The following is a 144,179-nucleotide window of genomic DNA, read 5'->3' as shown; positions in this document are numbered from 1 at the left end:
TGAAGTCATTATAATTGCATACCTACAAAAAAGCAAGACTATCAAAGAAAAATTCTTTTAGTATGAACTAACATGGGCTACTACTATGACATCTGTAAGACATCTAAGAAAAGAATAAAATGGTGCTGAGAATTTTGAAAGAAGATGTGAATAAATGAGAGGCCAGCTTGTGTTGCTTAGAATAAGTATGGGGTTTGCTGGCCTGGAGACGAAACCACAACAAAGACCCACCAAGGCAACAAATTCCTAGGTCCCAGCCACATCAGTTTCTATTTCTTAAGTACAAAGCTGTGTTCCCTTATCCCAATGGGAATGTCCGTTGAAGGATATATACTCATGACTATATCTAACATAAATGTGCCCACTTAGTACCTCTTCTTGGTCATGTATGAGTGGAAATGAGATAATGGAACCCCAGCAGGTGAGGGGGAGTTAGGACACGGTTAACCACATCCGCCTCCAAAGGCTACTGGCAAAGACAAACCCTGGGTTTTAATCATAAGATCCATCATATATTAATATATTCCCTTCATTGTAAATTGGGTCTCTCCCCAAAAGCCACTCCTGAGAGAATATAAACCCCTCAGGGGCAGGTGTCTTTGCAGATTTTGTTCACTTATGCACCCAAGCACCAAGAATAGTGACAGGTAGAGAGTAGGCACTCAAAAAATAACTGTATTGAGTAAATAGGTCTCCTCCCTCAGGAGACTGCCAGACCCTCAGGAGTAAAAATCATGTTTAATCAGGCTTTGTAAATCCAGCATCCAGTTCACTGACTGAGACTTTTTCAGCATCAACGAATACATGTTGAATTAATTGATTGATTATTTAGAAATAGAATTAATAGAAAAAAACTTTTCCTCCCAATTCAGAGACAGCACATTGGAAGATATCTTTGAGCCACATGTATGTGGCTTTTGATTATCAGGTTTCCTGCAAACTTTTCTAATCAGCTGTGAGTTTCAAGGACAAGAATGAGAAGGTAATTCATTTTTCTATGGTATCCACACAGAAGCTGATGCAATTCTCAGGACAGAGCATGACTGAGGGTGACACTTCCTGGAACTCAAGCATTTAAATATCACTTCTAGATCTTGACATTTGCAACGACGTGGATGGAACTGGAGGGTATTATGTTGAGTGAAATAAGTCAAACAGAGAAAGACATGTATCATATGATCTCACTGATATGAGGAATTCTTAATCTCAGAAAACAAACTGAGGGTTGCTGGAGTGGGGGGTGGGGTGACTGGGTGATAGACACTGGGGAGGGTATGTGCTCTGGTAAGCGCTGTGAATTGTGCAAGACTGTTGAATCTCAGATCTGTACCTCTGAAACAAATAATGCAATATATGTTAAGAAAAAAAAAAGAAGAAGAAGAAGGTAGCGGGAGGGGAAGAATGAAGCGGGGGAAATCGGAGGGGTAGACGAACCATGAGAGACGATGGACTCTGAAAAACAAACAGGGTTCTAGAGGGGAGGGGGGTGGGAGGATGGGTTAGCCTGGTGGTGGGTATTGAGGAGGGCACATTCTGCATGGAGCCCTGGGTGTTATGCACAAACAATGAATCATGGAACACTTCATCTAAAACTAATGATGTAATGTATGGGGATTAACATAAGAATAAAAAAAATATATCACTTCTAGAGTTGCTGCTTCTCCCTGCACCTCTGCTGCACTAATATATTTTTCAATTATTTACTATGAAATTTTAGATTTACAGAAGAGTTGTAAAGATAGTAGGATAGTTCCCATGCACCCTTTACCCAGGTCCCCCCATGGTGACATCTTACATAACAATGGTACTTTGGCCAACACTACAAAAATAACATTGATACACTATTAACTAAGTTACAGACTATTTGCATTTCACCACTTTTTCCACTAATGTCCTTTTTTTATTCCAGGACCCAATCCAGAATACCACGCTCCATTTAATCATAATGTCTTCTTAGTCCCCTGTAACCTATGACGATTTCTCACCTTACATCGTTTTTCATAATCTTGACTGACAGACACTGGAAGATTCGTGGTCAGGTATTCTATAGAATGTCCCTGAAGTTGGGTATATGTATTGTGTCATGATTAGACAAGACTATAGATTTGGGGAAAGAACAGCACAAAGGTGAAGCGTATTTACCCATTAATTTTTTTTTAGTTTTTTTTTTTAAAGATTTTATTATTTATGAGAGAAAGAGAGAGAGAGCAGGGGGAGGAGCAGAGGGAGAGAGACAAGCAGACTCTGTGCTGAGTGCGGAGCCCTACTTGGGGCTCAGTCTCAGGATCCTGAGATCATGACCTGAGCCAAAACCAAGAGTCAGATTCTTAACCCACTGAGCCACCCAAGCACCCCATTTTTTGAGTTTTTATTTAATTTTTTTTATTATTCCAACTGATATTGCTATTTTACAAAGCAATGTGAGCATTTTGTATCATTTGCAACACGTGTCAAAATTGATGCTGGTTTCTGGTTGTGCTAAGCCTAGAAATCCTGGTAGATAGCTTTTTTGTGTACCAGAACAATTTAGTACATATTCTGGATGTACAAAGATAGGCTGGAAGCCTAGTCTGGAGTGGAGGTCAAGGCCTAAATTGAATGGTTGGGTGAAAACACCTGCTCCTGTTTTGATCCTTCTAGTTACTGATCTCAGCAGCTGCTAGAAAAGAGGAAATAAGAAAGAGACTACTTGTTGGGCATATATCAAGTTACTTATATTGATGTCATGGGGGATGAGATAGTATAGTACTTGACACATAGTAACTGTAATAAATGTTTGGTGAATTAATAAGTAAATGACTAAACAGCCAAGTCACAAAAGCATATCTCCTGGTACCAATGACAGAATATTGAGCTTTGGGGACAATGGATCTGACCCAATATGTCTGCAATTTTTCTCTTCAGGGGTCATAGGATCTGAAAAATTAGCTTTATAACAGGTAGGTGAAGAGAAACTGCAAGAAAGATCTCATCAAAGATTACATTGAGTATAAAAGCTAGAAATTAAGTTGAGATACACATAATGTTTCTTCTTGCTTTCTTTTTGAACCAAAAGGAAGAGTCTAGAAAAAAATATTTTTGTTTCCCCTATTTTAATTAGATCTATGTATCTAACAACCTTATGTCAAAGCCTTCACATGTTTGACATTGAAATTAAGTGCACTGTGGTCAGTGCTGGCCAGAATTTTCTTTCTCTGGCTAAACGTAACTGTTGTATATATTATTAGTAGTATTTTATTTTTTATTATTTTTAGCATTTCACTTGGAGGAACCTAAAAATTCACATATCACTGAAAAGGCAGTTTTTCTATTTCTGGAATAATTCCTCATTAAAGAATGTTCCTGGCTTAAAGAAAATTTGGAAAAGGTTTTCTCTTTGAAAAAACTCATACGGTTGAAGAGATTTCACCTTCAAAGAGTTTTACTCCAGAGGGAGCCCCCTTTGAGAATTTTAAGCATTGCATGGGAAATGTATGCTTTGAAGATTTTCATGTTAAGAAACAGTTGCATGACTTGGGTATCCTCTTTGAAGTTTTTTAAAAAACAATATTGAAAGGATTTCCCCCTTTGAATGTTTTCTTGTTACTAAGTACTGCTCATCTGAAAAATGTTACTCTCCACTCAAGTGGTTTGCTTCTTTTCATTTTTTCCCCATTATTACCATACCTTTTATTATTTTAGTCTAATAAGAGGGATAGAAGATGCTACTCTACCAGGGCTCCTCCTACATACTATAAAACTAGAATTGGATTTCCCAGCCTCACCCTGCATCAGATCAGAATCAGAAGTACTGTAAAAATTACTACCCCACATAAGGAACCAACATGGAAATGTGACCTCATATAGGAGATTTTATAAGAATTGGTGATGTCTGGATGAATTACTCAAGAACATTATAAATTGGTTATAGGTAACAGAGAACATCTCAATGAATAATCTCTTCATATTATCCCTAAATCAGACACTGCTAAAGAAGAGGCCAGAAATCAGATGAGACATATCATGACCAATAGCAGGTTTCCTTCATTTGACTAACTTCCAGTGAGACTCTACTACATCCTAGGTGCCAAAGAGGACATGGAATAAATAAGACATCAACATTACCCTAAAGAAATGTACAATCTTTCAAGAAGGGATAAAATTCACAAAAATAGCTATAACCTAGGGTCTTGTGTTAATAAGTGCATCAATACTAAAAAGCCCTTATCAGACTTCAGAGAAAGGAAAGGCTGTTGGTGATTAGGGGGATAACAGTCTTCACACAGAAAGGAACATTTCAGATAAGCATTAAAGCAATGTTTTCAATTGGAGAATAGTAACTCATTGGGTCAAGACTCAATCTGATGGGATAACATTATCATTCTCTTTTAATGAAATAGAATGGTAGAGAACAGAATACAGTACAATAAAAAAGAAATTTTACACCACTCAAAGTAAGGGGAAAATGTGCTTTCATGAAAATTGTGTTGCATTTTATTTTTATGTACATGTGCTTGTATTAATTGTAATGTAAAATACTTTTCCTACAGTGAGTCTCGGTAAAACAAAACAAAACAAAACAAAAACCACTTGAGAGCCACCACTTTTTTTTTTAGATTTTCTTCATTTGAGAGAGAGAGAGAGAGAAACTGAGCAGGGGGAGGGGCAGAGGGAGAGAGGGAGAGCAGCAGAATCCCTGCTGAGCAGGGAGCCTGATGGCAGGGCTCCATCCAAGGATCCAGAGATCATGACATGAGTGGGAAGGCAGTCGCTTAGCCGGCAAGTCACCCAGGTGCCCCTGGAGAGCCACTACATTTTTGGCAACCCTAACAGGTGTTCACTAATGTTAAATGAATGAGTGAATGCTTATATGTGGGGTTTCTTACTGTGACAAAATACATGTAATAAAATGTACCATTTTTTTTTTAGATTTTTTTTTTTTATTATTTGAGACCGAGAGAATGAGAGACAGAGAGCATGAGAGGGGGGAGGGTCAGAGGGAGAAGCAGACTCCCTGCCGAGCAGGCGCCCAAAAATGTACCATTTTAACCACTTTAAATGTACAACTCAGTGGCATTTAGTACACTCACATTGTTGAGCAACTATCACCACAATCCATCACCAGACTTGTTCACCATCCCAAACTGAATGAACCTCTATACCCATTAAACAATAACTGCCAGTTACCCCTTCCCTCAGCCCCTGGTAATGACTATTCTACTTTCTGTCTCTATGAATTTGTCTATTCTTGATCTCTCACATAAGTGGAATCATACAATATTTATCCTTCCTCATCTGGCTTATTTCACTTAACATAATGTTTTCAAGGTTCACCTATGTTGTATCATGTATCAGAATTTCCTTCCTTTGTAAGGCTGAATATATGTGTTTTCATTAGAGCATCTTCTTAGAATGCTGGCATAAAGACCACCCTGTAATCCTCATACAGCCTTTCTAGCTTTGCCCTGATTCCAGCACTTTGAGGGCCAGAGTGTTGATTCTTCCTATTGCCTATTTACAGCTCAACAGCTTTCCACTCCCTGCCAGAAGCCCTAAGTGGGGTCAGAGGTCAAGACCACCTGTAACAGAAGCATGCCACAAACTCATTCCCTTCTTCTGTCCCTGAGTGTTCCTACCTTCAGCAATCATATCTTCATTTTCTGGACTCTGTAGCTTATCACCCCAATTCTTCCAGACCAGCCACCTGTGTTTTCTAGCTTGGCTGAATTTCCTGAACTCCTGACACATTGTCTGACCATAGATCCCTAACAACCTTCTTTCCAACTGCTATTCTGTCCTGGGGGTGATAGTCCATCACAATACGTTCAGTAAGCAAATTTAGTAAATATTTGCTAGCATAAGTTGAATTCTTTTTTATTATTTAAAACATTTGTAATCACCGACACATCATTGGCCATTTGAAATGATGTTTAGTTGACTATACATTTAATTCCATAGTAAAACTTTTAAAAATCTTTGGAAATATGTTTATATAATAATATTTGGATATAGCTGAGATTGTTTAATTTTCAGCTCTATTAAAGCAATTTTGTACCATTCTCCATATATATGAGATGGTTGCTAAGGAACTATTCAATGTAAATATCAAGTAATTCAGGTTTGTGCTTCAAAGGGCAAAAAGCTAAATTTGAGAGATCAGAGGAAGATAATAGTGGGGGTTTTTTCCTTTCTTTTTTTTTCCACTTGAAAATGCAGAGAGACATTGCAAAGTCTCCTTTTGTTCCTGTGCAAGATGAATCAACCATGGCACCTCGTGACTTGCCTCTCATGATACTTACAGTGATTGTTTAACAGCTTTCCTCTGGGCTGGGCTATATATATGCTACATGGGGACTGTCTTGTGTTCCTTCTTGTTCCCTCCCCAGTTTCCTGGGCCTAACACCTAGCCAGGCCTGTTGTAGGCTCTCCATAAATACTTCTTGTTTAAGTGAATAAAGGGATAAACTGGCTAGACAAATATAGCAGCTTCTTTGCTTTTCCTCAACTTTGCCTGTATTTTTCTTTCATCTAGAAGCAACAATCAGTTACGCAAGCAATCCAGTGCTGGGCAATGGTCATCCTGACCTTCACTCTAAGTGATTAGCTCAGGAATGGGAATGTGACCCAAACATGGCCAAATCATGATCAATTTTGGATTTTTGCTGGAACTCCTAGACAAAGAGAAACCCTCTTTCCTCTGGGTCACTAAACTAAGGGATTGTAAGCCTAGAGCTTCAAGGGGCCTCCCTATGAATAAGGCCAACATAGAGGACAGCAGAGTTGAGAAAGCCTGAGGCTTCCTGACAAACCCTGAGTACCTGAATCCAACTTTGCGTGACCTTTTCTATCTCTGTACTTTTCAGTTTCATGAGCCAATGTATTCCCTTTCACTGTTTAAGAGTTTGAATTTTCTGTCACTTGCAAACAAGAATCCTGCCTGAAATAACAAGTTTTAAGGTCAATGGCCCATTTGAAAAATCATAGTAGTTATGAGCAAAATTTCTCATTGTGGAGGTAATTTTAAATAACTCTCAAAGTTGCCTGCTGTTTTTGTTGTTGTTGTTGCTAACCATATAGTTTTGAGAGAGGACATTGTTGGTGTCCTCTCCCAAAGGCATTCCACAGCTTCACAATGTCAATTAGCCATGCATTTTTAGTAGAATCAACCTTACCTCTTGCTGTGTTAATCTAAGCGCTTGAAATTCCGGGCTCACAGTGACAGTTTAAGTATAGGCATGTGGCCTAAGTTGATCCAAACAGAGTGAAAACTAGAACTCTCATTCAATGGTTGTGAAAAGAAAATCTCCCTTCTGAATGAATGTAGTGTGCACCTATGACCTGGATTTGCTGCAGCCATTTTGCCACCATGAGGAAAACCAGCTTGAGGAAAGAGTCAACACGTAGAGGAAGACAAAACTGTGAAAATTAGAAAAAAGTAAAGTCTAATCTTTAATCAATTTAGTCTACCTCTGGACTTTTTAGTTCATGAACCAGTATATTCTATTTATTGTTGAAGCCAATTTAATTTCGTTTTCTGCTATTTGGGTTTGAAAGTATTCTATTAAAATGTCTTAATTAAACCACCAATCAGTCAACTGATAAGAAAATTCACTGCAAAGTGCCTTATTTTGCTAAAATACCTCTTCTGAGGGCCCAAAAGTAACGTATGTGGAAGTGCCTACCAAAGATCATGGCACATAGGAGTATAAGAAATGTTGATTGAATTGGTGAGTATTACTTTGAATAATAGCTATCATTTTAGTTACACCAGGCAATGCTAAGGACTTGACATGCACCTCTTCACTGAATTCTCACATCAAATTATCATAACCATAATGATTAGTTCAGGGATGGACATATGACCCAAGCCATCCAGAATGAATCCCAAAACTTTTGTAGGAGCTACAGAAAAAGAGGGTTACTTTTTCCCACTGGACATGAAGTTGAAAGAATAGAGGCCAGAATCATCTTCACACACTTGATGAAGATCCTCTCTTTCTCTTTTTTTAAAGACTTTATTGATTTATTTGAGAGAGAGAGCACGCACGAGAGGGGGGATGGGAAGAGGGAGAAGGAGAAGCAGACTCCCTGCTGAACAGGGAGCCTGAGGTAGGGCTCGATCCCAGGACCCCCAGATGCTTAATGGATCGAGCCACCCATGTCCCCCAATGAAGGTCCTCTCCAAGAATGGGACCAACACAGAAGAAACAGATCTTAAGAGTTAAAAGAAAAAGCAGATCTTAATGTAATTGTTTCAAGTTCCTGTGCTCAAAGTTTTCATGTGTTCTGTATCAGTTATCTGCTGCTATGTAAAACAAAACAGAACTCCAAAGCTCAGTGGTTTAAAACAATAAGCATTTGTATTTGCTCATGAGTCCATGCATCAGCTGAATAGTTATGTTGATCTGGTCAGGCTGGTTCATTTTGACTAGGCTTACTTTATGTATATGGTCATCTGGGGACTAACTGGTCTATGATGGCTTCATTTACGTACCTGGTGGTGAGTTGTTTGTAGGCTGGGGCTAAATAGAACTATAACTGATCTTTCATCATCTGACAGGCTAGTCCATGTTTGCTCACATGGCAATGACAGTGTTTCAAAAGAGAAAGTAGAGTGTACAAGGACTGTTTACTCTTGTATAAAAACCATCACTTCTACCAAATGCTGTTGGCCAAAGCAAGTCACAAAGTAAGTCCAGATTCAAGTGGGAGGGAATAGACTCTGTCTTGATAGAAGTCCCATCAGAACAGATGTGGATACAGGGAGGCATGAAGAATTGGAGACATTTTTTAAATAACTCTACCACATGGGCCTAAATTGAGTTTTACTCTTAGAGGTCTCAGTTATATGAAGCAATACATTCATTTTTTAGTCAAGCTTATTTAAGTCTAGTTTCCTATCTCTCATGTCTATCAGAGTTTTAACTGATACAATGATTGCCTCTCCTTTGTAGCCATATTTTGGGTTCCTATAGGGTGAGAGTCACATACTTTTATGTCCCTCAAAGTTACTCTCATTAGGTGTTTGAAAATTTTACTATTTTAGGCTACTGTAGTGGAGGAAATATACCGGGGCTGTCCAATAGTAGCCAATAGTTATATGTGGCTATTGAGCACTGAAGTGTGGCTAATTTGTACAACAAACTGACTTTTAATAGTATTCAATTTTTTAAATTTTATGTTTAAATAGCCACATGTGGCTAATGATTAGCCTAAAAGCACAGGTCTAGACTGATAATTGCACCTATGACCCAGGCTAGCTGAATGACGATGGGTCAATCATATAAGCCTTCTAGTCTTAGGTCCCTTACCTATTTGATGAAGTGATCAGACAAAATGTTTTCTAAACAAACTCTTAACTTTAATATTTTATGATTTTAAGTAATTCAGTAACTTCTGCCAGAAGGATGAAAAATTCTGTAGGAAGTTTGATATTTTGTGAGGTTATACAAATGGTATGAAAGATTTTTTTTTCTTTTTTAAAATAGTATGTATAGCTCTTTTTCCTGCAGTAAGAGTAGTACATGAATGCTAGGGAAAATTGACAATAAAGGAAAGAGGAAAATAAAAGTCGACTATAACTGGGATAAGCATATCATTTATTGTCCAAACACAGACACTTTTGAGAGTGGACAAGTGGAATCCAGACTGTCCCAGACAAACTAGGTTATATGGCCACTCTGTATATAATCCACAGTATGCCTTAATATAAACTAACAACATAACATGGGGCTAACATAATGTGTCCAGGTGTGTATGTTTTCTGATGTTCTGTCATACTATAGGGATAGATTTTATAGTATATAGGGAAAGAAATGGATGACATAGCTTTCAGTCAATTCTTCAAAAATAATTGTTTCCTCTGGCTAGAGCTTCAAAAGGTATTGAACAACAATGAATTAAAGATCAGTATATCAGAGAGAGTCTCTATAAAATATTGCAGACTAAAACCAAATGCACATCTTATAACAGCCAGTCAAACACAGGGTAGAATTTGCCTCTTCTATTACTTAAAATTAAGTTTCTTGTGAAGAAAATACTTACTATTGCTTTAATTCTAGGAAAGTAGGGGAAAAAATTTCTCATTTATGTGAATGATAATTTGCTTACAAAATGAGAAGGTAGTTTAACTATGACAATAATAATGGTGTTTTAGACTTCTTCATTACAATATTAGAAATAATTTTGCTTTGAAAATAAAATGGACCTTAAAAAGATCAAGTACTATCATTTTTATGTAGCATTTCAATCTATATTAACTAATTTATTTTCTTTCTCAACCTAACAGTATCTTTATATTTAAAGTATGTTTCTGGTGGACAGTATATAGTTGGTTCTGCTTTTTATCCAGAAACTGATAATATCTACGTTTTAGTTGAACTGTTTAGCCATTAATATTTAATGTTAGTATTGATAAAATTGGGTTTAAATCTAGTACCTTAGTTTTGCTTCCTCTTTATGCTATCTGCTTCATCATTTTCGTTTTCTTTTTTTGTCCTTTTTTTGGTTTTTGTTTGCTTGCTTTTAAATTTTTATTTAAATTCCAGTTAGTTGATATACAGTGTAATATTAGTTTTAGGTGTACAATACAGTGATTCAACACTTCATATAACAACTTTGTCTCTGTAGTCAAGAGTCTATTTCTTGGTTTGCCTCCCTCTCTCTCTCTTTTTTTTTTTTTTCCCCTTTGCTCATTCATTTTGTTTCTTAAATTCCCTATATGAGTGAAATTGTATGGTATTTGTCTTTTTCGGACTGACTTATTTCACTTAGCATAATACTCCATAATAGCTCCATCCACATAGTTGTAAATGGCAAGATTTCATTCTTTTTTATGTCTGAGTAATATTCCATTATATATATTCAACATCTTCTTTATCCATTCATTAGTCCATGGATACTTGGGCTATTTCCATAATTTTGTTATTGTAGATAATGCTGCTATAAATATCAGGGTGCATGTATCCTTTTGAATTAGTATTTTTATATTCTTTGGGTAAATACCTCGTAGTGCAATTGCTGGATCATAGGGAGTTCCATTTTTTTATTTTTATTTTTTATTTTTTATTTTTATTATTTTTTTTTTAAGATTTTATTTATTTATTTGACAGAGAGACAGCGAGAGAGGGAATACAAGTAGGGGGAGTGGGAGAGGGAGAAGCAGGCTTCCCGCAGAGCAGGGAGCCTGATGAGGGGCTTGATCCCAGGACCCTGGGATCATGACCTGAGCTGAAGGCAGACGCCTAACCATCTGAGCCACCCAGGCGCCCTGGGAGTTCCATTTTTTTAAAGATTTTATTTATTTATTTATTTGAGAGGGAGAGAGAGAAAGTGCGAGCATGACCAGGGATAGACAGAGGGAGAAGCAAACTCCCTGCTGAGCAAGGAGCCCGATTTCAGGACCCATGAGATGATGACCTGAGCCAAAGGCAGCTGTTTAACTGACTGAGCCACCCAGGTGCCCCAGGGTAGTTCTATTTTTAACTTTTTGAGGAACCTCCATACTATTTTCAAGAGTGGCTACACCAGTTTGCATTCAACACTGCAAGGGGGTTTCCTTTTTTCCACATCCTTGCCAGCACCTGTTGTTTCGTGTATTGTTGAATTTAGCCATTCTGACAGGTATGAGGTAATAAATATCTCATTGTAGTTTTGATTTGTATTTTCCTGACAATGAGTGATGTTGATATCTCTTCATATGTCTGTTGGCCATCTGTATGTCGTCTTTGGAAAAATGTCTATTCATGTCTTCTGCCCATTTTTTAATTGGATCATTTCTTTTTTGGGGGTGTTGAGCTTTATAAGTTCTTTTTAGGGGTGCCTGGGTGGCTCAGCTGTTAAGCGTCTGCCTTCGGCTCAGGTCATGATCTCAGGATTCTGGGATCAAGCCCGGCATCAGGCTCCCTGCTCAGCAGGAAGCCTACTTCTCCCTCTCACACTCCCCCTGCTTGTGTTCCCTCTCTCACTGTGTCTCTCTCTGTCAAATAAATGAATAAAATCTTTAAAAAATATATGTTTCTTTGTATATTTTGGATACTAAACCTTTTCAGATGTCATTTGCAAATATCTTCTTCCTTTCCATAGGTTGCCTTTTAGTTTTCTTGTCTTCTTTTGGATTGAGTATTTTTATGACACCATTTTATCTTTTCTGCTGACTGCTTAGCTATAATTCTTTGTTATATCCTCATAGTGGTGGCTGTAGGTTTTACAATATGCATCTTTGATCACAGTCTCCCTTTAAATATTATACCACTTCATGCATAATGTTAAAAAGCTCACATTATTCTTCCTTTCTTCCCCTTCCATCCCACATATTATTGTTGTCATATATTTACTTCTACATATGATATTTTTTTTCATTACAACATTGGAAAATAATTTTATTATTGAAATAAATAAAATAAATTGAAATGAAATACATGAAAAGACCAAATTTTATCATTTTATATACCATTTCAATCAATATTAATGACTTTCTTTTAACTCACAGTAAGTTGTTATTAATTTCTGCTTTAAGTGGTCAATTATCTTTTGAAGAAATTCTAAAAATAGAAAAATTTAAACATACCCACATATTTACCTTTTCCAAAACTTTTTATTCCATTATTAAGACTCAATTTCTTTTTATCTGAGAAATATTTTTCTTTTTTTTTTTAAAGATTTTATTTATTTATTTGAGAGAGAGAATGAGAGACAGAGAGCATGAGAAGGAGGAAGGTCAGAGGGAGAAGCAGACCCCCCGCCGAGCAGGGAGCCTGATGTGGGACTTGATCCCGGGACTCCAGGATCATGACCTGAGCCGAAAGCAGTCGCTTAACTAACTGAGCCACCCAGGCGCCTGAAATATTTTTCTTGTTGTGTAGATCGGCTAAGAAATTTTTTCAGCTTTGTCTGAAAAAGAATTTTTTTCCTTAATTTTTGAAAGATATTTTCTCTGAATATTGAATTTTAGTTTGACAGCAATTTTTTTCAACACTTGAAAGATGTCATCGTATTTCTGGATTGCCATTTTTTTTTTTTTTCCCAGTGAGAAGTCGGCATCCATTATTTTCTCTGGCTGCTTTTAACAGTTTGTCTTTATCATTAATTTTTAGCAACTTGCTTTTGATGTGTCTTTATGTGGGTTTTTGTGTGTTTATCTTGCTTTTGTTTGTTGAATTTGTGGACTTGTGGTTTTATAGTTTCTATCAAATTTGGAAACATTTTTAGCCATTAAAATTCCCATCTTCCCCTCCAAGTCAAAACTTCAATTGCATGTGTTTCAGACTACTTAATATTGTACTTTGGGTCCCTGAAACTCTTCATTTTTTTACAGTCTTTTCTTCCTTTTTGTGTACCAGTTTGTATAGTTTCTATTGATTTCTATGTCTTCAAGTTCATTGATCTTTTCTTCTGCAGTCTCTAAAAACTCCATTCAGCCCATCTGCCAGTTTTTTCATTTTAAATATTATCTTTTTCAGCACTAAAATTTCCATGTGATTTTTTTATTTTGTTATATATGTTATATAATAATAATTTTATATATAATAATCTTTACACTTTTATTTCTGTCATTACATTTATGTTTTTCCTTTAAGCGCTTGACTTTATTTATAATACCTATTTAATGTATGTGCTAAAACCCCTCATCTCTAGAGGTTTTGGGTATATTCCTATTGATTGATTGATATCTCTCTTAATATGAGTCTCATTTTTCTGCTTATGTACATGTCTTGTAATTTTGTATTGAGTTCTAGACAGCAAATTTTATGTTGCTGTGTGTCTGTGTTTTGTTGTCTTTTAAGAGTGTTGAATTCAGTTTGGTAGGCATTTAGGTTACTTTTGGATCAATGTGACTCTTTCATGATTTTCTTTTTGTGACTTGGTCAGGGATGGTCAAGAGCATTCTTAACACTAGTGCTAGTTAGCCCTACTGTTACTGTGTGAGCTTTTTGGGTTTTCTGTTGAATGTCCAAGGAGTTCAACAAAGGCTCTGTACTATGGCTTATTAGAACTCAAATTTCTCCCACTCCTGTGTATCTCCTGGCCCTGTGTGAGTAATGGACATTGCTTAGCCTATAGCTCCTGAATCATTTTTGACCAGCCTTATGGAGTTTCACCCTATGCATGTGTAGCTCAGTATTCACCAGTAGACGCAAGAATAACTCTTGCAGATTTTTGGAGCTCTTTCTCTGTTCTCTTTCCTTTCCAGTTCTCGTCAGTTCAAATTTCACGTGTTTAGCCTCTCTTAAGTCTCATATCTGTCACCTCAACTTATTGAGAGTGTCATATTCTGCTTTGCTTACTTCTCTTCTTACCATATTCCAGGAAGTATCTTCAGGCACAAAGCTGAAGAGATCATAAAGTTCACCTCATTTATTTTCTTTTTTCTCACTTATGCACTGCCTGTTGTCCAGTGTATGAAAACAGTTATTTCTTTATATTTTTTCAAGTTTTCTAGTGTTCATTTTATTTTATTTTTGTATTTTTAAAAAAAGATTTTATTTATTTATTTGAGAGAGAGTGAGAGAGAGAGAGAGCATGAGCAGGGCAGAGGGGCAAAGGGAGAGGGAGAAGCAGGCTCCCTGCTGAACAGGGAGCCCCATGCAGGGCTCAATCCCGGGACTTAGAGATCATGACCTGAGGTGAAGGCAGATGCTTAACCAACTGAGCCACCCAAGAGCCCCTCTAGTGTTCATTTTAATGGAGGGAGGGCAAGTCAGGTCCCAGTTATTCTTTAATGGCTAAGGATGTTAATGAGCCTAGCCTAGATTCTTATCTGTGGTTGAAATGTCTTGACTGTCTGTTAGGGAAGTTATTGTTTTCCCCTGCATGCTGCTATATTAGTTGAGAACCCTGATTTTATCATACAGAAGTATGTTCTATTTGATTTACTCCTGAGAGCTGGAGATGGAACATAGCAATCTTAGAAGAAAAAAAGAAAGAAAGAAAAAGAAAAGAGAGTGGCCTACTCCCTGTGGCCATTATTTCTGCTGTAGTTCAAGGATCTTGTCCGCAGTACAGCTAAGCCAGATGCCCAGACTGGTGAACTTTGTTGCTACCAGGGACTCATTCAGGAATTTTGCCATTATTTTTTAACCCAAATGGTATTAATGGTTAATTTCATTAACACTTTCTAAACTGCTTATGAACATTTGCATGTAGTACGTATGAAATATTTCACAATATAAATTAAGAGTTTTGCTTACAATAAGGATAAAATGTTGGAATTATGAAGTTCACATTTTATATTTTAACCATTGTGAGATAAAAACATTCTGGTGGGCACAGTGCTACCATGAAACAACAAGCAAGCAAAGAAACAAACCAAGAAATAAAAACTTACTTGCCAATGGACCATGAACTCTAAAGGTATCCAGAGGAAATTTTTAATTATTATGATGAATTTGATTAAATATATTTCATATTGTAGTATGGTAAAAAGAATTGGTGGATCAAGGTGAAAAAATGTAGTTTCTACAGGGTATATGTGGTGGTGGAGTTGGGGAACCCCAAGCTTAAGGAGATAATTGGAAAATAATAGATAAGAATGGGTGATGGAGAACCACAGAATATTATTACATCACAAAAGGAAAGATTTCATGTTGAAGTGACATATTAAATGACTCTGATAAAATAAGCAGAAATTAAATTAGGGAAAGGGCATATGCGGTGTGGTGTGGTGTGGAATGGTATAGTGCGGGAAAGTTGGAAAAGTCATAAACAGACATAAACAAAGGCATTGAGGCGAAAATGGAATGATGGGTGCAGGATATTGGTGTTCTATCTGTCTGGAGCATAAAGTGGGAGACTGGCAATGCCTGGAAATGAGGCTCAACACTATGAAGAGTTTTTACACTATGTTAACAAACTTGGACTTCACCTACAGTGAAATGGAGCCATTAGAGGATTTTAAGAAAGTTAGTTCCGTATACAGACTTATTTCTGCACAGATGTCATGGAGTGTAGCATTCATAGGAATAAGAACAGTGGTTAGAAAAGTCAAATGATTGGGCGCCTGGGTGGCTCAGTTGGTTAAGTGACTGCCTTCGGCCCAGGTCATGATCCTGGAGTCCCAGGATCGAGTCCCACATCGGGCTCCCTGCTCGGCAGGGAGTCTGCTTCTCCCTCTGACCCTCCTGCCTCTCATGCTCTCTGTCTCTCATTCTCTCTCCCTCAAATAAATAAATAAAATCTTTAAAAAAAAAAAGAAAAGTCAAATGATTATTATAGTAATTGAGTTAAAAGATGCCTGCCCCTAAAAAAAGTTTAATGATAGAAGAGGGGGAGTAATTGACAGATCAAGGGCCCAGATAGTATAGCATCAAGGAACTGGAAAAGGCACCCTTCATCCTCAAAACTAGAAGAAAGGTATACATGTGAATGGTTTATGTAAATTATTTCATAGGTGAGAGATCGGCAAATTCAGAGAGATTATGCATTATGACCTCAGTTTTGTCAATGAAAGTGGCCTGAAAGTGAGTGGAGAATTGGATGAGATTTGTGCAGATTTGGAATAGTAGTTGAGGGAGAGGAAACAAAATACAGTTTAAGGGATTAGTAGAAGAAGCTGAGGATCCAGCTGCAGTTTGAAGTTATGATTTTATGGTGGCAGCATCTATAAAACTGGGAGATTTTTCACCTAGTGGCACTCAACTGCTCAGGTGTAGGAAAGAGAAGATGGTAGATTAAAGCTCTGATACGGTTTTTGTTGCATTGAGTTGAGACAGTAAGGGTTCAGAGTTTTTCTGAGTAGCAATTAAAAGCTTTCTTTTGATAATCAAAACCTACCTTTTAAAACTTCTTTCTCATCTCCTATAAGGAGGGAAGAAAATGTATTCATCAGGGGTCCTCTTGGGAAGAACAAAGTATAGAAATATTTGGAAGAATTATTTCTTGGAGTTGTGACATCCAGTTGTACATTGAAGCAATAAATGATGCTCACTAGAATGACACGCATGAGCGAGGGAGGAAATTTTGGTTTGCTTCAACAGAGAGAAGGGAGAGTACAAAAACAAGAAGAAATAAAGAAGGAAGAGAAAGGGGCTGCAGATATCTAACCTGCACAATATAACCCCTCATTGTCACCTCTAAATATTCAGGGACAATCTGACAAATACTTGGTAGAAACTAATTTATCATGTCAATTAGACAAGGGACTGAATTTCACATACAGGTTAATGCAAAATGTACAAATGCAGGAAACACAAACATAGGAACTAGAGACAGAGTAGATTATGAGAATTCAAGCTCCCAGGAATGGACATTGGTGATCCATGACAAGTTTACCTACAGTGTCAGGAAAGCCCCCCTAATAGCTTCTGAAAGACAGGATTCAAACTGATCCCTCTGTATCTCCTGACTGCTTAGCATATGCCTTATACAGAGGAAGCATTCAATAGATAAACTCTATTCTGAGTCATCCTTCCAAGGATGAATGCTACCTTTTACAAGAGGAACAGAAGGAAAAAAAGTGACTGGATCTCTGACCTTTCACTGCCTTCAAATAAACAACTCAAAGCACAGCTCAGCACTGTCATTTTCAAATAACAAGGGCATGACATTTTCAAACATTGGAATACTGTGATAGCACATGTAAATTTTCTAAGAGAGACTCTATAACCAGAAACATATGTGCGTTCAGTAACTATTATAAATTCCTTTGGCTAGGCTACAAGGAAAGCCACCCTTGTAACAACTCTGTACCAAAAGCCACAGACGCCTGTTCTTAAAGGTAAGTGCTGGCTCTCAGCTCTCTGGTTGAGGTCATTGTCTGGAAAAAAATTTGTTAGGTTGGTCAGTACAGCAGTTAGTACTGGATTAAGCAATTGCTAGGTTAAGTGTGTGTTTAGGATGCCAGCAAAGCTGGGGCACCACATTTTTTTTTTAATGAAAGGCTTCCAAGTATAGTATAGGAAAATTTGTTGGGCAAGGTTTACTTTTTGTTTTTTAGATTATACTGGGAGCTGATGAGATGTATAGGAGAGGAAAAAGTTTTCCTCAGCCTTCTTAGGATCCTTGGCTGGGTCTGAAAATTAAACTGGTAAAGATAGATTAACAGAAGAAAAGTATACACATTTTATTGACTTTTTACATGTACATGGAAGCCTTCACAAGAGAATGAAGAACTGAAGAAGTGACAGAGTAGGAAGCTGTTGTTCCTTTTAGGAAAAGAAACAATAAATTTGTGAAGAATTGACAAAACAGAGGGGTTTGAGTTAGGGTTAGCAAGTGGTAAAATAGTCACTGGGAAGATAAGGATGAGTTTAGTAAGATGAGTTGTACAGATTTCTTGACCCCAAATTCTCCATCTCTGGTGATAAGAACGTCATCCTTCTTCCTTGTACTGGGAAAATATCTTTTATATGGGAGTTTCATGATCTGTTTCAGGGAATAGGGGTGAGGAGGATGGTGGAAGGTCAGCGTGATCTTCCTGCTCTGCTCTTTTCTCAAAATCCTCCAGCTTAAGATAGTCAACATGCCAAGTTCCCATATTTTGCAGTAGCATGTCCTGAGCCCCATAAGATGGAAACCATACTTTTGTTAGTTTTGTTAGTAATTATGTCTTCAAAAATTACACTGTAGGTAGATATTTTCAGCAGACACAATGGCGTTGCATCCTAAACAAAGAAGTGGCAAACAAGTTGGGGTAGTCCCTGAGGAAAAAGAAAATATCCAAGTTCAATTTGATAAAGATAAAGGGCAGAAAATATGTCAGAATTTTGCCTTACTCATTCAGCTATCAAGTCTTAAGCAACTCAAGCTTACAGCTAACAATATGTTGACTGATAAAAATCCTTGGGGGACTGATTTAATGAATAGATAAGAATTATTCACATATTAATTATAATTAGCATATCAACTGTATATAAATTACTTCTGAAGTATTTGAGGGTATTGAAGGTGCTTAGAAACAGTTGATAGTCTATGTTATCTTAAACATTCTGCTTACACTTATACAATTAAATTGTACTGTTCATAAGCAAGGAATTATTTTGACAAAGATGAACTTTATTTAAATTTAACTCAAGCTCAGACCTTCTAAATTACACAAAATCTGAATATTGTGGAGTATGTTGAAAGGTTTTGTTGTAGCTGTTAAATTCTCTTTTTTTTTTTCCTTTTTTTCTCTCTTTAGTGATATCAGGAAGGAATTCCAGAAGATGTGCCCATGCTTGAGATGAGTAAAAAAGGTCCAAAGATTTATTTCATAAATTATTAAAACCTTATCTTAAAATATACCCTAATTGGTCACATTGCATTCCACAGCCTGTATAACATCTGAGTGGCCAGATTGGTATCTTCTTTTTAACTATATCCTTGTGCCCTATGGGATACAGGAAAAGAAAAAAAATCTCTTCCTCTGCCTACCTGAAGTTCTCCAACTGGAACCCTGTAAGTTAGGCTGACAAAAGACAGAATGAAGGGGGGAAAATCGGAGGAGGGACGAACCATGAGAGACTATGGACTCTGAAAAACAAACTGAGGGTTCTAGAGGGGAGGGGGGTGGGAGGATGGGTTAGCCTGGTGATGGGTATTAAAGAGGGCACGTTCTGCATAGAGCACTGGGTGTTATGCACAAACAATGAATCATGGAACACTACATCTAAAACTAATGATGTAATATATGGTGATTGACATAACAATAAAAAAAAAAGACAGATTAATAAGAGAAAAACAAATTGAAGTTTACTAATATGTGTATTTCATATATACATGAGAGAAACTCAAGGGTTACTAACTCAAAGGGGTGGCTAGACCTTGGGCTTATATAGCATTATAACAAAGGAATAATACTTTTTTTAAAGAAGTAGCAAGACAAAGGAAAAGCACCTTGAGATTCTAGGACTCAAATCATGGGAAGGCAAATATCTGGGAAACTAACAATAGATAAAGGCTATTTAGTAAAGTTGTTATGTAGATTCTTCCAGTGCTGTTTCCAGGCTGATAAGGGTCTAAAGTTGTCTCCAGCGATTCACTTTTGTTGTTCCTAGTGGAGGGGAGGAAGGACATCTTTATAAATTTATGTCCTGCTTTTAGACAAATAGGAGAGCAGATTACATTTTATAAATTTGCTTCTCAATTGCCTTCAGCTCAAAATCATCCTTTTGCCAAAGTGGCATATTTTGAGTGGCAAATTCTTCTATGCTTCAAGGACAAGATTTTGCTTATTCCTGCCCAAACTTCACAAACCTCTTTGTATTTATAGAAATTGTGAGAAAGGGATAGTTTTTTTATGAGATATAAATAAACTGTTTTTCTCATTAATACCAAAGGAAAGTCCATCAGTCCATTGCATTTACCAGGTAAAATCAAGGCAATATTATCATATTATTAGCAATAATATTAGTGGGAAAATATCCTATTGGCCTATTATAGAAGTTTCAAATCAAAGATAGTTTCCAGGCTATACTTTCCTGAAAAAGCAACTAATATAAATATCTTGCTTAAATATCCTTGATGTATTCCAATGTTAAAGAGAAACTATAAATTCATTGTATTGGCTTTTTTCCCTTCTGAGATATCAAATGTGTCCAACAGGTAACAATTTCATGAAATAGTCTTATGACTTCAAAAAAGTTAAAATTTCAATGTCTACCCTAAATGTCTACCCAAATATCTTATAAGGACCCCATGTCCTCCCCTGCTTAAAACCTTCCAACAACTTCTTATTGCATTGCCTTTAGGATAAGGTTCAAACTCATCAGCATGGTATATACAGACATTTCAGGATCTGGTTTCCTCTTCATTCTCCTTTCCTTACACCAAAATTCTCAACACCATTAATATCTCTCTATGTACAGGTTCTGAGCACTTGATATTCTCTCCTGACTCCCTGCTTTGCAGATGCTGTTTCCTCTATCGGTGATGCCTTCTCTGCCTCGTCTACTGGCAACTAGACAGTTAAAGCTTCAGCCCCCCCCCCCCCCCGAAAACCTGATCATGTATCCTCAAACTTCTCTAGCTTACATTCAAAAAAACATCGTGTGGGAGACATCTTTTGTGCTTTTCCTGGTTGTGCTGGTGCTGTACTGATTTTTTTTTTTGTACTGAATTTTAATAATCGATTTTCTTATCTCTTCTCTCTACCAAAATCAAATTAACTGAGGTTGAGGACAGTTGTTTTTTGTTTGTTTGTTTTCAGTATCTTGCACAGAGATTGAAATATGATAGTTTTTCAATAAATAAATAAATGTTAGATACCTTAATTTTCAAAAATTTTGAATAGCCACAGTCAATATATTTCTATACCATTATAACCCAGATTATCATACCTGCAGTCTCATTCTCTTCTCTTTATCTTCTTTCAAGTCTCTGCTTAAATGTCATGTTATCAGGATGGCCTTTCCTAATCTCCCTGTTGAAACCTATCACTCAATTCTCATCTATTACCCTCTTTTTACACTGCCTTGCTATTTTTTGATATAGTAGTTATCATCTCCTGACATACATACATACATGCATAAATATTTTTTCCTGCTCTCCCCCTTGAATGTAAGTTCCTTGAGAGCAGAGTCTTTGTTTTGTTCTCTACTATATCTCTAGTCCCTAAAATAGTGTCTGAAACATAGAAAGTATGAATTTCATTCATTTAACAAATATTTATTGAGTGGCAGGTACTGTTCTAAGTGCTCAGTGTACATTGGTGAACAAAGTAAGCTCTTTCCCTTGTGAGTGGCCAGGGGGAGGCAGTGGTGAGGGAGGAAAAAATAACAATAAAAAATCAACATAATAAATAAGGAAAATATTTGCTATATTGGAAGATGTTATGAGAAAATGAATATAGAGTGAAGAGGATCAGGTGTGCTAAGGGAGCAATTTACACTATTAAATAGGGTGGTCAAATAAATATTTATGAATAAATAAATGTTTATTAAATAATACATATTTGTTCAATGAATGAATGAATATCTTCTATTGCATATGGTCAGCTATTTTATATATACTTAAACTTGGATTAGTTAAATAACTTCAGCTCACTAACAACCACAACATGAACGGAAACCTTTGGAATAGAAATTATTTTGTTTGAATGGGGTATTTCACCTAATGTAAAAAAAAAAAAAAAAAAAAAAGCTAAATGTTTCATCCTACTCAGTTTAGGCAGCTAGAGGAATAGCAAACTCTGATAAATTGCCAGACCATTGTTCTTTCCATTATATCAGACTGGTTCAAATTCAAACTTTCATTTCTGAGTTTACCTACTAGCCTTATGGAAAGACAGCACATTTTATGTATATAGGTAAAGTCAACTTGTTTTTCTGTATTTCAGTCTTCCAAGCTATGAAATAGGATAAGGAAGAAAAGATTTGCCATCTGGTATGCAGGCATATCACTAGAAATATAATGTTCCTAAATGAACCTTTCTGCTAACTTCCCACTCTAGCTCATTTGTCTTATATATCTATGTAATTACTTATTCATATATTCAAACATTTTTATTGAGTGCCAATTCTGGTCCAGGGACTGTGCTAAGTAAGCACTTAGGATGTAGAGATGATTACCACTTTATTTAAGAAAGTCTATTCATTAATTCATTCCACAATTATTTATTGACTATTTACTTTGTGCCAGGCATTGTTCTAGGTGTTGAGAGGGCAGCAAAGAACAAAAAATGCAAACTTACTGTTCTCATGTAGGTTGTACTTTGGGAGGAGAGACAAATAATAATTAACTAAACATATAGACACACGATATAATATTAGGCTCTTAATTCCTAAGAAGAGAAATAAAGTAAGGAAGGAAATAGAGTGATGGGATAGAGTTGCTATTTTAAATAAAATTCTCCAAGGAGGCCCATCTGAGAGGGTCACTTCTGAGCAAGACTTGAATGAAGTAAAGGAGAAAATCCTGTGAAGATGTAGAGAAGAGCATTCATGACAGAAAGCACTGCCTGAGGCTGACTTTCTTTGGCAGTGGGTTCTAGACACAAGGTAGCCTGTATCAGTAGGTATACCCTCAAGAGCCAACTATGCTAGGATAGATTATGCTAATCCATGTTTAGTCATGTTTGTAGCTTGAAACCGACCATGGTGGAAGTATTTATGTCGTGCAAATCAACAAACATAACAAATCAGAGTTTTTCTCCCAAAGAGCCACTTCTTAAACATTTACTAACATATCACTGACTTTGTTCCCCAGTACTGAGGGAGGGGAGAGTGGTAGAGGTGAAATAATTTCCATAGGGGCCAGATCCGACTTCTGTGAGACCAGTTCTCTTGGTAGAGACCTAGCCAAAAGGTTCTGGTTGTTTCTTTATGTATCACTTCCTGGACCCCAGTGTTTGAGGTGGGGGAGTAAACTTGGTAGTCACTGCTCTGAGTAATTGGTAAATGGCATCAATGAAAAAGCCCTTCCTCCCTACCCTTGCACTTCTATGCCACTCTCAATTTTTTTAAATGTTTAGTCCATAACACCTGTTTTATCATGTTCACGGTACCACCACCAATTAAACCTGAAAGAATAAAAAAGCTAAGTGGAGGACCGAACAGAAAATACTACCACCTCCTACTCGCGCCAAAAGTGAACAGAACATAGTAACAGCATTAAGGTACCTAAATAAAAATATACAGTTCATTTGTGAAGCCCCCAAATACTCAACATTTTAGAACTGTTATCACAATTTTTTAAGACTTTATTTCAAGTATTAATATGATGGAAATGATGGTAAGGCAACTAATACATTGCAAAAAAATGTCATACAGCATTTTTTTTTCAATTAATTGACAGTATATGCAGTTACAGTTAATGTGTAGACAATCTTATTTTTACCCATTTTATATAAATGATAGAAGATTTAGTTTATTAACTCAGATTCTATACACATAAATAATACTTTAAAGCAAAATGAAGTGTTATTGATTATAACTCTTTGGTTGCAAGTAATAGAAACAACTTGACTGACTTACAGAAAAGAAAGAGAGAAAGGGAAAGACCTTAGGAAGGACTGGAACTAGGAACTAGAAAGCCTGATAGCCAGGTAGTACAAGTATAGTGTCTGTTACTTAGTGTTGCTCTCTTCTTTGTATCAGCTTCAATCCTTTATTCCTTCTGCAGACCAGTTATCTACACTCCTTAGCTCACATAGTAGAATAGAGTTGTCCATTACTTCTGAGTTAAGATGTTACCTTTCTAATCACTTAAGAACACCGACTGAGAGTTTTTCCTCCTATATCTAAGTTTCTAGGTGGAAGAATATGATTGACACACTTTGCTAAGCTGCCCGTTCTTGGTCTAACCAGCTACGGCCGAAGGAACTGGGCTTTCACATTACAAATAGGGCTGCTGAAAGCCCATCATGTGAAGAGAGTCAGGGAATTGAGAAAGAGATAGTTCACAGAGAAAGAACATGTATTTATGGGCTAAGCAAATATACTATAAGTGCCCACATCAAAATACTTCATAGCAAATTCAAGAGTAGAAAGGGACTCAAAAAATCACCTAGTTCAATCCACTGACTGTGCAGTGATCTCTTCCATCCTGTCTCTGATGGATGCATTCAGCCTCTGCTTGAACATATAATAACAGAGAGCTGACTAAAGCATGAGGCCACTCATTCCAATGTGAGGCACTTTTATTGTTAGAAGGTTCATTCTTGCACTGAGCTGAAATTTGCCTCTCTGTAACTTTAATCCATTCTATGTGGAACAATAAATAATATGCTTAATTCCTCTTTTTACATGACAGCCCTTTATTTATTTAAGGATGACTAACATATTCTTCACTGGTTTTCCGCAGGGTAAACTTCTCCAACTCTTTCAAACATCCTTTCTCTGATATGAATCCTTATCCTTCCCTATTTTAATGGCTAGTTTGCTTTCGATTGTCTAGAAAAGATATTCTGACTCCAAATGTATAAAGCAGTAAAGGAATCTCCCTGGCTCACATCACTGGCAGGTCTACTAGAGTCAGTCTTCAGAACGTAGGTGATCCAGCAGCTCAGTTATTCATTCATCCTTCAGCAAATGCTTGGGGAGCCTCTACTTTGTGCCAGGAATTTGTTCTAGGCCCGTGAGATACATCAAGGCCAAAACAAACTGTTGGTTCTAGAGCTTATATTCCAACAGAGGGAGACAGATGGTAAGCAATAAATGTAGAAAAAATAAATTAATTATATAGTACATTAGAATGTGGTGAGTGCCTTTAATAAAAAGAGTAGATAGAGCAAGGAAAGGGGGACTGAGATGATTGGAGCAGGGTGGCAGGTGGCTGTATTTAGTAGTGTGATCAGTGTGCATCTCATTGAGATTGCCAACAATAACGCCCTCTACAATTATCCTGGTCTAACATTTTCTTAACATTTATTCTAACTAAACATAATCTGTGGGCAAAATTTGAGTACAATACTTTCATTTCATTAACAAATCCTAAGATTATAATTATTTTGGTTCAATACTTTATGATTTCTTTATAGGGTCTGTCATCAAACCATGTATCCCCTAATGTGTAGAGTATTTTGCAGCTATTTCTTTTAACCTAAATAGGAGACCTTACACCTATATTCCTGTTGCATTCCTTTCAATATAAACTTGAAAGCTGATTCTATCTTCCTAGTATAGGTTATCTGTGATTTGCAAATTTGGTAAACATACTTCATTGTAAATATTAAATAAGGACAAAATCGTATTCTTCTTTTCTTAAAAAGACACTTTGTTTCTCTAATAGAATATGGGTGTAGGGGGTCAGGGAATCATAGACAGAGGTGACAATGCTCCAAGAGAGACATCTATTGCAAAATAATTAAGAGACTTAACCAAATCTGAACTATTTTCAGCTCTCAATTCTCAGGTTTTCATTGCTAGTGTTAAGGAGCAAATGTATCCAAACTACTTTTAAAACTTTCAAGATATTGAAAGATTTTGAAAAAGCTGATGGTTTCCATTTGTTATTTGGTTCCTTTCTTTGTGAAGTTATCAAAGAAGAATTCAGCTGGGAAGAGTTATTCATTCCAGGAATGAGTTTAAAACCTGTATTTTTATTTGCAAATCGCTTGTCAGTTATCATTTATGTGGCTATTTACATAAAGCCACATAACTTATAATGTCGATTTTATAATATATTTATAACATTTCATAATTTATAATATTTTAAAGCAAAATGATGTTGTTTTCTTTGTATGTAGGATTTTTTTTCTCATCTTTTACTTTTCTGTGTATTTTTCTTTACTTTTCTCATTCTTTCCCCTAGCTTAGTCCTTTATGCATGATCATTCTAAAAACTGCTGATCCACTCAAACTATTGTGTTCTCTTCCAAGAATAATCTCTATTATATGCACAGTATAGGAGGGACAGCCAGCTATGATGAGCTTTTTTCAGTGAGCATGTAGATAAGCAGTCACTTTTGCTGAATACAAAAGAGGCAATGTTTGTGCTAAGACAGTCCTTTGCTCGCTGCCATCTAATCCTTTCGTTTTTTAATGTAAAATGTATTTTTATCAAAGTAACACATGCACAAAGCTTAACAAGTAAATAGTTCTGGAAGATTTATTATGAAATAAACAAAACCAAAACTATACTCTTCTGTCTCACCCTTTTCTTATCCCCAAGTACCATTCCCAGAAACAACCACTTTGAATTCTTTTCCCTGATTCTCCTGGTATTTACCTCTATGCTTCTGAGTGATATGCTCACTTGCTATTTTCTCAACTATCAATTCTAGACATATTCTATTGACTTCCTACTTTGGAATATGAGAATTTATATTCCCACCACACACACAGACACACACACATACACACATTCATACTTCTAGCCTCCCATGAAATTGTTTCATAACCTTAATTTTATTAATATTCAGTGCTTACATTATTATGAAGATGTAACTATTTTTATGATTGATCCAGAGTGCCTTGTGATTTATTTACTTACAACTTTTTATTTATCTCAGAGTTAATTTTTTTCCTCTAAGCTTGCCAACAGCACTACAAAATTCTGCTCAATATAGTCAGACATTTTTGGTCTACATAAGTTCCATGCTTTTTCTTGGAGACATCTTTCCTGGGGCCTTCTGTTCTCATATTGTATTGGAACCGAAGGACTGTTGTACCACTGTATAGCTCTTGGCCTAGGTCTTCTTTGATCAATATCTAATTTACTTTTCCTCTCTTATATGTTGTATCTCTGGCTTCCTGGATACCATATGTTCTTTACTGATGTATTCCCTCATTGGGAAATATATCTTCCAGAAGATTTCCAAGAAGAAATGCATAGGGAAAAAACTTTCTGACATACAAATGTAATATATTTAGAAGTGTGTTTATTCTATTTTTATACAAATTGATAGTGTGGAAAGGAATTCTTGTTCTCAGTACTTAGGAAGCTTTGTGCTATGCCTGCTGGGGAGGGAGACAGGTGGGCATTGACAGGTGAAAAAGGGTATCTTAGTACAGTTTTATCTTGAATTTCTCTTATTATAAGTGAGGTTGAGCATTTTTGTTTTTACTTTTCTGTAATATTTATCCATATTCTATTTGTATGCTTATTTTTCTATTTGGTTGTTGACTTTTTTATTTGTAGGAACTCCTTATATATTAAAGAAATCAGGCACCCTTTTTACAATAGGAATTGCTAATATTTTCTCACAAGGGCTCAAGGACCTGGAAGATAATTTGATAGCATTTTTAAAAATTAAAAATACATTCTACCCAGGAATTTAGTTTGTGGTATTTTTCCAGTAGATATATTCACACATATGGAAAATGACTTAGAAGCAAGAGTTTTGACTGCAGAATTGCTTGTAAATAGTAAGATTGGAGGCAACCTAAATGTTCATCAGTGAGATCCAGTGAAATAAATCATGATTTACGCATTTGGTGGAATATTATGCAGCCATATATGAAGAATGAGACAGTTCTAAATGTACTGATAAGGAAAGATCTCTATGACATATTTTTTAAGTTAAAACAGAAGTTGCAGAAAAGTGTATACTGTAATTATTCAAAATAAAAACTAAAACTATATATGCAATCAATTTATGCATTAGAACATTATGCAATAAACTGGTAAGATGGATTGCTTCTGGAATACAGTAGCTGGGGAGCAGGTGTGGAAGGTATATGCCTTTTCTTTTTGTAACCACTTTATTGATATATAATTTATATACTATGAAATTCACCAATATTAACTGTATAATTCAATGAATTTTAGTATAGTTAGTATATTGTACAACTATCACTACAATCTAGTTTTAGAATATTTCCATTAGCCGAAAAAAAAAACCTGGGTCCATTTATAATTAGTCCCCATTTTCACTCTCAGCCTTAGGCAACCATTAATCTGTTTACTGTCTGTCTATATTTGCCCTTTCTGGGCATTTTTTTTTTTAAAGATTTTATTTATTTATTTGAGAGAGAGAGCACAAGAGGGGGGAGCGGGAGAGGGAGAAGCAGACTCCCTGCTGAGCAGGTAGCCCGATGCGGGACTCGATCCGGGGACTCCAGGATCATGACCTGAGCCGAAGGCAGTCGCTTAACCAACTAAGCCACCCAGGCGCCCGCCCTTTCTGGGCATTTTATATATGCTTTTATATCTTTTGAATTAACTTTCCCTATTTTGAATTTATATCACCTATTCAAAAATACATACCAAAAAACCTGATCTAATTGATCATATTATTATTCCTCTTCTCATAAGAAGAAACTGCTTTATGAAAAAGTTAAAGGAAGTCGTTGGTACTACAAGCCGATGAGAGGTGGAGATAGGAATAAAATCAAAACATTATGAACAAGGGGCGCCTGGGTGGCTCAGTTGGTTAAGCGACTGCCTTCGGCTCAGGTCATGATCCTGGAGTCCCGGGATCGAGTCCCGCATCGGGCTCCCTGCTCGGCAGGGAGTCTGCTTTTCCCTCTGACCCTCCTCCCTCTCATGCTCTCTGTCTCTCATTCTCTCTCTCTCAAATAAAAAAAAACAAAAAACAAAAACCAAAACATTATGAACAAGATCCTATTTCCTACTTTTATTGCATCCTTTAGATCTCATTTTGACTTAGCATACACTGAAATTTAGATTTAATCATTGTTCACATAAGTGTAAATCTCTGTAAAAGGTCAAAACATTTACCACTCAGAAGGGAAAGAACAAATCATTACACTGAAAAAAGATATGGGTATGAAAATAATATTCTACAGGCACTTCACTTTTTATTGCCTTATTTTGTTAGGAATCCATAAACACTAATATAATCTTGTCATATATTAAAAAGGCTGGCCATCTGCTAATGTTGAGATTAATAATCTGCCCCATGGTTCACTCATAAATTCATACAAATTTAGATTTGGATGAGGTTTCAGAAATTTATCTATGACATCTTCCCAGATTTATTCCACTAGATACCAGCCAATCTAATTACTTCAGTGACATGTTTAACCTTTGTGAAAATCTCTATATAGATATCTTTATACCAATATTGTTGGCTGTTAACAATCCAAGAGCTAAATTTGTTACTGGTTTCTTGTCAAGTGAATAATAATAGTTAATAACAAAAATGATAAGTATGATGATAGAACCCTTTACTGAATATTTACTGTAACCCATCACTGAACTAGAGGGGTGTTTTACATACATTAAGGCATTTAGACTTCAGAACCGTCTAGGATGCAGGCCCTATTTTTAATCCCATTTTCATTTTCAGTAAAGTAATCCCATTATTTTCAGTAATGGAAACTTTTTCCTGGAGAGGTTAATGAACATGCCTAATGTCACACAGCTGCTAAATGAAAGAGCTCAAATTTGAACCCAGTTTTTAATCAACATGCTTTTGTGGTATACGTTGCTGCATTAGCCTCATTCCTGACTCCATATTATACTTTTGTCCTTTTGCCTTATTCCCTCTCATTTGACTTTGTTATTTCATCTGATATTTTATATGACTTCATTTGTAAAGAATCTTAAATTTTTTCTAGATGGTGATGGGTTTAAATAAGCAAGCATATTGACTATTGCTTGTTCATAGTCTTGTACTTTATTAGGAGAAAAAAAATAAAGAAAAACATGTTTTTGTGAATACTGTCATTTCTTTTGGCACCTAAGGATAGGCTTCCCCTCAGGAGAGAGTTTGTCTTTGCCAATAGATCAATATTGATTGAGTCGATGTGGAGAATACAGAAAATTATGCTAGAGTTCCTGCCCTTTGGGAGCTTACATATTGTTGAGGGAAAATGCATGTACAAAACCACAAACAGGTGAAAAGTGATTATTAATGGCATATAATGGGTCCTTTATGTACTGTAAGTCAATGGTGAAGGCAAAGGAAAGGCACTGTTGGAAATAGATACTTTTAAGGATTGCCAATCCCTGAGGTAAGTCAAGAATTTTTAACATTTGTGTGCTTTGAAGAGTTCTATAGCAAAATACTTGGACAAGGTGCTCTTTCAGTTCTGTCTGCCTTAAAAATAATATAATTTTATGAATTATACAGAAAGTACCATTTAGTACAGTGAAATTCCCGTTAGTAATGGGGTAAGAGGGTTGCATCAAGGATGTATAGGAAAACCAAACTGGGCACTGAGAGTAACTGGAGAAATATAGGGAATATTTTTCGTTTCTCAGGATTTTAAGTACATTTGTGTTTGTGTTGTGGTTGGGGGTGATGGGCGGAGAAGAGGGTCAATTGCTGGCAAAGCAGTCACCCACTGAGCGAATTTCTGCCAAATGGATGCTTGTTCAAACTTTGTTGAACCTCTGAAAAACAAGTTAAAGAAAAGGTCCAATATGGTATTAGAATTAAAATGGAGACCGTGAGATACACGGAAAAGAGCGTCAGTTTGTGTAGCCCATTTTAATGTTCCTTTCCTCTCTAACCAATGGTGAAGACTGAGGTACCACTCTCATCCCCACTTTCCCTTTCAAGCCCCCAAATGGTAGATCCTAATTTATCCTAGCATTTTTCATAACTACTCTTCACCACATGGCTCAACCAGTCTTCTCTTCCATCCAGGGCATTGTGACTATTTCCTACAGGTGCGCACTAATCATCAGCTGAGGTGAGAATCACATTTTCCTCCAGTTGGCGTGGAACTACAAGTGTCTGGAAGCAAAAGCCTAGGTTTCAGTCTGATATCCAATAAGCAGTGGTCTAATTTAATGGGGATAAAGGTGTTTTGTTTTTCGTATCTGTTTTTGTTTTAGAGGATGGAGCGGGTCTGCAAATAAAAGATGCCGTAAGAGGAAAGCTATAAAATAGTTTTTCCTTGGCCCGAGTGGGTCGAGGGTAGCCAAGTTGGGACCTGGGTTGGAGCGAAAAGTGGAGGCTGCCTGGGAACACTCCTACGGTCCCGGGACCGCCCTGCTGAGGTGCAGGGCAGTGGGTGTGGAGGGTTGAGAGGTGCACCACCCACGCCTCCCAAGAAGGACATCAGGGACTTCTCAGAGGACCGTGCAGAAGGAAGCCAGGCCGCCGCACTGCACAGCAGCAGGTCCGCGCCCGGAGGGCGGAGGGCGGAGGGCGGAGGGCGGAGGGCTCCAGGCGCGCGGCGGCGCGGAGGAAGCGACGGCGGCAGCGCCCACTCCCCCTCGTCCCCGTGCCCCGCCGCTCGCCTCCCGCAGCCGGGCGCCGGCGCGCTCGGCTCTTTCCGCCGCCGCCGCTGCCGCGCGCTGCCCCGTGCGCTCCGGCACCTTCGGCAATTTCCGTCGGGCCCTGGCCGCCATTTTCTCGCCGCTTGTGTGTCTCGCAGGCTGCGTGGCTCGGTTCTTGTGAGCGAAGCTTTGTCCGGTTCGGCAATGGACGGGTATGTAATGGGGCCGGCGAGGAGGTGTGTGAGAGGGGAGTTGGACGGTCCTTCGGCCCGGCCCGGGGTCGGCCAGAAACCCTCCGGCGGCCCCTCCCAGGGCTGGGCTGCCGTTACCCAACCCCCGCCCCATCGCACACACCCCTCCCTTCGCTTCCCCCGGCGGGCTCCGGTCGAGAAAATGAGAAAGAAAGCGGGCTTGTAGACAGGAGGGGCATTGGGGCGATGGCGGGGGTGGCGGCCCCGGAGGGGGAGCGGGTACGGGCTTGGCGGCGGGGGATGGGGTGGGAACCCCAGAACGTCTGGCCCGTCCCTGCCCCCTCTAGGAGCCATTTCGATCCGTAAGCTGGGACCCGACCCCTGGTTAGCCGCGCCTGTGGAAGCGAGTGTCGTGCCAACCTGGGGGGGGGGTTGCTAGGGGAGAGAAGAGCGGCATCTGTGTGCACCCCAGCCGTCCCCAGCCTCCCCGGCCTCGCCTGGCCCGCCCTGGCTGGGGGAGATGCCGGTGGCGGGAGCTGGGGGGAAGCTAAGTGGGAGCCGCTGGGGAAGGCGGGGGTGGGGGGTGGGGAGGGCTGCGGCGGCGGGAGGAAGGGGGAAGGCAGATGTCATACTCCTTTGTTTTCAGTTGAGTCTGGTAGTGGGGGTGGGAGACAGAAAAAATGCCTTTTTGTGGGGGCCTAAATATTCAAGGCTTGGCAAGAGGGCCCAGAAATTAAATCATCTGAAAAACCAAGTGTTTGTGGTCGACATCAGTCACATGGGCAAAGGCCAACAGCCATGGCAGAAACAAGAGCAGTTAGTCAACACAGGGCCATTTTTTTAAGCCACTTTGACCAGTTTCTGGAAAAACAAAAACAGCTGCAAAAAGCTACAGAACCGTGCTGCATCTTTGAGAGCCCGAGTGGAGATAGAATGCTGAGTGAGGTGAGGCGAGGGCTTTGGGAAATAAGTGACTCGGACCGGGTCTCCCCGGTACTTAATGCGCTACATCTGAAAAGACTCGTAATGATTTAACTAATTGTTGGAAAAGAGGCACCCTTGAGGGCGAAAATACAGCTGTATTCAGCCCTTCTGGGGGTATAAAAACTCTCATTTAAAAAGCACATTTATTAGAATCAGTGACAAAATATGAAGAGCCAAATAAAATACGAGTTTATCTTGATTAAGTGTTTGGAGTTTAGTGTTTGGGGTTTTTTTTTGGGGGGGGGAGTTTAGTGTTTTTAAAAGATACTAAGGGAAGACCTTATCAAAGTTAACAAAGTAACAAAACTTAAATTATCCTAGAGATTGTTTTCCCCATGAAACATAGATCTGGAGAAGTTTACTGTTTCACCAGATAAACATGGAAATTGATGACAAAACTTAGTAGTGGAATTAATGTTTCCTAATTCTATCAAGATAACTAAAGAGTTGGTTTAAGTTTTAAATTATTAATCTAAGTGTACAAGCTTTGCCGAAATGGCATTATACTGCTTGGGGTTTTGTTCTTTATATTTAAAGGGTTGTTTAAAAAATACCGGAAGTTTAGTGAATATCTCAAGTTTGAAAGCAATTTCTAGAAAACCGAGTTGAAAATAGTACAAAGAAGTGTCCACTGACAGTCTATGTATTTGTTTTCCATTTGCATGGTGAGTGGAGGATTTATGAATGATGAACTACCCTAAAAAGTTTTAGAGTCCAACAATGATCATTAGAAAAATAATGAGGTTGAAACTATTTTTTTCTTTACAGAATTGTCACTGAGGTTGCAGTTGGCGTGAAGGTAGGAAAAAATTGGAACTGATGAAAACTGAATTGCTGAATCTACTGTTACCATTAATGAAAATTTTCAGTTAGCTTTTGAAAGTTACAGTTAACAAAAGTGTAAAGTGTTTTGTTGAATTTTAAAAGTTGGGTTATATAGTTTATAATCTATATAGACAAAAACTAAGTTTTTCTAGAAAGGCAGTCTGTGAGAACATTTTAAAGTAGGTATGAATGCTGTTCAGGGTTGAAAAATGTTTTCAGACATGGCTTTTTGTGACTATAAATGATATCCCAATTTTCTGAGGGGAAATTATGGTTTTAAATGGACAGGTAAGTGATTTGACCTAATCATGCAATTCTATTAATCTGAGATTTTTTTTTCTTTTGATTATGAATACTAAAATACGTATTTCGGTAATGAGCCACATTAGAAATCAGTTATCTTGATACTTAACTTGTTTAGGCAATTAGCTTTAAATTAGAGTCAGAAGTTAAGGGCTGGTTTGTCTTTCCATTAAAGGAAAATAGGCTTTATGGTAGAGATCATTTGGAATCTTTCCTCACTTTTTGGCCAGGAAAACTCCTTTAGACCTGCTTAGGCTTTTTATTTCCTGGAGTTCTTGCTTATTTTAACAGTGTGATATGTTAAAAATTTTTTTGCAAACCTGTCTACCTTGTTGGGGCATGGTCCTTGTCTTCTGTTTTTTTTAAGTTTTTCAAACCTAGCACATCTCCCAGGCCTCATACACAAATACTTGTTGATGGAATGACATTTCCCCCTTTCAAGTGTGAGTAGTCTTGAGAGGCTGTGTCCTTAGTGTAGTGATGGTGACTATTTACAATATTTTTTAGAATTCTTAAAATTTCATCCACAACAGTGTGAAATTCTTTAGAATACTTTAGGAGCTATTTTGTTTTTTCATGTTCTATGCACTAGAAGTTTGTCCATACTTTAGTATTTAGGCTTATTTTTTGAGTTCATATTACATAGATCGGGGGAGAAATAGTGAGCCTTTTCTAGGGAAGGTATTCTTATTTGGCAATGATACTTTCTAAGTTGAGGTAGTTGCAGGATTTGAAATCAGGAATAGGTCAAGAGTGCAAGATACAGAATGTATAGTTACCATCCAAATAGGTATCCTCTGGAATTTTGTAAAAGAAAGAATGATACAAGTCTGAGTTGTCCACTGTTAGTGGATGAGGAGAGAAGGACCTTAGACAAGAGGGGAGAGAAAGGAGAAGACAAAGAATTGGATGTCCAGGTATGGTTTATTGGTTTTACCAGTTTTCTGTATTAGTAGTTAGAGGAGAAAAAATTGGAAAATGATGTAAAAATAATTGCCAACCTTTTTTTTAATCCATTGTTTAATATAAAAATTTGAATAACTGAAGTTTCATTTTATGAACTTATTCTGAGATAGTGGTTAAGAATTTTTGCTTGGGAGTCATGCCTGTGTACGAGTAATTAAGTTTTTGTATGTATATATTTTTTAATGTGCATGGTTAAAAAAATTCATAGTGGTAAGTATTTCTCCGAGTCCTAGTCCTATTTCTCAGGTGTAGGTGATTATGTTAAATTTTTTCTGGTGCATTTTTTTCCTGAAGTGTTATTAGTTTGTATATTATCAAACATTAGCATCCTAGCTTATTTATACAAATGGGTTCATACCACGTGTAGTGGCCGACATCTTGCCTTTTTAAAAAAATAGCTTTATTGAGATAAAATTTGACTTAAAGTAAACTGCGCATATCTAAAGTGTACAGTTTTTTGATATATGAATAGACCTATGAGACCATTACCACAGCAAAGATAATGAGCATCCATCACCCCCAAAAGTATTGTTTTGCCTTTTTGTAATCCCTGCCTTCTGCCTTTCTTTCCTCAAGCAACCATTGCTTTCTGTCACTATAGGTTAGTTTGCATTTTTTAGAATTTTAAATGAATCAAAATGTACCCTTTTTGTTTGTTTGTTTTTTGGTCTTATTTCACTCTGTAATTATTTTGAGATTTACCCATGTTGTTTATCAATAGTCTATTCCTTTTTCTTTGCTTAGTAATATTACATTTTATGGATATACAGCAATTTGTTTATCCATTCAACTCTTGATGGGCATTTGGGTTGTTTCCAGTTTTTTGACTATTGTAAATAAAGCTACTGTGAACATACTTGTAAAAATCTTTGTGTGAACTTTCATTTCTCTTGGGGAAATACCTTTGGTTGGAATAGCTGGATCATATGGTAGGCATATGCTTTTTAACTTTTTAAAGTTTTAAGAAACTACAGACCATTTTCCAAAGTGGTTGTACTATTTTTACCTTGACACCAGTAGGGTATGAGATTTCCAGTCCTTCCATATTCTCTCCAATGCCTGTGATTATAGACATTCTGGTAGGTGTGAAGTGTTAATCTCCTTGTGGTTTTAATTTGCATTTCTCTAAGGTCTGTGATGTTAATTATCTTTTCATGTGCTTTTTGCCAGCTGTATATCATCTTGGGTGACCTGTCTCTATATCTCTTGCCCACTTTTTAAATTGGGTTACTGTTGAGTTTTAAGAGGTCTTCATTCTGGTTGTTATAAGTCCTTTATCAGATATATGGTTAATATTTTCTATTTGTGTTCACTTTCTCAATAGTGTCTTTTGAAGAACAGCAGTTTTTAATTCTAATCAACTGAAGTTTACCAATTTTATCTTGTATGTCTCATGCTTTTGGTGTCATACCTAAGCCATCTTTGCGTAACCCAAGGTCACAAAGATTTTCTCCTTTGATTTCTAATAGAAGTTTTAGTTTTTGGTTATCTATTTAAGTTTTTTTGAGTTAATTTTTTTTTAATATGATGCAAAATATGTCAACATACTTTGTTTTGGGGTATGGACTTAAACTTTTTTCAGGACCAGTGGTTGAAAAGGCTGTCCTTTGTTCATTGAATTGGCTTTGCACCTTTGTCAAAAATCAACTATCTATGTATGATTCTATTTCTGTACTGTATCCTTTTCCATTGATCCATTTTTGTCCTTGTAGATGCCAAAAACATACTGTCTTAATTACTATGATTTTATATTAATCTTGAAATCAAGCAGTCGTGGTCCTCTTTGTTCTTTTTCAAAGTTGTTTTGGCTCTCCCCATATCCTTCTTTAAATGAGTCAGTTTCTACAAAGAAGCTTGCTGGGATTTTATTGGAATTAACTTGAATGTATAAAGGAACTTGAGGTAAATTGGCATCCTAACAATCTTGAGTTTTCCCACTCATGAACACAATTTAACTTTCCATTTACCTAGATCTCCTTTTAATTTTTCTCAGCAGTGTTTTCAAAGTACAGTTTTTGTGCATTTCTGTCAGATTTATCCCTATTTCGTGTTTTTTGGTGCAGTTGTAAAATGTTATAAAAATCTCAGTTTCTAGTGGTTATTGGTGCAAAGAAATACAAATATTTTTGCATGTTCTTGTATTCTTTACTCTTGCCAAATTCACTTGTTAGATCTAATAGCTTTTTTGTAGATATCATCAGATTTTCTATACACACCGTTTATCTTACTCATTTCCTAACTGGATACCATTTTTTTTCCTGCCTGTGGCATCTAGTACAGTGCTGAATAGAAGTGATGAGAGCAAGCATCTTTACTTTGTTCCTGATATCAGGGTGAAACCCTAAATGATACTATTTCTTTCTTAAATGTTTGGAGGCAATTCGCCAGTGAAGTTGTGTGGACCTGATGTTTGTTTTCTTTGTGGAAGTTTTAAATGACACTTTTAATTTATTTAACTAGATATAGGACTATTTGGGTTTTCTATTTCTTCTTAAGTGAACTTTGGTAATTTGTACCTTCCATAGAATTAGTCCATTTCATCCAAGTTACTGAGTTTATTTGCATAAAATTGTTTATGATATTAACCTTTTTACACTGTTGATATCTGTAGACTCTATAGTGATGTCACTTCTCTCATTCCTGATACTGATAATTTGTCTTTTTTTTTCCTTGTCACTTTAGCTAGAGATTAATTTATTAATATTCTCCAAAAATCAGCTTTTGGTTTCACAGAGTTTTTGGTTTCCTATTTTAATGATATCTGCTGTTTTAGTTTTCTTCTGCTTGGCATTTCTTCTTTTTCAACTTAGTTATGTTGAAGCTGATATCATTGACATACCTTTTCTAATATAGAGGCTTAGTGCTATGTATTTCCCTTTTAAGTACAGCTTTCGTGGCATCTCTCAAATTTTGACATTCACACTTCTTTTTATTCAGTTCACACACATTCTGGTATACTTTTTTGACCCCTGTGTTATTCAGAAGTATGTTATTTATTGCCAAATATTTGGAGTTTTCCATAGATGTTCCTGTTGTTCTAATTTAATTTCATTGTAGCTAGAGAACATATTTAAGAACATATTTTAAGACATATTTAAGACATAAAACTCAAGATTGTTAGGATGCCAATTTACCTCAAGTTCCTTTATACATTCAAGTTAATTCCAATAAAATCCCAGCAAGCTTCTTTGTAGAAACTGACTCATTTAAATTTGTTGAGACTTGTTTTATGACCCAAATATATATCTTAAGTTTTCTGTGTATTTTATAGGGATGTATATTCTGCTGTTAAAGTGATTTCTGTCCTTCCTGATTTTTTTATTGTGCTAGCACATTGAGAGAAGGATATTGAAATCTCTTTTACTTGTGCATATGTCTGTTTCTGCTTGCACTTCTACCAGTTTTTGTTTTATTTACTAATTTTTTTTGAAGTTTATGGTTAGTACATAAACGTTTAGGATTACTATGTCCTTTTTGTGCATTGACTCCTTTTTTTTATTATGTAGTGATCATTTTTATCCCTGGTAATATTCTTTGCTTTAAAATCTACTTTTTATGATATTGGTATACCCATCTTGGCTTTCTCTTGAATAGAGTTCACATGATACATCTTTTTCCATTCTTTCACTTTCAACCTATTTGTGTCCTTAGATTTAAAATGTGTTTTTTGTATATAGCATAAAGTTGGAATTTGATTTTTACATCCAACTTAACACCCTCTTCTTTTGACTAATATGGTTAGTTTTAAAACTACTACTTTGCTGTTTTTCTTTTTGTGTCTTGTGTTCTTCCCTTTTTCTTTCTTTTGATGAGTATTTTTTTTAGTTCCATTATATTTCTTATTAGTTGATTAGCTTGTAACTCTTTGTTTTGTTATATTGGTGGCTGTTTTTAGGAGTTGTAACATAGATCTCAAACTCACCACAGTCTTCCCTCAAGGAATATATATGCACTTCACATAAATTATATGAGTATTAGAATACTTTATTTTTCCTCTCTTGGCCTCTGTGCTGTCGTTATCATGCATTTTACTTCTATAGATGTTATAAATTTTATACTGTTTATTGAAACAGCCAATTAACTTCTAAACATGACTTAATAAGAAAAACATCTTCTGTATTACCCATAATATAGTTATGTGTATGCATTGAATATCCAGGGGGGATTCTTTGCAGATTCCCAGAGTTGTCTCTGTGCAACTCTCTTTGGTACTCTGCCGTACAAACTCTCCTTGCTTTGGTCTCCTTGGACTCATGTCCTCTTACTTAACTCAGGGAGTTTTTGAAGTTTGGCCATTTTTTTCCATCTGAGCTGTGCCATGTCTTGGTCTTTCTCTCAAGAGAGTAAGCTGGGGGCAGTCATGGACTCACCTCATTTGTTTTTTGAATTTCAGGGATCATAGTTCATCATTGTTTGATCTTCAGTGGTCTTGAAAACCATTGTTCTATACATCATGTGTGATTTTTTTTTAAAGTTGTTTAAACAGGGCAGACTGGTGCATGTTACACCATCTTGCCTGAAACTAGAAGTCCACCTTTTTTTTCTTTTTAAAAAAATTACATAATATGGTCTGCACTTCTAGATCTGCCTCATTCTTTGTTACATGGACACACCACAATGTAGTTCCTACATTGATGGCATTATGATTTGATTCCAGTTTGCAGTTAAAGACTGTGTAGGAATATTTACAATGGAAGTAGAAATGTTGTGTCACTTGAAATTTACAGTTAAAAAGTATATGAAAACCACATTGCCAAAAGGATTCTTCACTAAATGGTTTTCCACAACTGTGTATGGGAGTACCTGTTTCTCCACACCCTTACCCAATTCTGGGTTTTACAAAAATTTAGAATGTTAGCAAATTTTAGGCTAAGAAAGTGCTTTATAATTTATATTTTGAAATGGGTGAGATTTTAAGAATTTGACTTTATATTTCTTGTCCTGTGAACTGCCTCTGTATACCTGACCTATTTTAATGATCATCTTTGTTAGATTTCTGTATAAAAATTGGTATATTCATTGTAGGTACATTTTCTTTCAGTTTATTCTTTGAATTTTTTTTCCTTTGAATTTTTTCATGTAGTTTTGGGCATATAGATTTATCTGTATTATTAAGTAGTATAATTTCTTCTTTTTTTAGTTTATTTGATCTTAAACATTTTTAGCTTCTGTTTCTTCTGTCTTTTAAATGGGATTATAATAGTTTTGAAGATTAAATGTGATTATGCAGAAAAAGTATTTTTCACAACTAGGTCTTCAGTTAACATTAACTGATTTATACTACATATAGAATATTCAAATTTTATAGCTTTAGGATATGTTGAAATTTCATTTTTCATTATCTTTATAAATTTGCTGTAGGTAGTTGATTTTAGACTTCTCTTTGGTTAGCTTAGTGAGAGTATAAAAGGAAATTTGTGAATTTTAATAAGAGGTTTGTTGCATTTCTTTAAAATGGTTTTTTACATTCCTTGTAATTTGTAATATCAGGGTTTCATTTCTATACCCTTAACCATTTGCCACGGTGAAATCTTTGCAAAACAATTGGCCTGTTACTTAGAAAACAAAAATGCCTGAAGTGATTGCATAGTAATTCAGGATGATACTCAGTATGGTGAAATGTTAACTTTTTGGATGGGTATTTTAAATAGTGAAATTTGTAGTAGTTCTCTTCTAAGTTAACTAAAGGAAGCCTTTTAAGACTGGATAATTAATAAAGAACATAGTTGTTAAAATAAGCTGTTAGCATTTTCCAAGTTGGATTTCACTAGTATTTTGAAAGCATGGTTGGAAAGTGCTGACCTTATTGTAGAAGTTTTGATATAGCTATTGAATTTACCAACATTGGCTGTTCAGATAGTTGCAATGAAATAATGCCAACTGTTACTTTTTGTAACGATTGAACATAACATTGTTTATAAATAGGTATGTTACTAAAAACTGTTTTGTTGGGGTTTTTAGATTCTGGTATTTCTTAAAATGCTGTATAGATATTCATGCTTAGGTATTTACATTAGAATTTCAAGTTGCAGACATTTTTAGTGTGTCTACTAAATGACAACACTGTTAACTTGTAACTCAAGAGACTGAGAGAATACATACTCCTTGAAGGTAGAGGTAGGTATTATTCAACAACAATAAGTTTTACTGCTCCTCCATCATCAGTAGTACATGTTAAATAGTACATACTCAGTAAATATTTAATGACTCCTAAAGGGTCTCTGGCTTCAGTATTCTTATAATCTCATGAGCCACTTATCAATAAAAAGATAAACCAATTTTATTTCACAACATTCTTCCTTTTTGCTGGAGATGCAAAAGAGCTGTGTCTTTTAGGACCTCATGTAGTTGAAGAGATAAGTACACAAGGTTTAAGCATGTGCCATATGGCCGTGATAGGAGAGATTAGTTTGGTGTGGTAGGATCAGAGCAGACTTCACAAAAGTAGTGAGTTGTGACATAGGCAGTGTAATAGTTTGGGATAGGAGGTGAGTAGTATATGTTGAGGGAATGACATGGCCAAAGTTGTGTTGATGGGCTGGCACAAATTCACAACCACTGAACAGCTTTTGTGCCAGTAGGTTTGTATATGGGTTTGTATTTGGACATGAGAGAAAGAGAAGATGGCAGATAGGTTGTAGAAGGTCTCAAGTGCAGGTTATGAAATTTGTACTTCATCTGGTAGGCACTACTCTGTATACCTGTAAGTTCCCATATATAAAAGTAGCTCACTGTTATGCTGTTTTTGGAATTTGGAGAATGAGTTCTGAAAAGATTGGCTTTGGTATTACATGGAGTGCTATGAATTAGAATAATGAGTCTCTGTAAATGTTAATATTTTAATCTCTCATTTGGTCTCTTTGTGTTGCTAAAGCGTAATAGCTTTCTTAATTTAGTTTTAGACATGCTGCATTAGGGGCTAACATGGCTAAGTAATATTTTTACTTTAGAAGTAATAAAATGTCAAAAAAAACTTATGACAGATAAGTGTTTTTCAAGAATCATTCTTTTTATATAACTTGTGAATTTTGAACATAGAAAAAGACAATAGCTACCATGAACGATTATTTATCTGTCACTTAGTCCCAATAATCATCAATAAACCATTGGTAAAATTTGTGATATCCACTCTACTTTTCTCCTCCTGTATTGAGACAATTTGCAAATACTGTATTTATTTTATTTTCATTATTATTATTATTTTTGAGAGAGAGAGAGTGTGCCAGAAGGTGGGGAGGGACAGAGGGAGAAGGAGGAAGAGAGAATTTTAAGTCAGAGAGAGAATCTGACATGGGACTTGATCTCACGACCCTGAGATCATAACGTGAGCTGAAATCAAGAGTTAGATGCTTAACTGACTGACCCACCCAGGCATCCCTGTATTATTTTATTTGTAAATGTTTTGGTGTGCCTCTAAAAGATAAGGACTCTTTCCTATTTTTTTTTTTTAAACAATACTGTTAGGATGTACAAAAAAATGAACAGTTCCTTAATGTTATCAAGTGCCAAATTTGTGTTAAAATTTTACTTGTCTCATAAAAGTCATAGTATTTTTACAGGTTTTTTTTTTTTGTGTGTGGGGGGTGGAGATCAGGATCAAATAAGATGAACACATTCAATATATTGATATGCCTGTTTGGTTTCTTTTAATCTGCAAGTTTTCCTTTCACCCCATGGGTTTTTTTGTTTTGTTTTGTTTTGTTTTACATTGCATTTTATTTTTGAAGAAAACTTGTTGGTCCCACAGAGTTGCCCCAGTCTGCGTCTGTGATTGTGTTCTGATGTTGTAATTTAAAATGTTCATGTATCATTGGTGTTGGATCTAGAGACTATCATATTCTCTTTCTGTTTCTGGTAATATTTTATAAGCTGTGGTATGTTTTTCCACTAGAAGACATATGCTGTCTGATTTGTGTGTGTGTTTGTGTAATTCCCAATAATATTTCTTGTAATAACTTCTTTCACCTTGTTTGTGCTCAGCATAGTCTGTGCTCAATAAACATCTCTTCATCAGTGTTCTTAAAGGATATGTAAAAGAAGGGTATCTTAAAGTCACTTAAAATTTGTATAATAGAAACGCAATATTAAAATTTAATGTAAACTGAAATTATTGATGGTGAACAAGAATGTTTTTTCAATGGAGGTCTTGTCAGGTTAAGAACATGTGATCTAGAATTTGCTAGGAGGCTAGGGTTTGGCCTCTAACATTGAAGGTAATTTCTAAGCTTTAGTTTAACAAATTTTTAAATGGTTTTAATTTAATAGGACCTACCTCAAAAGTTCTTTTGAAGATGAGATAAAATAACACCTAAGATTTAGCACAGAATGGCACATGATGATCATGGTTGTTACTATAGCTTTTTATGTACCTGATTTGGAAAGAGCACCTCTAGATGCCAAATAATGTAAATTTTTTACATAGCTATTAGAGACAAAATTTTTTATTGTTTAAAAGTTAAATTTTTTTTAATTGAAGTGTAGTTAACCTACAGTATTAGTTTCGAGTGTACGTAATTTTTTAAAAAGTTTATTTTTTTAGTAATCTCTGTGCCTAGAGTGGGGCTCATGACCCCCAAATCAAGAGTCACATGCTCTTCCAACTGATCCAGCCAGGCGCCCTCTCAAGTGTGCATTAATTTTTAAGAAAGCCTGGAGTCCACGTTAAAAACAGCTAGTCAGATAACACTAAAGAGAATTGGTTAACTAAAAGAAAAAAATTACTCAACACAGAGCAACAAAGAGATGAAAATAGTAGAGGGGTTAAAAGATACAGAGAAAAGGAAGAGGAATTCTAACAAGTATCTAATTAGAGTACCAGAAAGAGAAAGTAAAGATTGCAGAGAAGCAGAATATGAAAGTTTAAAAGAGTCATAATTTTCCAAAATTGATGGGCTTCATGAATTCTTAGGTTTAGGAAGCACAGGAAAACTTAGACACATCACAGTTAAAGAGCAGACCACCAGACAACAGAGAAGATCTTTAAAGCAGCCGTCAAAAAATCAGATTTCTTAAGAAAGAATAAGAACTGGAAAGACACAATATGCTTCTTCAACATATCGGTACAGAAGATAGTGAAATAGTATCTTCGAAGTGTTGAATGAAAATACCTATTATTCTATAATCAGCTAAATTATCATTTAAAGAGAAAAACAAAATAGTGACATTTTCAGAAACACTGCTTCCCCTTCCTCTGCCCCAACAAAGGCAGTTGAGGAAATTGATCAACAGACCCACTGAAGAATTTCTCAGAGGTTGTACTTCAGGAAGAAGGTCAATGACTCCAGAAAGGAGGTTTGAGGTAGGAGAAGTAAGGTTAACCAAGAAATTGGTAAGACTGTGGGTAAATTTAATTACTGACAGTGTAAGAGTAATGGCAGTGATTGTTTGATTTGGGGTTTAAAAAATAGAACTAAAAATATTAAATCATAATAACATGTAAGAGAGTAGTCGAGTAACTGATGTTTAAGTTCTGATGATTCTAGTATTGTTTTGAGCTGTGTTGTCCATTATAGTAGCCACTAGTCATACATGGTTATTGAGCACTTGATGTGTAACTAGTCTAAACTAATCTCCAGTTGTAAAATGCACATAAATTTCCAAGACTTAGTATGATTAAAAAAATGTAATTTTTATACCTATTACATGTTGACAGTATTTTGGATTAAATAAAATATCATTTGTATCCTTTTTACTTTTTAAAAAATGGTTATTAGAACATTTACAAGATCTTATGTGTTGCTCATTTTACATTTCTTCTGGACATGACCAGTCTGGAGGATGTAAATTTCAAGTCCAAAGTGAATCAGATAAGTAAGGGTCAGCATAGTAAAAACCAGGAATAGGGTATGTAACTTCTAAAATAATTGGAGGATGGGGGTGACTAAAATTTTATATATTGTGGATACTAAAGCCATGTTACTTGTATATACTATGATTAACTCCTGTCTATGGCTTGTTTTTTTATTGAAAAGAAGTTGGAAATTTTAACATCACATTTATGTTTTGGTTTTAAGAAATTTTCCTTTAACTCAAGGTCTTAATATAGTGGATTTTATTTTGAAAGTTTGAAATTTTGATTTTCACATTTAAGGCCTCAGTCTATCTGGAATTTAATTTTTGTATAGTGTGTGATAAAGGTTTAATGATTTTTTTTTCCCTTATGGATAACAAATTTAGTACCAACTTAATTGAATAGTTCATGTTTTTTTCCCAGTGATCTGCAGTGTCAGCTGTCAGGTTTCCATACATGCATGGAACTGTTTCTCAGCTATATGTTCTGTTTCATTCGTCTGTACCACAGTGTCTTAATTTACTATAGCATCTTGGAATCTTATGGAGTGAATTTCACAACTTTGTTCTTCAAAATTGTTTTGAAGAATGTTTTCTTTACCATGTGTATTTTAAGATCATTTGGCTGAGTTCCATGAAGACTTTAGGGTTTTGAATAAATTGCACTAAGTTTATAAGGTAATTGGAGGAGTATTTACATTATCAACAAAATAAGATGGCAATGCTTGAACTCAAAGGGAGAGAACTATAACATTTCTTTGAAAAATTTCTCTCTTCCACATAATATTTTCTCTAATTGTAGAGGTCATGCTTAATACTTTAGGCAAAAAGGAAAATAGATTACTAGTGATTTTACGCAAGTTAATCAGCACAATACGTACTTCCCATCATTTCCCCTATATATTACAAGGAATTTAAGCAGCTTATATGTAAAGGGTGAGGAAAGAGGGATACTTCTTTGACAAATAGTTCAGTTTCGTCCAAAGTCACTGGTTTATTCAGTGCTTTTCTAGAAAATTGTATTTCACTGGGCTTCAGATTTCTCAGCATTGTATAGCATTTGTTAATTCTCCCCTTTGTATTACTAATATTAAACATTGATATTCTGTTTATTTCTCTTATCAGAGACCTTATTTTACTAGTCTGTACAAAGAACCAGCTTTTATACTTTTTGTTTCAATAATTCATTAATCTCTGTTTTTATCATTAATTTTCTGCCTCACGCTAGATTTATTTTGTTTTGTAGTCCACTTTGACTCCTGAACTCATTGACTTTCTTGTTTAAAAAATACATTCAAGATTAAGGAAGATTAGGTGATACTTTCGGCAATAAGTTTTTTTTTTTTTTTAAGGATTTTTTTTTTTTTTTAATTTGTTTATTTGACAGAGACACAGCGAGAGAGGGAACACAGCAGGGGGAGTAGGAGTGGGAGAAGCAGGCCTCCTGCTGAGCAGGGAGCCCAGTGCTGGGCTTGATCCTAGGACCCTGGGATCATGACCTGAGCTGAAGGCAGACGCTTAATGACTGAGCCACCGAGGTGCCCTGGCAATAAGTTTTTGCTTTTAGAGTTCTTTTTCTTTTTTTTTAAATTGAGAAATAATTGACATATAACACTGTTAGTTTTACACATGTATAACATAATGATTTGATATATGTGTATGTTATGAAACAATTACCAGGATAAGTTTAGTTAATATCCATCACCACATATAATTAAAATTTTTTTCCTTATAATGGGACTTTTTAAGATTTTACTTTATTAGCACTTTGAAGTGTACAATTCAGTACTGTTAATTACGGTAACAATGCTGTACATTGCATCCCCGGGAGTCATTTATCTTACAACTGCAAGTTTGTATGTTTTGACCACCTCCACCCATTTTGTCCATCCTCTACCTCTGGCAACCACCCATCTGTTTTTTGTATCTATGACTTTAGTTTTTATTTTATTTTTTAAATTAGATTTTACATATAAGTGAGATCGTACATACAGTGTTTGTCTTTCTCTGACTTAGCATAATACCCTCAAGGCCCATCCATGTTGTTGTAAATGGTAGATTTCCTTATTTTTTTTAATGCCTGAATAGTATTCCACACCACATTGTCTTTATCCATTCATCCATCGACGAACATTTAGGTTGGTTTCCATTTCTTGGTTGTAAATTCTGCAGTGAACATGGGGATGCAGGTATCTTTTCAAGATAGCGATTTTCTTTCCTTCAGATAAATTCCCAGAAGTGGGATTGCTGGATTGTATAATGATACTTTTAAAAATTTGTTTGGGGGAGGGGAACCTTTGCTGCACCAATTTACATTCCTACCTAGCCACATAGTGGCTGCACCAATTTACATTCCTACCAGTAGTGCACAAGGGATCTCTTTTTTCCACATTCTCACCAACACTATTCCTTGTCTTTTTGATAATAGTCATTCCAACAGGTGTGAGGTGATATCTCATTGTGGTTTTGATTTGCATTACTCTGATGATTGGTGCTGTTGAGCACTTTCTTAGGTACCTATTGGCCATATGCCTGTCTTCTTTGGAAAGATGTCTATTCAGATCATCTGCCCATTTTTAATTGGATTATTTTTTTCTGAGTCATATGAATTCTTTATATATTTTGGGTATTATCAAATACAGTAGTATCCCTTATTCCCAGGGGGTACATTCCAAGACCCCCAGTGGATGCCTAAAACTAACTCCCTAATTTTTTTTTTTTTTAAGATTTTATTTATTAATTTGACAGAGAGAGACAGAGCGAGAGAGAGAACACAAGCAGGGGGAGTGGGAGAGGGAGAAGCAGGTTTCCCGCTGAGCAGGGAGCCTGATGTGGGGCTCAATCTCAGGACCCTGAGATCATGACCTGAGCCGAAGGCAGATGCTTAACAACTGAGCCACCCAGGTGCCCCTGTACAGTACCTAATTTTATATATATTGTGTTTTTTGCTGTGCATGCATACTAGTGGTAAACTAACTTACAAACGAGGTGTACAGTAAGAGATTAACAACAATAATAAAATAGTACCATTTATAGTTAGGTGAATTTGATCTCTCTCTCTCTCAGACTGTCTTATTGTGCTGGACTCACCCTTCTTGTGGTGATTTGATAAAATGGCTATGTGATGAGATGAAGTGAGGTGAACGATGTAGGCATTGTGATGTAGGATTAGGATGGTATTGACCTGACAATACTTCAGAAGAAGGATCATCTGCTTCCAGACTATGGTTGACCATGGGTAACTAAAATTATAGGTAAGAGGGGACAACTGTGTATGACTTGCAAATATTTTCTCCCATTCTGTAGGTGCTCAGGTTGCGTTTGCTTTTGTGTCAAATCCAAAAAATCATTACCTAGACTATGTTAAGGAGCTTATCACCTATGTTTTCTTTTAGGAGTTGTATGGTTTCAGGTCTTGAATATTCAAGTATTTAATCTACTTTGAGTTAATTTTTGTGTATGGTGTGAGGTAGTAGTCTAGTTTCAATCTTTTGCATGTGGCTCTTTCGTTTTCCTGGTATCATTTGTTAAAGAGACTGTTTTCCCATTTTATGTTTTTGGCTTCTTTGTCATAAATTAATTGGCCCTATATGTGTGGGTGTATTTCTGTTCCATTGATCTATGTATCTTGTTTTTATGCCAGTACCATCCTGTTTTGATTACTAGTTTGAACTCGGAGTGTGATGCCTCTCGCTTTGTTGTTCTTTCTCAAGATTGCTTTGGCTATTTGGGGCCTTTGCAGCTACATACAAATAGTAGGATTGTGTGTTCTATGTCTGTGAAAAATGCCATTGGAATTTTGGTAGGGATTGCATTGAATGTGTAGATTGTTTTGTGTAGTATGAACATTTTAACAATATTGATTTTTCTAATCTGCGAGCACAAAATGTCTTTCCATGTATTTGTGTCAGTTTTTTCATTTTAATTTTTTTAAGCTTCCCTATTAAACTTCCAAGATACACAAAATTAGTTTCAATGGTACAGTAATACACAAATCCTTTTTCTCGGAGAATATTAAAGGAAATCTCAGATAATTTCATACCATCCCTAAATACTTTATTGGGTGTCTCTAACAGATAAAATCTCCTAAGGATGATATTGATACCATTATTATACTTAAAATTTAAGATAGTTTCTTAATATTATCTAATTTCCAATAGTAGTCAGAATTTCCCAATTGCCTCAAAAATGTCTTTTTCCCCCTTTCAAACCAGGAATCAAGGGAAGTCAATGTGTTGATTTATTTAGTCTTTTAAGTCTCTTTATAAATCAATTTACCTTCTCCTCTCCCTTTTTCTTTTATTGATTATTAGAGAAACTGGGTCATCTATTCTGTATGATTTCCCACCTTGTTGATTTTGGTGTTTATATCTCCATGTCATTTTATACATTCCTCATATCCTATTTTCTGAGATGAGGCTTGATCAGATTCAGGCTTAATTTTTAGCAGGAATATTTTGTAGGTGCACTCTATGTAAGTCCTATTGTATCACACCAGGAGGAATATGTCTGTCTCTTTGTGATGTTAACATTTATCAGTAGGTTCGGGTTTTGTTAGTGTGATGCATCTAGAGTAGAGTGCTCCATCATCCTTTCACTTTCTTGGTTTTATTAGTTAATGATTGCAGCTTCATTGGGCATTGCAAAAATGGTGATATTCTTTTTTACCCTTGCATATTTTAGATGATTCTGTTAAGGCTTTACACCAAATATTTGTCATACTGAAATACCCTTTTTATAAGAAAACAGGATAGATTTTGAATTTAAAAACATTTCCTGATGAGTTGGTACTGTAGTAACCTCCAGTGTAGCCACTGGGTTTTTTGTTGTTAGAATTTTTTTGTTGTTGTTGTTAGAATCATTGTGGTGGGGCGCCTGGGTGGCTCAGTTGGTTAAGCGACTGCCTTCAGCTCAGGTTATGATCCTGGAGTCCCGGGATCGAGTCCCATATTGGGCTCCCTGCTCAGTGGGGGGCTGCTTCTCCCTCTGACTCTCTTCCCTCTCGTGCTCTCTCTCTCTCATTCTCTCTCTCAAATAGATAAATAAATCTTTAAAAAAAAAAAAAGAATCATTGTGGTGGCAAGGACTTTATTTTCCAGTCTTACAGCAATGATTAAAAAGTCTTTGTTTCATCTTGAGCCAATGAGAGCTCATAATAGGGGTGGCTTTGATACTTACTTGCTTGAAGTACCTTTTCTTGTTCCAGACCTTTAATTAGCCATTTCTTTAAGAAAATTCTGGTTCCTTTGGGTGGGTAGTGGTCCTTAGAGACCACAATAATGTGGGTGTAAAGTTGCTAATTGCTGTTAGGTTGTTATTACTTCAGAAGCTCTTTTAGTGGACAGAGCTAGCAGTGTTTTGAAGACAAATACTGTGAGCTCATTTGTTATTTCCAATTCATACTTAACAGTTTTTATTTTTCTGATTTGATATTTATACCTCTTGTGCATTGAATATTTTTGCTTGCTAATATTAACAAAATATTACATATGTATACTAGTTTTTCTTTTTTGTGTGTGTGTTATGTTAATCACCATACATTACATCATTAGTTCTTGATGTAGTGTTCCATGATTCATTGTTTGTGTGTAACACCTGGTGCTCCACGCAGTACGTGCCCTCCTCAACACGCACCACCAGGCTATCCCATGCCCCCACCCCGCTCCCCTCCAGAACCCTCAGTCAGTTTCTCAGAGTCCATAGACACTCATGGTTCATCTCCCCCTCCGATTTCCCCGGCTTCATTCTTCCCTTCCTATCTTTTTTTTTTTTTTAACATATAATGTATTACTGATTTCAGAGGTACAGGTCTGTGATTCAACAGTCTTACACAATTCACAGTGCTCAACATAGCACATACCCTCCCCAGTGTCTATCACCCAGCCATCCCATCCCTCCCACCCCCTACCACTCCAGCAACCCTCAGTTTGTTTCCTGAGATTAAGAATTCCTCATATCAGTGAGATCATATGGTACATGTCTTTCTCTGATTGACTTATTTAGCTCAGCGTAATACCCTCCAGTTCCATCCACGTTGTTGCAAATGGCAAGATCTCATTCTTTCTGATGGCTGCATAATATTCCATTGTATAGAGGCGCCTGGGTGGCTCAGTCGTTAAGCGTCTGCCTTCGGCTCAGGTCATGATCCCAAGGGTCCTGGGATCGAGCCCCGCATCGGGCTCCCTGCTCCACAGGAAGCCTGTTTCTCCCTCTCCCTCTCCCCCTGCTTGTGATCCTGCTCTCACTGTGTCTCTCTCTGTCAAATAAATAAATAAAATCTTTAAAAAAAAAATATTCCATTGTGTATATATATATACCACATCTTTATCCATTCATCTGTCGATGGACATCTTCGCTCTTTCCATAGTTTGGCTGTTGTGGACATTGCTGCTATAAACATCGGGGTGCATGTGCCCCTTCGGATCACTACATTTGTATCTTTGGGGTACCCAGTAGTGCAGTTGCTGGGTCATAGGATAGCTCTATTTTCAACTTTTTGAGGAACCCCCATACTGTTTTCCAGAGTGGCTGCACCAGCTTGCATTCCCACCAACAGTGTAGGAGGGTTCCCCTTTCTCCTCATCCCCGCCAACATCTGTCGTTTGGGATCTCATGGAGGTTTTGATTTGGATTTCCTGATTTCCCTGATGCCGAGCGATGTTGAGCACTTTTTCATGTGTCTGTTGGCCATTTGGATGTCTTCTTTGGAAAAATGTCTGTTCATGTCTTCTGCCCATTTCTTGATTGGATCATTTGTTCTTTGGGTGTTGAGTTTGATAAGTTCTTCATAGAGTTTGGATACCAGCCCTTTATCTGATATGTCATTTTGCAAGTATCTTCTCCCATTCTGTCGGTTCTCTTTTGGTTTTGTTGACTGTTTCTTTTGCTGTGCAAAAGCTTTTTATCTTGGTGAAGTCCCAACAGTTGATTTTTGCCCTTGCTTCCCTAAAAGCCTTTGGCGATGTTTCTAGGAAGAAGTTGCTGCGGCTGAGGTCGAAAGGGTTGCTGCCTGTGTTCTCCTTTAGGATGTTGATGGACTCCTGTCTCACATTTAGGTCTTTCATCCATTTTGAGTCAATTTTTGTGTGTGGTGTAAGGAAATGGTCCAGTTTCATCCTTCTGCATGTGGCTGTCCAATTTTCCCAGCACCATTTGTTGAAGAGACTGTCTTTTTTCCATTGGACGTTCTTTCCTGCTTTGTCGAAGATTAGTTGACCATAGAGTTGAGGGTCCATTTCTGGGCTCTCTGTTCTGTCCCATTGATCTTTGTGTCTGTTTTTTGCCAGTACCATACTGTCTTGATGATGACAGCTTTTGTAATAGAGCTTGAAGTCTGGAATTGTGATGCCACCAGCTTTGCTTTTCTTTTTCAACATTCCTCTGGCTATTCGGGGTCTTTTCTGGTTCCATACAAATTTTAGGATTATTTGTTCCATTTCTTTGAAAAAAGTGGATGGTATTTTGATAGGGATTGCATTGAATGTGTAGATTGCTCTAGGTAGCATTGACATTTTCACAGTATTTGTTCTTCCAATCCATGAGCATGGAACGTTTTTCCATTTTTTTGTGTCTTCCTCAATTTCTTTCATGAGTATTTTAGAGTTTTCTGAGTACAGAGTCTTTGCCTCTTTGGTTAGATTTATTCCTAGGTATCTTATGGTTTTGGGTGCAGTTGTAAATGGGATCGACTCCTTAATTTCTCTCTCTTCTGTCTTGTTGTTGGTGTATAGGAATGCCACTGACTTCTGTGCATTGATTTTATATCTTGCCACTTTACTGAATTCCTATATGAGTTCTAGCAGTTTTGGGGTGGAGTCTTTTGGGTTTTCCACATACAGTATCATATCATTTGCAAAGAGTGAGAGTTTGACTTCTTCCTTGCCGATTCGGATGCCTTTTATTTGTTTTTGTTGTCTGATTGCTGTGGCTAGGACTTCTAGGACTACATTGAATAGCAGCGGTGATAGTGGACATCCCTGCCGTGTTCCTGACCTTAGGGGGAGAGCTCTCAGTTTTTCCCCATCGAGAATGATAATCGCTGTGGGTTTTTCATAGATGGCTTTTATGATATTGAGGTATGTACCCTCTATCCGTATACCCGTGAAGAGTTTTGATCAAGAAAGGATGCTGTACTTTGTCAAATGCTTTTTCTGCATCTCTTGAGAGGATCATATGGTTCTTGTTCTTTCTTTTATTAATGTATTGTATCACATTGATTGATTTGCGGATGTTGAACCAACCTTGCAGCCCAGGGATAAATCCCACTTGGTTGTGGTGAATAATCCTTTTAATGTACTGTTGGATCCTATTGGCTAGTATTTTGGTGAGAATTTTTGCATTCATGTTCATCAAGGATATTGGTCTGTAATTGTCCTTTTTGATGGGGTCTTTGTCTGGTTTGGGGATCAAGGTAATGGTGGCCTCATAAAACAAGTTTGGAAGTTTTCCTTCCATTTGTGTTTTTTTTGGAACAGTTTCAGAATAGGTATTACTTCTTCTTGAAATGTTTGGTAGAATTCCCCTGGGAAGTCATCTGGCCCTGGGTTCTTGTTTGTTGGGAGATTTTTGATGACTGCTTCAATTTCCTTAGTGGTTATAGGTCTGTTCGGGTTTTCTATTCTTCCTGGTTCAGTTTTGGTAGTTGGTACATCTCTAGGAATGCATCCATTTCTTCCAGATTATCTAGTTTGCTGCATATAGTTGCTCATAATATGTTCTTATAATTGTATTTCTTTGGTGTGTTGGTTGTGATCTCTCCTCTTTCATTCATGATTTTATTTATTTGGGTCATTTCTCTTTTCTTTTTGATAAGTCTGGCCAGGGGTTTATCAGTCTTACTAATTCTTTCAAAGAACCAGCTCCTGGTTTTGTTGATCTGTTCTACTGTTCTGGTTTCTATTTCATTGATTTCTGCTCTGATCTTTATTATTTCTCTTCTCTTGCTGGGTCTAGGCTTTATTTGCTGTTCTTTCTCCAGCTCCTTTAGGTGTAGGGTTAGGTTGTGTATTTGAGACCTTTCTTGTTTCTTGAGAAAGGCTTGTATTGCTCTATACTTTCCTCTTAGGACGGCCTTTGCTGCATCCCAAAGATTTTGAACAGTTGTGTTTTCCTTTTCATTTGTTGCCATGAATTTTTTAAATTCTTCTTTAATTTCCTGGTTGACCCATTCATTCTTTAGTAGGATGCTCTTTAGCCTCCATGTATTTGAGTTCTTTCCGACTTTCCTCTTGTGATTGAGTTCTAGTTTCAAAGCATTGTGGTCCAAAGATATGCAGGGAATGATCCCAGTCTTCTGGTACCAGTTGAGACCTGATTTGTGACCTAGGATGTGATCTCTTCTGGAGACTGTTCCATGGGCACTAGAGAAGAATGTGTATTCTCTTGCTGTGGGATGGAATGTTCTGAATATATCTGTGAAGTGTCTTTGGTCCAGTGTGTCTTTTAAAGTCTTTATTTCCTTGTTGATCTTTTGCTTAGACGATCTGTCCATTTCAGTGAGGGGGGTGTTAAAGTCCCCCAGTATTATTGTATTGTTGTCGATGTGTTTCTTTGCTTTTGGTATTAATTGGCTTATATAATTGGCTGCTCCCATGTTAGGGGCATAGATATTTACAATTGTTAGATCTTCTTGTTGGATAGACCCTTTAGGTAGGATATAGTGTTCTTCCTCATCTCTTATTACAGTCTTTAGTTTAAAATCTAATTTGTCTCATATAAGGATTGCCACCCCAGCTTTCTTTTGGTGTCCATTAGCGTGCTAAATGGTTTTCCACCCCCTCACTTTCAATCTGGAAGTGTCTTTGGGTCTAAAATGAGTCTCTTGCAGACAGCATATCGATGGGTCTTGTTTTTTTATCCAATCTGATGGCGTGTGTCTTTTGATTGGGGCATTTAGCCTATTTACCTTCAGGGTAACTGTTGAAAGATAGGAATTTAGTGCCATTGTATTTCCTATATGGTGACTGTTACTGTGTATTGTCTGTGTTCCTTTCTGGTCTATGTTACTTTTGGGCTCTCTCTTTGCTTAGAGGACCCCTTTCAATATTTCTTGTAGGGCTGGTTTGATGTTTGCAAATTCCTTTAGTTTTTGTTTGTCCTGGAAGCTTTTTCTCTCTCCTTCAATTTTCAATGACAGCCTAGCTGGATATAGTATTCTTGGCTGCATATTTTTCTCATTTAGTGCTCTGAATATATCCTGCCAGTCCTTTCTGGCCTGCCAGGTCTCTGTGGATAGGTCTGTTGCCAATCTAATGTGTCTGCCATTGTAGGTTACAGACCTACAAATCTCTCAAATTCTGTCCTTGTGATCCAGTAGGTATTTATCTCTCTTTTTCTCAGCTTCTTTATTTTCCATCATTTGGTCTTCTGTATCACTAATTCTCCCTTCTGCCTCATTTATCCTAGCAGATAGAGCCTTCATTTTTGATTGCACCTCATTAATAGCCTTTTTGATTTAGACTTGGTTAGATTTTAGTTCTTTTATTTCTCCAGAAAGGGTTTCTCTAATATCTTTTGTGCTTTTTTCAAGCCCAGCTAGTATCTTTAAAATCATCATTCTGAACTCTAGTTGACATGTTACTAATGTCCATATTGATTAGGTCCCTGGCAGTCGTTTACTGCCTCTTGTTCCTTCTTTTGAGGTGATTTTTTCCATCTTGTCATTTTGTCCAGAGGAGAATGGATGAATGAGAGAACAAATGCTAACAGGGTAACAACGTCCTCAGAAAATATGCACTATAAACAAATCAGAAGAGACCTGAAACCGGGGGAAAAGAAAGGAAAAAGAAACAAACAAACAAAAACAGAATATGATCGAATATGATCAAGCTGGTGCATAGATCAGTGCCACACACTAGATTTTGGGCGTATTTTGGTCTGTTAGAAGAAAGTGCCTCCCAAAATTTTAAAGAAAAGAAAAACTTGGGGCCCCTGGTGGCTCAGTCGGTTAAGCAGCTGCCTCTCGCTCAGGTCATGATTCCAGGGTCCTGGGATCGAGCCCCACATCAGGCTCCCTGCTAGGTGGGAAGCCTGCTTCTCCCTCTCCCACTCCCCCTGCTTGTGTTCCCTCTCTCGCTGTGCCTCTCTCTGTCAAATAAATAAATAAAATCTTTAAAAAAAAAAAAAGAAAAACTTAAGGCTTAATATGATGGATGGAATGTGACTGTAAAGATGAAAAGTATAAAAGATTTTATAGAAGTAATTGGTAAGATAATTTGGTTGAAAAAAGAAGAGGTTTTTTAAAAAAAATAATGTGATCAGGCAGGAGACTAGAACAAAGCCATACACTAGAGATTTAGGGTATATTTTGGTCTGTTAGAAGAAAATGTATCCCAAAATTTTAAAGAGAGGACAACATATATATATATACCAAAAATAAGGTTAAGTACTATGAAGGGATAAAATATGACTCTCAAAATGAAAAATAAAAAAGATTTTTTACAGAAGCGATTGTTAAGATGTTGGTTGAAAAAGGGAAAAAGAAAAATTAAAAAAAATATAAAAGAAAAAGAAAGTTAAAAAAAATTTAACTTTGAAAGACTAAAGAATCATAGGAAAAGAGCCATGAATTCTGTGTACAGTATTCCCCTAGTGGTGGAGTTCTGCCGTTCTCATTGATCGGTAAACTTGCTTTTGGCTGGCTGTTCTTGCTGACTTTCTGGGGGAGGGGCCTGTTGCCGTGGTTCCCACATGTCTTTGCTGGAGGCAGAATTGCCCTGTCCTGCGGGGTCCAGTCTAAGTAATCTTCTCGGGTTTGCTCTCAGGAGCAAAGCTCTCCCTGCAAGCTTTCCGTACAGCTTTGGAGGATGAGAGTGAAATGGCGGCCTCCCAGTCTCAACCCCAGAGGAGCCGAGAACTCAGGGCCCCACTCCTCAGTGAGCCCCCAGAGAAAAGCAATCAATCACTCCCGTCTCCCCGGTCTCCAGCCGTACTCCGTGCTCACCTGGCCCGTGACCAAGCGTTTCTGTCTCTGGCACACGACCCGTTTGGAGTCTCCAAACCCAGCAGATCCTTGCGGTGCGCTCCTGCGCCGCTCTTCCCGGGGGAGGAAGGGAAGTCTCTCCCCGGATCTGCCGCTTGTTGGGTCCCTGCTGGAAGAGCAGTGGCCTGACTGCTGCTGCGGGCAGGGTTTATGGCAACCCCAAGCTGAGGGCCCACTCCTCGGCTCTGTCTCTGCAGCTGGCTTCCTCGCTCTGATACCTGGGAGCTCTGCCGCACTCAGGCACCCCCAGTCTTTCTGTGACCCTGAGGGTCCTGAGACCACACTGTCCCAGCGAGGGTTCCACTCCCCTCTTAGCCACTGGAGCGACGTCCCTAAGCAGAGCCGAGTTCTCAAAGTTCCGATTTTGTGCTCTGCTGCTCTATCACTTGCCAGTAGCGGCTGACGGAGGCCCCCTCCCCTGCTGTCTATCTTCTCGTATATCGCCCCGGATTCACTTCTCCACACGTCCTACCTTCCAGAAAGTGGTCTTTTTTTCTGTTCAGAGTTGCTGCTATTCTTATCTTCGATCTCCTGTTGAGTTTGTAGGTGTTCAGAATGGTTTGATCCCTCTCTAGTTGAGTTCCTATGACCAGACGAAATTTAGGTCTCCTACTCTTCCGCCATCTTGCTCCTCTAGTCCTAGTTTTTCTTTTTAAGGGAACATCAGTACTACACTGACATTGTAATTACTGAATATAGTTTAAGGTTTCTTTGCAATTATTTTTGTCCGTATAATTACAGAATTCTGAAGTTTATTGAGAGAATTCTGTGTGTAGTTTTACTGTCAAGTTGATAGTTAGGTTTAATGGTTTCATTTTGGTTTTGATTTTTAGGACCGCCCCCCCCCCCAATTTTTGGCTTATTTCCCCAAGTAAAAAGTAAAACAAACTACATTTATAATGATTCTTAAATTCCTGTCCACTCTAATTTGCTTTTTCTATCCCATCATTTTCATTAATTTTTGGATCTAATATAAACAAATATGAATTGCTTCCTACATTCTCCCTCCCATCACCCTAGAGAGAAAGTGGCAGCCTATGCAGATTATAACAGCTATAACTTCTGGAAATCACTCCGTGGCTCGGAAATTTCTTTTCTTTTCTTTTCTTTTCTTTTTTTTTTTTGGTACTGCTGTATGGAAAGTATATGAGTGTCTCTGTTCCTGATAGCCTGCCCAATAGAATATATTGTTCAGTAATTGGGGTTTTGCTAGTCTGATAGATGGCACATAAATGTATTCATTTGAATTGGTTTTCACTGTGAGCAAGATGAAATAGCTTTTCAGTTTAATCTTTTGCCTATTTTTTTAATGGGGTAACTTTCTAATTTTTCACAATAGTCTGTATTTGAAGTTTATATGCTCGTTTTGATCCAAGTTTCATCAAATTAAACTAATACAATTGAATTTTTTTGTTTTTCTTTTTCCTCATCAAAATGTCTTACTGTGAGCAAATACGGTTTGTACAATTTCTTCTTTATGGAATTTCTTGAGTTACTTGTTAAATAGATTATGATTTGCTTTTGTGACTTTCATTGTATTTAAGTACAGGGATGAATTGCACATAACTGAAACATACCAGCTTGAGAATTTAAAAAACCGTGGTACACCAATATACTAGAATGCTATGAAAATGTTGATAAAGTGAAGTTCATTAGTAGTGATGAGTTTTTTAAGAATCTCTAAGCTGTCTTATTAAATTAAAGGAAGACGGTGTGAAGCAGCATTTATGGTGTGATTCTCTTTTGTATGAATATTAGAAACAAATACAAATTTTTGGAAAGGATTTGGAATAAATTTAATGATAAATTTTGAACTGGGGAGAACTTCACATTTTTATCTTTTTGGACTTTAATTTTCTAAATATTTGGAATTAATTAGTGTTGAATGTTATCAGTGCTGTTGCATATGCTTATGTGTTCTTTTTAATCTCCCTTCCACCCTGCCATGAGTAGTGACTGCCAGGAATTATTTTATCCTTTTTATATATGATTTTGTCATGTATATATCAGAAATGTATTATTTTGTGTTTTCTTGAGTCTTATGAAAATGGTATGCCCATTTTATGTTTTCTGTGCCTCGTGTTTTACTTTAACAGTGTTTTTAATTATCAGCCATGCTTTTGTAGTTATGTAATACTCATTGCAGTGCAGTATTAGTCTGTCCCTGATATATCTCATTTCTTGTTGGAATTCACCAGGGTCATTTACCATTTTTGACTTAACTCGTGCTCTGAACATTTTTGTATTACTTGGTGCACGTGTGCAAATGTTTTTGAGAGTATATATCTAAGAAGAAGTATTGGTACGATGGAGAGTATGTTGAACTTTACAAGGTAGTACTAGATTATTTTTCAAAGTATTGCTCCAATTTATGTTAACGGTAGTATAGAAGAGTTCTTGTAGTTTCACGTTCTGATCAGCACCTGGTCAAGTATTAAGTTCCTTAATTTTGCCATTATTAATGAGGTGTTACATCTTTATTTTCCCTCAACATGTTTATGGCCATTAGTGTTTCTACTTTTGTGAAATTTTATGAAATACCTATTTGTATCTTTGCCTAATAAAAATTTGAATTTTGTAGGTTTTTTTAATGTATTATTGTTACTGATTTTCTGTTGGTTATATGTGTTAATATTCTCTCCTAGTTGGTAGCTTTTCTTGGCACTTCATGCTGTGTTTTGATGAACAAAAGCTGCTAATTTTAATGGATAGAGTTTCAATACGGCCACAAGTTCCCTGTGCCATCATGATTAAAATTATTTATATGTTCCTCTTCACCCATTTAAATATTTCCCTTGTTTTTATGGGAATCTTAGCTGTTGCTTGTTGGGAATCTTTAAAGCAATCTCTAATAATGGTTTTTAAGTTTTTATCTGTTGTTGGAATAGTTTCTTTCATAGAGATTTTGTGGCCACTCTGTGGGAGAATTTATCAGTATTTTTCATGGTTCATTTTCTTGTGTTTTAATTTAAAAAATCCTTACATATTCAGATCATGAAGGTATTTTTATACATTACAAAAATTTTTAGTTACGCCTTTTACAATGGTTTCTAATCATCAGAAAATTATTTTTTGTTTGTATATTGTATTAGGGATCCAGTTTCATTTTTCCCCCTTTACAGAGATAGCCAGTTAAAATTACAATGCCATTTCTTCATATTTTAGGTAAATATATGTTAGGGTGAAGGCTAGGTTACTGTATTAAATGCAGAACATAGTGGTATAAATAACAAATTTATTTCTCATAAGCTAAAGTCCGGCTGGTTTAAGAAAATGGTATCAGTCTGCTTGGTTATTCACTGGACCAACTTTCTTTCATCTTGTTCCTTCATTATTTTCTAAGCTTTTGTTCTTTGTCTGCAGGGTCTGATAATATAGAATTGTGCTGTCTTATTTGTTTTTTCCTTTAGTTCTTCTCACCCTGAGGTTTTCTATCTGTTGTTTTGTTTAAAACTCAATTTTTGTTTTTTATTGATCCTTTTCAGAGTATCATTGCCATCCGTATTCTGTATTTTTATTGGTTATATGAGTTAGTGCTTCCACAGCTTCTAGTAGGTAGCTAGCACCCAGTGCATGTCTCCTTGGCAGCACCACCTCTGTGTTTAAAGAAATACTCACCCGAGTACCTTCTTTTCTGAGAATCTAGCTTTTCTCAGGAACTTGATGTTTGTTGGCATCCTTGTCCCCATGACTTTGGGTCATGGTTCCTTCTTCTCCAGAAAAGAAAGTCTTTGGGCAGTTCTCAGTCCTGAAACCTAACAGAGCCCAGGGACTCTTGTCAAGGTCAGTCTTCAATTCTTGCTTGCCTTCCTGGTAGCTTAAGCAGCTTTTCTACCTGGGTACTTGGATTAAACTATTATGAACAGGATATTCAATAACCAAGATTAAAAAAAAAAAAGAAAAGTTTCAAGTACTGGAATGAAAATAAAATGTCATTCAGTCTTTCTACTCATATATGTAATTTTTCTACTCATACTATTTTTTACACTTATTTTTTTCTTTTATGTATAGATTGTATCTTTGCATATTAGCATTTTCCTGATTGTTTTTGTGGGATATTCACTTCTCCTGAAATGGTCATTTTTGTTACACAGGAGAAAAAGTTTCTGTGGTCAGATTTAAAAAGGGACATTAATGCCTATCTTAACACTTCATTTCCTTTCTTAATTGAATCTAAGATCACTTGACATTCCATCTTAGATGAATTTTAAGAATATATATTTTTAGTAGAGATTGTTAATCCGAGTTTAAGTTCTAATTCAGTTTGTTTCAGTAGCCATGACTGTGGAACAGCTATCAATTACTGTTTTTATTGAGTCATTTGATTTTTATATCTCTTCCAACTTAAGCATCTGTGCCAAGATATATAAAATAAAATTGTCCCATCAGTTAATGTGGAAACATTAATATTTTCAGTACTGTAGAATCACTTATTTTGGTCATAGAACTGGTAAGCTTTATATTCATTGGAAAGACCAACATAATTTTTTTTAAAATGTTTATAAACATTTTCAATAATTTTGGTAAAAATATCTAGAATTTCAAATAACTTGATATTCTGCTGACTCAGTTATGAAGGCTGCTAAACCTACTCTTCTAGCAGTATGTGTGAAATCATTCGAGGGAGAAAAAAGCCCACAAATAAAGCATTTTTTAAAAATTGACAAGACTTTGCCATTCTTGAACATACATTGTAGGAAGGAGTGTCCTGCACGCATCACATCAGAATTACAGGCTTTCTTTTATACTTCGGTAGATCTAAGATTCCTCACTCCTCATCTCCAGAATTACTTATGAATCCACTGGGGTGGAAGGATTTTGACTCACACAAATGTTTAAAAAGTAAACTGATAAGACGTATTTAAAAGAAGTCAGGTATACTTTTGAAAAGTATGGGAGTCTTTCTTGAGAACTAGGGCAATGGTTAATAATAAGCATTCATTCACTTATTTAGTCAACAATTATATGTGGACCCTGTGCTTGGTTGACCCTTGGGAATATTATAGTGAACACTGCTGATGTGGGTCAGACATGCTGTTTGGTAATCACTGTTCATGTATTATGACATTTAATCCCAAGGATTTTGATGTAAATGTTCTCTCCATATTACGAATGAAGAAGTTAAAGCTTAGAATAGTTAAGTAATTTACTAGTTACATAGCTGGTAGGTGGTAGCTAAACTACAGAGTCCCTTTTCTTAATGCCGTATCACATACTTGCCATAAAAACAATGAAAATTAGGATAAGCTATCACATCAACAGACTAAAAAAAAAAAAAAATCACATGATAATAGCAATAGATGCAGAAAAAGCATTTGACAGAATCCAACATCCACTTATGATGAAAACTAGTAATAGTTTCTGGTTTTAGGAGAACTTCTTCAACTTGATGAAAAACATCTACAGGGGCGCCTGGGTGGCTCAGTCGTTAAGGGTCTGCCTTTGGCTTAGGTCGTGATCCCAGGGTCCTGGGATCGAGCCCTGAGTCAGGGCTCCCTGCTCAGCGGAGAGCCTGCTTCTCCCTCTGCTTGCTCTGCCTGCTACTCCCTATGCTTGTGTGCACACACACTCTCCCTCTCTCTCTCTCTGAAAAATAAAATCTTAAAAAAAAAAATCTACAAAGAAACTACAGCTAACATCATACTTAATGGTCAGAACCTCAATACTTTCTAAGATTAGATGCAAGGCAAGGACATTTTCTCTCATCAGTTCCTTTCAACATTCTATTGGAAGTTTTTGCTAATGTGCTAGGGCAAGCAAAGGAAATAAAAAGGTATACAGAACAAGAAGGAAAACATAAAATTGTTGTTTGCAGATGACATGATAGCCTGTGTAGAAAATCTGAAAGAAAGGACAAAAAATCTGGAACTAATAAGCAATTATTACACTGTTGCAGGATATACGGTTAATATACAAAAGTCAGTTGCTTTTCTGTATATCAGTGATGAACAAATGCAGTTTGAAATGAAAAACACAATACTCTTGACAGCACCCCAGAAAATGAATAGCTAGGTATAAATCTAACACAAAATATAAGAAGATCTATATGAGGAAAACTACAAAGCTCTGATGAATGAAACAAAAAAAAACCCAAAACAAATGGAGAGATACTCCATGTTTGTGGATAAGAGGACTCTATATTGTCAAGATGTCAGTTCTTTACAACTTGACCTGTAGATTTAATGCAGTCCCAATCAAAATTAGAGCAATTTATTTTGTCGATACCAGCAAGTGGATTCTAAAGTTTCTGGGGAGGGGCAGAAGATCCAGAATAGCCAACACAATACTGAAGAAAAACAAAATTAGAGGACTGACACTACCCAACTTCAGCACTTACTGTGAAGCTACAGTAATCAAGACAGTGTGGTTTTGGTGAAAGAACAGATAAATAGGTCAGTGGAACAGAATAGAGAGCCCAGTGTAGAGCCCCCGTAAATATAGTTGGCTTATCTTTGACAAAGGCACAAATGCAATACCATGGAGCAAATACAGTCTCATTAAGTGCTGGTGGAACGATTGGACATCCACTTGCAAAAGAATGAATCAAGACACAGTTAACACTCTTAAGAAAAATTAATTCCATGGATTTAAGGTTCCTCCTTATCTTTCCATGGTTTGATAGCCCGTTTTGTTTTACTTCTGAAAAATATCCCATTGTCTGGACATTCCACAGTTTAGTTATTCCATCTACTGAAAGACTTTTGGTTGCTCCCAAGTTTTGACAGCTATGAATAAGGCTGCTGTAAATATCTGTGTGCAGGATTTTGTGTGTACATTACATTTTCAACTCCCTTGGGTAAATACCAAGGTGCACAGTTGTTGGATTATGTGGTAAGAGTGTATTTGTTTTATAAAACTTCCAAACTATTTTCCAAAGTAACTCTCCCTCACCAGGGATGGGTTGGGGGAAGGATGAATAAAGCAGAGCATAGAGAATTTTTTAGGGCAGTGAAAATACTGTATACAACATTATAACGATATAAATATGTCTTTATACATTTGTTCACACCCATTGAATGTACAACATCAAGAGTGAACCCTCAGTTAAACTGGATTTTCACTGATTATGATGTGTCACTGCAGGTTGATCCTTGGTAATAACTGTACCATTTTGCTCGGAGGTTTTGATAATGAGGGCCTTAATTTATGTATGGGGGCAGGGAGTATATAGAAATCTCTGTTGACGCCTTCTCATTTTTATTGTAAACCTAAAACCGCTCTAAAAAATAAAAGCAAAAAGAAAACGTTTTTATTGTCGATAGTGAACCAATACTTCGGCGAAAGGAAAGAAGGAAAAACTGTTGGCTTTGTGGAAAAGGGAGAGAGATTGACAAGAAAATGGAGTTAGTTTTCTCTTTTAGGGGTTAAAATTTTAAACGATTCCCAGTAGTGCAACAGCTGACATTTGTTTTTCAGTGAATATTTGGAAAATATAGATAAGTGACAGATTCATATTTTTAAAGATGTCTTATGCTAATGTGTTTGTTTTTTACAGAGAGGATCTGACGAACTACTCTCAGGCAGTGTTCTCAGTAGTCCGAACTCTAATATGAGCAGCATGGTGGTTACAGGTAAGTGTCTCTCTCTTAACAGTGTTGCTTAATTATTTGCCATTTTATGGGGCAGAATGTTAAAATGAAAATTTAGTCTTTTATCAGAATAGCCTTTTATAATTTATGTTAAATGTTTTAAATGTTTCTGTTGAAACGCTACAGAGGAAATTTTACTAGAGTATATATGTGTAAAAAAAAAAAAAAGTATGTGAAGTGTGTAAAAAATGTATTAAAAAAGTGAAAAACCTAAACTTGATGATTTCTGTGGGCAAGTACCTAAGTCTGATTGCCTTTTTTTAATCACAAAAATATAACCCTTTTTCTTTCATGTTCTGAGTCCCCTCATTCTTGCCCCTTTTTTACTTTTGTTTTTAGTTTTTATGTTTGCGTTTCTTAGAATATTTTTTACATAGTCCCCCTGCTTCTCTGAGGGATATGTTCCAAGACTTGCAGTGGATGCTTGAAACTGCAGGTGGTACAAAACCCTAAATATACTATGCTTTTTCCTATATACCTTTGATAAAGCTTAGTTTATAAATTGGTCATATTAAGAGATTAACAACAACTAAAAATGGAACAATGTAACAGTACAGTATAATAAAAAGGTGTACTCACCCTTTGTCTTCCTATGATGATGTGAGATGATAAAATGGCTGTGTGATGAGATGAAGCTAGGTGAATGAAGTAGGCATTGTGATACAGTATTAAGCTATAGTATCTCAGAAGGAGGATCATCTGCTTCTGGGCTGTGGTTGATAACTGGTAACTGAAACCATGGAAAGCAAAGCTGCAGATAAAGGGAATTACTGTGTTTTAAGTATTCCACATCCCACAAGCCCTGAAGCCCAACTAAATAAAAATAAAAAGATTCGGCTGCATAGTTGTCTTTTTTGTGTGCTTTCCCCCTTTTTTCTTTGCTCTAACAATATTTTAATTCTTTGAATTGAGTCCTTTAATGTTATCTCCCTATTATCTTCATACTTAGGGTATTTTTCTTGTATATGTCTGAAATAACATTGTTGGTTGTTTGTAATGTCTGTCTAAACAAATATAAACTAGTTTTGGACCCTAGTTTTATGGGCCAGAATTTGAATCTGATGATGATGATGACGACGACAACTGAATTAGTTTACTTTATAACCCTGCATTTTACATTGTTTACCTAAAACCAAAGTTCCTTTCCTGAATTACTTGCTTGAGGAATTAATTGTACTGGATAGTAAAAGGGTTGTAAAAGATTAGAAGCGTTTTGATTTACTTCAGGTAGCTATTGCTTATGTATATGTACACCTTGGCACACACATACACATGCTTGGCAGCTCAGTTAAATAAAAACTGTAATGAAGTACTTACCAAATGTAGTCATAATGATGTGAAAATGAATTTGCCCACACATCATTATTATTGACTTTTCCATGATTACAAAGCAAAATCACTAGGCCATGGTTTTGATAGTCAAATTACAGTATACAAATAATTAAACAGGTTCAAATGTCTGAAATGCTGCTTTGCTAGTTTCATTTTTTAAAACAATATATATAGTGATGAATAGTTGAAATGTTTTAAAAAATTAATATGTAGGGCTATGACATAATAACTGATAGCAGCCTTCCCTTCTCCCCCCTGATATGCCCTCCAAAATCAACAACTATGAAACTGTATAAGATATATTGGACAACTGTTGTCTGGAATTGATGAGCAGACAGTACTAGATAATGATCCCTGAAAGAAGGGAATAGGATTATTATCACATGAGGTGAATCCCATAATCACTTTGGCTTTCTGCCTTGGAGTACTCTGCTATTATAGCACAGGAAAGGGGAATCTAAGCAGAGTATGGAAGTCTCACTGAGCCAAAAAGACAGATTGGAATTCAAAGCTTCTCAGACATCTGGGATTTGTGGAGAAAGGTCCTGAAAAAGGAAGCTCTCCGGGGGTTTGAACGTAGGGCAGGGGTCAGAATTCAGTGTGGGGATTCATTTGATCAGCATTTTTGAATAATAGCTGGGCTGCCTGTGTGCAGGTTGAGAACTGTGCATGGTCTGTCAGAACTGATGTGCTTTGGGGCTGAGAGCAAGAATGGTGGTTCCAAGGGTTGTTTAGTGCTCTGAGACCTTAGAGTTCTGGGAAGTCAGAATGCAGACATCTTGGAGAGAACCTCAGGCATTTAATTTAGACTACAGAAAGCCCAGTCGTTAAGAGAACGGATCACACACTATAGTAAGTGCCAACCTTAAGACTAAGTTAAGAAACAGATAGTTTAGGCTGACAACACATTAAGGATCACTAGTAGTTTAATTGCTTGCCTAAACAAAACAGTACCCCCTAGGGAAGACATGATTTAGTCTTCATTTTGTGAACTGTCATTCACAATATCCACCATACCATTAAAAATTACAAATTATGGAAAGCATGAAAACATTCCACAAAATAGAGAAGCATTAAATAGGAGCAGATACCAAAATGATCTAGATAATGGAATTAACCGACAGGGAGACTAAATATTTTTAAAGCTATAAAGGAAAATACTAAATAGTGAACACATAGAGGCATGTGTTAAGAGAGATAAGAGAAGTAGAGAGCATATAGAAATCTCTGAAATATATTTGAGATGAAAAATTCACTGGGGCTAACAGCAGATTGGAGACAACTGAAGAAAGATTATTGAACTTGAATACACATGGATAGACATTATTAAGTTTCCCAGAAAGACGAAAATATAGGGACAGGTAAGCTGTCTAATACATGTATAATTGGAATTCCAGAGAGGAAGTAAAGAGGATGGGGCCAGGTATATGTAATTGAAGCAATAATGGCTGAAAACTTCTAAAATTTTAAGAAAAATATCAAGGTGGATAAATAAAAAGAAACACGCTTAGGCACATAATAGTCAAAATATTGAAAACTAATGATAAAGAGCAAATCTTATAGCAAGGAAAAAGCCATCTCACAGGAGACCAACACCTTCACTTAACTAAAAGGAAAAAAAAAAAAGCTAACTTTAGGTTGAATAGAATGACACTACATAAAAACTTGGATTTGCAGGAAGTAACCAGGAGTACCAGGAATGGTAAATGTGTGTGTAAATTAAAAAGGCTCCCTTTTAATTCTTTAAATCTCTTTGAAAGACTGTTTATGTACATTAAAAAGCAAAACAAAACCTTTGTATTATGTGGTTTATTTATGTATGTAGATGTTTCTATGACAACAGCACTAAGTGAAAATAAATAGAATTTTATAGTTGTAGGGTTTTTATTATTTATATGAAATGATAGAATATTAACTCTAACATAGATTCTATTAAGATTGCATATAATCTCCAGAAAAAAAAAAAGATACAAGGAAGTGTAGTTAAATGTGAATAGAGAGAAAGTTGGAGGACTGATTCCTTGTTTCCAAAAGTTATTGTAAAGCTGAGTAATCAAAACAGTGTCCTGTTGGCATAAAGAAAGATAGATTAATAGAACAGAATAGAATGCAGAAATAAACCTACATAATTATGGACAGCTGGTTTTTGACTAAGGTATCCATATGTTAAAAAATAAATAAATACTTGGATCTGTATCTCATACCCCATAGTCAAGAATTAGCTCTGAATGGACCATACATGATGTAAATCTAAAATTATAAAACTTCTAGAAGAAGACAGAGTAGAAAATCTTTGTGACCTTGCTTTAGGACCCCAAAAACATAATCTATAAAAGAACAAATGGGACTTTGTCAGTTTTTAAAACTTAAAAGTTTTTCAAAAGACATTGATAGTAGAATGAAAAAACAAGCCGTAGAATAGCTGAGCATCTTTATAAAGCATATAGCTGATAAAGAACTTTGATCCAGAATATATATAAATTTGGACTGTATAAACTCTAAAACTTAACAAGGCGACAAACAACCCAATGTAATAAATTGGCAAAAGTACTTGATAGTTCAGCAAAAACATATGGCAAGTAAGCACATGAAAAAGATACTCAAAGTATTAATCATTAGAGAAATGTAGATTAAAACTAAAGTGAGATAACATTACCCCCCTATTATAATGGCTAAAATTTAAAAGATTGACCATACTAAGTGTTGGAAAGGATGTGGATGAACCAAAACTCTCATATATTGTTGGTGGGAATGTAAACTTGTAGAACTACTTGGGCAAATAATCTCGCAGTTTCTTAAAAACTTAAACATCTACGAAATGATGCAGCTGTTTGTCTCTTTGTTATTTATGCATGATAAAAGAAGGCATTTGTTCATTAAAAATAAAGCTAAAAAACTTAAGGTGAATGTTCATAGTAGCTTTTTTTGTAATACCCAAAGCCCAAAACAATCCAGATGTCCATCAACAGCTGAATGGATAAACAGATTGCAGTTTTGGCATTGTATTCCATTGCATACCATGAAATACCACTCAGTCCTAGAGAATAAGTTATTTTTTTTTTTTTTAAGTAAGCTCTCCGCCCAACGTGGGGCTTGAACTCATGACCCCAAGATCAAGAGTCTCATGCTCTACTGACTGAGCCAGCCAGACTCTCCTAGAATAAGCCACTGATACATGTAGTATCAGGGATAAATCTCCAAATAATTATGCTGTGTGAAAGAAGTGGGGGAAAAGGAGTACATTCTGTATGATTCCATTTATATAAAACACAAGGAAATGCAAACTAAAGCAGTTTGGATTTGGGGGTGGGGAAGTGCAAGGGGGACATGGTTGCAAAGAGTAAAAGGAAATTTGGGGGTGATGGATATGTATACTTACAGTATTGTAGAATATTTCATGGATGTATGCATATATCAAAACTTCTCAAATTGTATGCCTTAAATATATGTAGCTTATTGTATGTGAATAAAACCTCAAAAGGGCTGTTTAAGAAGAAAAAAGCCCATAGATGGATTAAAATGGAATACTATCAAATATTCTATTAGTGCAGTGCAAGAGAAGACCACTACCAAAAACACTGGGTAGTTAGAAAATAAATAGCTGTTAAACTAACCTCTAAATACTAAACTAATGTGTTAAAAGTAAATTGGCAAAAAAAATCCCAAAACCTTAATCTGCTGTAGTGATCACTAGCTATGTGAAGCCATGAGCACTTGAAATGTGCTATCCCTAATTGAGATGTGTGTGTGGTGCATGTGTGTTTCAAAGACTGTAGTATCAAAAGTAGTAAGAATGCAAAATACTTCATTTTTTAAGATATTGATTGTATGTTGATATGGTAATATTTCAGATATATTAAACTAAAATATATTATTAAAATTAATTTCATTCCTTTTTACTTTTTGATGTGGTTAATAGAATATTTAAGATTATTTGACTTGCTGAACGTTTCATTTGGACATTACTGATCTAAGAAGTTCATTTAAAGGCAGAGATCGTCATACTGGATAAAGCAAGGCCTAACTGCAGTACCTATTACTAGAGTCAGACTGAGGTAGAAGGACACAGACTGAAAGTAAAAAGGATGGAAAAAAATATTCTGTGCAAACAACAAGCACAAGAAAATTGATCTGGTTATATTAACTTCAGAAAGAATAGAATTCAAGACAAGGAGTATTACCAGATATAAAAAAACATATTTCATGTGTTTAAAGGGTTAATATATTGGAAAACATTTGTATGCCAGTAATAACAGAGCTTTGGCGTTCATTAAATATATAAAACTAAAGAGAGAAACAGAAATCTATAATCATTGTTGGATATTTTAAAATTAATTGATTTAACAGTGATAGGACAATTAGATCTTTAAAATAAATACATAGAGGATTTGAACAATACTGTCCTTCAGCTGGGCTTTACTCATATTCATGAAACCTACACCCTGACTTCAGAATAACTTTTCAAGTGTACATAGCACCATGATAGACTGACTATATATTAGGACATAAAATAACTCAATAGATTTCAAATGGCTGAAAGCTCATTAGTATCTGATTATAGTGGAATTTAAGTAGAAATCAAAAACAGTGAGAAATCTAAGAAATTACCAAATATTTAGAAATTGAACTACATAATTCTGAACAAAATATGAATTAAGGAAAGTATAAGGGTATCTTTCTGACTGAAAGTGAAAATATATCAAAATTTGTTAGCTGTAACGCAAGAAAGTACATGGGGGAAAAAACGTCTACACCTATATACATATATTAGAAAATGCTTATATCAGACAAAAAGTTTAATAATCCTATCAAAACTATAATATCAGTATCAGGAATGAAAGTTAGAGGTACCAGTACAGATCCTACAGAATGTTAATAGGAAAATAAGGCAATATTACAAACAGCAATAATGCCAATAAATCAGCAACTTAGGTGAAATAGACAAAATCCTTCAGAAACCTAATTTATCAAAAGTGACATAAACTCTATAATATGTACAGATTAGCTCTATGTCTGTTCTAAACATTGAACTTACTATTTTTCCACAAAGATTACTCCAGGCATAGGTGATTTCACTCATAGGTGATTTTACTCAGGTATGAAGCTTCAAAGTAAGAAATGATAGCCATCTTCAGTATACTTTTTTAGAAAAGAGAGAAGCAGAGACTACTGCAAATTCTACTTTATGATGCTGCTATAACTGATGCCCAAACCTAATTAAGATACAAGAAATCAAGATTTCAAACTAATATTTTTCATTAACATAAATGCAGGCATTCTTAACAAAATATTATCAGATCACATCTAGCAATATGTAAATGATAATTCATGATTATTAATTGAGGCTTACCCAAGGATTGTAAGGTTTAACATCTGCAAGTGAACTCAGTATAATTTATCACAATAATAGAATGAAGGAGAAAAAAAATGCCAATAGGAGAAAAAAGCATTTGATAAATACAGCATTCATTCATGATAAAAATCTCTCAGAAAACTAGTAAGGTAAGGGAACTTCCACAAGGTGAATAAGGGGCATCTAATAAGAGCCTAAAACAAATTCCATTCTTTAATGGTGAAATATTGAATGTTTTCTCTTTAAAAACAGGAATGAAGTAAGGATGTCTGTTTTCACAATTTTTCCAGCTTTTTGCTTACATTATTAGGGCAAGTAGAATAAAAAACATAAAGCTTAAAAAGGAAGAAGTAAAACTATCTTATTTACAGGCAACATTTTTATTTTTATATTTTTGAAATTGAGTTTAATTTTATTTGTATAATTACAGAGAAGTGTAGATGTTTCTGGCAATTCACAATACTGCATATGGTATTTGGTTACTGGTTTTTAAATATCTGACTTTTTATAAACTTGCTATTCAACTCTATTTGCTATGTAATTTTTTAAAATTTAAACTAATTAGCTTAGTTAACATAGTGTAGTATTGGTTTTAGAATTTAGTGATTCATCACTTACATATAACACTCAGTGTTCATCCCAACAAGTGTCCTCTTTAATACACATCACCCATTTATCCCATTCCTCCACCCTCCTCCCTTCCAGCAACCCTGTTTGTTCTCTTAACTATACAGTTTCTTATGGTTTGCCTTCCTCTGTTTTTATCTTATTTTTCCTTCCCCTCCCCTTGTTCATCTGTTTTATTTCTTAAATTCCACATATGAGTGAAACCATAGGATATTTGTCTTTCTCTGACTTATTTTGCGTAGCATAATACCACTTTAGTCTGTTCATATTGTGCCAACATTTTAAAAATAACCCAAAGGAATCTACAAAATGTTTCGTAGAACTGATCATTGAATTTAGAAGGTTACATAATACAAGTTCAATATACAAAAAATAGGTTCCTGATATTATTAGCAAATTATTGGAAAAATAAAATTTTTAAAAATGCATTTACAAAAATACAAGAAAGACAAAATATCAAGGAATAAATTTAACAAATGTGGGAGATATGTTCACCAGTAACTATACAAGACACGGCAAAGAGATATTAGAGACCTAAATGAGAAAGAAACCATGTTCATGAATTAGAAGGCTCAATATGTTAAAATGTCATTTTCCCCTAAATTGAATGGACTTGAATCTATAAGTCAGTCAAGCTCAACAGGCTTTTAAATTGAAATTGACGAGTGGATTCTAAAATTTATGTGGAAATAAAAAAGAACCTAGATGAACTAAAACCATTTTCCAAAAGAAAAAAGTCGACACAATCTGATTTCAAGATTCACTGTAAACTTGTAGTAATCAGTTTAATATTAACAAGATTAGTATTTACAGAATACTGTACAGAAATAAACTCCTACATTTAAGGTCCACTGATTACTTACAAAGGTGTCTTGGTCATTCAGTTGGAGAAATGGTGCCAGAAAACAGTTGGAAACACATAGGAAAAAAGAAACTCAAACTACTTAATACAGTACAGAAATAATAGGTGAATATATGCCTAAACCTAAAAAACTACATATGTAAAGCTTTTTAAAAAATATTACAGAATATATTCACAAACTTGAGGTAAAGATTTTTTTAAAGAAGACACAAAAACACTACCCATAAAGCAATAATTGATAAACATTTTACCTACACGAAAAACTTCTCATCAGAAGACATTGTTAAATGAAAAGACAAATCACGGATTAGGAAAAGATACTAAAATCACATATTAATACATATTTTTGACAAAGGACTTGTATGCAGATTATATAACATCTGTAAATACAAAGAGCCTAATTTTTTGAACTGGACAAAAGGTATACGCATGGCTGATGAGCACATGAAAATACATATTCATCATCAAGAAAACACAGGTTACAACTGCATTGAGGTATCCTGTCATGCCAACTAGAATCTTGGTTAAAATTAAACAGATGGGCAACATAAATGTTGATGAGGATATAGAGCAAATGGAACAATTCACCATGGCTGGTAAAAGTGTAAAATAGTTTAGAAAACAGCTTGGCAATATCTTATAAAGTTAAACATAAACATGGCCTATGACCCAGTACTTCTACATCTAGGTTTTTACCTAATGAAAAAGACTTGTACAAATATGTATATAAAAAACTGTATTCATGATGGCCCCAAACTTGATTACCTGATGCCTGTCAGTAGGAAAATGGGTCAATGAATTGTGGTATAACATACAGTAGATTACCAATTAGTAACAAAAGAATGACTATTAACAAATACAAGAACGTGAGTGAATATTAAGACAGTATATGAAGCAAAAGAAGCCAGACAAAAAACAAATCACTGAAATGAATCACTGTGATTCCATTTTTATAAAGTTAACAGATAATCAATTTTTAGTATAAATAATGGTTGCCTGTGGGTGTTGGGATTAACAGGAAGTAAAAGGGAATTCTCTGTGGACATGTTCCATATCAATTAACAAAGTTGTACAATCCAAAATTTGTTTGAAACAGTAGGCTACCTCTGGGAATGATGAACTACCCCTAGTTTTATTAAGCTGGAATGTGAAATATGAGAGGGGGGAGTGACTATAAAGTTGAGTCCTGATAGGTATGGGTTTGTATATAGAATTTGATTTGTTGAGTTTAAACTTGCCCAGATTTACATTTTAGAAAGTATTTTTCTTCTATTTGTATTTTGTGTGTGGGGGGTCACTACTGTACATAGGACAGTTAAACACTTTAACAATAATCTGCTCCAAAGATATTAACGTGTCATGAATTGTAGATTCGTAGAATATGGAGGAAATGATGTATCAAGAAATTTGAACTTCTGAATTATTTGGAAATAGACTAGTTTGGGAGAAGTTTTAGATTGGGCTTAGAATCACTGGGTTGATGGATGATAGTCCCATTCACAAAGGGAGAATAGGGGAAAAGGAGATTTGTTTTTGGTGGAAAGAATTATCTGTTAAAAGTATGTTTAGGAATGATACTTAATGTACTTTATGACCAAGAATGAATTGAGTCTTGGAGTGATGGAATAAAATTCCTTAAAGCCTTGTTTAAACAGAAGAAATTTATATGCATTCAATTTATTTTACCTTTATTCACCTTTATTGAACACTGAGGTTTTTTTATAGTTTTATTATGTTAATCAGCATACATTATGTCATTAGTTTTTGATGTAGTGTTCCATGATTCATTGTTTGCATATAACACCCAGTGCTGCATTCAATACCTGCCCTCTTTAATACCCAACACCAGGCTAACCCATTCCTCCACCCCCCTCTCCCCTCTAGAACCCTCAGTTTGTTTCTCAGAGTCCATAGTCTCTCATGGTTTGCCTCCCCCTCTGATTCCCCCCCCTTCATTTTACCCATCCTACTATCTTCTTTTTTTTTTTTTAAGATTTTATTTATTTATTTGACAGAAGAGAGACACAGTGAGAGAGGGAACACAAGCAGGGGGAGTTGGAGAGGGAGAAACAGGCTTCCCGCTGAGCAGGGAGGCCGATGTGGGACTCAATCCCAGGACCCTGGGATCAAGACCTGAGCTGAGGCAGACGCTTAACGACTGAGCCACCCAGGTGCCCCTCTTCTTTTTATTAACATGTAATGTATTACTTGTTTCAGAGGTACAGGTCTGTGATTCAACAGTCTTACACAATTCACAGCACTCACCGTAGCACATACCCTCTCCAATGTCTATTACTGAGCCACCTCATCCCTCCCACCCCCCACCACTCCAACAACCCTCAGTTTGTTTCCTGAGATTAAGAATTCCTCATATCAGTGAGGTCATATGGTACATGTCTTTCTCTGATTATTTCGCTTAGCATAATACCCTCCAATTCCATCCACATCGTTGCAAATGGCAAGATCTCATTCCTTTTGATGGCTTCATAATATTCCATTGTATATATACAATGGGGTGGAGTCTTTTGGGTTTTCCACATACAGTATCATATCATTTGCAAAGAGTGAGAGTTTGACTTCTTCCTTGCCGATTCGGATGCCTTTTATTTGTTTTTGTTGTCTGATTGCTGTGGCTAGGACTTCTAGGACTACATTGAATAGCAGCGGTGATAGTGGACATCCCTGCCGTGTTCCTGACCTTAGGGGGAGAGCTCTCAGTTTTTCCCCATCGAGAATGATAATCGCTGTGGGTTTTTCATAGATGGCTTTTATGATATTGAGGTATGTACCCTCTATCCGTATACCCGTGAAGAGTTTTGATCAAGAAAGGATGCTGTACTTTGTCAAATGCTTTTTCTGCATCTCTTGAGAGGATCATATGGTTCTTGTTCTTTCTTTTATTAATGTATTGTATCACATTGATTGATTTGCGGATGTTGAACTAACCTTGCAGCCCAGGGATAAATCCCACTTGGTTGTGGTGAATAATCCTTTTAATGTACTGTTGGATCCTGTTGGCTAGTATTTTGGTGAGAATTTTTGCATTCATGTTCATCAAGGATATTGGTCTGTAATTGTCCTTTTTGATGGGGTCTTTGTCTGGTTTTGGGATCAAGGTAATGGTGGCCTCATAAAACAAGTTTGGAAGTTTTCCTTCCATTTGTGTTTTTTTTGGAACAGTTTCAGAATAGGTATTACTTCTTCTTGAAATGTTTGGTAGAATTCCCCTGGGAAGTCATCTGGCCCTGGGTTCTTGTTTGTTGGGAGATTTTTGATGACTGCTTCAATTTCCTTAGTGGTTATAGGTCTGTTCGGGTTTTCTATTCTTCCTGGTTCAGTTTTGGTAGTTGGTACATCTCTAGGAATGCATCCATTTCTTCCAGATTATCTAGTTTGCTGCATATAGTTGCTCATAATATGTTCTTATAATTGTATTTCTTTGGTGTGTTGGTTGTGATCTCTCCTCTTTCATTCATGATTTTATTTATTTGGGTCATTTCTCTTTTCTTTTTGATAAGTCTGGCCAGGGGTTTATCAGTCTTACTAATTCTTTCAAAGAACCAGCTCCTGGTTTTGTTGATCTGTTCTACTGTTCTGGTTTCTATTTCATTGATTTCTGCTCTGATCTTTATTATTTCTCTTCTCTTGCTGGGTCTAGGCTTTATTTGCTGTTCTTTCTCCAGCTCCTTTAGGTGTAGGGTTAGGTTGTGTATTTGAGACCTTTCTTGTTTCTTGAGAAAGGCTTGTATTGCTCTATACTTTCCTCTTAGGACGGCCTTTGCTGCATCCCAAAGATTTTGAACAGTTGTGTTTTCCTTTTCATTTGTTGCCATGAATTTTTTAAATTCTTCTTTAATTTCCTGGTTGACCCATTCATTCTTTAGTAGGATGCTCTTTAGCCTCCATGTATTTGAGTTCTTTCCAACTTTCCTCTTGTGATTGAGTTCTAGTTTCAAAGCATTGTGGTCCAAAGATATGCAGGGAATGATCCCAGTCTTCTGGTACCAGTTGAGACCTGATTTGTGACCTAGGATGTGATCTCTTCTGGAGACTGTTCCATGGGCACTAGAGAAGAATGTGTATTCTCTTGCTGTGGGATGGAATGTTCTGAATATATCTGTGAAGTGTCTTTGGTCCAGTGTGTCTTTTAAAGTCTTTATTTCCTTGTTGATCTTTTGCTTAGACGATCTGTCCATTTCAGTGAGGGGGGTGTTAAAGTCCCCCAGTATTGTATTGTTGTCGATGTGTTTCTTTGCTTTTGGTATTAATTGGCTTATATAATTGGCTGCTCCCATGTTAGGGGCATAGATATTTACAATTGTTAGATCTTCTTGTTGGATAGACCCTTTAGGTAGGATATAGTGTTCTTCCTCATCTCTTATTACAGTCTTTAGTTTAAAATCTAATTTGTCTCATATAAGGATTGCCACCCCAGCTTTCTTTTGGTGTCCATTAGCGTGCTAAATGGTTTTCCACCCCCTCACTTTCAATCTGGAAGTGTCTTTGGGTCTAAAATGAGTCTCTTGCAGACAGCATATCGATGGGTCTTGTTTTTTTATCCAATCTGATGGCGTGTGTCTTTTGATTGGGGCATTTAGCCTATTTACCTTCAGGGTAACTGTTGAAAGATAGGAATTTAGTGCCATTGTATTTCCTATATGGTGACTGTTACTGTGTATTGTCTGTGTTCCTTTCTGGTCTATGTTACTTTTGGGCTCTCTCTTTGCTTAGAGGACCCCTTTCAATATTTCTTGTAGGGCTGGTTTGATGTTTGCAAATTCCTTTAGTTTTTGTTTGTCCTGGAAGCTTTTTCTCTCTCCTTCAATTTTCAATGACAGCCTAGCTGGATATAGTATTCTTGGCTGCATATTTTTCTCATTTAGTGCTCTGAATATATCCTGCCAGTCCTTTCTGGCCTGCCAGGTCTCTGTGGATAGGTCTGTTGCCAATCTAATGTGTCTGCCATTGTAGGTTACAGACCTACAAATCTCTCAAATTCTGTCCTTGTGATCCAGTAGGTATTTATCTCTCTTTTTCTCAGCTTCTTTATTTTCCATCATTTGGTCTTCTGTATCACTAATTCTCCCTTCTGCCTCATTTATCCTAGCAGATAGAGCCTTCATTTTTGATTGCACCTCATTAATAGCCTTTTTGATTTAGACTTGGTTAGATTTTAGTTCTTTTATTTCTCCAGAAAGGGTTTCTCTAATATCTTTTGTGCTTTTTTCAAGCCCAGCTAGTATCTTTAAAATCATCATTCTGAACTCTAGTTGACATGTTACTAATGTCCATATTGATTAGGTCCCTGGCAGTCGTTACTGCCTCTTGTTCCTTCTTTTGAGGTGATTTTTTCCATCTTGTCATTTTGTCCAGAGGAGAATGGATGAATGAGAGAACAAATGCTAACAGGGTAACAACGTCCTCAGAAAATATGCACTATAAACAAATCAGAAGAGACCTGAAACCGGGGGAAAAGAAAGGAAAAAGAAACAAACAAACAAAAACAGAATATGATCGAGTATGATCAGGCTGGTGCATAGATCAGTGCCACACACTAGATTTTGGGCGTATTTTGGTCTGTTAGAAGAAAGTGCCTCCCAAAATTTTAAAGAAAGAAAAACTTATATATGTACAAAAATAAGGGTAAATACAATGAAGGGATGGAATATGACTGTAAAGATGAAAATTATAAAAGATTTTATAAAACGAATTGATAAGAAAGTTGAAAAAAGAGAGCTTTAAAAAAAAAGAATGTGATCAGGCAGGAGACTAGAACAAAGTCATAAATAGAGATTTAGGGTATATTTTGGTCTGTTAGAAGAAAATGTATCTCAAAATTTTAAAGAGAGGACAATATATATATATATATATATATATATATATATATATATACACACCAAAAATAAGGTTAAGTACTATGAAGGGATAGAATATGACTCTAAAAAAGAAAAATAGAAATGATTTTTTAAAAAGGGACTGATAAGATGTTGGGTAAAAAAGGGAAAAATAAAAATAAAAAAAAAATTTAAAAAAATTAACTTTTGAAAGACTAAAGAATCAATGGTGGAAAAAAACCATGAATTCCATGTGCTGTATGCCCCTAGTGTTGGCATTCTGCCCTTCTTCTTGATCGGTAAACTTGGCCTTGGCTGTTTGTTCTTGCTGATCTCCTGGGGAAGGGCCTGTTGTAGTGGTTCTCAAGTGTCTTTGCCAGAGGCGGAATTGCCCCGCCGTTGCCGGGGCTGGGCTAAGTAATCTGCTCGAATTTGCTCTCGGAAACTTTTGTTCCCTGCAAGCTTTCTGTACAGCTTTGGAGGACGAGAGCGAAAATGTGAGCCTCCCAATTTCCACCCTGGTGGAGCCGAGAACTCGGGGCCCCACTACTCAGTGTGCCCCCAGAGAAAAGCAGTCAATCACTCCCGTCTCCCCAGTCTCTGGCCACACTCCGTGCTCACCGGGCCTGTGACCGAGCGTTTTTGTCTCTGGCACCCGACCCCGTGTGGAGTCTCCAAACCCAGGAGTTCCCTGCGGTGCGCTCCCGTGCCGCTCCTCCCGGGGCAGGAAAGGGAGTCTCCCCGGATCTGCTGCTTTTTGGGTCCCTGCTGGAAGAGCAGTGGCCTGACTGCCGCGGATCCAGGTTTATGGCAACCCCAAGCTGAGAGCCCATTCCTTGGCTCCTTTTGTGCAGCCGGCTTCCCTGCTCCGATACCTGGGAGCTCTGCCCCGCACTCAGGCACCCCCGGTCTTTCTGTGACCCCGAGGGTCCTGAGATCACACTGTCCCAGTGAGGGTTCCACCCTCTGCTTAGCCACTGGAGAGATGTCCCTCAACAGAGCCAACTTCTAAAAGTTCCGATTTTGTGCTCTGCGGCTCTATATCACTTGCCGTTATCCGGGTGATGGAGGCCCCCCCTCCCCCCCGCTCGCGATCTGTTTTCCCGTATATCGCCTCGGATTCACTTCTCTCCCATGTCCTACCTTCCAGAAAGTGGTCGCTTTTCTGTTCAGAGAGTTGCTGCTATTCTTCTCTTCGATCTCCTGTTGAGTTCGTAGGTATTCAGAATGGTTTGATCCCTATCAAATTCCTGGGACCAGACAAAATTTCGGAAATGCTGAGTTTTAAGATTTTTTTTTTCCCTTAATGATGAAAGTCTGTTTATGTTCTCACAGTGTCCAATTTGAATATTGTTGCATATAAGAGCAAATAGGGAAAAAAGAACTTTAAGGACTATTGATTTTACTTGCCTGGACAGATATGCCATTATCATCCAGGTGTCTGAAAAGGTACTTTTACAGACCATGTTATAAAGAAACTTTTATGGTTATCAGATCCAGAACAGGATTTCATTCTTAATTCCAGCTTTCCAGAATGTTTCCACAAATTCACTTTATTGTAGAATTTGGTTTCTAAAAGCCTATTATCTCATTGGTCTTTCCCTTATCTGTCCAGACTTACTTTCTAAACATATACCTGGTTTTTGTGACATAGAAAAAATAATTTTAGAAGTGCGAAAAGTTAATGTCATTAGAACCTTAGTCTCAGGTAAGTATTTACTAAGTCAGTGCATTAAGTTTAATTTGTAATGCGTTAGTTCCTTCAGAAATAAAAGTGAAACATTTCAGAAAAAACCGGCTAGCTCCAGCTAGTATTGTGATTGGATTTTATTGAAAAGAGGTTGTAACTGTTTGTCAGTGGGAAGGAGCCTTGACAGTTGTAAAATTTTTGACAATTGTAAAATTCATTTCTTTATAACTATGTATATGGAATATTACTTTAAGTTAGGTATATGTATTTCTGCCAGTGCTGCTAATTGTTATTCCATAATAGCAGGATTTATTATTGCTGAAAGTGTGACATTTTGCTTTATGTGAAAGCACTGAAATCATTCCATAGATTCTGATATATGTTACTCAGAACTCTTTGGGATATTCATTTCAACTTTAACGTGAAGACATTTTTATATAATGTCATTTTGTTTTGTTATAATGCTTTGAGAGTATTCCAGCACATGAGACTTCTAGTTTAGTCTAGGCTTCTATTTTTTCTAGCTCATGCGTAAGGTACTTTTGGCAAGTAGGCTGTGCAGCTTCTTAAAAATACAGTGACAGCCAGTTTTTACAATAAACCTAAGATTTTTTGTGTGGTGGCTGTTGATCTTGACTAAACAGTTAGCAGAATAACAGAAGTATCTTTCTGTATATGCCTGCATTTCTGGTTAACCCTTTTTTGGAATTTCTGTTTTCCCAGATAGGAAAGTAAAAGTGTACAGACATTCATTTTTCATAACTCAGATTCTTTTTATTTTTTATTTTTCTAAAGCCAACAGCTTCTATAACATTATGCTTTGCCCTGAAGTCTAACTTAAAACTGCTTGGAATTGAAACTGCTTTTCTTCTCAGTTTCACATTTGATAAAGGATGCTACCAGTGCTTTTTATAAATGCTTGAGTGTGAAAGACTTAAGAGATTGAACATGTACTTATATTTTGTTAGTTTCTGCTGTATAAACAAGTAGAAGTATAAAGTTTTGAAATGTACTTCAGGTTGATACACAGTTGGAAGTATAGAATTAGAATATTGGTGAATGAGTGGGACTAAAATAATAGATTTACAAATTAAATAAGGTGGTTTTTGAGACCCAAGTGCTGGAGTGTTCACATGAGCAAGTAAAGCTAGGACTTTGGGGCCAAAACAGCTTGAGGAACTCCAACTATTTTTGGGAATGAGTACATAAGCAGAGGGTTCGAAGCAGCTTCAAATGAATCAGGGAAGTAAAAAAACTAGTTATGAATTGTTAAGGGTGTTGTGAGAACAGAGAGATTTGGTAAGGATGAGAGGGCTCACAGTATTTTGACCATGAATGGATTTAACAAATTAACAAATTAATGAGACTGTTCATGTGAAAACTGCAGGTAATGACCAGTAAAGAGCAAATGTCAGTCAAGGAAAAAAGAGACTGATCAAAGGTGAAGATGTTCACTATAGAATTGAGGTAGAAAGCCACTTTTGAGTTTGGAAGAGAAGTTTTCAGATAGAAATAGTTTTTACATTTTTTTTTTTTAACATATTATTTGTTTTGAATTTGAGAAGAACATCTTAAGCAAAAGGCTTTAAGAAGGCTGAATAACATATGGAAAATGATGTGATTAAAGATTTCTGCAATTTATGTACAACCTATATGCATAAATAAAAGCATTACTACGTTGTTGTTGCCTTAGTTCTTCGAAATCATTTTAATTATTACTGGTTTTACATTCACAAATCAATAGTTTGTGGGTTTACCTGGGGAATGGAAGGGAACAGATCATGGAAAGAAGTCCAAATTATTGTACTTTGTCTTCTGAAGAATCACAGATGTATAACCCAGAGAGACCCAGTCTTCCTTACTTCTCTGTTAGGCTAATAAATGGCCTATGTGTTTCATAAGCTAAGGGCTATACATTTTCTTGTGTCCTTTTTCTTTTCCAGGGATGGAGTGTTTTTATATATGAAAGTATGCTTAGTCATATGACTAAAAAGTCCTAATTTCCTTATTTCATGTTCTTATATTCTCATATAAAATGAAAACTTCCATAATATTTAGCACTGAAATATGAATATTTAGTAGCCACCTCTTCTAAAACTATTCACCAACTGAGGGAGTATCAGAGTATGAAGAGAATGTAAGTTTTGATGTTACATGGTCTTTGGGAGAAAAGTACAGATCTTTTGTTAGCAGTTGTATATAATGTGATATTTGTTTTTGAGATCCTCCTATAGTGTAGTGTACTATTTAGTCACCTCTCCCAATAGACTGTAAGAGAGCATTGGGGATCTTATTGATTATCTTGTTCACTGCTGTACCCCCAGAGCCTCAAATAGTGCCAGACACATTCTTGATACTCAGCAAATTTTCGATTACTATTATTTATTTTTAGGGAGAGCTGCACACCCAAGTGGTTGGGAAGGGCACAGATAGAGGGAGAGAGAGGATCTTAAGCAGGCTCCATGCCCATTGCAGAGCCCGACACGGGGCAGGATCTCATGATCCTGAGATCATGACCTGAGCCAAAATCAAGAGTCGGATGCTTAACTGACTGAGCCACCCAGGTGCTCCAATACTCAGTAACTCTTAAAGAATCAATGTGTGAATGAATTTTAAAGACACTTAGAGATCAAATTGATCTTAGAATTTTATAGATATTGTTGAATATATACACACATACAACACACACACATACAATGTTTATGGATAGTGTTGATTTGGAGAGTACTATGAAGTACCTAAAGCTACATACAAGTGGAGTATACATGTATATTTCTCAGCTTATTAAGTATCCTTCGTTTTAGTTTGTTTCAGAAATATCCTTTAGTCCTTAGACCATTTGGAACCACTGATACGGAATAGTGGATAGATTGCAAGTTCTTCAAACAATTTTACATAAAACATAACCTATTTTATTGTGTCTTTAGTAGGACTTTTATTTTTGGTGAGGCTTTGGAATCAAGGCAGGTAACTAATTTGTTGATTGAAGTATATCAGTTTAAAGGTCAGAGTACTAGAATAAGTTAATCAAGTCCATGAGTGTTTTATAGTATATAGATGTTGATAGTGACAAAATAGGTAGATTAAGTGGTGGTATGAGTAAGTTAGGAGAGGCTCATTGTAAGTAAGCCATAATGTGGATTGTCTGCATAATTATTTTTACAGAATTGCCTTCTTTGCTCCCACTTTTGAGTATGATATTTTCCAAATTGAACCATTTATAATTTCCCAGGTAAAATTAAAATCTCCTTAATTTTTGCCGAGTCAAAAGTTTCACTTTCTTTTTGTATTTCTGTTAGTCTGTAATAAAATTATTAAATTGTAAGATAATTGTGTTCTTTAGCACTGGACAATTTCTTTATGAAATTGTATTTTAATGTGTTTTTGCTTATTTATTACTCTTTACATATACTATTCAGAAACATTTATCTAATAGTTATCTTAATTGATAATGTAATTTTATCTAATAGCAATTGGTGAACATGATTTTCTCTATTCCTTTGGAAGCCCGGCTTTCAAATTTTTAGGAGTTATTCAGGTGTACTCAGCTATGTTTTTAAGTTCTTTTTTAAACTTTGTTTTGTGTTTTGTTGTTTTTTTTTTTTTACACAAATCAGGAAAAATAATAAAGACTTTTTTAATGTCTTTCAGCCAATGGTAATGATAGCAAAAAATTTAAAGGAGAAGATAAAATGGATGGTGCTCCTTCTCGTGTACTTCATATTCGAAAATTACCTGGTGAAGTGACAGAAACTGAAGTTATTGCTTTAGGCTTACCTTTTGGTAAGGTGACCAACATCCTTATGCTGAAAGGGAAAAATCAGGTATGCTTCTTTCAGGACCTATAAAATGTTAAGCCCCAAACTACCCAGTATGCCTGAATTAGCTGACTTCTAATAAAAGGATAGACGATAGTAGGTCCTAACTTTTTTAAAAGAACATAACAGAAGTCTTACTCTGGCTTTTCCTGGTGATGCTGTTTGAGAAACTAATGCTAAGGAGCCAAAATGAATACGTCACTGTAGTTTTCAATTTTGCCTTTTGAATTCACTTTTGGATTGTTATAGATTGGATTGTTAGATTTTGGATTGTGGAAAATACAGAAATACAAATGAATACAAATGAAGGATTTCTTTTATTGTGGCTCTACTCTTTGTAATATCAGAAAACAGTGGGGGCACTATCAGCATCTTATCCTTTAAACGTATCCAATGGAAATATTTATTTGATAGCATTAGAAGAAAATAGTCACTAATCCTAGGTATTCTTCATTGAATAAATGGTACCTGTGGCAGAAAGACCAAGGCATATTAAAGTAAAACTTTGTTTTAAAATTTCTAATGATACCATTTAGAAGAATTTAGTGACATTAATGAAATATAAATAAATATAATTAATATCACTAATAATCTGATATTTAACTTTTAATTTTTTTCTTTGTCTCTTTTGAGTTATACTGCTTTAAAAATGATTTTGAGATCTCTCATGTTCTCTAGTATCAGAATGGTAAAATTCGGATATTGAAAAATGTTTAGATTTTATTTTCTCTAGCTTTTGTTGGACTACATTTGTGGTGTATGGAAGGATAAGTAAGGATAACTTACTTGAGTGTCTACATGTAACTGGAAAGGTTACTCTAGAGACTGATTTTTCTCATTAGCTGAATAGATTACACAGATATTGAAGTTTACCTGAATATAATTCATAGTATTCCAATTTTTGCTATTTAAATTTTCAGGCATTTTTGGAACTAGCAACAGAGGAAGCAGCTATTACTATGGTTAATTACTATTCTGCTGTGACACCTCATCTCCGTAACCAACCAATTTATATCCAGTACTCCAATCACAAAGAACTAAAAACAGATAATACGTTAAACCAAGTGAGTATGTGTAGGTACATAAACAAAATGGACATACTAATCTCAAACTTATTAACAGAAAGATGTAACTATGGGCATTTTCTTGTTTTTAAGATATTTCCTTGCGGTATATCCCTAAATATTAAATATTATGTTAATTTACAAAAAGTATGTGCAGTCTGTTTTCATGTTTTAAATAGGTACTTGATGAATTAGTTAAATAATATTCTTTCAGAGCGTTAAGGTTCTGGTCAGAATGTTCATTTCCATGTTGCAAGTTCAGATTTTTGTGTAGAAACTTGTTTATGAGATTGGGCTCACTGTTCGCATAAACTGTAGAACTCTGCTGCTTAGACTTTTAAGGTATGATTTTAATGCCTTTAGTTATCTGACTTTTTATAGGCCTTAGGTTTCTCCTGGAAAGATTTTTATTGAAGATGTATTAATGGTTTTACTTGGGGAATGTAAGAATTGAGAATATATGAATATGTGGATTTATTTTTTTAAAATGTGATGTAGAAGATACTAATTATTTAAAAATATATTCTAAAAAATAATGTAAGAATGGGTTTATACCTAAATACATAGCAATGCAGGAATGGTCTAAAAACTTTAGCTCTTTTAATATAGTTTTTAGCTAATTACATCTTTTCTGTTTCAGTAAAATCTAAACTATATCAGACTCTTTGTCTTACTGAAAATGTAACAGACTAATAATTCTTCATAGATTTTAACCATCATAAAAAGTGACCTTTCAAGATCATTTTGATAGTTTATAAATAAGCATTTAAAACTTCTGTTTGAAGGCTAAATATTCTGGGGTTTTTTGTTTGTTTTAATTTGGTAATAATTTTCATTAATTTTGAACCAGAAATTGTACTTCTAAAAATTTATCATTGGAAATATACCAAAAGAAAATATTCTATATTCATTTTACTTAGAATTTAAAATGGTATATTTCAATTTTGTTTTATATATTAGTATTTTTAGTAAAGTAATTCATGAAGGCATTCTCATTTTAAAAGCTTCCAATGCAAGGAACATGAAAAGGATAAAGATAAGGCATCTTTATAATCTTAAATAGGGTTAGGAAATAAATGCACTTACTCTGGTCTGGATAATCTTAAATAGGGTTAGGAAATAAATGCACTTACTATTATTCCAGATATAGGGAACAATCAATGCAAAGTTGCTTCTGTTGAAAAACACCTGGTTTTGCAGCCATATTTTTAGTTTTCAGAAACCCTTTAATCTTTTCTGGTCATCTTTTTTTGTTAAAATTGGTCGTGTTTTATGATTTCACAATTCTTTCAGTATACTAATTAATAGTACTTTATTTTTAAAACCATACCTTTTTTTTTTTTTTAAAGATTTTATTTATTTATTAGAGAGCGGGAGAAAGCATGGGGAGGGGAGGAGGAAGCAGGCTCCCCGCTGAGCAGGGAGCCCAACAGGAGCTTGATCCCAGGACCCCCGAGATCATGACCTGAGCTGAAGGCAGACGCTTAACCCACTGAACCACCCAGGTGCCCCTAATTAACAGTATTTAAAAAAATACTTCACTATATGTAAATTATCTCATTTCCTTCAATGTTAGCTGTTATGTTTATCTTGTATCCATCTTTCTGTCCCTCCTCCCCCAGTAGTCTTTCATATTTCAGAATTAGGTTTTACTTGTTGGAATGGTATGCTTTCCTCTAGATTAAGTAATGAGTTTGGATACTAAGCTGGGATCCCCCAAATACCAAAAAGGTCTGGGCCAATAAAACTCCCTTTAGAATTCCTGTTTCTTTGAAGGGAGCATTTTGTTGTTTTTGTTTTTTAATGGTTAAGGGAGAGGAGATGATGGGGGAGGGGAGGAAGAGGAGTTTAACTGTTCATTAGGCAGACTTTCCGTTAACCCTTTTATATCCCCCCTCTGCCCTCTGTGACTCTCCCAGTTTCTCTGATTCACGTGGCTGTCAGTGCAAACCCTGTTTGCTATGTCTTCTGTGTCATTTGTTTCTGTTCCTTTTCTGTATTCCAGAAATTTGATGAAAGTATTCTCAGCTAACAACATTCTCTCTATTCAGTATTTGGGTTTATTCCATTTTGTATTCATTTTTGGGCATTTTTAATTAATTTTTTAAAAAGATTTTATTTATATATTTGACACAGAGAGATAGCGAGAGCAGGAACACAAGCAGGGGGGAGCGGGAGTGGGAGAAGCAGGCCTCCTGCAGAGCAGGGAGCCCGATGCTGGGCTTGATCCCAGGACTCTGGGATCATGACCTGAGCCGAAGGCAGATGCTTAACGACTGAGCCACCCAGGCTCCCCTTTATCAAGTTTTTAATTTTAATTCCAGTATAGTTAACATAATGGTGTTATACTAGTTTCAGGTGTACAGTATAGTGATTCGGCAATTTTATACATTACTCAGTGCTCATCATGAGAATGTACTTTCATCCCCATCACCTCATTTATAGGCATTTTCATGGGCATTCATAATAGGAGAGGCAAATGAATATGAGTCAACCATGAATTCTTCCATGATCTTTCATGAAGTTACCAACTCTTTTCAATTTACTCTTATAATATCTGCCTAGTTTTCATCATCTTTCTTGTTACTTGAACAGCTCATACACACACAATCACCTCTTGGCTATATTGTTATAATAGCTCGTACTGATCTATTTTTTACTTTCCCCTCTTGAATTCTTTCTCCCTAGTACCTCTCCCTCCTCTTCCCTTCTCTCCCCTTCCCATCATACAAATCTGCATCAGATCCTTTTCATGTTCACAATAAAGGCCCTCAGAAAAGGTGGCTACTATTTCTGTTTTATTGGCTATATATTTGCCTATGCTTCTACCCAAAAGTAATTGTAAACCTGGCATGCTTTCTCTTATTTCCAATATTTTGGGGCCACTGTGTTTCTGTGATGTTACTTTTGCCTGGAATATTATGGCCTGCCTGCCCTTGTACCACTTTTCCAACCAACACTTCACATGGCCAGTTGCTACACATCTTCACGTCTCACCTTAGTTCCCTCCAGAAAGCTATCTTTTGATCCACAGAGTGGATTAGGTTTGCACTAAGAAACCTCAACACAAATTAAAATCACAGTGAGATACTACCATGTACCATCAGATTGATGAGATGAGTGATGCCAAGTGTTGGTAACAAGGTAGAGAAGCTAGAACTTTCATATATACGTATGGGAATGTAAATTCATAGAATCATGTTTAAAAAACTTGAAATATGTATTGAAGCTGAGCATATACATATTCTTTGACTTAGTAAATCTACTCCTAGTTACATACCTGAGAAAAACACATTATATGTGCATCAAAAGATATGTATGAGAAAGCTCATGGAACACTAATGCATAATAGTCCAAAGCTGGAAATGATCCAGATGTTCAGCAGCAGTAGAATATGTTGTGGCATATTCATTCGTTGGAATTTGTTAGAATACAAAAAAATGACCAAGCTGCTGGTACCTGCAAAACATGGATGCACATCATAAAAGTAACATTTATTGAAAGAAGACAAAACAAAAGAAAAAAACACCAAAAAATGCCAGGCCAAAGTAGAACACATACTATGTGATGCAATTAGGGTTTTGATAATGTTCTATTTTTGTCTAGTCATTTCATAGATCTGTCCAATTTGTAATGTTTTATTGAGCTTATACACTTCTGATTTGTGTCCATTTATATGTATATGTAATGGTTCTCTAAGTTTAATTAAAACCTAGATTGGCAAGCCAACTCTGTTTCATCAATTAAAAAAATTTAGAAAGTTATTGTTAATGATAATGGAGAACCTAATTATTAAGCTAAAAAGAGAAGATGGAGAAAAGTGAATAATATTGGGGAAGAAGGTATGGAGTAGACATATACCTATGTGCTTATGTAGACTAGATACATATATGCTCATGTGTAGATGGTATCTCTGGAAGGGATACCCACAATAATATTGGTGAGGAATGGGTAGGGGAAAGCAGATAGAGTGATAGGGTTGCAGAGGAAACTTAACTGTACCATTTGGATAATATATCATGATCATGTGATTCCTTTAAAAAGACATTCCATTATTTGAAAGAGGAGATGTTAGTGTTTTCCTAATTTGTGATATTTCTTTGCTTGTAATAACATAAATATATCCAAGGACATGCTTTATTCATGAAGGAAGTAATATTGCAGTATACTGCTTAAAATACTTTGAGTCACTTTAGCCAATATATAAATTTGTAGGTCATATTATTTCATTAGCATTTAAACAATGAGGTTTAACCAGATGGGCATGTGGTCTCTTTGAATTCCAAACTCTGTGATCTCCTGGTTATGTGACATTTCAGTGAACTATTTCTTTTTTGTTTCCAGATTTATTGAGATATAATCGATATATTGTGTAATTTAAGGTATATAATGTGTTGATTTGATACACTTCTATATTGCAGAATGATTATCACCATAGCAAATGTGCTGCTAGAGGGAGCACTATTTTTGTTTATTCTCATAAGTGTTGGCCTAATTCTTTTATGTTCTCCTTCCTTTTCATTTATCATGGTGTTCAGTTAATATTCCTATTCATCTGCCAATATAGCTTTTTCAAACTCTAAAGCAATGTAACAGTATTTGTCATTGTTACTTAATAGTTATTTGCCTTTATGTAGGTTTTTTGACTCCAGATAGGTAGAAAAATTATTTCCTTATCAATGAACCTATCACAGTAGTAATATTCTATTGTGTATTTTTTTTCACATTTTAAAATCTCAGAAATTTAAAAAAAAACTCAGAAATTGTGTCTCAATAGTAGTGGATCTCTCCTGGTTTAATTAGCAGTATCTTAGAAGTTATGCTAGTAATGAAAAAGGACTTAATATGTATCCTGAGTATTCCTCCTTTAAGATTGTATTAGAAGTAATCTAGTAATCTTGCTGAGGTTTACCATGTGCCTTTTTTATGGAGTGACTAATATTAGGTTGAAGTTTTATTGTTCTCTAAAAGTTTCTGTTTAAAACATTTTCTGATTATGTGAATCTGCCAAACTATATTTTGTTTTGTTTTGTTTTGTTTTAAGATTTTATTTATTTGTCAGAGAGAGCACAAAGCAGGGGAGCGGAGGCAGGGTGGGAGAAGCAGACTCTCGCTGAGCAGGGAGCCTGATGTGGGACTCGATCCCAGGACCCTGGGATCATATGACCTGAGCTGAAGGCAGACGTTTAACCGACTGAGCCACCCAGGCATCCCTATATTTTGTTCTTTTGAAAATAAATTACTTTGCCTATCTTTGCTTGTTCAATATAGTTCCCAAACCCTAGATAATTGTTTTGAAGTAAATACTAGTAGAATACTTCAATTATAAACAGATAAAAACTGGCTCTTGGCAGGTGCTCAGAAAGCATTTATTGAGTGAGTGTTAAATTTTGTTTAATCTGTATGTGTTCTAGAAAAGAAATGAGCTAATAGTGTAACGTGCAGCAGAGTAGAGTGAAAATACTGAGTGTGTTTCTAAAGTGTTTATCTGTCAATTTTCAGCGTGCTCAAGCAGTTCTTCAAGCTGTGACAGCTGTCCAGACAGCAAATACTCCTCTTAGTGGCACCACAGTTAGTGAGAGTGCAGTGACTCCAGCCCAGAGTCCAGTGCTTAGAATAATTATTGACAATATGTACTACCCTGTAACACTTGATGTTCTTCACCAAGTAAGTTTAACTTAATTTTCATGTTTACCCATAAACTGGAGAAATAATGATACAGCAGATAAATAATACTTTGATTTTAATGTTTTAACAGATATTTTCTAAGTTTGGTGCTGTATTGAAGATAATCACATTTACAAAAAATAACCAGTTTCAAGCTCTTCTCCAGTATGGTGATCCAGTAAATGCTCAACAAGCAAAACTAGTAAGTCTGGAGCTTTTTTTTTTGAGATAGCGATATTTTTCAGTGGCAGATAGATATACATGCATATATGTAGCTAATGTTATTAATACTGACATAACTTGGCAGTACCGTGTAGCATTATAGATGGCACAAATTGGTGTCATTTAGATACTATTAGGAAAGCTTAAATTTGTGGTAAAGAAGTATTTCTTTTTAAGGATAGTTGTATGTGTAGTTATCTATAATACAGACTTCTGTTATTTTGCATATTTTTTTGACTTAGGTCCAAAGTTTTAAGCTCTTGAGGATGGAGCATGCACACCAGTAAAGATCTTAAATGTTTTTCAGTGGGAGTTTCAGAGTAATTAATTTCGCTATCAAGACAGTTTGGCTAAAGTGTATCATCACACATGTGGCTCAGATGTTATTATAGGTTCTCAGTTTATTTAAGACTACAGTATATTTAATATTCTTTTTAAAGATTTGTTTTTAAAGGCAGCTTTTGTGAATAGGTTCCTAGTCTACTTTTTATTTACATCCTTTATATTTTTTATTGTTATATATGGAGGGTAAGAAACTATTAAAAGAAGTAAAATATGTTCCCACATCATGGCTACCCTTGAAAACTGCAAACTGTATCTTTGCTTCTAAATGCCTTAATCTTCTGTTCGTGTATAGTATTTAAATCCACTTTGCTCTAGCTTTTTAACTTCTTGTGTCATATTATCTCATTGTGATGATTATTCTGTTGTTAAACCCTTAAATATTCATTATTAAACCATTACATCAACTGTCTTATCTTCCTTTACCTTCTGACTTACCTCTTTTTCTCCCTTTTACTCTTACTTTCAAACTAATTATGGTGTAGTACTTCAGTGCTTCCTCTAGATTAAGATAGATTATATGGAACCTAGACCATTTTTGATTGTTTCATTGTGTTTCTATCCTCAGAATCTCATTTGGGGAGCAAAAATAGCTTCAGGTAGCACAAAGTCTGTACTGTTAATATTGGCATAATTGAAATGGTTTAGCAAGTGCTGTTATCTCATTTTTTCCTGATATTTTATGTTGTAAACAGAACAGGAATTTTTCCTGTGTTACAAGGGGAGGCTAATATTTAGAGGTAAAAAAATTACTGATCGTAGTACACACTATATGTGAGGTAGACATATTTTCAGCCTGTTTTTCTCCAGTATGTTGTAACTCACTGGTTCTTAAGTTACATGACCTAATCTTATTATATTTTCCTTTTCAGGCATACATTAACACTTGGAATTCTTTTTTCCAAAAATAATTTCTCTTTACGTGCCCCAGCCCTCCAACTTTGGAGATACTTTGTATTTAAAGAGTAGCCAAAATCCATGTGGTATGAGGTTTGATCAGTAGCAGACAACCTAGAAGCCATGATCTTTATGGCTTTTTTTTTTTTTTTTTGTACCTTCACAACATATTTAAATATAGTGCATGTTTTTCTTAATGTGGAATATTTTTTGTCATCCCTTCTGATGCAGAGGGATGAGTATTTGGTAAAAGACCAATGAAATGGAATTTGATTTGGAATTACACTGCATTTGGGCTATAATTCAATAGGGAAAGTAGTTTATATGTGTGTTTTATCTGAAGTAATCTATAGTAATCTAAAAGATTATGCTTTAATAATGTTATCAGGTATTTGAAGTTTTCATTTAGCCAATCTTCCGTGTACAGATAATAAGCATCAGGCATTTGTTAATGTCATATACACTCACTCAGGTCTTTTCTACAAAGATGTACAATTAATTGTAATTCCAAGAGAGTAGGTAATTATTTAATATTAATTACTAATGAACTATTCTGGTATCTGAACTTAACTTCATTTCACTATTATAATGAGAAGGAAAAAAGTTTATTTCCCAAACTTGCTTGCCCCATTATCTTGTAACCCTGACACCTTGTTAAAACATATAGTTTTGATGACTGTAGTAATCTTTCTTCATGCTTGTATCTGGACTGTTTAGTATACCTAGAGAATATCATATAATCTAGCAGTTGGTACCGGTTGAAATTCATCATCATCAACTACAACTAGACTAGGCCCTCTACTTGAAAAATCTTACCATATTTCTCTAGTCATCATGCTGTCCCATTTTTCACAATGACTATATCAAAAAATTCTCTTTCCACCAAGTCTCTCCTTACTCCCCCTTATGACCTTGCCTCCTGCTTCTCAGGAAAAATAGAAACTATCAGATGGAAACTCCAATCAGCTTTTTTTACAAAATCTACTTATACCACACCTATCTTTCTCTTGTAATAAAAGGCATAGATATTTCTAAGACAGTAACACCAGATTCTATCCTCTTCTGCCCTCCAAGAGACTTTGCACTGTCATCCCCTCTTTCTCTTATATTTTTCTCTCTGTTGGCTACTTCTCACCAGTGTTTGAAACATCCTTAAATCTCTTTCATTGTATGTGAATTTACCCTGAACTCCACGTAACACTCCATCTGTTCACCTATTCTTTTCCCTTTTCATTTATAGCCAGAGTTAGTAAATAAGCTCTCTTTGTTTGCTGTTTATACTTACCTCCTTTTTATTTCTCTACCTACTGCAATTTGGTTCCAACCCCCCTTTACCCAAATCGTTTTTCCCAGTGTCACCAGCGATTGCTACAGTGCTAAATCTCAACAGTATTATTCAATCCTTACCATCCCTATCCTCTAGGTAACATTTGACAGTGTGAGCCATTCTCTTTCTTAAAATCATCTCTTCTCCTGGTCTCTAACACTTCTCGCTTAGATATATTCTGCCTCTCTGACTATGTCTTATCATATCCCTCCCCTTTCTGCATGGGGGACTACCTGTTCCCACATCCCACAAAGGTATTATACCTTTGTGACTCTGACATGCCCACATGACTCTCTAGCATCAGATCTTTTCTAAGAAATCCAGACCAGGAACTTAGTGGACCATCAGGCACCTTCAGACTTAGTGTGTTCAATTCAACTCCTGTAACTTACCCTCTCCTCCCCCCGCAAAAAAAAAACCTGCCTCACCTGTGGTGTTTACTGTGGTAGTAAAGCTCAGGCTACCAAATTTGACATCAGTAACAAGCCAGAAAACATGGCTTTTTATTCCTTTTACTTTCAGCCTATCACCAAATCTTACTGATTCTCATCCTAAATTTCTGTCAAATCTATCCTTTTGTCTCCCAGCTCTCTTGCCACCACCCTAGGCTAAGCCAGGTAGGTGTTACTCAGAGTGCTGGTCTCTGATGTTACCAGGAGCTTTTGCCAAAATACAAGTCAGTTTACTTCTAGCTACAATGTGTTTAGTGTGATATTGATACAGATTCTGACATAGACTCCTTATTTTCATGCAGATGAGTTTGGGCTGCTAGTCCATGAATCACAGCTTGAATAAAGCACTATCTAAGCCATCATCTCTTAAATCTTCAGTGGCCTTCTGACTCAGGTCACCACTTTGACTTCTTCCCCTACACCTGTTTTTCCACAGAGTACTAAGAGTGATCTCAACTTAAAGTCCTATAACTTCCATTCTCAGTGCCCTTCAGTGACTGACTTTTGTCCTTAGTATAAAGTTCTCAGTCCTTAACATGGCTTACAAAACTCTTAATCAGTCCTCAGCTTGTCTTGCCATTTACTATATTGGACTTTTTAAAATAGCTTGCATATGCTGTATTTTCTTTGATTTCTCAGGCTTACAGCTTGATGTTGCATTTGCTTCTACTGCTTTCTCTTTGTCTTTTTATGTCCAACTCTTCCTGTTTTCTTTCAGGTTTGCAAGTCTCAGAGAGGTCTTCCATAAACTTCCAACTACATTACATCCCCTCCTTTTCTTAGTTCTCACTACCACACATCAGATTTATAATTATTTGTTAGATGTCTGTATTTTCAGTTTTACTCTAAGTCATGTAAGAGTGGGTAGCTTGTGTTCTTTGTTTTCTGCTGAATTCCTAGAACATTAGCACAGTGTATGGCACATTGTACGTATTAGAACTTTCATCCCATGTCACAACTCTCCCAGCATCTGTTGTGTTACAGATCTCTTCCATTTTGCAGTCATCCTTGTATATCTCAGTATATTATGGAATGAGTTAGTTCTAAACTTTGTAGTAGAGTTGCTACATTTTTATGCTTGTTTAAGCAGTGGAGGTTATATAACGTTATAGGCAAAAAATATAAGTTTAGAAAGCGAATCTCAAGCCTACCTCTCCTCTTCTAGTGACAGTTGTTCCATATGAATGGGAGATGAAAAATGTGTCTTAAGCACTGGGAATTCAGTTAGCTGGCAAGGTGTACCTTTAGGTTTTGCTGAGGAGAATTTATAGCGTTCTTCAAAGTATGGTCCAGAGCCCACCTAGGTTCTTGTCATGTAGATTGCTTGTTTAAAAAAAAAAAAGGGGGGGGTCTCTTAGGTATCCTGAATTAAGAAATCATAATCTTTGGGGGTGGCAGCTCAGTGCTCTGTTTCTGTTTGTTTCTGAAAGCTCTGGGAACCACTGCTATGTAAACGCAGTTTGAGTGATAGAGCCAACAAAATTCTTTTTATATACTAGTTAAAATTTTTGGCAGTTATTTTCAGTTAATTGGAAAATTTTGCCCCCTAGCATTTTGCTTTATAAGAGAATAACAGCTCAGAAAAAGATTAACAGTGGAGGTATTAGTGAGGGTTGGAGAGAAAAATTCAACAATCTCTTGAATTTGTCCTAAGGTTTCATATATATTTCAGTCCAATTTCTAAAAAGGTCATGCAAAAGTGTTGGTCTATTATCAAAATAATACTAGATTTACATGCCTAATGGATCTTGGTCTATATAAACATCAGGCTTAATCTATTGATGTATTATCAGAAGAACTGTCTTTTCATTTTCACAGTGATTTATAGAGCTAAACATTTTTTATTTCTAAACCATTATTTTATACAGTAAATGTTTATTCTTCTAATGAAAAATTAACAATATATTCCCTTGTTCTTTAGTTTGTTCTAGGCTTATATCCAGCTGGAGGAGAAATGGTGATTATGTAGGACCAGGAAAAAAAAACAACCCATAATATTCATAACAGCAGCATATGTCTTTTAAAATTCACATTGTACTTTCACATATGTGATCTTTTATTTAATCCTCAAGGTAACCTTGTGAGGATCCTGGCAGCCATTATCATCTCTGTTTCCAGATTAAGAAAGATCCTGAGATTCAGAGAGGTTAAGTAACTTTTTCAAGATGACCTAATTGAGTGTAGGCTTTCAACTCTAGAGCTTGCACTCTTCTATTCCTGAGCTTTCCTGGGATGACATTGCATTTTCTAATTCAACAGTCTATTTTGATTCAGGTTGAGCACCTCAAGTTAAGGAAATAATAGTATTTGCCCCAGTTCATGGGAATTGCTATTATGCATTACAGTGATACTTATTTGGCTTGAGGCACTTCATAAAATGTGACATCAAAGTACTTCTGCCATCCAGCAAAAAATGTGTATGTATAATAAAATTAAAGTATTATGCAGACTATTATGGTATGACTTTGGCAGGACTGACTATATTTGTAATCCTTGTTTATTTTTTTAGATTGAATTATTTGCAGATTTTTTTTGAATTAAAAGCATTAGCATATGTGTTTAACTGGTTGTATTTTAGATTTAAGTAGCACTTTCTATTTAAAGAAGATAGTATTTGTGGAAATGAATACATGTACAGTTGGGATAACAAAGAATGATGTATGATATTTGATCCCTTTCCTGGTGTCTTTTATGTGCAGGTCTTCATTGTTGGGGTTTATTGTCAAAGTCCTGTTCTTTTCATTCCTTAAGACTGCTGATATACTTTATTCACTTTTACAGGCCCTAGATGGTCAGAATATTTATAATGCTTGCTGTACCCTAAGGATTGATTTTTCCAAACTTGTGAATTTGAATGTAAAATACAACAATGATAAAAGTAGGGATTATACTCGACCTGATCTTCCATCTGGGGATGGACAGCCTGCATTGGACCCAGCTATTGCTGCAGCATTTGCCAAGGAGACATCCCTCTTAGGTATGATTTTTATTGTCTATACCACTTTTCTCCCATTTTGCCAAATGGGAAGGTGCCTGTTAAACTCCAGTAAGTATAATGAATCCCCCATTTTGGAATTTAAGAAATTGTGTTAGGCTTTATTTTATTTTTTTGGATAAGAGGCATTTGAATGCTGTTGGTAGAAAAAAACCTAAAGTGTTAGGAAAATTCTTTCAGCTATATTCCTTTCACCGTCCTCATTTTCTCTCTCAAAGTAAAAGAAGAAAAGCTCTAATGAAGAAATACTGTTGAGTTCTTAATTTCACATTAAATTTGATGTCACACTGTCTAGGTCTAAGCCAGTTTTAGAGTCCTTGTGCATATTCTAATTGTTATAATTTAGCACTGCATAGAAACGGTGGAAAGTGAACAGGCAAAACATGTAATGGAAGTAGTCATATGGATTTTTTTCAACACGTGTTATAGCCCCCTGTCTCTTAAAAAACAATTTAAACTAGGAAGAATTTTCTATAAGATTTATTTTGGTATTCACATTTTATCCTAATCATTTATATTTCACCTCATTCTACAATGGATTTGACTCACCTCACACAGACAAGAAAAACAATGCAAAAATTTGCAACTATTAGTTGATGGAGTCAAGATAAAGAAAAAATAAGGGAAAGTGTTATTTTGCAAATGAAATGAGTGAAGTGATTTATAACTTAAGATGAAATTTTATAGTTTTATTTGCTGTGCTTGGGAAATTCTTGGTTTCTTATATATGTGTATTTTATCTTTAAGTGAAAGTTTCTGTCCATTTGGAACTGAAGATTGATGAGTTATAAACTAGCTCTTATAGTTCAGTTTATGTCTCTCAGTAAAAGTATATTATAATGAAGTAATTCTTGCAAGTAGATAACATATTTACTGTAGATATGTAACACTTGTGCTATTCATTATAAATATGTAGTAATATAAGTGATATATCCATGAACAGAGACACCTTATGCACAAGAGAAGCAATTGATACTTGAAATTAATCCTGGTAACTCCAGACAATATTGACCCTTTATTCTGATTTTCTAATACATCTAGCACAAACAAACCATAATTGTTTACCATAATTTTAACAGATTCTTTAGGTTAATAACATTCTTTTCTCACAGAATCTCTTACCACTGTGTGGGCTTAGTTTAAGCCTTTATTCCCTCAACTTGGCTTGTTGACTGTTTCATAGTGTACCATTTTTAAAGGTAAAGTCAAGAATGGGACAGTGAGTGATACATGATCTTTGCTTATAATTATCACTATAGATTCTTAAATTATTTACTGATAGAAATTATTTTATTTTATAGAAGAGAAAAACAGCGTTGATTGAATAACTCCCAGGTCCTAGGCATTCTACTAGGCACAGTAGATGTACTGGATTAGATACATTATTTAATCCTTAACACAAAGTAGATAAATTGAAGATTTTACATACAGTTTCTGAGAAGTTTAAAAATTCACACCCAGGTCATTAAATAGCTTAGTGTAAAATATCAAGAAATTCTAGCTAGCATCAAGCACGGGACCATAACAATCCCTTCCTTGGACTTGAAGGAGTTTGTGCGTTTTGCCCATTTGGGTATAGTTAGACATGTCTTTGTGTGTTTGGATTCTGGGTGGAGTCCTGGTTAGAAGTCACCTGGATTCTTCTAGGGAATTCATCTCTGTTTTCCTTGTAACCTCATGGCCCTGGTGAAATTTCTTTTAAGTAGTAATGAAATGTCTTTCTCATAAAAGATTATGAAGCCCTGGCATAATTGTATCCTACTCTATACATTTATTATTCATTTTTCCGGTGTTCTGCATTTTTTGCATTAAAAGCATATCACTACTTAATAAATTTGTCTTCATCTTCTAGCTCTATTTTGAATATTTCAATATACCTTTATTTCTGCACTCTGATAAGAAAGATGAAGATAATGTAAATTCACCTGTTTTTACTAAATGACTTCATCATTTACCTGTTTTAATGGTTTTGCATCTTGTTATAACTGGGTTTTTATATTAAGTATCTCCAGATATTTTTTGAATGTTAGATGAGTTAAAAGTTTCAAAAATCAAATAATGGTATGGACTCTGGTAGTTTTGATAATTTACAAGAGGTAACCATTTTTTCTTTTCTATGTAAATATGTAATTTTATACAAAATTAAAATCACACTGTGCAGTTCTGTGTTATGTTTTATTGTAATTGTTATTTTGGTAAAAATTTTTAGAAAATTTTAATAGCTGTCTAGCATGCTAGTGGATTTGTAGTACTTTTGAAAGTACCTTTATTGGACATTTAATCTACTTCCATACTTTTTATTAACATATATATGGCATTGTGACAAACACCCTGTAGATAATTTTTTTGTCTTTCAGATTATTTCCTGAGACTAGATTCCTAAAGCTAGATTTATTGGGTCAAAGAAAATGTTAGAGACTCCTGATTCTTACTGCAAATTTATTTCTAGAAAGCTGATATTAATTTGAATGGTATATGAGGCTGGCTATTCCACTTTTTTGTCTACCAGCATTGAGTATTATATTTTGGATTTGTTAGGATATTAATTTGATAGGAATACGAATGTGTCAAACTATTATTTTAATTTTTACTATTTTATGAGCTAGCTTATAATTTTTAAATGCTTATTAGACATTTACAAGTCTCTGTATTAGTTGTCTAAGTTCTTTCTATTGGGATGTACAATACATGTAAAATGTGTATTAAGGGTATTCATACTTCATAAGAGCGGAGTCTTCAACTTGATTCACAATATTTTAGACTAGCCAGTTTATAGAAAAATTATTTTTAAATAATTTATCTCAATCCACAAGTATCCATCTATGGGACGTGAAGTTAACTTTTTTCCCCCCACACATTTGTGGATATTGTGATCTTTATAAGGAACCACTTGTGTTTTGCCTTTTAAAGTAGTTTTCAAACACCCTTTATATAACATTCAGTATTACTTTAGTGAGGTCACTTCTTCTGGAATGGAAACTAAATCTTTCCTATGTTTATTTGCCTCTAGTGAAATTTAGTAAGTCAAGTGACTTCAACATACAACAAACTAGTATCAATGGGATCCATTTCCTGCTGAGTCTTCCTCAAACAGTACTTATTCAAAATGAAATAATAGATCTCCCTTTATTTCAAAGATTCTGTAAGAACACAAATAACTAGGTAATCCTTCTTTTCTGCAAATATTTAGGGGGATTCACTTTACCTTGTATAATTTTTGTATCTAAGAGCTTGACTGAATTTGGAATCAATATATATTTTAATTGGTTTATTTTACACAATAATTTTTTAAGACTAGCTTTTATACCTGGCTTCTCTTCTTTTTCTTTTAGTAACTAGGGATTATAGTGTCTCAGAAAATTAATTTTTTCAAGAAGGAAAACTGAGGGCTTTGTAATTAATTAGAACTCTGACATCTAAATACATAATCACAAACCTGGCAGACTATTAGTTACTCACATATTCTACTTCATAGAACAAAGTGATAAAAATCCTTGAGATTTATAAATTGAGACATCGTTACTATGATCATTTTATCATGTTTAAGAAGTGTAGTTAATTTATTAAGGGGTGGATCACTTTTAGAAAAATTGCTAGGAGTAATTTTTCATGATCTTGTCTACCTTTTAAGAATTAGGGAAGATAATTTGTACAAAGAATACTTATGTTGAGCTTTCTATGCATTTTGAGTTGAATAAAGTAGCAGTCAGCCATCTCATCATATGGCCTTAACAGAAAGGCAAAACAAATTTTTTATGAGAAATCTGTTGACCTTAAAATAATTGATAATGGAGAACAGCTATAACAAACCTTTGTTCATAAAGGTAGATCTGTAGTTCCAAAGAACAGTGTCTAAAGTTTTTCTGCACATTGAAATCACCAGGCCCTACCCTACACTGAGAATCATGAATAGTGAGTCCTAGGAGTTTGTAGTTTTTTAAGATCTCAAGATGGTTTTACTGTGTAACTAGGGAATTGATAATTACTGCTATAGAGAAAAGTTTGTAATTTTTAGATGCTAAATTTTAGCTTTTTAGCAAAGTTAAGGCCATTCTCAAAGAACTTCTTTATAGCTATGAAACAGTATTTTATACTTTGTTTATTCATGCCAAATAAATATATCTTGGTATAATTGTTCTGGTAGAATATTGTTTAGCTGTTAAATTGAATTTGTTTTTTTCTGTGTTTGTAATATGTAAAATTAACAAGCTTTAAAATACTCTTTTAATTTTTTTTTTTTTTTAAGATTTTATTTATTTATTTGACAGAGAGAACAAGTAGGCAGAGAGGCAGGCAGAGGGAGAGGGAGAAGCAGGCTCCCCGCTGAGCAGGGAGCCTCATGCGGGGCATGATCCCGGGACTCCGGGATCACGACCTGAGCCAAAGGCAGCCGCTTAACTGACTGAGCCACCCAGGCGCCCTCTTTTAAAGTTATTTTTAAGTGATTTCTGAATCTTGTTTTGTTACTTTTGAATGGCTTATTCACATGGTAATTTTAAAAAACTTTTTACTGTCAGAGAGTTCAGTCATCATATAGCAATGTAGTGAATCCCACATTCGTAAAATCTTGATTTAGTAGTTTCTACACTTGTTTTATCTGTTCATTTTTTCTATTGTATTTTGAAGCAAATCCTTGACATCATGTCATGTCATCTCAAACATTATCATAATATCTTTAAAATAATGACATTTTCTTACCAAACGATAATATGATTATCATACCCATCAAGTTTGACAGTGATTTCTTAATGTCATTGAATACCCAATCCATCTTCAAATTTCCCCAGTTGTCTCAAAAAATGTATTTTAAGAGTTGATTTGTTCAGAATAGGATCTTCTCAAGGGCCATACATTTGGTTGTTATTTCTCCTAAGACACTATTAATCTGTGATAGTCCTCTCCCTTCATCTCCACCCTCAGTTCCTCTGACTTAATGAAGAAACCTAGTTACTTTGAGAAAAAGTCCTACAGTCTTGATTGGTGTGGCTGTTTCTTTGTAGTGTCATCTTAACTTGTTCATCCATCCATTGCATTTTTTATGTAAACCAGAAGTTAGCTCCAAAAGCTTGATTAGATTTAGGTTGTGGTATTTATTTATATTTTTCAAGCAAGAATACTTTATAGGTTCTTGTGTTTGATACTGTATCTAAGTTGGAAGCATAAAACATCTGGTTATCCCATGTTTAGTGATGCTTTAAGATAGATTGAGGTTCAGGTGGTGACATTCTGATCCTTCCATTATATTTTTCTAATGGTTTGAGTAGTATCCACCAATGATTGGTCCTTAATTTATTTCATTTGGGGGTTGCGAATGTTGCCTTTCTCCCCTAATTCACATATTTCTCTATATTAATTAGTTGAAAATCTTTATAGAGTTTTCCTTCATCAACTAGGACTGTTTATCTTGTAATATGGTTTGTACAGGACAGTTAAATTCTTGCATTTATTTGTTGGTTTTTGGTGGAAGAAATTGATGCCCAGCTTTTGTTTTTTCACTAATTTTTAAACCAGTATATGAATGGGTACAGCCTAGCTTCTTCCCAGTACTGCTTTAAACTCTAGAAACTGTAGGTTGCCTCCAGGTTCTGATAGCCCCAGAGTGATTTGATATAGTGACTTCAGTCCAGAAGTGAGCTATTTTTTGTTTATTAATGTAATATTTTTTATTTTGGTCTTAGCCAGTGGTTCAAAAAAGGGAATGGGTAGTGGATAAGGGACTAAACAGAGTTAATTAAAATTTAGATCTGTTTCAAGACGGAATTCATCCCCCTAAAATAAAGAACCAGGAAGCATTAGTATTTCCTTACTAAATACCACTAGAATATAAATCACTTCTCTCGTAGTTAATTGTGAGAGAAAAAAAAATGATCTACAGATACGAATGTGAGTTGTTTTCTCAAAGGATTAAAATCCCTTAGGTGATGTTTACCTTGTATCCATGTGTATGTGTAGTCTGTTTATAGTTTTTAAATATGATTCTGTAGGATGTGCAATAAAAACAAACATCTTTCATGAAATACTGGTATCTTGTATATGCTATTTCAGTAGAGTGATGAGGGGGAAACTGCAAAGCTAGACTAACTGGAAATTAATTAGTATGTAGCAGTGAGCTAATAGAGCAGTATTCATATGTTTTCTTATATTTAAATAATGCCTATGTTTTCCCATGTGTGTTTTTAGAAAATAAGATATTCAGGGGCGCCTGGGTGGCTCAGTTGGTTAAGCAACTGCCTTCGGCTCAGGTCATGATCCTGGAGTCCTGGGATCGAGTCCCACGTCGGGCTCCCTGCTCAGCGGGGGGTCTGCTTCTCCCTCTGACCCTCTTCCCTCTCGTGCTCTCTGTCTCTCATTCTCTCTCTCTCAAATAAATAAATAAAATCTTAAAAAAAAAAAAAAACTTTAAAAAGAAAATAAGATATTCATTCATTGTTGTCTTTTAGATATTATTTAATAAATTAGGGTGTTTCAGTATTCTCCAAGGTGAATGCTATTTGGAAATTCTTATTTGTTTTTCTGCTGAACCATTCAATAGCCACAGAGCTTAGGAAGAACAAAATTACCACCTGGTATTTTCATGAATTTATAAGGCTACTTTCAGTTAATTACTGTGATATGTAGGCCATTAAGTAGACTTTTCTAAAAAGAAATGCTGGTCAAAATGAGTCTTAAGGATACTTTATACCAGTTTCTAAAAGGTGGGGTCTTTTAGATGATTGGTATAGATAGAAGGGATTAGCTGTTTTTTTTCTACCACTATTTGTTTTCCCTATAAAACTTTGGCTCCACTATCAAAATGCCTAGATCTTTTGGGGGGTAATTCCTGTGATAGGAGTAAATATTTAGAAAATTACTAGTTTAAAAGGAGTTACTTGTGTGCCACCTTAATTGCTACAGTTCTTCATATATTGTGTAGCAGAAACACATGAAATACTATGGCTTAGAATGAAATTGTCTCAGTGCCTGGAACCAAAAGGTTGTCTGATGCATATGGATACTAATCACTAGCCATTTCTTGAGTATGTATTAAATGCCCACATCATTCTTAGCCCTTGTGAGTTATCCTCACATTATCCCTAAATGAAGTTATTCTTACTGTCCCCCACTTCATAGATTTAGAAACTGGGACACAAAAAGATTAGCAGTTTGCTCATATTCCCATAATTAGTGAGTGGCTGAGATAGGCATTCTGGCAGTCTGGCTCCAAAGTTCATGCTTCTAACAAACAATTGAATAAAATATACTATAGATAGCTGGGCCTTTTAGCCTGTCTTCTTTTCCCCTATAGAGTTAATAATAGAACAATGTCATACATATAGTAAATATGTAAGTCCTATAATTTTAATTTTCCCCCATATACTAAGGTGTTTTCTGTTGCCAAGACAGATTGTTTTTTTGTTGCCAAGTCCATTCAGTGTTTAACCTGATTATTACATGATTGAAAAATCAAAAGTATTGTTCATATGTCCCTTCAAAATTGAATCCAAAATAGAGATGTATATATAACACGCAAACCAAAATATAGTAAACTGAGTTTATATTTTTACGTTTTCACAAAATGTACATTAAAACTTAAAAACTAAAATCTTAATTTTAACAAAGCCCTAATCTATAATATCCCATTATAAGATTGCATTATAGCAAAGAAAATTATGTTCGTAAAATCAGACTGAATAATTCATCTACTACAGATACATTTGCAAGTCATCGTCCAACAAAAACTAAAACAATTACAAATACACAAACATTCTAGAAGTATTTCCTAGAAATATTAAACTACATAGATTTTTAGAGTGTATCACTGAGTGCCTTAACATTAAAAATTTTTTTTAAAGCCATATAATTAGAAAAGCAGTATTTTATCATGTTCAGTGTATCATATTTTTGGTCAGAAGTCACATGAAAATACCTGTACTAATTCACTGTCCTATAACTTTGGCTTTCTCATTTCATTTCTGTTTTAACATGTAAGAAGAAAGAAACTATAGAAGTTAAGTTGAAACTTCTCTACGTGTGCATTCTTAGAAAATGAGTTCTTTGGATTATTGAACTACCCTCCATTTTGCTATGGCTGAATTTTTAAAATATTAATTTCTCATTCTTTAAAATATTATTTTAGAAAAGAAGTAATGAGCTGAGATAGAATTGTTCATTTATAATACCTGTCAATGGATAAAATTTTAACTTCTAAATCATAAATTAACTTGAAGCAATAACCTTTAGAGAGTTTAACTCTTTGAGTCCTTTTTAAATAATATTTGGATGAATGTGTGTTGAATTATTTTTGTTTTCTTGGTAAGGGAAATGTGTTGGTGGTAGTTGCATACTTTGGAAGTATAATGGGCCACAGGTGTGATGAACATTAGAAGAAATAAGGTTACCATGTCGGTGCATATTTACTTATTCCCCAGCATTCAAATAGGATAAGCTTATTCCTGTAGGGCTAAAATGTTATTCATAGACTGCCTTTTAACTATGCAGGGTAAAATCTTCATATAAAGTTCTTAATGGATGATCACATAGCCTTTGTTTGAAATATCTGTTAGATTCACCCATTATATTGTTCTCAGGTATAGTTTTAAGAAATTTTATTTACTTTCATTTTCAAGACAGTCTGTCAGATATTTGAATTTATTCTAGTGTTACTGTTCATATTTTTCAGGCTAAACAGCCTGAATTCAGTAGTAACCAACGCTAGCCTTTGGATATAAAAGGTAGGTTTAAATTAAATCAGACTGTAGATTCTAATTTGAAGAAGTGTTGGTTTTTAAGAGTTGACAGTTATATAGTATGGCTGAAACAAAGAAAAGCCTTTCTAAAGTATGTTACTGCTGCTTCTGTAATTGATAGAATAATAACTGTGTTCGTGACCACAGTATAAAATGTGCCTCTATCTAAAGCAGGTGAAAATCAGGTAGAAAATTTACACTAGTTCCTCTAAAGATACACCAAGAAAACAATAGGTAACATAGGAAATCTCATTTCAATTCTTCTCTTGATCTTTTTCCCCCTGAGTTCTTTCTAACTTCATTATTTTGCTTCCCTTTTAGCTTCTATACTTTTTTTTTTTCCTGTTGATCTTGATTTCAATTTAACGGTGTTACTCTCTGAGTCTACCTTTCCTCTGTGCCCCATTTTCTAGATATTTCTGAAAGCCTTGTTAAGTAATTGCCATGAGCATTTCATACCTCTGAACGGATTCTGCCTCACCTCAGTGGCATCCTCGTTAATTCTAAATTCATTGAATTATTCAGCGTTCATTTTAGCACTGTGCTAGGCACTTCAGGGATTTAGAAGGTTTCTGTTGTGTAATCTGGTTTACAGTCTGGTGGAGGCAGCAAACATCTGAGTAGCTCTAATGTGAGGCAAAATGAAATCTGTAATAGAGTTGGTGTCATATTAGAACATAATGAAATGTCTAATGAGATTCATTATCTGAAGGAGAAATTGGGAGGGTTTTATGGGCTAAAGGCCATTTGATTTGGATATGAATAAGAATAAAAAACAGCATGAGCAGATGTGATAAAGTATATATCATGTTTAGGGAGTGACAAGCATTCAGTTATTAACAAGCCATATTGGAGACTGGAGACTATTAATGTCTAAATAAGATGTAGTTGTGAATCTAAACCGGGGACATGAAATGAGAATGAAGAGAAACAAATATGGAAAAAATTAAACAAAAGTAATAGTTACTTCATGGAACACTACATCAAAAACTAATGATGTATGTATGGTGAGTAACATAACATAATAAAAAATTAAAAAAAAGTAATAGTACTTGGCATCTTATTGATATGAGTACTTATGAGTAATTAAACTTGGGGAGAAGTCCGCTAGACAGTAGGAAATTCTGCCTACCACTTGGACAATAGTTCCATGAGCTTGTGAATTTGGAGAACAGATGTGTGATATTTTAAAAGCTTGGCTTATGATTCTTCAGGTATAAGAGGGCAAGAGGATTAATGACTTGAAATTAAAATTGAAACTTAAGCAGTGCACATTTATATTGTGGGAAAAATTAAGCAAGAAATTGAGGAATTAGATAAATAGGATTAAAATTAGAAGTTCCTATTCAGTTCAGTAGTTCCCATAAGGTTATTCATGAGAGTGGTATAAATCAAATTATAATGGATTAAGGATATAAATATGATAAGAAAGCATTTATTACTCTTTGAAGAAGTGTGCTATAAAAAAAAGGAAAGAGAAATGGAATGGTAATTGAGTAAAACAGGGCCGGAGGAAAAATGTTTGCATTGAGGAACTATGCATAATCGAATGGGCTCCAAATCCAGATGTCCTGAGTTCAGAATCTGTGTTAGCTTCACTGTCTTGGCCTCCACATTTGTAATGGATGTAATGACAGTGTTACAAGGCTATTGTGAGGATTAAATGTGTTAGTAAGTGCAGTTTGTATAGTGCTTGGCATATAATGAATGCTCATTTCGTATTAACTAGTATTTTTTGTGGGCTTTTTTGAAGATTTATTTATTTTGGCATGAGTCGGAGGGGGAGAAGAAGAAGGAGAGAGAATCTCAAGCAGACTCCTTGTTGAGTGTGGAGCCTGACACATGGCTTGATGTCAAGACTCTGAGATTATGACCTGATCTCAGAGGGGAGACTTAAGAGTTGGACGCTTAACCAACTGTGCCACCACACACCCCTAGTATGTGTTTTTAAGGCTAGCTTAAGTCCTAGAATTGATTGTAGAGGATTGGATCTAGAGTATAGTGAAAATGCTGGAGCCTAAAAAAATAAAAAAGTACTTGCTTAGGATCATTGTGAGAACTAGAAGGGATTATTATCAAGCTCACAGAAATATGGGGAGGGGGTTGGAATGTAGGGGCAGAGCTGGGGCCAGAACTGAAGTCATCAGCTATGTAGTCCATATTCTTTCTTCTCACCATTCTGTGTTTTTATGAAGAAAGGGAAAAGGGGGAAACAGATGAAAAAAGGGAGTACTTTTGAAGTTGGTTGAAAAATTTGAGGAAATTCTGATCTCATTCTTAGACTTTCTGAACATACCAAGATTGAGAGTAGGATGTGGGGCTTAAGTCTGATGGGTTTGTAGGGAATCCTTGCAGATAGACTTGGATATCAGCTAATGTTAAATACCAAAATGTTTATGGAATCAGTTTTGGGGTGTGTATGTGTGTTTTCACTGTAGTGCTCACTACAGCAGCACATATACTAAAATTGGAATGTTTTCACTCTAATACTTACCCAGATGAAAGCTTAGCTAAAATACAAGATTGGACTTATCCATGAGTGGCATTGAAGAACATCAAAAAAACCACTTAGGCTACATTGTAAAGTTAAGCCAAGGAAAAATGGAAAGGGAACTAGTCAACATAGAGGCCAAAAGTGGGTTCAGTAATTGTATGGAGTAGGAGAATTGAGAAAGATGGAAGAATCAAGTCAGGAAAGGGGATTTTAAATATTGGAAAAAGAGAAAAATCAAAGATGTAGCAAGAGAAGTTGCTAAAATGGATTGATGTAGTAAAAATTGTCAAAGAAGTTTTAAAGAAATTGTGAACCAAGGGTATTTGCTGTATCATAAAATGATGATGGGCTTGGGAGAGAAGGAGGAAATAAAGCCAGGTGCTAAAGTCTTTCTGTGATGAGAGAAAATATTCCAGTGACCTGATGGTTGTTTTGATGAGAAATGATTGGATGCAGAATCTGTCTTAATTGATGGTGGTAGAACTGCAGTAGGAAAGCAACATTGGGTGGTAGGGTGGAAATGATGAATAATGCATCCTTTTTCCTTCCTTTGGGGAAGGTTTAGGGAGATAAAAATGACTTTGAGAGGGTTATAAGAAAAGTTTCATTAGGATAAAGCAAGCTTTTAATCGAAAAGTTTCTCTAAGGAACACATTGAAGAAAAATGTAGTTGTTAATGGTAGAAAAGAGAATGCATTCCAGCAGGCAAAATAAGGAATTGAAAGGAAGGTGGTAGAAGAGGAGGAATGGATTGTTTCAGGAAAGAATACCGTTTGTCATTCTTTTCAAAAGTGAAAGTTTCAGTTTCAAATCAGGAAATAAAATGTAAAAAACTGCCCTCCCCACCCAAGACCCTATACTTGATGAATTAGAAAGGGCCTCAAAGTCCCACCCCCTATCCTCTCTTCAGTAGTATGAGAGACAACTACCAGATGTCTTGAACCAGAGTAAAGAAGTTTTAGATTGGGAAATGAAGGGATAAAACAAATTCTGTATCTTTAAAAATCATGGATAAAATTGTCATAGTCAACAGGAGCTTAAGGAGACATGACTAAATGTAATATGGGATCCTGGAACAATAAAGGATATTAGATGCACACCAAGGAAGTCTGGCAAAGTATGGACTTTAGTTAATAATAATATATCAATATTGGCTGATTAATTGCAGCAACTATCCTATACTAATGTAAGATGTTAATAAAGGGAGAAGGAAGTACCCAGGTTATATAGGAACTCTGTAGAATCTTCAGTTTTTCTGTAAATCTAAAACATAAATCTTACAAAAAATCATAGATAAATTTGTAAATGATTTAAAGTAAGTTAACAAAAAGTTTTCATTCTTCTGAACAAGATTAAGGATGTCTATGTGACCTTAAGGGAAGAGGGACAGATAAGTAAGTTATATCCCTTCATCCCACTGGACTTTGTATCCTATACATGGCTGTGTGTTCATCCATTTCAGTGGAGTAAGGGTTAGTAATAATAAGGTGACAGAACTAACATGAGCAGTTTATAAAATTGCCGAGTCACTCAAAATGTCTGGGTGGCCCACCTGATGAAGATCATTTCACATGGAAAGTATCCCTGTGATACCTTTGTATGGCAGTTTATGAAGCTCTTCAATATTATTTTGTTATAACAGTCCTGGAAGTAGAACAGGTATTTTTGATCTCTCATCATCAGCATGCATTAATAATCTTTTTTTCCAGCATACCTACTGCCTTAGCTAAAGATGTAAATCATTAAAATTACAGCTAAAAATAATTTGCTGGAGCCAATGTATGTAACATGTTTTATACTATTTTTACAAAGGGAAGATGGTAAATTTATTGACTTACAGCTAGGAGTTAATATGAAAAATACAATACAGAATTTTTCAGAATTACTATGGTATAAATAGTGCTGATCATGAAATATTTTGTAGGTTGTTTTTATTGTAGAAGACATTTAGATTAAACCTAAATTTTTTTTTCCTAATTGACAGTAATTTTTCAGAGAAGAGTATACTGAGAGAAATTGTAGAATCTTTCATTAGAGGCTTTAAAAGTCCAGTAAAAACTCAAGACTAATTCCAGGGATTTAGAACTGTGTGAAGATGGCTTAAATAGCTTTTCTAAGTTATCAGTCTGGGGAGGGGGGGTGGCGAAGAGGAAATAGTGGAAGAAAAGTACATGCTAGTGGCATCAAGGACAGTGACTGCCCTAATCTCTTAAAGTACTTTTACACCATACTCTGGGCTTCCTAAAATGAAGAAAAATGACTTGGTAGAATGAAGGGGGGGAAATCGGAGAGGGAGACAAACCATGAGAGACGATGGACTCTGAGAAACAAACTGAGGGTTCTAGAGGGGAGGGAGTTGGGGGGATGGGTTAGCCTGGTGATGGGTATTAAGGAGGGCACGTACTGAATGGAGCACTGGGTGTTATACGCAAACAATGAATCATGGAACACTACATCAAAAACTAATGATGTATGGGGATTAACATAATAAAATAAAATTTAAAAAGAATATATCATAACCTGACACACTAGCACAGTGACCCAGATTATAAATGGATAAGTGATAATAAATGGAAAAGTGGGGAGACATGAAGTAGCTTTTGGATAGTAGTAGCAACAATGGGGGGATCTCACAGCTTACATTCCACTTTTTGCTAAGCTTCCCATTACCTCCATACTAGAAGGAGGTAAATTGCATCTCCTTTGAGCCCATTTTCTCACTAGAAAATTTGCAGTCTTATTGTTACTTAAAGTGCAGTGTTAATAAAAGGTGACATTTCCTGGCATTAAAAAAAAAAAAGTCTTGCAAATCTGTCACACTAAGACTCCAGCCTGGACTTTTAATTTTCCCCTTACTATTTTAAATTAATTTCAGTTTTCTTTTAATTCTCAGTGATCATTTTTCCGTAAGTCTTGATGTTTTAAATAATTTTGTGCCACCAAGTTACCTACCTTCATTGTAAAACCCAGATTTCAACAAGAAATGTATTTCAAAAACAGTTGTCTTGAATATTTAAAGTTTCTTAGAACAAATTTTCTATCACCTTTGAATATTTTGGTGAAGTTTTCATGAGATTGTTGAATTGTATATTGACATTGTAGAGGTGTATTTCAGAAGAAGCTTTTCTGCAAAAATGAAGTATTAAGCTTAGACTGTTGTGTTTAGATTGATATATCAAATTTAGGTAGATTGGTAGTTTATATTTCATGAATTAATAATTTTCCTTAAAATGTCAACAGGGAAATATGAGTAATAGATGACTTAGAACTTAATTCTGGAAGTGTCAGTAGTGTGTAATCTATCTGCATGTCTAACATTCTTTTTTCTTTTTATTTATTTATTTATTTTTTCTTTTATTTATTTTTTTTATTCTTATGTTAATCCCCATACATTACATCATTAGTTTTAGATGAAGTGTTCCATGATTCATTGTTTGTGCATAACACCCAGTGCTCCATGCAGAATGTGCCCTCCTCAATACCCACCACCAGGCCAACCCATCCCCCCACCCCCCTCCCCTCTAGAACCCTCAGTTTGTTTTTCAGAGTCCATCGTCTCTCATGGTTCGTCTATACCCATACTCTCTTACAGCATTTTCTTTGAAATGAGTAAATGTATTTTTTTAATTCCTTAGTATTTCTTAACCTCATATGTACAAAATATCATACCAAGTATAATGGCAGTGGTTCACAAAATACCTAGAGATCTCTTGGACTCTAACAAAGTCAAAACTATATTCATGACAATACTAAAATATTGTCTTTTGACTCTTACTCTCACCTAGCATACATTACTCTGAAGGCTAATAGAATAGGGGATCATGTGTTCTTGTTCTTTTTAAAACAGTTCTTGTTTTTTATTTCTGATATGTTGAATATCAGTTGATATAATCCAAATAAACAAAAGGTCTTTGTGGTCCTCAGTAATTTCTGAGTTTACTGTAAAGGGGTCCTGAGACCAAGAAGATTGAGAACTTTTTCAGTGTGGGGATACAAAGTTCAAGACAATTCTATCAAATAGGAGTATTTTAATAAACAGAAGATGACGGTAAGAGTCAAGAGATGGACAGGGAAATGCCAGGGATTTAAGAAATTGTTTAGATTAATTTTGGTATCTAATTATAATTAGTTGTACAGTTAAATTATTTTGGTTTAGTGGGCCCTGAAAATTGTTTGTCTAGTAGAATTGGAAATGAAACCAGAAATTAAACTGATTTAATTTTTTATTGTGGACAAAAGCTGCTCAAATGTCTTTCTTTAATGGATTTAAAAAAAATCTTTTGAAGGAATTTGAGGATTGTTACTGAACTTTTTTCTTCTGCATGCCATGTATTGTTGTTGGTGTTTGTTTTGGGCCACTGACTGGAACCCATTAAGACCAAGAAACTTAACAGAATTTTAAGTTACTTTTTCCACTGAAGAGTAGCAAATTAAAGGCAGGGAAACAAGGGAATGATTTGACAATGTAATGCCTACATCTGGAGTTTCTGCCACCAATTATTGAATAATTGTGTTATCAACTTTAGTTGAATGCTATGTACACTGAGCCACAACTATCTGAAAAATACTTTCAAGGAATGATAATTAAAGGAGGAGGGGGAGAGGTCATTTTCATTGGCAGCAAATTAAGCTATCCATTGAATATTTAATGGAAACAACCTATAAAGTATAATGAGAGCTACAGTATTTAATATGGGGAAGTTTGAAATGCTGTAGAATAGTTGGTTGCAAAGGTCCACCACAGTAGTGGATCCAAAAAGGCATCAAAGACTACTAAAGACATGAGAAGTTTTTATTTTAAAATTAGATACTTGTTTCTGGGTTTTACTTTTAAAATAAAAAAGGATGAAAAATAAATAATACATAAAATGGATGAGCGGATGGAACAAGATTGGCCATGAGTGCCATGAGTTAATACTTTTTAAACCAGTGTGATGGGTGTGTGGGGTTTGTTATTCTAGTCTCTTTTTTTTTAATGTTGGATATTTTCCATAACAAAGAGTTAAAATATAAAAAAGAAAATGGAGAAGTAAGAAGAAGGGGGAATCTGGAAAAGTGGGCCAAAAGCACTAAAGCTCATCCACAAAAAGATTGAAAAAAAATATTATTCCACTATTGAACTGCTCAGAGAGAAGAGAGAAAAAGAAATTGGAGGGAGGGGCGCCTGGGTGGCTCAGTCGTTAAGCATCTGCCTTCGGCTCAGGTCATAATCCCAGGGTCCTGGGATTGAGCCCCCGCTTAGGGCTCCCTGCTGGGCAGGAAGCCTGCTTCTCCCTCTCCCACTCCCCTTTGCTTGTGTTCCCTCTTGCTGTCTCTCTCTCTGTCAAAAAAATAAAATCTTAAAAAAAAAAAAAAAATTTGTAAGTCAAACTGCAGATATTAAGAATTGTGACTCTTAACCCTTCAGACTGTCAATGAAATCAGTTTCTATAAAGTAAAAAGATTAAAAAAAAACTTGGCTAAAATATTAAGAGATCTGAAACCAAAGGCAACATCACATCCTTATGACATACACAAGAAGGCTGGTGGAAAGAGAAAAGAAGAAATAGAATATGAACTTAACGGGACAACAGTACTAAGGGCCATTTCTATCCAGGTATGTCATGCATTAACTTCATGTAGGTTGGATGTTTCCTTTTTCATGGGAAGGAGAAAAATATAATTAATTAGTGAACTAGTATTTATTGAGATATAAACTAGAATGGAAGAATTGAAGGGAGGGAAGGATTTTGAGTTTATTCTTGAATAAGATGGTGAGACAAAATTCTCTCTAGAATAAATGACTGGCATATCTTAAAGATGATAGAACAATAGTAAGACTGGAAAAGAGAACAATTGAAATAAGGAAATGTTAAAACTGGTAGGCAAAAGGTGGGAAAAGACTGAAAGAGAAAGCTTGCGTGTTAACAGTGACATTTTCTCAGTCTTTCTACTGGGGAAATGTTGTCTTTGAGAAATTTGTTGTGTTCATTATGACTACTTGAGTGTGAAATTAAGGCAAATAAACTTTGGTAAGATTTTCTTTAGGTCATTTGAATGAATTAATTATAATTAAATAATGATGTGTTCCAGGTGATATGTCTCCAAGAACTGAAGAACTTACTATATTTGTTTCATAAACTGTAATTGTCTGATTTCAAGTATGCGTTTATGAAGAAGCACTTGTATAACAATGTGTTGAGTTATTGTTGAAGATATTTATTTTAGATGTGCCTTCTTGCTATAAACCATGGAAGTGAATTTTTCAAGTTTCTGACTTAGAAATATCATATTCTTTATGCTTTGTTTGCTTTTCCATAGGAAATGGAATGTTATGTATTTAATTTTTTAGCATACTACAGGTATGTACCTTAGCCCTAATATTTAATGATTTCATTGAAACCAGTTAATTTTCTCTAATTACTACATTATCAGCAAAACATTTTTCTAAATGTTATAAAAATTGACTTTCAGGAACCATTTGGAATGGTCAGCCCTAAGCCATGCAGCCATCGTGCTTAAATTGGTTTTTGTAAACGACTTGTGTGTGTTTCGTAAAATATGCTTTATTTTAAAATTAGGGCTTCCTGTTGCAGCTGTTCCAGGAGCTCTGAGTCCTTTGGCTATTCCAAATGCTGCTGCAGCAGCTGCTGCAGCTGCTGCTGGCCGAGTGGGTATGCCTGGAGTCTCAGCTGGTGGCAATACAGTCCTGTTGGTTAGCAATTTAAATGAAGAGGTTAGTAAAATAATTTTCTGATGTTTATTCTTTAACTCCATTTCATTTGTGAAAGTTTCTCATGTTTATTTCATTTTGCACTTGCCTTTCTTTTTATGTACATTCATTAGTCAAAGTATTTTCTGTATGTTTCTACTTCTGAATAAAATCTATGTACTTGTTTAGGTAATAATTTCCTTAGACAGTCATATCTCTTTATATATATAATTATTATTATTATTATTATTTTTAACCTAACTACCTATTTTTCCTAAGAAAAATATGGTGAAGTACTAAAGTATGGCTTTTTCTTTTTGTTGTTCTCAAAGGCAAATGTGATCTAATTTGCAGATTTAATTGTAAAACAATTTTGTTCTTTGCCTTTTCTAATTATTTGCTTGTTCATTTCATGCTTATGTGTCATTGCATTTTTTTAAATCTTATTTTATGTGAACTACTCTAATACATTTTTCTTTGAAGGTTCTTCCAAAGATCTTGACGAGGCACTCTTCCAGTCTTTCTTAGTAATTTTTTCTTTGCAGTTATTAGTCATTGTCTTCTAAAAATATTTTTCAACTTTATCCCCTCCCCCCCTTGTTAAATAAAATTTATTGCTGAGTTATTTTCTTTAGTTGTACATTTTATGTCTGGTATATTTTATTTTGATTGCTATGAAAGCTGGTATGAAATGTGGGAAGCTCAATGTATCAGTTTACAATGTCTAATTTGAATATTTGTTTCATTTTTAATTGGCCTCTGTTAATACGAACATTAAGCTTATTTTATCATTTAATACTATTGTCATTCACAGTTCTGCATGCTAAAATGTTTGAATCAGAGTGCCTTTGTTTTTCTTTTAAGAATTTTGCCTGCATTTCATAACCAGCCATGCTTATGCAGTTAAAGTTCAAAGTTTAAAATTCCTGTGCATGCTTTCCTTCCCTATGTTGAGATGAAATGCTGTAATTTACTCTTTGATATAGATGTACTTTACCCATATTTGTCTTGGATGACTACATTTTACTCAGTTTTTCTTGTACAGTACATAAACCAACCATTTTCTGACCAAATTCCTGCATTTCCTATGTACTGACCTATATTTTATTTTTTTTTTGTTCCCCAATTCCTTATTTTTTTCTTCTGCATTGCTGTTTCCCTTCCCCATTTCATCCTTTTCCCCTGTGTGTTCACCTTCCCTTTCCTTGTCTTTTCCCAAATGCCCATTCCCTTCCCTGTCTTATCCTTTATTTTCCTTGTCCTTGTCTTCATTCCCTGTCTCCATTCCCTATGTTCATGCTTCTGTGCTTGAACAAATGTTCCTCGGACCAACTTGCCCCAATTAACCGCCTTGAACCATGATCCATGACCACCTCACCATTCTGCGGGAACCACCCTTCGTTATGGATGATCTGTTCATCTCCGCTCTTCCTCGACTCTTCTCTCTTCTTGTCTTACGCTGCTTGCTCTTCTCTCCTTCTAAAGATGGTTACGCCCCAAAGTCTGTTTACCCTCTTCGGTATGTTATTGTTAGCACTATACTTTTATTATTGATTTGATTTTTGTTTCACCTTAATTCTTATTTGTAGCTAGCACTTTGGCTTAAAGTTGAATAGTAAATCTTTTGCTATTTTTCTTTGCTATTTAAAACTCTCCATAGACACAAAATTTGTTTTAATGCATGCTGATTTATTTTGCATGGTCTTTAATTTAATATCATTCACATAGCTTTGAGGGTTTATCAGAAATTATTCTTTTCAAAATTCACTGTTCAAAATCTTGATCTTCTTTATTCATTTGTGAGAATGATGAGTTTGAATGAGTGATCATGTTGATGTCTGAATGTTTCATTAATATGTCAGAAAGATAATCTTCAGCTGACTTGCATGTAAAATTAATTCCATTTTTGGATTACCTCTCTGTGGCTCCAAAAAAGGTGTTTATGGAGATGTGCAGCGTGTGAAGATTTTGTATAACAAGAAAGACAGTGCTCTGATACAGATGGCTGATGGAAACCAATCACAACTTGGTAAGATTAAACTTGTGTGTTAGCTGTACATCTTTAAATCTGAATCTGTTAATAAAAACAAACCCCCTTGTGGCAGTAAGAAAACATTTTTTTTCATAGCCAGGCTCAAAATGTCATGTTAATTTTCATGTTTTAATGTATTTATACATGATGAACATGTTTGCATATTCTGCTGTCCTCTTACCAGTCCTCAAGTACAATCTAATGGAAAACGGTTTGGGCTCCAGTTTCACATAATAATGATAGCGTTTATATTAAAGATCTTTAGTGTTTTTCTTTCCTGGTTACTCTCTATAATAGAAGTTAACCGTTCATATAGTCTAAGGAATCCTAATTTTAATTATTCTAAGTATTTGTCTAAACTTAGTAATGGAAAGAGTCACATGGAAAATGTATTTTAGAGATACCAGGTTTTTACAAAATGAAAAACTTGTGCCACATACACCATTGTTAATCCCTTTTGGAATCTTAAAATGTACTTGATTACACATATATTCTTACTTAGGTAAGTATTTTAATTAATGTATCATGTGACTTTATATACAATGTCAGATCACATAAATCTGGAATACAACTGCATATTCACAATGTGGTAAGACTGTAAATACCATCATGTTCTTAGCTTATAATTCTGTTTATTGAGATTCAGGGATGATGATGCCTCACATTGGTTTTCACATTGTTAATTTTGAAGTTTGTTATTTTTGAGGTAAGGGCTGTGATTTTTGCTATTAACACCCAGTAAAACTCATAAACTTGAACAATGTGATATTATTTGGCCTTTGGTAGCAGATAGAAGTAAGTGTGAATTTCATTGTTTCTTACCAGCTATCATGGTAGCCCAGACAACATATAAAACTATACATCAGGCTCTCCACTTTTTTAAGATTTTTATTTTATCTATTTAACAGAGAGAGAGAGAGAGAGCACAAGCAGGCAGAGCGGCAGACATCTTCAATGAAAGATTTATAAAAGTGCTAATCATGTCCTAGATGCCTCGTAAATGTTTTCTTCTGCTGTGTATACTTCTGTGCTTGGGTAGGGGTAGTCATGGCCATTTTTTTTTATGTACATTGTAAGTAGCATTTTACAAAGCATTAAAGCTTTCTCAAATGTTTCATTTTTTTCTCATCACTGTGTGAGCTGTGGATGGCATTACCCTTCATATAGAGGATATACAGGCATCATAGTTGAGAAGTTCCTGAGGTAGAATTCAACCAAACTCTTCTGGATATTTTTTATATAAGGACTATTTTAAATAAGTGACATTTTAATTTTTACTGTAGTTGCATTAGTTTACTTGGGCTGTTAAAACAAAATACCACTGAGTGGCTTAAACAACAGAAATTTATTTTCTCAGGTGTCAGCAGATTCACTTTCTGATAAGGTCTTTTTCTTCCTGGCTTGCAGATGGCTAACTTCTCCATGTGTCCTCACATGGACTTTCCTCTGAGCTCTCTAAGTTTCTCTTCCTCTTAACAAGGACACTAATCTAATTGGATGAGGGCCTCATCCTTATGACCTCATTTAACCTTCATTATCTCCTTAAAAGTCCCTGTCTCTGAATGGTCATATTATAGGATTAGAGCTTTAATTTATGACTTTTGGGAGAAAACAGTTCGGTGCATAACAGTACTTAACATTTGTAAATCTTTTACTCCTGCTTTTTGTAAGATCTTTTTAATAAAGCTTTGACATGATTTATAGTTTTTAAACTGTATTTAATAGTAAATGATTTCTCATTGCTAGATTTTGCTTTTTTGAAGTAGATGACCATAAAAATATGTACTCACACCATTAATGCCTTTAATATTGAAAAAAATCAGAATTTTTAAAATTTAATATGCTTTATTTCTGGGTACTGTTCTCCTTTTGGTTTTCATAGGACTCTATTTGGAAATACTCATTGCTTCATGATATAGGTAGATTTTTTTTTTTTTTATGCTTAGGAAGTAGTATGGGGGAAATACAGAGAATTAAGAGATAGTAGTGTTTAAATGTGAAGGAGATGGTTGCAAGCCTTAGAGGCCATGTTATCATTTGAGACCACAGTTTTAAAATTTGCAAACATGAAGATTTTTTTTAATAAACATTCTACCATGCCTAATTTGTGTATGTTATCCTTAAATGAACTTTAACAGAATTTTAACAAAATACCGAAGTAGTAGTTCCTTCATATTAAACTTTTTTTTTATTATATAACTCCCATCTCAAAAGTAAACTAACTTAGTTCTTCGTGACAGACCTTTATCTACTAAATTACATCTATCAAAGTGTTCTGTAAAATGAATGGAAATCCTATAACTGTTAGGATACTTGAGTAGTTTTTAAGTATGTGTATATAAATTGGCTTTCACAGTGGAACTACCATGAATAATGAAGAACTGTCAGTCACACTTTGAGGTCTTGCTGGTCTCACAAGAGATTTCAAGAGATCTCTCCCTCTGCCCCCCCAAGGAGGGAAATAGCAAATGGTAATGGAGTATAATGGGGAAACAATAAATTTAAAAATTATGATAGAATCTAAGTCCCTATGCACCAGGAATAACAACAACAAATGTAAAGGAGTAAATGCATCAGTGAAAAGACAGTTGATTAGATTTGAGTTTTTAAGTTCGTTATAAGAGAACATATAAAGCACAAGGATGTGGAAAGGTTGAAAGTAAAAGGGATATAAAAAAGATAAATCACCAGGAAGATAAAAGTTTTATGTGTGTGTACCCCTAATGAAATAGCCTCAAAATATGTAAATCATAAATTAATAAAACTAAAGGGAGACTTGAGGAAATCTTCTCTTATAGGGAGAGATTTCAACACACCTTTCTGAATTATGTCAGGCAGACAAAAAGAATATCAACAAAGATACAAATGGTATGACACAATTACCTTAACAGAATTATACACATCTATACATAGAGACAGTGGTTCCTACCTTCATGTACTTTGCAGTCAGAAGGAGGATTTAGATAATTAAATTGTGATGAATTATGTATAGATGTATAGAATTACGCATTTAACACACTGTTTAAGTACATGTGGGAACATTTATGAAAGCAGGCTTCAATAAAATTAAGAGTAAGTATCCTATAGACCCTATTCTCTGACTGTTGCACAATTTAGAGTTAATAACAAAAAGATATATTTAGAATTTTCCAATCTCTCATGGACCAAGCAAGTTACTTTAATAATTTAGATTACTTAAAACTAAAATGATAATGAAAGTACTATACGAAGTAGATATGTGTAATACAGTGAAAGTGGTGTTTTGACAGGAGGTTAACTTTATGAATGTTGGTATAAACCCAAGGAAAGGAGCTGATAATAGTAAAGACTAGAAATCATTGGTATAGAAGACAGTTGAGAGAAAAAAAACAAAGCTAGAAGCTGGGTCTTTGAACAAATAATAAAATAGACAAATGGATGTTGAGATTCACTTTTTAAAAAATGAGAGGCAACACAAATAATACTTTGAATTATAAAGGGGATAATTGTTGATAGCTCCAGTTTCACATTTTATAAACTCCTCCTGTATAAAAATCTATAATTTTTTTTTTTACCATCTTTTGACTTTCTGTTACTCAGTATCTTCTACAGAGATGAAGGAAAAAGTAAAAAATTATATGTAACCAAAAGTGCCATTTCCACTGTGCAGCATTGGCCTTTTCCATCATTGATTGCTTTGCCTATTTACACCATGTTTCTTATAACTGATTTCAAGATAGAGTCCTGTTACTTAAACTTGATTCATCTTAAATTAGTAATTCAAACAATCTCTTTTTGTTTAATCATTGTGTGCCTCAGTTTTTGACAAGCTTTTTTTTTAAATACTTAAAAACCATGAAGACCCCTCATCCTCTTGAGATTACTTCAGATTCTTTTGTCAAGTCAGCTGACTAGAACTAGAACTCTCATTACCTGACTACTTCCAGAGTTAGCTCTTTGATTATTTTGCTTTATTTTAATCCCATTTCTCTATCATCCATCTCCTCTTGGTATAGCTACTGTGCCTAGGACTTTTTATTGTTTTCTTATTTCCGCCCTTCGGTATATCAAAACTCAGCTGTTTGTGCAGTCTTCTCATAACTTTTCAAAACTGAACTAAGGTAGTTTTCTTTATAACAGCCTTCATCTGCTTCTTTATACCACTTTATTCCCCACATTCCTTCCTTATAACACATTTGTATGAGCTAGTAGTACTTTATCATAAGCAATAGAATGATAGAACTTTAAAAATGTTTTGTAATTCAAGTAAGTTTTATTATAAAGGTGTATGTACTGTCTCTGAATAATTGAATTGATTTTATAAGTGAAAATTTAGAAGTACATGTGAAATGCAGTGGAACTAGTAAGAATTCAGGACTAAGATGATTTTTTTGTTAGTCTCCATTGAAAATCTAAGAAAAAAACATTACAAATACGTAACACTACAGTAAAAACAGTCGGGAAGAGTAAACTTGTTTTTAAAGATTAAGGAAGCTTTAAGTGAAAAAACATAGTTTTGCTTCTTTTCTGAATGGTACCTTAACACTTCCATAGCATTTTCTTTTTCAGACCTCTTTTATATTTAACTGGTTTATATTCTATACAAGTACGTATAACAAGATGCACGGAATTAGTAAATTGTGCATCTCTGATGTCAGACTGTGTACTGCAGTATACTAATCAAATTAAAAACATTTTGAGAGTAAGGATTTTGTTCTTGTTTCCCTGCTCTTCCATATTGCCTCTATGTCTCTGCTGTTAATACTCTAATACTTTGATTTAAGTAGTCAAATCAGACCTTCAGTTTAAAGTATATATGACTTATGAAATGGTCTTAAGTTGTGACTAGTGAGTAAAACAAAACATAGAGGGGCGCCTGGGTGGCTCAGTCGGTTAAGCGGCTGCCTTCGGCGCAGGTCATGATCCCAGGGTCCGGGATCGAGCCCCGCATCTGGCTCCCTGCTCAGCAGGAGAGCCTGCTTCTCCCTCTCCCACTGTCTGCCGCTCTGCCTGCTTGTGCTCTCTCTCTCTCTCTGTTAAATAAATAAAAATCTTTAAAAAAAAAAAAAAAAGTAGAGAACTCTTCTGTAATCTCAGATCGGCTCATTTAGCTTAAAAATAACTGCTACCTCAAGAAATAATGTTCTGTGTTTAAGCACTGTGCTTTGTGCTGGGATAGAGACAGTGGTTCCTACCTTCATGTACTTTGCAGTCGGAAGGAGGATTTAGATAATTAAAATAAATTGTGATGAATTTAAAAAGAAGTAAAGGATGAATATTTAATGAGGATCTGAGCCTTTCCAGAGAAGAACGATGATGAGAAAGGCTAGGAGGAATAATGAATGAGTTGGGAAATTGTTACAGATAGAACAGCATGCACACAGGGCTAAAGGTAAGAAGAACTAGCATGTCAAGGGGATAGGTTTTGTATAGCTGGAGCTTAAAGTGCAAGGAAGTACGGTACTAAAAAACCGTAACTTACATGAGGGGTAGGATGGTTCTTGTCTTACACTTGATTATCAGCACTAACAAAGTAGTTGGTATTGTACATCATCAAGAAATATTTTCAAAGAGGCTGGGGAGATTTCATTCCTTAATATGGCTTGTACCTTTCCTAGTCTGACCTTAAGATTTTAGGCAGGTAATGACATCAGATTTGCAATTTACAGAGTTCATCCAGGTGCTATGTGTAATAGAATGGGTTGGAGAAAAGTAGAAAAAATCCAGCAGGAAGATAAATTAAGAGACTGAGTTATGCAGATCAAAATATTGTGACAGTGAAAAGGGGAGAATGGAGAGATGAATTGAGGAATAATTAGGAAGAAGAGTATTCTAGGACTTGGCAGTTAGGTTGTGGGGCAGAAGGGAGAAAAAGTTACAGATGAGTACTAGTTTCTTGCTGCAACTAAGTGTATGACTTAGCAGGATTGGCAAGGAAGAGATTCATAATCAGGATTTTCATCCTATGAAAGAAACTGGCTTTTTTGCCAGAATGCTTGTCTAGTGCAATTAAATTTAATCTTGTCACCAATGGCTGTTGTAAACTTATGATTTATTTAAAAATCATAGAATTCAGTTATTTCTGCTATTCTAAAAGAAGAATTCTTTTTGCCTTGGACTTGTTAATATTCTTAATAGGCATTTTTTCTTTTTACAGCCATGAATCATCTTAATGGACAGAAAATGTATGGCAAAATTATTCGTGTTACTCTTTCTAAACATCAGACTGTACAACTACCTCGAGAGGGACTTGATGATCAAGGGCTAACAAAGGATTTTGGTAATTCCCCATTGCATCGTTTTAAGAAACCTGGATCCAAAAATTTTCAGAACATTTTTCCTCCTTCTGCAACCCTTCACCTATCCAATATCCCGTAAGTATGAAAGTTGGAGTTTAAGGCTATACATTTTAAGAATAAAACCTAAAATTTATTATTAATCTTTACCCTTTTTTTCCATCCAATTTTCCTAGTCCTTCAGTAGCAGAAGAGGATCTACGAACACTGTTTGCTAACACCGGGGGCACTGTGAAAGCATTTAAGTTTTTTCAGTAAGCAAGCTTTCTTGTTTTTAAATTAGTGACTTCATAGAAGTTAAGAGTTGTCTTCATAGTTTTTATCCTTTTTGTTTATGGGTAAAAATTCAAGTATTTAAGCCCTTCCTAATTTTTATGAAGTATCTAATTTCATAATTTTGTTTCAGAAGAGATCACAAAATGGCTCTTCTTCAGATGGCAACAGTGGAAGAAGCTATCCAGGCCTTGATTGATCTTCATAATTACAACCTTGGTGAAAACCATCATCTGAGAGTGTCTTTCTCCAAGTCAACGATTTAAAAAGGGGGAGGTGAAGAGTGAGGGTGTATCACATTGTTTGGTGTCATCACCTATTGACTGTTCAGAAAAGTGGGGACCAGAGTTTGATTTTTTTTGTTGTTTCTTTTTTTTTTTCATGCTGTTATCATTCCTTGGTTATAAAATGAAATGGCATACATAAAGGCAGAGTTGTTAACTGCTGTATTTCATCTGTTCTATAGGGAGGCCATTTTTATTGTATGTTTATCATTTTAGTTTAATTATACTTTCCTTTTTCAACTTAGTTGACATACGTGCCTTAAAAAGGAAAACTAGTGTTGCTATTGTGCATTTACTAGGAAAAAGGAATTGGTTGTCTAGGGCACATTGTTATATGGGAATTCAATATGTTTAGGCAGGGGTGTGTAAAAAGGTTAAGTTTTTGTTTCTCCTGCTTGGAACTTATTTAGAATTATTGGCTTGTCACATTTCTTTCTATTTAATCAAATAAGATACATGATACTGAAAGAATTAAAGCAGCATTTTTTAGTTTTTACTACCTTAGGCTTTCTTGCTTTAAAAAAACATTGGCCTTTTGTATCTCACAATTCTGGTCTAGATTCAGTTATGAATGTAGGCATTAGTTAAAATTAACAAGATGCAGAGTATTAATTTCTTAAGACAACAAAGTGATTTCTGTAAGTTTGAGCCCTATGTGGAAAGCATTGTGGAATCTTAACCTTTTTGTACACACTCTTGTGGGACGTATCATATAAATGTCAGCACTAAGTAATGTCTTGTTTGTGGCTGAATATTTTTCGTAGATGTTTTTGAAGTTGACATGACTTACGTGCATTTAAATATATATTGCCATCCTTAGTTTGTAATTAAGATTTGGAATATGGTTGTGGATTTCTGAGCATGTGCAGACTGGTCTAGCTAGTTCAGGAACTGGTGCATGTATTTTTCAAGGATAAAGAAAGTGTACTGCGAAAATTTGCAGGAAGATTAATTTTGTGGCAGTTTTCTAAAACTGACAACCAGGTGGGACCAAAGTTTATGTGCCTTTAGTCTTAATTTACCTTGCATTGTAATATTCAGTTTTAATAAATCTTCAAAATATTTTGTATTTAGGAATAGATCTGACTTTAATAAAAACATGGCTCAGAATCTACAGGTCAAATTAATTTGAACAGTTCTTGTCAATCTGAATTGTTGATTCTGTTTAAATGACCAATACTTTTTGAAATTGATGTACTTAGTTTCAAGATTCATAGATTCTGTTATCTATGTAGACAGAATGGTCATGTATATTTTCTATTAGTTGAGTTTTTACATCTTTAGAAATGTAAAATTCAGTATAGTTTGAAAGTGGCACAATTAAAAATTAATTTTCTAACAAAGTTGGGAGGTTTGATGGTTGTTTAATTTCCTTTTGTGTGTACTCTGCTTACCTCTGTAGCATGCTCAATAAACACTTCTGTAGCTCTGTATTCACCTTTTCTGTCTTTCTCTGCTGCCTTTTCTCTCTCCTCCTCTTTGTTTTTCACTCCACTGTGCTTCTGAATTCATGTTTATTCTCTGCCAGGGTGGGAAAGGAGTAATAATAAATATTACAATTCTATGGCTTTATACCATAAATAAATCTAGATGCTGTGAAAATATACCAGCTGTTTTTTTTTTTTCTTCTTAATTTAAAAGACAGTAACTGCTTTTCAGGAGGACACATATTAAACATTTCCCACCCTGTTATAATCTACTGCTTTAAAGACATAACTTTTATTGTATCTTGTTAATTCTTTCTATCTCTTTTGTTGTTGTTTTTTTTTTTTTTTAGTAGATTTATGCACTAATAGATCTTTTGGATTTGCCATGCTCTCTTGCTGCAGTTTCATCTTTCATCTTTTGTGTCTGCTAAAGATTTCCTACTAATCTTAGATTACCTTGGAAGTTTTAACAAAGAGTACTAGATGTTATTGGGAAGAAACAAACAGTAACATTTGGTCTGTTTTTGCCATGGGTGGGAAGATAATACATTCAGGTATTTTAAAACTTAAGGGTAATTTGTGATGTTACAACTTTTTTTTTTTTAAGAGTTCAGTTAAGGTGCTATTTGTGTTACTCATAATATTTTTGGTCACTTTTTAAAAATGTATTGGTGTCAGGTAACTTTAGAGTTAATACATATTCTGTAGGTTTGTTTTGTTATGAAATAACTAAGAATTATGCAAAACTCATACATTAGGAGAATAAAAAACAAAAACTTTAAATGTGCCATATTAATACAATTCAGTTGCCTCCAAGAAAGAAGAATGTAGTAAATAAAACAATTGCTTACATTTGAGTCAGCAACATTGGGGTTCTTTGGAAGATAGGTGATCTCATATTTTTTCTTCTTAAAATGGGATTGTACTAGAGAAGCACTCAAAGCAACAGCAGATGTGCCTAAAGTATGTAAAAACCAATACCATGGCTAGTGAATAGGAATTGAACAAAATTTGTTCTAAGTGAACTTTTTTCTCAGTATTGGGTGGTGGTTGAAACACCTGAAAGTAGGTACTTAGCCACCTTTCAAGTTATTCTTTGTGGCTGGCTTTGGGTCGGAAAAAGAAAGGAAGGTCCTGAAATGTGCATGGGAACTGGATTGCTTCAGTCGCTGAGCTGGGGAAAGTTCACAATACCTCTGATGGAGGATAACCAGACACCAAAGTTCTTCCTGCCCAGGGAGTGGCAGATTCTTCAGTCTCTTAGAGTACACTGTGATACACAGCCTGCCTTCCAAAGCACCAAGTCAGTGAAGTAATTTGGACATTGTAGAATATTTAAAATTTGGTACCGTAACCCAGTCCTTGTCATATGTAAGTTGCTGAAGTGCTAGGTGAAAATACTGTCAGCATTATCATCATTATTACCACTATATGCCTCAGTCTTTTACAGTGAACTAGCGAACAGTGAAGTGTTCTTACAACTTAGCTGCTTGTTAATAGAAGCCTTACCTTGAATACTTAGTTGTTTGTTTTTATGGCTGCACTAGAAAACCTATTTTTTTGACATTAAGATTTATTTGGAAATGGGTTTCAAAGCACCTACTTAAGGAATGGATTCATATGTATTTATATTGAATGTTATATTTAACATGAGAAATGTCATAAATAACATTAGAAATGTCATTTGGAAGCCCCTAAGAATACCTTGGCTTAACCAGGAAGGGTAACAAATCATTCTCTTCATTACATTAGGAATATATTAACTCAGACTTTTGAGGCATTTTAAGATTTAAGGTGATTCTAATCAAATTACAATAAACTTACTTTGTTCCTGTAGTTCTATATGGATCACCATATAGTTTCTAGGCAAAGGACAAGTCATGTTTCTAAGCCTCAGTAGCCTTCATCTATAAAATGGAGGCAATAAATTCTGCTCTGCCCACCTCACAGAATTATTGTGAAGCTCAAACAGAATAAATGCAGAAATGCTGTGTGGTAAACTGCTATGTAGGAGAAAATGTAACACTGTCAAAGTTCTAGGACTGCCAGATTAGCCTGTAGTAAACTTATCCACAATAAATCTTATCCTACTGCCTTTTTTTTGCTACAAGGAAGTATTTTTTAATGGTCTAAATTTTTTTTTTTGTCAGTCCAGTAAAGCAAAAAGATGGAGAATGAGGGTACGTAGGTTTCTATTGTAGCTGTTTCTAGAAAATCTTAATTTTAAGCAACAGTATTAGAATTTGTGTACTAATTAAAAAATATAAAATTAAGATTTTTGATATTCTAAAATACACTCCATTTACGTTTTTTTTTTTACTTTAGGTTTTGCAAATTAAAGTATTACACATGCTGAAATGTCAGATTATTCACATTAAGGACAAAAAGAATTGTTCAGATATGCAGAAGAATACAGAGAAAATCGAATGAACACCTATGCACTTAGCACTTGATTCTTTCACACGTAACACTTTCCATACTTTGTGCATAATTTTAATATATGACTTAAAAGAAAACTTACAGATTGAATTGACATCCCTCTGTACTTCTTGATCTAATCGCTACACCATCCCTTCCCCGGAGGTAATCATTATTTGAATTGAGTGTTGTTTTAATTCAGCGGTTGCTCTTGTTCTGTATTCTGTAGCTTAAATTTTCTCTGCACATATACTCTAATATTCATGATGTTTGGATGGTATATTTTGTCCCAACACACAAACATATTTTAAGATTGAGATATTTGGACATCCATACGCCCCTCATCAAATCTCATGACATTTAAGGTTTTTAAATCAGTTTTTTAAAAATAAATATTGAATAAGTTGTTGGAGTAGTAAGTTTCTCCTAATGTAAAGATGTAAAAAGTTAGCAAGGAACTGTTGACAGTATCTTAAAAGCTGAAATTATGTGTAAGATTCTTAAATACAAATATATCCTTTCTAGCTACCCATAAAATCCACCCTTGTGACTTCCCTCCCTCCCCACCATTTCAGTGGAAAGGTGCTTGGCATGTTGTTTTCATCCCTTTAATTGGTGTTAGTGTTGTATAGGATTTTTTAGTGAAGGCATGTTACTTTTTATTATGAAACATTTCAAACATACAATAGAAGATTATAACCCCCATCATTCGACTTCATTTACCAACTTTTCTTGTTCCTTTACGCACTTTTAACCTCCCATATTAACACAAATCCCAAATATATTTCATCATCAGACCTCCTGGTATATTTTCCTTGCATTCCTCATCATAGTCACTATTCTATAATAACGTCTGGGCTAGCCTCACTTGTCAGCATTACAATTTCTTCAGATCCTAGAAGCTTGCTACTAAAAATGCAGCCCCCAGATCAGCAGCAATTAGTATCACCTGGGAGCTTATTAGAAACTCAAATCTCTGGCCCTGTCTCTGACCTGCTGAATACATTTTGACAAGATTGGCAGGTGAGATCCATTTGGACATTAAAGTTGGAGAAGCATTCTAGCAGAATATACTTTTTTCAGTTTCATGAAAATCAAAATTTTTTTTTCTAATGCGAAAATTTTATTAGTAATTTAAGTACTGTTAATAACATTAAAGAATAACTGTAGAACTAAAAAAGACCCTATATATGTATTATAGTTTCTAACCTCGTTTTAAATACAAACTTCTAAAGAAGTCAAATGAATAGTTTACAACATATTTCTATTGACTGACCTGTAATTAGAATACAGGTCCTTGGGTTCCCAGTCCAGTCCTCCAGTGTGTTCTCCCAATTACAGGAAATACAGGCCTGCTGTTATCAAATTAAAACTAATTTAGTGTACAAGTTAATAGGTAAATAGCTATTAATAGAAATCAATATTTTTTTTATTTCTAAACATCAAATTTAGCTTGACAGGGAAAGAAATTCCATGTGAATTGATTTTAAACGATTAGAAATTAACACTCTTCTAAGTGCTGACTCATAGTATAATAAAAGTATGCCCTTGGGTCATTTTAGTAAAGAGGCAGCTTTTCTATTCACTGAATGCTTCTTCAGTCCATTTCCCGACTCCAACTGGATAGCAGTTTCATGGTTGAAATACCTAAGCTTCGCTGAGTAATATTGCAGATACAGTTAGAGCTGTGTAGATACAGATTTAACTTTGCCATAGCATGCCTTTAGGGACTCTTACATATTCTTAGCATAGTTCTTAATGTTCTTGTGACTAGCAGTTTTCTCCACTGTCCTGTCTTGAATTTTTCCTGCTTACCAACTCTATTGCTGTCCCTAAACCTTGCTGCTTTAGCTGTCATTTACACTGTTTATTTCTTCATTTTTCATCCATCCTCTTCTTTGCGATTAAGTTTCTTGCTCCTGTGACTTTGGTTTTTATAACCATAACCAACCACTGACAAATGATAGTGTGTTGTATATAATATTCAGATGTTTCCCTGTTTTTGTCTGGTTCAGCTTAAATTCCTTTTATTTTGCTTTTTAAAATTTTGGGATTGTAACAGTTCCAGATGGTTCAAATCACAAAATCTTCCAGAAACCTGAGGCATTCATGTATTTATTGCTATGTTTAATTCTAGTGGAGGGGAATCTGTCGAAGAATTGTGGTAAAAGAGCTCCTTTAGGGAGACTTGTAAACTTCTAAAAGGTGATTTCAATTCATTTACTCATGATTCCAAGAAAGTAAAGCATATATGTTCAAAGGAATAATATTTTCTAAAGATGTAAGTGAAAGAGCTCCAGGGGGAAATAACATTACAATAGTTCTCTCTTCCCTAAGTTTGGAATTTTATGTGAGATACTGTTTTTTTTTTTCTTTTTTTCTGGAAAAAAGCATAGGCATTGATGCTAGACTAAACTGTATTCAAGCCTTATTCTACCTAGTAGCTGTGAAACCTTTACAAGCCTTAACGTTCCCACCTGTAAAATGGAGATAACATGTACCTCAAATGTGCACTCTGGGGGATTTATGTGAAATACAGTTTCATTCCATTGAAAGTTTTTCTTTTCTCTTGCTTGGGGATTTTTCACCTTCCATTTATGGAAGGTTTTTTTTTTTCTGTAAATATTAGACCTCTTATTAAAAAGGCATTTATTGGACACTTGCTACGTGCATTGTAGGGAATACAAGGAAAAATAGAACCACAGTACAGCTTTGTAACACTTGGAAAAGGCAAATTTGTTCCAACATATTTGATAAGTATTGGAATTTAAGCATTACGTGACTTATGTGCAATTTCATCATGGGAAACATTGATAAAAGCGAAAAACTGTACCCAGCTAAACGAGCTGTGTAGAAATATGTAGAAATTTACATAAAATGTGCTCATGTATACTCCTCAGACATCTGTTAGCTACTTCAGTTCTCCCCATGTATTAGGTGCCACACTTAATCCACATCTGGTGTTAACTTTTGGCCCAGTTTGAGATAATTCAACCAACACTTTACAATAATAACTAACAAGCTCCAACACCACTTCCTATACGCACTTCTACAAAAGCGACCTAAGATCTTTTTCAAGATGAAGTCATATTTATAGCAGTATTTATATATATTTTTAACCACTTAACATATGTAAAACTGTGCTGCCATTTTTTACTGTTTTTACTTTTATGTTCCTGATGAAGTTTTTGAGTTGTGCCTCAACCCCATTTTTTTCCCATTTTAAGCCCTGTGGTTTTTATTTTGTGATTTTGCATATGGGGAAGTTTCTGGAAATGTTTATGCTATGTTATAGTAGAACTGTCTACTTTCAAGGAGCTTCTAGTCTAATTCACATTATGACAAGACAGTATATGCCAAAATATTGGACACTAGACATCAGAAAACAGAATTTGATGTTGGGTATCACCATTTACTGATCCTGGTAGCTAGCTGGAGCAAGGCTAGTTAGTTTTCTGAGCCCCTTTTCTCGTTCATATCCTTTCTGTTTTACGGGGTTATTTTTAGTTTCAACCAAGATAATTTATGCAAGCACTGTATAAAATATCAACCCCTGTAGAAATAATAGCTTTGGGAATGTCTGTAGTGGTAGAAAAATTGCCTTTTGGGCCAATTTTAAGGTGGGGTGATTATAAAAATTTTTCTGAGCTAATGGAGATATTTTTTAACCTCAAAGCCCATGCTCTTTTTACTTAATGCCATGGTGAGTAATAACAATGTACATAAGTTGCTTGTGGTTAATTTATTCCCTTACCACTTTTGTTTTTTAAATAGTTGAATTTAATTAATTTGTCTTTAAAATTCACTCAGAAGAGCTACCCCTTGAAAGGGTAGATTCCAGTTTTAAAGATTGTCAATATAAAAAAATCCAAGTATTGTGCTTTCAAATGAAATACTAGCCCCTAAAACTATGATTTCTACCAACTAGAAATATAAATCAATTTTAAAAGGATCTTATTCTGTATCTAACATCTTTTAACCTCTTGAGAATTCATTCTTTCATTCAATAAATACTACCTACTAACCATGTACTACCTTAGATGCTGTGAAATGGCACATAAAACACAGTCCCTTCTTATCATGGGGTTTTCAGTCTGCTGTGAGGTAAGTAAACAAGCACTTAGATAGTTTGACGCGTTTTATGGAGAAACTACTGGGTGCTATTAGATCATACTTAACCTTTATCAGGTAAGGATTCTTGGAGGTAGTTATACTTTAGAGCTGGGTTGGAAGGAGGAATGAGGAAGGGAACTGTTGAAGACAAAAATAGTGCGTTTAAAAAATAAAGAGATACCTGAGTCAAGATGATGGCACCCTAGAGAAACTAAAAGTTAACCTGGCTAGGTTGTAGATTATGAGACAGAGAAGCAGTAGAGAAAATGTGTTTTGATAGGAAGAGGTCAGATTATGGTCTAAAGAATTTGGACTCTAAGATCAGTGTTTTTTAAAGTTATTGGTAAAATGGATTTAAGAGGTAACATGGATGATATGGCAATACTGGTAAATTTACCCTGCTTATTAAAAAATATCCCTTTAAATATGAATTTTTTCTAATTCTAAAAAAAAATCACAAAAATTAAATTTATTTAAAACCTATCCAAGAATCTCAAATTTCGATATTAAATTATTTTAAAGAATACAAAGTTAAGACTTCCAAAAGTATTTTTTGTCAAATGCCATTAAAAGGAAGGCACCCTAATGCATTATCCTGACAATCTAAACCCCATGACCATGCTTCTCTGATTATATGATAAGGATTAGCCAAAACCATGGAATGCTGTATGTTTTTGAATTGTCTTTTTTAAAATGGTAATTAAAACTTTTCCCATTAAAAACAAACATGGATATGTCATTGGAAGAATGCAAAACATAAAGCCTGTAAGTTGAAACATAAGATTTAAAATGAAATTTCAAAGCCATTTTAGCCACCATGCTTTAAGGACCATTTTAGTTTGTGCATCGTAATAACCCAGGAATACTGGTTCACTTTCCTATGCTGTTCAGGCTGCTGTTTGGCTTCAGAATTCTGAGAATCCCTACTCTTAAGTAATATAGAAGTTTTAAATCTGAAATGCCAATTTTGTTGAGTCAAAAGAGTTGGTGTATGTGAACAAATATCCCTTTATAAAAACGTTTTAACATTAAAAAGGAAGTCTCAAAGCAAGTCTAAATGTTATTTGCTAATAAGATAGAAAAGATAGAAGTATGTTAACCATAATTTGTCTTTTAGCTAGTTTAAGTACAATTATACTTGCAACATATTCTTGAGTTTAAAACCACACTCATAACCAGTTTAATGGATTGAAAATTCAACATACTTTTCTTTACCACCTGTGTCTCTAAATTTGCTATCTACTTTGGCTTATCAATTTGTATACTAAAGCCATATGTAGTTGAGTTTAGTGAAAATTATTTGAAATCAAGAAAACAAGATCTCTATGGAAATACTGAACTTCATAACAGATAAACAGAATGTCCAAAAATACTTGTGTTAGCATTTGCTTTCTTTCTGATCATTGAATTACCATACTTAACCTAGAACTCTATAGAGGTTCCTTACCAATATACTCTCTCTCCCTCAAGTATAGTCTCTTTCTGTGTCTCTGTTTTTATTAACCATTCTTAACTGGGATGATGTATAGAGTTGATATCCAGGCCAAATTCCAGTTTAGGAACTCCAAAAGACTCACATTTTTGACACATATTTAAATGAATTGTTCTTGAACAGGTGTAATTTAGTTGTAAGTTTAATACTGTTTCACCTAAGGAAATCAAAGAACTCTCATTCATTCTTTAATATATTTACTGCATAAATTTCAGACCATCTTGGTCTAAGGTGGCCTAATAAGTATAAATAAATTTAAAATAACTGGCAAAATCCATCCAAATTTTGTTTTCACTTACTACCTATTTTTATTAAATTCTATATCTGAGCATGGGTGCGAGGATTATATACTAGCACATAAGAATTTTTTTTCCCAAGAATAGTTAGAATGTTGTCTTCCAGTGGGGTTGGAGAGCTGAAGTATATAGTTCCTTATAGATTCGTTGAAGCAAATGATAGGAAATCATTTAGCTTTTAAAGACACAGAAGCAGCCAAGTCATATAACATGTAACAATTTCCAAAAGACCACAAACGGTTAGATGTGTCCCTCTTTTATATCTATACTCAACAATCAACACTTAATGCATGGAGATCTGAAATTAAGGTGAACCCTTTTCTTGCCCTTTCTTCCTTCAGGGGGAGGGAAGAATTATGTATTCTTTAAGAACCTAATTTGCTGTGATAAAGACATCAGAGTCAACCATGGACCTAATTTAACTTTGTTAGATTCATAGTGCCAAAAGAAGACCAATTCCTTTAATTTGACTATACAATGATAACTAAAAGCAAATTATCCATATGGTAGCTCTTCAGCCAAAGAGAGATGAAGAAAAGATCTTTATTGAATCTATCCATCTTGGTCATTTATCTGTATAACTCTTATCCCTGACACAATTTTACATTACTTAACATTTTTTCTGTCCTTTGGATGTAAATCTCGTACATTTTTATCATAAGATCTAAATGGATTTTTGCACTCGAGAGCCAGAACTTTCTCTCAGCTGCCCTCTATCTTTCCCACAGGATGAGCATGACAACATCTGTTTTTTTAGGAAATAACACACATGGTGGAGCAGTGGTGACAGAAAACACAAATCTGATGTCCCCTAGGTCTTATTTAGTTCTAGTCCTGTAGTAAATAATAGCTAGAATTTAAAAAAATATTTTCTAGTAACATTATATATTCTGTACTTTATATGCATTTGTACATGATTCCTGTTGTAACAGTGTGAAGCAATTATTTCCATATTAGAGAAAATGAGGATTAATCAATGTTACTACCAAAGTCACATAGTAACTGGCAAAGCCTGAGCCCATGTTTTAAACACTAATCCACTATCATCTCAGCCCATAGACTGTTAGTGATCACATTTTATCATATGACTTCATAAATATGAACAGTTTTGTTTAAACACATTTACTTTTAAGCCTGTCTTACTGCCTTGCCTACCTCAGGCTCTAAGTTTCAGAGCCATGTGATGGGGCAAATATACAAAAAACTAGGCTCACTTTTCAGTGGGAGTGTTTTAATCAGGGTCCAAGTGATGGGATTCTTTGCTATTGAGTCTTTAAGCTGGCTATTTCTATTTTTATTGACTATCAATGTTGTGAGGCCTCAAGTCCTGTCTGAGTTTCTCAAAACACTGGCCTCCATTTCCACCAGGGACCTAATCTGGGACTGGCTTCAATGTCCACTGATCAGACCTTCATTTTCTAGGGCCTCAACGTATACCAATTTATAAAACAGGCCTGTGACTGGCTTCATTTAACTTCCAACAACTTCCTTGGGCTTCAGCATATTAATAATACCTAATGATTAAGAATTGCTCTGTGCAAACTCTACACAAAGCAGTTTATATAATTCCCAAAGTCACAGAGTCTATATATAAGTGGTAAAGCTGAAATCTACCTTATGAAGTCTGTCTCTAGAACCTGGACTCAACCTGTCGTACCTATTTGAGACTCACATTTTTGAAATATTTGAGTCAGCTAAGTCCATCCCTTGAACACTGCCCAAAGTGTAAGGTCTGCTGTATATTCACCCTACTTTTCTTTTTTTTTTAAGATTTTATTTATGTATTTGACAGAGAGAGACACAGCGCGAGAGGGAACACAAGCAGGGGGAGTGGGAGAAGGAGAAGCAAGCTTCCCGCGGAGCAGGGAGCCCGATGCGGGGCTCGATCGCAGAAGCCTGGGATCATGACCTGAGCCAAAGGCAGATGCTTAATGACTGAGCCACCCAGGCACCCCATCATCCTCATACTTTTCTGTGCTTTCTCTTTTCACTGGGCTGTGGAAACCTCACTCCTCACTCCATGGTCAACAGATCCCTCAGAGAGTTCATATAATGCTTTTTCCACTTCCTTAATTAAAACCTGGTTCTTCTCATTTTACATGTATCCCACAGGATCAGAAGTTAGGGCATGCTCTTTTCTCTCAACTACTGCTGCTATCTTCTACTTTCAAGTAAACATTACCACTCCATTGAAACTTGTGCATCTCACTATGCCTTCTGCCCATTTCCATCTCTACAATGTAGCAACCTCCTGTTCACTCCCTTACATTCATTGAAGACTTTTGCATCTGGCTTTTTTTCTTATCACCCAAGTGCTGACAATGGCCTGATTGATTTCCTGTCCATGTTTATAACTTACGGAATCTAGTCTCCTCAGAGTTTCTTGCTTTCCTAAACTCCAGTGACCCAGACCACAAAACTTCAGCCATCTCTTCCATGGCACATCTCTGATTTTTTAATCTTCTAGAACTACTTTACCTCTGAAAATTTGAACTTTGAGAAATATCTTGGGACTTTTGTCTTTTAAAAAATCTGCTGTTTCCCTGTGCTTAAAACAGTATTTGGCACATATTAAGTGTTTAATAAATACCTATTGGATCCACAAATTACAACTTTTGGTTTTTTAAAGATTTTATTTATTTGAGGGAGAGAAAGAAAGAGGGAGCAAGGATCTCAAGCAGACTCTGTGCTGAGCACAGAGCTCAATGCGGGGCTCAATCCCATGACCCTGAGATCATGATGTGAGCCAAAATCAAGAGCAGATGCTTAACCAACTGAGCCACCAGGTACCCCAACAAATTACAACTTTTAATTTCTTAATTCCAGTATACATAATTTTTGGAAACAGCCTGTGTTCTTTGATTCTTCCAGTTCTTATACCTCATCTGAAACACCTCACTATAATCTTCATTTCCCTTATACTTGCTATTTATATCATACCTGCCCAGCAAATCTCAAGTCAGATTGATATCAAAATCTAAATTCTTTGCTCGATTTACTGAGTATAGTTGAACAAAATTGTGTAGTTTTAAAATATTAGTTCAACTCATCTGAGTCCTTTGCAACATCGATTAATCATTTTAAGGATCAAGGTCAATTCCCTTTTTCTATTTCCTTTAGCCTATATACACATATTTCCAACTTTGCCTCTATCAAATACTGAGGATTCACAAAACATAACTTCACTTTTGGTACACATTTGTCCTGTTGTAATGTTCTAACTTTCCTCTTTCCTAGTCTAGACTTGTCTTTATTATTATTATTATTTTTTTAAGTAATCTCTATACCCAACGTGGGGCTCAAATGCACAATCCTGAGATTAAGAGTACTCCACTGACTGAACCAGCCAGGCACCCCGACTTGTATTTATTCTTAAAACAGAATTGTGTTACTGGGAATTCTTACCTGATTTCTCAGCCTAGATTTGGTAATTTGTCTCCCTGAGCCAAGTGTTTATTTGTATCACTGCACATGCCAAATTTGTTCTATTCAAGCAAAAATTACAAAAATGACCCACAGTCAAGCAAAGAAAAAACCCACATTGCCATTATTATAATAGAGATGTAGATATAATTGTGCTATGAGAATACATGGAAAGGATAAGTTAATGGCACAAGGGATGTGACATTTGACTAGAGAACTGAAGGGTAAGTAAGCATTTGCCAGAAGGAGAAATGGATAAAGAAGGCATCCTAGGTATGGTGAAAGATTTAGGCAAAGGCACAGAGTAATTGAAAGATATTTTATCTTTAGCTCATATGAATAACACAGTATTGATGAAGTATAATATGGGAGATGGGGAGTGGTAAGAGATAAGTCTAGAAAAGTTGGTAAGTTTCCTCTTTTATGCTGAGGATTTTAGTCTTCCTTATAGATAAAAGTTGTGCATATTTAAATTGGGGCTCTGTGGCCTCAGGAACCCCTGTCTTATACCCACTTCAGCTTCAGCTGTCCTGCCAGGTTGCTTTCTTCACAGAAAGCCCTAGGAGCACCTCCGCCCATGCCCCCAAGCTTCAGCTGTCCTGGTAAAGCCCCCTCTGTATGGAGAGCCACAGGATCCACCAGCTCATATCCAATTCAGCTTCAGCTGTCCTGCCAGTATGTCCCCTGCCTGGAGAGCATAGGGACTACCCTAACCTGTGCCCACTTCAGCTCCAGCCATTCCACCAGGGAGACCCCAGCCCAGAGTACACTAGGATCCCAACCTATGCAGTTACATCTCCAGGTAGCCAGCCAGAGTCACCAGGCACACAATCTACTCAAGGGATGACCACACACAAGATCATTCCTTCAAGTTTAGGAGAGCTAACTTTTCCACCTAATTCATAGAAACAAACACAAAGTCAAGTAAAATGGGGAGAGAAAAATACACTCCAAATGAAAGAAAGATAAGAACTCAGAAAAAGAACCAGATGAAACCAAGATAAACAATCTATCTGAGAAAGAGTTCAAAGGAATGGTCATAAAGATGCTCACCAGATTGGAGAGAAAAGTGGATGAACTCAGTAAGAACTTCAACAAAGAGATAGAAAATCAAAAACAAAACCAAAAACTATCAGAGTTGAAGAGTACAATAACAAGAATGAAAAATACACTAGAGGGAATTTACAGTAGATTAGGGAATGTGGAACAATGGATCGATGATCTGGAAAACAAGGTAATGGAAATCACCCAGTCTGAACAGCAAAAAGAAAAAAGAATTTTTTAAATGAGGATAAAATAAGGGATCTCTTGGGCAACATCAAGCAAAAAAACCATTCGCATTATAGGAATCCCAGAAGGAGAAAAGAGAAAGGGGCAGAAAACTAACTGGAAGAAATAATAATTGGGAACTTCCCTAATCTGTGGAAAGAAACAGATATCCAGGTTCAAAGAAACAGCTCCAAATAAGATGAATCTAAGAAGGTCCATACACCATGTAATCATTAAAATGTCAAAGATTAAAGAGAGTTTTTAAAGCAGCAAGAGAGAAGCAACTAGTTACATACAAGGGAAATCCCATTAGGTTATCTGCTGATCTTTCAACAGAAACTGCAGACCAGCATCCCCAAAGTGCTGCAAGAAAAAAAAAAAAAAAAAAGCAAGAATATTCTACCTGGTAAAGTTATTCAGTATTGAAGATGAATTAAAGAGTTTCCCAAACCAAAAAAAAAAAAAAAAGGATTTTATCATCACCAAACCAGCACTGCAAGAAATGTTAAAGGGACTTCTTAAAGTGGAAAAGGAAAGGCTATAATTAAGAAATAAGAAAATTAGGAAAGGAAAAAATGCCATGAGTAAAAGCAAACACACAGGAAAGATAGTGTAGCAATCACTTATAAAGCTAATAGGAAGGTTAAAAAAAAAAAGTAAAATCAATTATATCTAAAAAATTAGTTAAGGGGACTCACTAAATAAAAAGATGTAAAATATGACAACACATACATAAAATCTGGAGGGGAAAATAAAAATGAAATTATTCTAGAATGTGTTTGAAATTCAGTGACCATCAACCTAATAAGGATGGCTATATACTTAGGATATCATATATGAACCTAATGGTGACCACTATCCAAAAACCTATAATAGATAAACAATAAAGAGAAAGGAATCCAAGTATAACACTAAAAAAAAAAAAAAAAAGCCATTAAATGACAAGAGAAGAGCACAAGAAAGGAATAAACAACAAAAACAAGCAGAAAACAATGACAAAAATGGCAGTAAGTACATACCTTTCAATAATTACTTTAAATGTATAAGGTCTAAATACTTCAATCAAAGTGTGTAGGGGGACAGACTGGATAGAAAAAAAACAAAATCTATTTATATGCTTCTTATAAGAAACTCACTTCAGACCTAAAGACACATACAGACTGATATGTCATTTGCAAATATCTTCTCCCATTCTATCAGTTGTCTTTTGGTTTTGCCCTCTACTTCCTTTGCTGTGTGAAAGCTTTTTTCATCTTGATGAAGTCCCAATAGTTTATTTTTACCTTTGTTTCCCTTGCCTTTGGAGATGTGTCTAGCAAGAAGTTGTTGTGACCAAGGTAACAGAGGTTGCTCCCTGTGTTTTCCTCTAGGATTTTGATGGATTCCTGTCTCACGTTTAGGTCTTTCATCCATTTTGAGTCTATCTTTGTGTATGGTGCAAGGAAATGGTCCAGTTTCATTCTTCTGCATGTGGCTGTCCAATTCTCCCAACACCATTTGTTGAAGAAACTTTTTTCCATTGGATGTTTTTTCCTGTTTTGTCAAAGATTAGTTGACCATAGAGTTGAGGGTCCGTTTCTGGGCTCTCTATTCTGTTCCATTGATCTACGTGTCTGTTTTTGTGCCAGCACCATACTGTCTTGATGATTACAGCTTTGTATAGAGCTTAAAATCTGGAATTGTGATGTCACCAGATAAGGGGCTAGTATCCAAAATCTATACAGAACTTATCAAACTCAACACCCAAAGAACAAATAATCCCATCAAGAAATGGGCAGAAGACATGAACAGACATTTCTCCAAAGAAGACATACAAATGGCCAATAGATACATGAAAAAGTGTTCCACATGCCTTGGCATCAGGGAAATACACAATGAGATACCATCTCACACCAGCCAGAATGGCTAAAATTAACGAGTCAGGAAACAACAGATGTTGGTGAGGATGCAGAGAAAGGGAACCCTCTCACATTGTTGGTGGGAATGCAAGCTGGTGCAGCCACTCTGGAAAATAGTATGGAACTTCCTCAAAAAGTTGAAAATAGAGCTACCCAACAACACAGCAATTGCACTACTGGGTATTTACCCCAAAGATAGAAATGTAGTAATCCAAAGGGACATCTACACCCCAATGTTTATAGCAGCAATGTCCACAATAGCCACGCTATGGAAAGAACCCAGATGTCCATCGACAGATGAATGAATAGAGAATACTACTCAGCCATCAAAAAATGAAATCTTGCCATTTGCAACAATGTGGATGGAACTAGATAGTATTATGCTAAGTGAAATAAGTCAATCAGAGAAAGACAATTATCATATGATCTCACTCATGTGTGGGATTTAACAAAACAGAGGATCATAGGGGAAGAGAGGGAAAAATAAAAAGACAAAATCAGAGAGGGAGACAAACCATAAGAGACTCTTAATCATAGGAAACAAACTGAGGGTTGCTGGAGGGGGGTGAGGGGGGAAGGGGTAACTGGGTGATGGACATTAAGGAGGGCACATGATGTAATGAACACTGTATATTGTATAAGACTGATGAATCACTGACCTCTACCTCTGAAACCAATAATACATAATTGAATTTAAATAAAAAACAGAAAAGACACATACAGACTGAAATTGAAGGGACAGAAAAAGATATTCCATGTAAATGGAAGCAAAAAAACAAAAAACAAAAAACAAAACAAAACAAAAACCCAGAGTTGCAATAGTTGTGTCAGACAAATAAACTTTAAAACAACGACTGTAGGGTGCCTGGGTGGCTCAGTGGTTAAGCGTCTGCCTTTGGCTCAGGTCATGATCCCAGGGTCCTGGGATCAAGTCCCACATCGGGCTCCCTGCTCAGCAAGAAGCCTGCTTCTCCCTCTCCCATTCCCCCTGCTTGTGTTCCTGCTCTCGCTATCTCTCTCTGTCAAATAAATAAATAAAATCTTTAAAAAAAAAATAAAAATAAAACAAAGACTGTAAAAAGAGGCAAAGAATGGCACTATAAAATGATAAAGGAATCACTTCAAGAAGATAAAACAACTGTATATATGTATGCACCCAACACTGGAGCACCTAAATACATAAGGCAAATTTAATAGACATAAGTGAATAAATGGAGAGTAATAGTAGAGGATTTTAACACCCCACTTACATCAATGGATAAATCATGCAGACAAAAAAATCAATAAGGAAACAGTGTCTTTGAATGATGCACTGGACAAGTGGATCTAACAGAAATATACAGAACTTTCCATCCAAAAATAATAGAATACATGTTATTATCAAGTGTAAATGGAACATTCTCCAGGGCAGATCACATGTTAGACTGCACTGCAATGACAGTCTCAACAAATTTAAGAAGATAGAAACCATTTCAAGTATCTTTTTGACCACAATGATATAAACCTACAAATTAATTATAAGAAAAAAAAAACCTGGAAAAAACACACAACATGCTAAACAACATGCTGCTAAACAACCAATGGGTCAGCCAACAAATCAAAGAAAAAATAAAAAAAAATACATGGAGACAAATGAAAATAAAAGCACAATGGTACAAAATCTTGGGACATAGCAAAATCAGTTCTAAGAGGGAAATTTATAGCAATACAGTCCCACCTCAAGAAACAAGAAAAATCTTGATTAAACAATCTAATCTTACACATAAGGGAACTAGAAAAAGAAAAACAAAGAAAACCCAAAGTTAATATAAATAAGGAAATAGTGAATATCAGAGCAGAAATAAATGATATAGAGAATTAAAAAATAGAAAAGATTAATGAAACCAAGATCTGGTTCTCTGAAAAAAAGACTGATAAAACTTTAGCCAGACATATCAAGAAAAAAAAAAAGACAGAACATAAATAAATAAAATCAGAAAGGAAGAGAAGTAAAAATCAATACCACAGAAATACAAAGGATTATAAGACATTACTATGAAAAAGTATATGCCAACTAATTGGACAACCCAGAAGAAATGGATAAATTCCTAGGAACATACAATTCTCCAAAACTGAATCAGGAAGAAATAGAAAATCTGAGCAGAATGATTACTAGTAACAAAATTGAGTCAGTAATAAAATAATCCACAAAAAACAAAATTCTAGGACCAGGTGGCTTCACAAGTGAATTCTACCAAACATTTAAAGAAGAGTTAATACTTACTCTCATCAAAGTATTCAAACAAACCAAAAAAACTGAAGAGGAAGGAAAATTTCCATATATATTCTACAAGGACAGAATTACCATAATACCAAACCCAGGCAAAGGTAGTACAAAAAAAGAAAATTACAAGCCAATATCCCTGATAAACTAGATTCAGTGATCTGCAACAAAATATAAACAAACCACATTCAACAATACATTAAAAGGATCATTCACATAATCAAGTGAGATTTATTCTGAGGATGCAAGGGCAGTTCAATGATTGCACATTAATCAACATAATACATTAAACAAAATGAAGGATAAAAATGAGATGATCATCTCAATAGATGCTGAAAAGACTTTTCGCAAAATTCAACATCCATTCATAATAAAAACTTTCAACAAAGTGGTTTTAGAGGGAATGCACCTCAACATAATAAAGTCCATATATGATGAACTCACAGCTTATATCATCTTCAAAGGTGAAAGGTAGAGTTTTTCTTCAAAGGTCAGGAACAAGACAAGGATGTCCACTCTTACCATTTTTATTTTACATAGTACTTGAAGTCCTAGCCACAGCAGTCAGACAAGAAAAACAAATAAATATCATTAAACTTGACAAGGCAAAAGTAAAACTGTCACTATTTGCAGATGACATGATAATATACATAGAAAGCCCTAAAGACTCCACCAAAAAACCTGATGGAAGTAATAAATAAATTCAGTACAGTTGCCAGATACAAAATTAATATTCAGAAATCTGTTGTTTTTCTATACATTAATAACAAGGTAGCATAAAGAAAAAAACAGAAAACAATCTCATTTACAATTGCACCAAAAAGAATAAAATATCTAGGAATAAAATTAATCAAAAAGTGAAAGACCTGTACTCTGAAAACTATAAAACACTGATGAAAGAAATCAAAAACACTAACAAATGGAAAGATACACCATGCTCTTGGATTGGAAGTATTCATATTATAAAAACGTACACATCACCCAAAGCAATCTACAGATTTAATGCAATCCCTGTCAAAATACCAATGCATTTTTTTTTTTTGAAGACAGCATATGCATGTGGGGGAGGGGCAGAGGGAGAGAGAAAGAGAATCCCAAGCAGTCTCCACACCCAGTGCAGAGCCTGACACAGGGCTCGATCCCATAGCCCTAAGATCATGCATGACCTGAGCCAAAATCAAGAGTTGGCCACCCAAGTGACTGAGCCATCCAGGCACCCCCCAATAGCATTTTGCACAAAACCAGAAAATTAACTCTAAAATTTGTATGGAACCACAAAAGACCTCAAATAGCAAAATGCAAGCTTGAAAAGAATGAAGCTGAGGTATCACAATCTCAGAATTCAAGATATACTACAAAGCTATATTAATCAAAACAGTATGATACTGACACAAAAACAAACACATAGATCAATAGAACAGAATAGAGAGCCCAAAAATAAACTGATGCATATATTGTCAATTACAACAAATGAGGCAAGAATATACAATGAGCAAAAGACAGTCTTTTGAACAAATGGTACTGGAAAAACTGGACAGCAACATGCAAAAATACACCATACACCATACACAAAAATAAACTCAAAATGGATTAAAGACTAAAGGTGAAACCTGAAACCATAAAACTCCTAAGGGAAAACATGGGTAGTAATCTCTCTGACATCAGCCTTAACAACATTTTTCTAGATGTCTCCTTAGGCAAGGGAAATAAAAACTGAAGTATTAAGACTATACCAAAATAAAAAGCTTTTGATTAGTAAAGGAAACCATCAACAAAACAAAAAGGCTACCTCCTGAATGCAGAAGATATTTGTAAATGGTATGTGTGATAAGGGATTAATATCCAAAATGTATAAAGAACTCATACAACTCAACCCAAAAAACCCCCCCAATAATTCAATTGAAAAAAGGGCAGAGACCTGAATAGACATTTTTCTTCAGAAGACATACAGTTGGCCAACAGACACATAAAAAGATGTCAACATCACTAATCATCAGGGAAATGCAAATCAAAAGCATAATGAGATATCATCTTACACCTTTCAGAATGGCTGGTATCAAAAAGACAAGAAATAACAAGTGTTGAAAATGTGGAGAGAAAGGAATTCCCATCATGCACCTCTGGTGGGAATGCAAACTGGTGCAGACACTGTGGAAAACAGTATGGAGGTGTGCCCAAAAAATACACATAGAAATATATGATCCAGTAATTCCACTACTGGATATT

General features: G+C 35.2%; 1 protein-coding gene across 6 annotated transcripts; it reads left to right on the top strand.

Moving 5' to 3' along the window:
* The first annotated feature begins 31,549 nt into the window (after nucleotides 1–31,549).
* PTBP2 (polypyrimidine tract binding protein 2) lies at nucleotides 31,550–125,889 on the top strand. Of its 6 annotated transcripts, none has more exons than XM_045897138.3 (14): nucleotides 31,550–31,682; nucleotides 33,414–33,444; nucleotides 64,004–64,079; nucleotides 83,447–83,619; nucleotides 84,534–84,677; nucleotides 90,180–90,344; nucleotides 90,436–90,546; nucleotides 96,366–96,561; nucleotides 114,375–114,514; nucleotides 115,976–116,009; nucleotides 116,427–116,519; nucleotides 122,659–122,875; nucleotides 122,974–123,051; nucleotides 123,207–125,889. In XM_045897138.3, exons 1-14 carry the CDS (start codon nucleotides 31,675–31,677, stop codon nucleotides 123,334–123,336), a joined length of 1,596 nt encoding a protein of 531 aa, XP_045753094.2. In that variant the 5' UTR covers nucleotides 31,550–31,674; the 3' UTR covers nucleotides 123,337–125,889. The 6 variants fall into 6 exon arrangements, with proteins under 6 accessions (XP_045753094.2, XP_045753093.2, XP_045753092.2 ...); XM_045897137.3 differs by having other exon boundaries at nucleotides 123,204–125,889; XM_045897136.3 differs by having other exon boundaries at nucleotides 114,360–114,514.
* Nucleotides 125,890–144,179: the final 18,290 nt, after the last annotated feature.

Source organism: Mirounga angustirostris, unplaced genomic scaffold, assembly GCF_029215605.1.
Source record: "Mirounga angustirostris isolate CCGP_5_RB_7025 unplaced genomic scaffold, mMirAng1.0.hap1 SCAF_4, whole genome shotgun sequence".
Lineage (NCBI taxonomy): Eukaryota > Metazoa > Chordata > Mammalia > Carnivora > Phocidae > Mirounga > Mirounga angustirostris.
This window is presented reverse-complemented; position numbering and strand designations above follow the sequence as displayed.

Coding starts and splice junctions, on each gene's coding strand:
- PTBP2 (XM_064588771.1), top strand. Junction 33,445..64,003: donor AGGTTGCAGTTGGCGTGAAG/GTAGGAAAAAAT, acceptor TGTTTTTTACAG/AGAGGATCTGACGAACTACT. Junction 116,520..122,658: donor TGGAAACCAATCACAACTTG/GTAAGATTAAAC, acceptor TTCTTTTTACAG/CCATGAATCATCTTAATGGA.